We start from the raw sequence: 144,179 nt of genomic DNA on the forward strand, positions 1-144,179 counted from the left end.
TTTCTTATTTGTGTTTCTGAGTGGACGAGTAGTCATTTTCTCAAGTTAAATAAAGAGAAAACAGAAATTTTAGTGATTGGCAAAAATGGATATAATGAGGGTATTAGAAATAAACTTGATCCATTAGGTTTAAAAGTCAAGCCGGAGGTAAAGAATTTAGGGGTAACCATTGACTCTGACCTGAATTTTAAATCACATATTAATCAGATTACCAGGACGGCATTTTTTCTCTTAAGAAATATAGAAAAAGTTAGACCTCTTCTAATTAGTTCACGTTTTTGTTTTTAGTCGACTAGATTACTCTAACGCTCTCCTCTCAGGACTACCCAAAAATGACATCAATCGATTGCAACAAGTGCAGAATGCAGCTGCCAGAATCTTAACTAGGAAAAGAAAATCCGAGCACATTTCTCCAGTTTTGATGTCACTACACTGGTTACCTCTGTCATTTAGAATTGACTTTAAAATACTGCTTATGGTTTACAAAGCCTTAAATAATCTCGCTCCATCTTATATTTCAGAATGTCTTACACCTAACACTCCAAATCGTAACCTTAGATCTTCAAATGTGTGTCTGCTTAGAATTCCAAGAGCTAAACTTAAAAGAAGTGGTGAGGCGATAGAAATTTCCCAGGCTAATACGGTGGAGCATTTCAGAAAACTGCTGAAAACACATTATTTTAACATGGCTCTCTCAAAGCTTCATTTTAGTTTTGATATTCTGTATATGCAATTAATTATCATTGTCATTCATGGTGGCTTTGAAATCCGTACTAACCCTACTCTCTCTTCTGTTCTTTTTCCGGTTTTCTGTGGTGGTGATCTGCCCCACCACCACCTGATCAAAGCACCGTGATGTCCCTACATTGATTTATGAAAGGCCAGAGGTCCACATGACCGTCATCATCAAGTGAACCTGGAAAGCCATGAGGACTGATTGAGATCATTTATGTTAGGTAGAATGCTCTAGAAGGGGCTGGGTGGTCTCGTGGCCTCAGAACCCCTGCAGATTTTGTTTTTTTTTTCTCCAACAGTCTGGAGTTTTTGTTTGTTTTTTCTCTACTCCCTGGCCTTTGGACCTTACTTTTATTCTAAGTTAATTAGTATTGCTTAATTTTATATTTTATGTATTTTGTCTTTTTTCTCTTTCTTCATCCTGTAAAGCAAATTGAGCTACATCATTTGTATGAAAATGTGCTATATACTGTAAATAAATATTGCTGTTGTAATTAATTTAGACCACTTTGCAGAGACCTTTTTTCATTTTGATATTAGAGATTCTTTTTCTGTTGATCATTGTCAAAAAAAAGCCAAACTAAATCCATTGTGACTGCAAGTTTTAATAAAGTGAGTACTTTATATAGGCACCAAATATAGCTGACATTTTTAATGGATAAAGTGATTCTTGATATATTTGTAGTGAGTGCTGTTTTATGCAAGTTAGGTGTGCCCCATAAGTACCCGGCGTTCTTTTCTACTTGTTCACAATGCCACATATTGAAGAATTCACCACAGTGTTCAGCGAGTATTTGACAAGGCTGGCTGGTTATCTGCTATCCAGCATATTTTGCAGGAAAAAGCTGCTTTTAATTTAAATACACTAATGTAAAACAAACGTTAGAGGAGAAACTGCAGATTTTCTCTTCAAAACAAAAGTGAGGACAGATTGCAGCACCTTCAGTAGCTTCTTTTCCACTAATGAAGTTATCTTGAGTAAATAAGCAGTCACATCACACGTATGAGGCAAACTACACACAGTAAGTAACACAACAAATGATAAAGCGCTGCACATACATCCATCTACATAAGAATTGCTACTACACAGCAGTGCTTCACTGCCTGAGTGTGCAGTACTATTAATAAGAAAAAGTCACATTTATATAACACTTATTACAATCATGAGTGAAAGACACAAATAAAAGAAAGAGAAACTGTTGATTTTAATTAAAAAAAATCTATTTAAAAGCTAAAAAGAAGTAAGTAAGTCCTTGTTTTGTAAGATAGTATAGATCTCCTCACTGACAGACATATTTTCCCATAACTACCTTTTCACTGACATTCCTCAGACAATGCTAATTTTGTGACTAATTAAGAATGAATCCAAGCAGCATGGTCTTGTGAGTGAGGCACGGGATTGTAGAGCACGTGGATTCCAGTTCCATCAATGGCAGTGACTCACTTAGTGACTATGAGCAAGTCCATTAACCTGTGGTGCTCATAAATGGAAGTATTCAAGTAACCATATTATACTATTAAATAGTTTAGGAGGGTGATTGCTATAGAATGGCAATTTGTAAAATAAAGCACAGTTGAATTATAAGCCTATTTTTTTCTTGAGAAAATAAAATAAAACAGAGCATATTATAAGAATCTGACATAAATTTGGCTCTTTTTGTTTTCATCAAATGGTTGGGTTTGAATATACTACGACAGATGAAAATACAGTAATGAGAACTATCAGAAATATGGTTACTCATATCATTGGCCAAAAAAGCCTCATCATCAACATCTCCAGAGAAAATCCACCCATCTTGGGCCTCATGTATAACGCCATGCGTAGAACTCGCACTATAACATGGCGTAAGCACAAAAGCCAAAATTTGTTTACGCACAGAAAAATCCAGATGCAGGAATCTGTGCGTACTCCAGCTTCCACGTTCTTCCGCTACATAAATCCCGATCAGCGTGAAAACTAATGCTCGTGCACGCGCATTATGTAACGCCCCAAATCCTCCCAGAATTACGCCTATTTGAATATGCAAATCAATATAAATCGCCCTTAAGCGCAGCCTTCTGTGAAAAGACAATGGGAAAAGCACAGGGGAAAATATAAGAATTTCAGCGAATACCAAGTGGAGGCAAATGAAAAACATACTATTTGTTCAAATAAACCGTGGTATAATCAACAAAAGGAAGTTGATCGAGTGACATAGCGTGTTGGAGAAACTTGAAAGCTCACGTTCACAAAATCGCACAGTGCCGGAAATAAAAAGAAGTCACATATCAAAGTCGCCGTGAAAAGCCGAGTTGTAAGCCCACTGTCCGAGTGTCATATGAAAGCTTATTAGGGTACAGAGAAAAAGGCACACAGTGACGAAAAAGCACGAAATGTCAACTTCAATCTCGACATTTCCACTTTAATCATGTAGTTTATTTTGTCATTAAAGTAGAACATCATAAACTTCATCTTAAAATCGTTTAATTAACCAGTTTCTCAAATCACATCGTAATTAAAGTAGCACGTTAAATGCTTTGTTTTGTATTTGATCTTCTATGTGCCTATGTGTGTGAATCACTACTTGCTTCTTAAACCGGCTCTCCTCCTCCAACTGGACACAGAATCAATTACATTCGTAATATTACAGTTCTCTGAATAACTAAAATACTGAGATGTATACGTGATATCATTTTCATGATGATAGGAGTTAAAGCACGTTATTAAACACGTGTTTCACTTCGATGAAATAATTTATTGCAGCAGTACAATCAGGGGCGGCTCTAGGCTTGTGGTGGCATTGGGCAGAGGAAGAATCGGTGGCTCCTTCGCCCGCCCGTCTGTAAGGTAGCTTAGCTAGCATAGCCGCCTCGTGCTCATGACACAAGCATTTAACTTTTGCCAAAATTTGTCGCTGTGTTTTTAGCTGTGTTGTTATTTTCTCTTTCTGTTTTATTTTCAATATATATTGGCGTAGCCGTCACTGCAGTCAGTGCTTTTCTTTCCCCAAGTAACCGATCGCCATACAATCAGCTCTGTAATAGACGTTAAGCCATCTGTAAGCTTAGCGCCGATTCTTCAAAACGTTTAAAGAACATTGAAATATCTTCGTAGTACGTGTTTAATTATTCTATCCTTAACGACACTCCCAGTGAAGAATATAGATTATTTAAATGAAGTTAAAGTTTTATCTGTATAATTTAATAAACATATTTTGCTGAATTTCACCTTATAAATGATATCGTTTCTGTTTCTGAACCGTGAGGTCCGTACAGGAAAGGCTTTAAAACTGCCTTGTACTTTTGCCAAACTTGTGAAAAATGGTGCGGATTCCACCTGACACAATGTTCCCCTTCAGTTGATATTTTGTGAACACATTCCATTTTTTTCTTGGTAATGATGTGTGGAAGTCAAAAAAACTTAAATGACATCTTTCTTATTTTCGTAACCATGGACCCAGAAGGTATTTAGTGATTAACAAGACTGTAGTTGACCAAGGCATTTGAAAGCTTATTTGTTTCAAAATCAAAAGGAATACTCAACAGGATGCATTCCTTGGATTTTTCATATTCTTTGATAATTGGGCATTAATTAATGGTACCTTTAGAAATGAGTCTGAGGTCACTCTGATAGGGACTGTCTCCAATAGGACCGTCGACTATAAGTATGCTTTCTTTGCTCAAACCCTTAAATCTTCTCTCCTGAAAGCAACAAGGAATCAGAATGCAGTGCTCAACGGCTTACCTTTTGGTCACCTTGGTTTTCTCTGGTCTGGTGTTTAAAAATGTCCCTGCACAGAGCACAGATGGATATCTCCTTTCTCCTGATGTTATTCTGCAAAATAGTAATGAACTGCCGCACTCGCAGGTAAGAATCTTTTATTTAATAACACTAATGGTTCTTTGCAGAGGCTAACCTTCAATCATTAACCCTATTTGGCACCATTAATTTGGTTTACTGCAGCTTTTTTAGGTCCATTAAATACAAAGAAAACTCAGAAAAATATTTATTTCCTAAAACAACAACAGGCAACTTGTAAGAATATAGTAGAAGTGTTCCACATGTAAGCCTGTTATAATTCATTGATGCAGTGTTAGACATCCAATCTCTTAAAAATCTTTCGCTCATCCAGTAATGGTCCTTGTGTGTCTGGTCCACATGATTACAGCTTCAGTCCCGGGTGGATAGTAAGTCATAGCAGTGGGTGAGCAGTCTCAGCTACGATGGTGTCTAAATCGGATTCAATGTATTGCTCACTGTGAAAGCCATTTAAGGGAGGAATGAAATTACCACCACAAGAGACAACCATGATGTAGTCTCATGGGACCATACATGATTCTCAAAACTCTACACCCAGAGGGCTTCTTCCTAACACACCCTCCCCAATTTCTCCAGTCCAGGCATTTTAAACCTCTGCTGGGGTTTCAGGGAGATAGTAAAAGATACTGAACAAAAGACGACACTGAGACAATAAAAAGCTAATATTGCTGCTTTCCATTCAAGAGCTCAGTAGCACAAGGTAACTGAAGCGGAATGATTAATTTGCACATTGTAATGAGCGCCGTGACAGTGGAGACAGACAGACACACACGCACACACAGGGACCAGTGATTCTGCCCGCAATGGTATCTTTTAGTCATTTTAACACTTGCATCACTATATGAAATAACAACAGCAAACAGAGTTAAGATAAGCATTGTGGTCTGTGGATATACAACGAGTTAAAATGCTGTGACTATTTTGTCATGGCATGTTTTAATTTACAATTAGATAGTAATGTTCAGTTTCTTTAGTTATTTGGTTAGATGTGCTGTCAGAAGGTGGACGCTGTGCCTGCTCATCTGTGCATCTACTGGTGTTGTCAGGCAGATTTGTTGATTTGAGTGTTTTGAGTGCTGGAATTTGCATCTCCTGTGGCTTTTCATTATCAGCTCTCTTAAAGGCAATGCTTTTGACAGTATGACACACTGTTTACTTCAAATGCATATTTTGCATTTCATATTTCATGAATATAGCTGCCAGTTATTTCAAGCTTACAATGACTCCTACACTATCATTGTAACGCTGAACAACAGAGAGCACACACTGCACCTGCGACAACGTATCATTCATGTTTACCACTCATCCACTTATGTCTTTGAATGTTAATGTATGACTTGATGTTACACAAAGGGTTTTCCTTTGCAGCAGATTATTTTTATTTTTAAAACATGCAGTGTGCTCTTTGCACATGCAACACACATTTATGTGTCTTATAAGGTTTTTTAGGAGACTTTTCAACAGAAGATGGTTCCTCGAAAACAGAAGCTTGCTGTCTGTCTAACCAGATTAAAGGGAGTATCTTCTAATATTTGCCATTCAAAATCACCGTCCCTACTTTGAGTGTTGGAATGGTTTAGAAATGTGACACTCAGTGAGCTGTCTAATTGTTCCCATCCAGTTTTAAGGAAAATTCACTCATGGTTGTCTCCAGGTGTATATATTATTAGCTGTCCCCGGCGGCTCCGCCCATGTAGTAGTGAAAGAGGATAAACTTTAAAAATCAATAAAAAATTTTTAGAAATGTAATTCTGGCCAAGCGAAAGGTAAGTACGCTCCAACGTCAAACGTTGGCATTGTATCTGATCATATTCAGCTCTGACAGGAGAGCGGCCCCCGCGTGGGGAGAAAAGCAAGTGGCTGCGATATCTCTGGCAATCAGCAACTACACTCTAAAACACATGCAACTCTGATTTCTCTCTCAAAAACGTCAAATGTCACTCCTTAACAATCTGCAGATGATACTGTCTATTGAATAAACAAGTATTGCTAGCTAAGCAGAGGCAAGGTATGCTCCAACACGTGGTGAGAGGTAGACCGACTCGAACAGAGGCTGGCATATGAGTGAGGAGGGCCACGCCCCCCTTTCCTCAGCCCGCAGCGTCTCTCTCAGATTTGCGCAAATAAATCGGTACCACAAGTGAACTATGATACTTAGCGTGATGAGAGAAGTCACAAAATCAGCTGGAATGTTCAAGCAAATTATAGAAAAAAACCCAATCTAAATCCGTTAAGTAGTTCCGCCAGGCGTTGCCCCACTTCCAGAGCATCATCTGCCACATCCGGCCGAGGCAGGAGCCCGGCCGGGACGCCCAGGAGGGCATCCACCAGACCACGAGGGGGTGTCCGTCCTGGTTATGTTGGTGGCCTCGGGTAAGGGGCATGGAAGCCCAGCCCTGTAGGGGCCCGTGGCCACCACCAGGCGGCGCCCCGCTGCCTGAACAGCCCTGGAGCCCAGCACTTCCGCCACACCAGGAAGTGCTGGGGGGAAGACGACAGGGGACACCCGGACGGCTTCCGGGTGCGCAGCCGGCACTTCCGCCACACAAGGGCATGTCTGCGGAGGAGTGCCGGGAAGCAGCTGGAGCCCATCCGGGTTCCCATAAAAGGGGCCGCCTCCCAGCAGTCGTGGCGAAAGTCGGGAGGAAGCAAGACGGAGCTGGAGTGAGGACTGGAGGCGGCCAGGAGAGAAAGACAAAAGGACTGTGTGGCCTGGACTTTGGGGGATCGGTGCAGGAGGCACTGGGGTTGGTAGTGCACGAAAACTGTAAATATTGTATATAATAAAGGGTGTGTGGTGAAACTATGTTGTCCGTCTGCCTGTGTCTGGGCCAGCGTTCACAATATATATACCAGTAACAGCGCACTGCACGATAACGTGCAGTGAATACACTTGACTTGAGCATTCATAGTTTTTATACTCTTTCTCTGTCTCTGTTTAGCATCCGTTTGCTCAGAGGTTGATGTGCTTGCTGCTTCCAGAGCAGCTCTTCTTTTCTCCACCCTAGTGGCCTGCTGCTTCTCTTCTTTCGCTTGCATCTTTTAGTGTTAAAACTGATTAAGTTAGTTTTTGTGTTGCAATTGCTTAGTATGTTTTCTTTAATTTTTCACTTAAGCTGGCACTTAAGTCTTCAATCTGCCTCAAGAATGATTAAAGATATGAACAGGTAGGGGAAGTAACCAAGAAGGTGGTAGGGAATGAGAACGTCACCCATACACATGCGCCACACTTCCGCCCTGCTGCGCGCTGCCAAGAGTTTATTCTACAATAAAATAAAATAAAAATAAAAAGAGTAATAAAAATAGTAGACGTCACGTAGTATATGTGTACCAAATTTTAAGTCAATAGGTGAAACGGTTTGCAAGCTACAGGTGATTAAAAATCCTAGGCGGACAAATGAACAGCCACGGTAGCGTATTACTGTATACTGTACATATATTGATATGTCTGGCTTCAGCAAGACCAAAACTGATGTTACCTTCCCAGGCTAATAAAGATCTTGTTTAGAAACATGTGTTTGGTCCAAGGCAGGGCTGTAAGGGAAAGGACAAAGGTCGAAGTCCAACTAGGCTGGGCACTGATCTCATGTAAATTATGCATTAACTGACAAATATGAATTTGCATAATATGAACTCCATATTATGTTTCATTGTGCATGTGTGTATTTTGCTCTTATGTTAATGCAAATAATTTCTATTTGTAATAAATATGTTAAGCACTTTGTGGCACTGCTAACTGTGGAAGGTGCTGTAATGATAAAACAATGGTTCTTTGACTTAATGGCACACTCTTAGCATGAACTTATTTTTTAACACCTCTCAGGTTGAGCATCATCCTAGCCATAGGCAGGTTAATAACTTGACAAAGAGTCCTTGGGGGATATTGAGCTATAAATATTAACCTGTGCTTTATAATACAACTTCACAGCCACTTGAATGTGTTGAATTCATTTTTTCTTTGCATACTGTATTCAGGGAAAGAATCAAATTCCTGCAAAGGTTGAAAGTGACAGATGAAATTTCATGAAAAGACCTGTTTTCTGAACCTCATAAATCCAAATCTAGGGATCATGGAGCTATTAGGTGCAAGGCATTGATAAGTCATCAATCAATCAAAAGGAACTCCTTTACATCCCTGTACTCATTCACACCTGTTTGAAGTAACCAGAACATACTTAAGGAAAGCCTATAGAAATATATTCATGGATAAATTTAGAAGATACAAAAGCTGCTTCACACAGACAATGCAAATGGAAATGTGGAGGAATTTTAACTCAGGACCCGAGAACTCAACAAAATAAAATACACAATTATGAAACACCTAAAAGTTTAAACAGCAATCATAATTGTGCCCAAATAATTGCACTATTAAACTAATATATAGCTATTGTTGAATGGCAGAATCAGAAGATTTAATCTCTCCAAAACTGCTCCCTCAATAGTGCCCTTAGTTATATAACACATCTTTCAACAAGTGTCTGATAAGGTTTTATTTTTATCCACTACTAAACTACACTGACTACACCAATGGTAACTCCATCCAGGGACAGATGCCGAGTCCACATGCCCCTGAGCTTGACAATCCATCCTCCCACAACTCCAGCCGCTAGCCAGAACCAACCTGCCGATAAATTTAATTGAAAGTGTTTTATTCGTCCAAATGCAGATGCCTGTTTGTATTCAGAGGACATCAAACACAATGTTACAACTTTCTTATACTAGAAGAATAGATCATATTGCATAATTTACACAGCATTAAGTGCTTGCAATTGATAATAGGCTATACAAAATTTCTATTCAATAATAATAATGTACCGCCACCCTGCTAGTTTAGCTTTTCATCCAATGCTGTTCCCTATGTTAGAGGTCGCTGTTGCCCCTTTAAACCGAACAGAAAGATACGCAGACACAGGGTAAAAGCATGAAGAAGTTCTTTTAATTCTTTTTCCTTCTTCCTAGTGTCTTTCAAGCACCACAGCCACCATAAACAATTGAATAAACAATAAATCAATACAATTCTCTCTCCTCCACACCTCCCAGCAAGCTCTGTCCAACTCCTCCTGACTCCGGCTCACTTGCTGGGTTCCCACCAGTCTTTTAAATAGTCTGTGAACCGGAAGAGCTTCACATGACTCATCTGCACTTCCGGGTCAAATGAGAAACTTATGTTTCTTCTTTAGCCTAGAAGTACTTCAGAGCTTCTGTCCTCATGACTCGACAGAACTTCCGGGCTAAAAGGGAAGCATGACTCCCCTGGTCCTTCCGTAGCACCCCCTGGCGGAAACCACGACACTCAACAGGGCTGAGATTGCGAACTCCAATTCCCAGGATGACTTGTGGAAATCCAGGGCACCACTATACTGCAGGGGAGCTACCATCTTGCATCTTGTGGGAGGTTAGGCAATTGCACTTCCTTCCCCAGAACTGATCACAAAAATCCCAGTCACTAGTTTGCTTGAACTGAGGTTGTCCTCAGCGAAGCTGAACAAGTGGCGCTCCACTAGACTTTGCTGGCACTTTGGTGCTAATGTTCACAAGCTGCCTTCTAAACATCTAGCGCTGTATAGCCCTATAAACAGTAAAATTTTGGATGGTGTGGAAATCAAGAATAAGAAATACAATATTTTTATAAAGAGCATTTGTAAACCTTTATCATTTCTCCTTAAATTTCTTTTTGAAATGCAATGTTTGATAATATAAATAGGAAAATAGTTTGGACAGTTCCTGTTAAGTGTTGTAATATACATATGGGTAAAAAGATACCTAAAATTGTTCATCGGTATTATCCATTCAGTGAGTACTTTCTAAGTTTAAACATGAACAGGATGATTTGTGTTCTTTTTTACTGCTGAAGGGGAGTCTGTGGTGCATCTACCTCTTAAGCTGGGAGGATTGTCAGATAATTGAGAATCCACTGAATCATTACAGAGCAACTTAGACAGCCTGCAGACTTGGGAAGATTTGTGGCTGATGGAATTTAATATTAGATAGATAGATAGATAGATAGATAGATAGATAGATAGATAGATAGATAGATAGATAGATAGATAGATAGATAGATAGATAGATAGATAGATAGATAGATAGATAGATACTTTATTAATCCCAAGGGGAAATTCACATAATCCAGCAGCAGTACACTGATACAAAGAAACAATATTAAATTAAATAGTAATAAAAATGAATAAAAATTAAAATAAAATTAATGTTCGCATTTACTCCCCCGGGTGGAATTGAAGAGTCGCATAGTGCGGGGGAGGAACGATCTCCTCAGTCTGTCAGTGGAGCAGGACAGTGACAAAAGTCTGTCACTGAAGCTACTCCTCTGCCTGGAGATGACACTGTTAAGTGGATGCAGTGGATTCTTCATGATTGACAGGAGTTTGCTTAGTGCCTGTCGCTCTGCCACAGATGTTAAACTGTCCAACTTTAATCCTACAATGGAGCCTGCCTTCTTAACAAGTTTGTCCAGGCGTGAGGCGTCTTTCATCTTTATGCTGCCACCCCAGCACACCACCGCATTGAAGAGGGCACTCGCCACAACCGTCTGGTAGAACATCTGCAGCATCTTACTGCAGATGTTGAAGGATGCCAACCTTCTCAGAAAGTATAGTCTGCTCTGACCTTTCTTACATAGAGCATCAGTATTGGCAGTCCAGTCCAATTTGTCATCCAGCTGCACTCCCAGATATTTAAAGGTCTGCACCCTCTGCACACAGTCACCTCTGATGATCACAGGGTCCATGAGGGGCCTAGGCCTCCTAAAATCCACCACCAGCTCCTTGGTCTTGCTGGTGTTAAGGTGTAAGTGGTATGTAGTAAAAATGTTAGTTTGAATACACAATGGGAGGTCTGAAAATTGTAAATACGCTGTATGAGAAGGATTTAAGAGTTGCAGTTGGCTCACCATTATCAATTTCCAGACTGTGTTCAGTATCCATTAAGAAGGCTAACAGAATGTTAGGGTGTATAGCACTATGTGTAGAGTTCAAATCAAAGGAGGTTCTGCTCAAGCTTTATTACATACTGGTGAGGCCTCGTCTAGAGTACTATATGCAGTTTTGGTCTCCAGACTCGACTAGACTGATTCCAAGGCTACAAGGGATGGGTTATGAGGAAATATTAAAAGAGCTGAGCCTTTTCAGTTTAAGCAAAAGAACATTAAGAGGTGACCTAAGTGAAGTGGTTAAAATTCTGAAGGGAATTACTGTATTACAGGGGATCAAGACAATTTCTTTACAATGACTTCAACAAGAACAGGGCACAGTGGGAAACTTGTTAATTGTAAATATCACACAAACATTAGAATTCACTCTTAACATAGGAGTCATAAACACTTGGAATAAGCTATCAAGTAGTGTGGTAAACAGTAGGATGTTAGGGACCTTCAAAACTCAATCTGATGTTATGGTGGAAAAATTAAGTGGATAAGAATGCCGAGCTTTGTTGGGATGAACGACTTGTTTTCATCTAAACTTGTATCATGTCCTGATGTGCGTTGTCGGCTATATGCTTTCAATTTTTTTTGACTGATCTCCAAAGAGAGAAATTAAAGACATATTTGAAGTTTAGGGATTTGACAATTTAATTGTATTGTATAAGAGAAAAAATTGAAAAATTACCTAAACTATATGTTTATTAATTATTAATTATTTTGGACAAACGTTAGATAAATAAATCAAAATGGTTGAACAATATGTGTTCTTTCAGGATCTTTGTGATAGATTTCAAATATTTCTTAAAGGTGTGAAAATGTCAAAGCAAAGAAAACCTTTGAAATATGTATGTAAAAATATCATTTGGTTGCATAAATGTTTAGTTTGTCACCTCTGAGTAGGTTAATGTAGGTTCACGGTTTTTGTGAAATTTGTTTGTATTGGCTCTCTTTTGTTTGTAAGTTTATTTAAAGCTTTGTGAAGGTCTTTATATTTAACAAAAATGACAAAGAAACCCAACATCATTAAAGCATTCTAATATCCAATATTAATCTTCAGTATTAATATCCTAACTGAACCAACCAACACTGATGGCCATGCTAAATAATTAGAAAAAAAACACTAGAGACAAAATTCAGAATAATAATTAATACAGAGGCTTCTGCCTTACAGAAAAACCCACCTTGCTGGAGCTGAAAATTCTTACCAGATCACCTGGGTTCAACTTCAAAAAAACTCAGCTTGTGTAATTTTCCCTGAGCTTTGTTCCCCCATTACCATTTGGGGATCCATCTCTGAGCATTGTTCGGAAGCTCAGACCCTCTTAGAAAATTTAACAACTCTGGAAAATGAATCCTTCCATCTATTTTCCTGACTCATTTCATTGCAGAATCACAGGCAACCATTACAGCAATGAAGGAATCAATTGTGGCTGGTTTATCATACGACACACTCACCAACACATCCACACTCCAGTTCATTGATACAAGACAAACTAATATGTATGCATGCAATGGCAAAATTCAAACAGATACTGACTTGCCATGGCACAAAACCAAGCCCCAGTACAGTGAGGCAGCTGTCCTGCTACCTATCAAAAATCTTTACGTTCGCATAGTAGGTTTTTTGCTTAGAATTACCTGAAAACAGCTTAAAAAGCCAACATCCTATTCATACTTCATAATTTTCATACTTCCAAGGTTAGTGCTGCTTAGAGTCAAAGCCAGTCCTTGTAGTAATGGCTGATGGCAGGAGTCAAACACCAGTACTTTATAACACATTCACTCTCACACAGATTTAAAGCAGGCCCATGGAAAGTTAACATCCTAGAATGCTATTTCTTTAGACTGCTGCAAAGAACTACAAGTACTGGGATACTAATGCAGTGCAGTACTCAAAATGCAGCTAGATTTCTCAGGAAAGTGAAATATATCCATCCATCCATCCATTATCCAACCCGCTATATCCTAACTACAGGGTCATGGGGGTCTGCTGGAGCCAATCCCAGCCAACACAGGGCACAAGGCAGGAACAAACCCTGGGCAGGGCGCCAGCCCTCCACAGAAGTGAAATATATGCTGGTAAGAATTTCTGAAAGACAATATATCCGTCTCCCCTAGATGCAAGTGTGTTAGGGTTTACTACTGTGTTCAACTGCATGGTTGTAGTCACACAAAAAAAGATACTTCCTCTAGTTCTGAAGTTTTGAGGATCCAAAAGCACAATTCATTTGCCACCTCTAGGCACACAATTGTCAGCATTCATAAAGACAATTCATTCTCAACATTAAGGTGCCTGGCTAGAGGGGCTCCAAATACACCACCCTTACAGATGTGTGGTTGTTGTAGTCACCTGTATGTTCATGGATCTGGAGGTTACATTTTTCTTCAAAGGTTGTCAGCATTGACGGGAACCAAGGATTCAATTGTAAAAAGAAGAATTTGAAAAGATGCCAAATGAGGGGAATACAATTTAAAAGAGAGCAGTGAAGTGTTCCCTCTGAACTCAAACATTATATCTCTGGAGAGCTTGAATGACAAATTACATATCATGCACGATATGTGCAATTCTAAAGATCTACAAAATATCAGATTATCATTGTATACTTGCCTGCTTAAACTGTCCACAAAAAAGTCTTCAAAGGTACTGTAACATGTTAATCAACAGGCATAAAACATGCTTGCCCTGATCCCATTATGGTCGATCAGATTAGGCAAGAAAATTTAAAAATAAAACATTCCTTTACATTTATACATCAGCTATCTCTGCTCCCCATCAATTAAACTTGTTCAGTGGTATTGTCCTTTTAACAGCACCCGTCTCCTATGGATTTGCTTAACTAGTTAGGGTTACGTCTTCCAGATGGTTATCAGCTGAACAAGCCTTCTGGGTCTCTTTATCCTTTTAAAAGTGACTGCTTGCAAGGATCACAAGGAGGACAAAAGTTGAGAACACAGTACAATACAGTAAGTACAAATTATTAGAGGCTAATCCAAGTTCTTGCCCAAATGGAATATTAGGAAGCATTTCATGAACACATGAGACAGCTTCAGGACTCTAATGTCTTTTGATTAGGCGCCTGCTTAATGACAGCACCCTAAATTAATGTGAAAGGAAACCATGCCTGCTAATTAACAGAGCTGAAACAGTCCACGATATCCTAAATCAGAAAATATTTCACAATACAATTTTAGAAAATAATTGGATTGAACAACAATTATTTTGTCTTCTGTAATTTGTTATTTTGTGAATTTCTGGATTGAGAATAGCAATTTACCAGTTGGGCAACTTTAACACACTCATCATTTTCATTACACTGTTCCTCATGAGGACTGAGGTGACAACAGGCCAAGCTGGACTGACCGGGCTGTCACGTCTCACAAAATTTCTTCTAACTGCTCCTAGGAATTCCACCTTAGTCAAAAGCCATAAGCCCTCCAGCCTTTTCTGTGTCTGCCCCTCAGTGTTCACTGAATGGGCCATTCTAACTACAACTTCAACTGGCTCCTCTTAGTCCAGAGAAGCATCAGTTCTACAGCAAGATCCTTCCGTGTCTCTCATTCCATCATGGAGAGTGAGCCCAGAAAACCTGCACAGTAAACTTGTTTTGGCTACTTGAACATGCTTTCTAATTTTTCCAATCACTATCTAGAGCTCATCCAAAGACATAGCTACCACTTAACCATCAGACAATGAACAAAAACCATTAAAAGACTAACAGAATCTCAAATTATATAATGAAATGTAATGAATACAAGTCAAAGGAGGTTGTTCTTAAGCTTTACAACACACTGGTGAGACCTCCCGAGGAGTAGTGTGCGCAGTTTTAGTCAAAAAAAGACACAACAGCATCAGAGAATGATTAGAGGAGTGTGACTAGGCTGATACTGGGACTGTGAGGTATGAGCAAAGAGGAAAGATTTAAGGACATGAAACCTTTCAGTTTAAGCAAACGGAGATTAAGAGGCGATATTATTGAAATTCATAAAATTATGAAAGGAATTAGTACAGTAGATCCGGGCTGTTACTTTAAAATAACTTCTTCATGGCTCTACCTAACTTCCAGTTTTATTACTGGGCAGAAAATATACAGGTGAAAAGAACCTGGACACAAACAGAAGAACATAAACAGGCTTTGACCGCAATAGAACAAAAATCCTGCAGTACTTCTTTGTATTCCCTGCTCTGTGCTCCAATAAACACACGTTATCGGCAATATACAAATAAGTCAATTGTGCTCTACTCACTTAGAATCTGGAACCAATGTAGAAAGCATTTTCAGACGAAGAAGCTTCTATCTGTGGCACCCCTGCAAGAGAACCACCTCTTTCAACCTTCGCAAACATATAAAGTTTTTAATATCTGGAAAAAATTTGGAATTAACTTGCTTAGAGATCTTTATATAGACAATGTCTTTGCATCCAATGAACAATTACATTCCAAATTTAACATTCCAGCTACACACTACACATTTCTTTCACTATCTTCAAATCAGGAACTTTGTTAAACAGAACCTGCCAGATTTTCCTCATCTTGCACCCTCATCCATGCTGGAAAAAATATTGCTCAATCTCAAGGACTTAGACACCATCTCTACAATATATAAAATAATTTTACAATCCCTCCCTTTCAACGATCCAAGAGGACACTGGGAAAAAGATCCCTCAATTAATATATCAGAAAAGGAGTGGAAAGTGGCAATGCAGAGAATTCACTCGAGCTCCATATGCACAAAGCATACAATTATACAACTCAAAATTATATATCGAGCACATCTGTCTCGATTAAAACTCTCCAAAATTTTTCCAGGGCATGATCCAACCTGCAAACGTTGCAACCAAGCCCCAGCCTCACTAGGTCACATGTTCTGGGCCTGCACCAAATTAACATTATTCTGGAAAAAACTTTTAATTACCTTTCAGACACCCTTGGACTCACAATCCCTCCTAACTCATTAACAGCTGTGTTTGGGGTTCTTCCAGATGGGTTTAAAATGGAGAAAGACAAACAAATTGTGATTGCATTCATTACACTTCATTACACTTTTGGCACGTAGACTTATTCTGATAAACTGGAAAAACCCAAACTCTCCTCTTTTAAGTCAGTTGGAAAACGATGTGTTATACTATTTGAAATTGGAAAAAATCAAATACAGTACTCAGTTAGAGGATCCATACAGACTTTTTTTCAAAACATGGCAGGATCTAATCAGTAATATTTTAAAATAAGCTCATAAAGCACAGAGAATTTATTAATTTAGGTATGTTTACAAGCCTTAAATTTCACACCGTTTGGCTTGCTCTCTCTCTCAGGGGTGGGGATTGATCTGTTCTTAACTCAATTTTTCTTTTTGTAAAAACTTGATTGCTTTGTATAGATTGCAATAAAATTAATAAAAATAAATGAATAAATAACTTCTTCAATAATAACATACGGTATTGAAAACGTGTTCAGGGTTAATTGCACACATATGTTAGAATGTTTTTCTTCACACAGAGAACCATAGACACATGGAATAAGTTACCATGTAGTGTGATAGAGAGAAGGACTTTAGGGGCCTTCAAAGCTTGACGTGATACTATTTTGGAGAAATTAAGTGGATAGGATTGGTGAGCTTTGTTGGGCTGAATGGCTAGTTCTCATCAAGATTTTTCTAATGGTCTGGTGCAACCTCTGTAAAAAGGTTCCCTCTGCATCTGGTCAATCTCACACTCACCTCTACCCTTATATGTAAACATGAATCCAAGTTATTTGAAATCCACCACTTTGGGCAAGTGCTCATCACTTACAATCCGTAAATGACAGCCCTTGGATTGATTTTTGAAAGTCAGGGCCTGACACCCAAGTAACCCATGTAGCCTGAGCCAGCTCAACTCAAGAGGGTGCATGGAGCTGCTATATAGACTCATTGGCCATAAGACAAAGGGTGAAATTCAGTAATAGTGGCACTCAGGTAACAAACTTTAAAACAGTGACTTTGTGAAATACATCAAGCTTTATTACCTGCCTAATTCTTGTTTGTGTTTCTATAGAGCAGCGAGGAAGCTTTAAATGAAGAATTGAGAAGTCTTGATTTGGAGGAAATTAAGGATATTGTCCAGTCATCATTTAGTAAAAGCAAAAGCCCCATCTTGAGTAAATTATCTAGCTCTCTGGCCAACCTACCTTTGAGGTTTGGAAGAGCCTCTCAGCCCATTGCTAACCTTCCCTTAAGGTTTGGAAGAGAACTGGAGAAAACAGAGCGGTCACCCAAGGCTATAGTCAATCTGCCACAGCGCTTTGGTAGATCTGCTCTTCTAACCTTGTCACTATTACCAGAGGCAAGTCATCCACCGCGAACTGCCAGGTCATCACGTCCATATGCTACTCTTCCTCAGAGATTTGGAAGAGACCCAGTGGGAAAGAAGCCATCTCACTTTTCTGTGATGCTTCCACTTCGGTTTGGTCGTGTTCCCCAGCTAAGAAGCAGATAGTGGCAGAAATGGAAACAACGTAACCAATGTGCGATTAAAGCTTTCAAGATGAGTGCAAGCTTGTTTCCACATGATATTGATGAACACTTGGTTGAGTTATTAGTGATGTGTGTAAAAAAATCCAGCATTATTTTTGGTTTATATTGATTCAATGCATTGAATAATGTATCAACGATAACCATTGCCCTGTATGTTACTTGTCATTGCCAGACAACAGTAATTACTCCTGAATCTTTTGAGTCATTTTAAGCCATCAGGTCTATTATTATGCAGACTCCTAGCACTTACTTCAGTCAATCTTCTGTTATGGGTCTTCCTACTTACTTGTTTCCCTTTAAGTTCTGTATTTTTTTTCCAATATTAGGACTTTTATCTTAGAATTTTTATCTTTTTTTTTTTTAAAACCTCTCTTAAACTACCTCTATTATTGTTTGTTTCTGATTAGCCTTTGTTTGTTCATACCCAATTTTTACATCCTGCAAGTGATAGTTTCACAAAATCCTTCTCAGCACAAGACCTTCATATCTGTCAAGATTTTTTGACTCAATGGACAGTTAATTTAAACGTGAGCATGACATTCTCCACTAATCAAATGAATGCAGTATCATAAAAGCGTTCAAACTATCAACACTGTATAAATGTTAAACAACCCAATCATGTATTATATTTGTGCTTTCTATATGTTATCGCTTTCTAGTCAAGATTATAAAAAATGGTTACCCCCCAGGATACTAAAATATCAGAAAAATAAAAGAGGAGTAAATCAAATATAACATTGCATCCATTCCATTTAATTAGTTTATTTGTTAAATAAAAATATTTTTCAAAAAGACTCAGTGGTGATTATTTTTGAGGATTATTTTTTCCATGAAATTATAAGACAACAATTATGTTGCTGGTGAAATAATAGAAAACACATTTTTATAAATGAGCATTGTATGGTGGCAGTTCAGAGTAATTCAGTTTTCAGGTACCCTAAAGAATGAAAGGCTACTTTTGTGTAAACAAGATATATTTTAAAGGTTTCATATTAATTTCCAGATTGCTCTTATACAATACTGTCAATGAAGATGTACCATACATAGATCCAGAAAACTACAACACTAAATGTAAACTTGCTGCAATGTTTTTCAGGTAATGATTGTGTAAGATTAAAAAGTTTCAGAAATCTTAAGACAGCGCATTGCATTTTTTTATGTTGTTTGGGCAGTCTGGACCCCATTACCAAAATAAGAAATCTGCAAGGGATGGATAATCTTTGAAGGTTTAAATGGAATCTGCCTAGTCACTTACTGTGGCTGTGGTGGGCGAATGTCTCTGTCAATTGACTCTCTCTCTTCTACTCTGCTTATACATATGAAACTTTGGTTTATATGTCCATAATTGTCCAGTTTACAGAATGAAGTGAAAAATTTACTTGATACGTTGCTACTATCCAGCACTATAAAGTATAACACAGCTATTTCAAACTTACAAAATATGCAACATTCTGTTCACTTTCTAGATAAACTCTTTGTCTCAAAAACAAAATGCAAGGTACATGATTGATGTACTTCTGATCTATGCCTGGTCACCAATGGAAACTGAATTTTTTACAGTTATTAATTTTTATGCTATTTTAGTTACATTATCACAGTTCTAATTTCTAATTTTACTATGGTCACTACCTTTTTGTTGTTGTTTTCTAATGGCTGTGGCCACATTGTTGATAGCAGTGGCACATGTTGATGATCACATAGTTCAATGTTGTCATTACGCAAAGCCTATTTAAGATGGTGGCATATATCATCCATTGCCTATGCTTTTGAGTTTCTAGACAAATAAATCCGTGAATCTTATTAATGTTTTGTTCAAGAAAGCCATTTTAGTTTTGTTAGGACATCTTCCTCCATGTTTTTCAACTATTAACTTTTGAATCACATTTTTGTTTTGGTAATTTGGTATCATTAGTTTAGACTTCTGAGCGGTGCTCTGTTTAACAACTACTCACCTGACTTTCCCCTTAAAGGTTGTTTATCTCCTTAGTTATACCTTTTTCTCACATAGGCAAGCCTATTTTCACCTTGACAATATATACAAGAATTAATCCTTTTGACCTTTGTTTCCTCTTTATAAGAATCACACGCAATTCTATAAAACTCATCACTCTCAGAATAAGACAGGGCTAAAATCAAGTCTGTCTTAGAAGTCTGCAAATGGATTGATTAGACAGTTTAACAGCAGCTAGTCCTATTGTCAGCTCATCATCTATAGAGTGGACAGATACTGTATTCTTCTGTGAATTGCGTAGCTTCCTGTCACATCACTTTTTACATCTTACTTTCATCTTACAGTGAAGGGTGTAATTAAAGTCATAATGTCAGAACAAGTCGGGCAACTACAGTATAGAACTAGTTGCCATATGTCTCACATGGATATAATACTTCAAAGCATTTATTAGCTTGCTTTTGCTTTCTTAAGCTGGAGACAAAAATACCAGTTGCATCACAAACAAAATCCACCACCCTGAGTTATGAATAAGTTCTAAAAATACAGCCTAGTGATGACCATTTCACTGACCCAAAAAAGGGTAATTATACATTTTCATACATCAGTTATACGTATATATTGTGATGGACTGGCATGCTGTTCATGGTTTTCTGTTGCCTTATGCCCTGTGCTAACTGGAATAGATAGATAGATAGATAGATAGATAGATAGATAGATAGATAGATAGATAGATAGATACTTTAGTAATCCCAAGGGGAAATTTACATGCTCCAGCAGCAGCATACTGATAAAGAACAGTATTAAATTAAAGAGTGATAAAAATGCAGGTATAACAAACAATAACTTTGTATAATGTTAACGTTTATCCCACCGGGTGGAATTGAAGAGTCGCATAGTGTGGGGGAGGAACGATCCTCTCAGTCTGTCAGTGGAGCAGGATAGTGACAGCAGTCTGTCGCTGAAGCTGCTCCTCTGTCTGGAGATGACACTGTTCAGTGGATGCAGTGGATTCTCCATGATTCACAGGAGCCTGCTCAGCACCCATCACTCTGCCACAGATGTCAAACTGTCCAGCTCCACGTCTACAGTAGAGCCTGCCTTCCTCACTAGTTTGTCCAAGCGTGAGGCGTCCCTCTTCTTAATGCTGCCTCCCCAGCACACCACCGTGTAGAAGAGGGCGCTCACCACAACCGTCTGACAGAACATCTGCAGCATCTTATTGCACATGTTGAAGGACGCCAGCCTTCTAAGGAAGTATAGTCGGCTCTGTCCTTTCTTACACAAAGGCAGCCCCAGTGACCCTGGTCCATATTAAGTGGGTTAGGAAATGACATGACATGACAAAGTATACATCATACACCTTAAATTTCATATCCCAGTTCTTTCCTGAATCTACATTTTCAAATACAGGGACAGGAGGTCCAAACAGCATCAGGTTCATGAAAGGAGCTATCTGTAAATTGCAGGCTTCTGCACACTCATACAGAGTCATGCCAGGCTTTTGGAGTGTGGCAGGAAACTGTAATATCCATAGAAAACCAGTTTATAGTGGTTTTAAACATCATTAATCACATTTAGGAGATACCAGTCTGTTCTAGCAGCACTGGGTGATAGTCTAACATAAGGCACATTCTCTCTCTCTATCACACACACACACACACACACACACACATACACATGCATACACACTCATTATCATTTAGGGCTAATTTGGAATCTCCACAAAGACAGTGACCAGTCTGGCTTTCTTCTCACACTCTACTCTTTATTAGCCATTATTGTTGAATATTCCCTAGGCTGGTTTGGTTTTTGCTTTGTGCCTCATGCTACCTTATAGGTGCCATTTTCTGATCAGTTTATTTTCTTCAAAGTGGCAGCAATTAGAAATCAGACCACCTTTGGGCATAAATTAAACATCAGGCGCAAGGCCATCCATAGATTAGATGCCAGACTGTCATAACACACTTGCACACACCCCGAAACTGAATTAAGTCAGTATTACCAATCTACTTGAAAGTCACATCTTTGACGGTGTGAGAAAAAAACCTGTAAACAACACACATAAACACAAGGAAAGCATGCAAACTCCACACACGTAGTGTCTGGGCCCAGAGCTGAACTTGTGTTCCTGGAGTTGTGTGGCAACTGCACTAACCACAGTGCTGCCCTCACACTAAACAGAACATTGAGGCAGGCAGTTTGAGCTTCTATATATTCTTAATAGTGTCCTTTTTAAAATAAAGATAGCCCTATTGTTGAATATCCTGGCTGTTAATGACTAATGCCAAAACTCTTCCTTCTCATTTATAGTTAGACTTTGGTATCCAATCACCTAAGAAAAAGGGGCCGGTCTGCTCACTGTATCCATGCCGGGTGTGGTGTTATATAAGATAGCCACAGGAGGAAATGTGACTCCAAGCTTACTGCACTCCACTCTTTACCTGCCATAGGATTCACTGAGCAGATTACAGTGCTGACAACATGGCCAGTGCGGTCACACATGACCTATCACATTACTACAGGACAATCGAGGGCTCTGGACATCTGTCGAAAACATTTGAGTCCAGTGAAGTGCTGACCCCCCTGCAGACACCCCAGCGCCACACAGTTTCTCAAGAAAGGTAAGGACAAAACCAGTTGGCAAATTAATATATTTTTTTGTTATTCTGCATGTTTGTTACTTAAGAAAAAAATCTGCTTTGTTCTCAATTAAGCATGTTAAACTTGTTACCATTTAAACATTTCCTGTACAGTACACTGACCAAACTGGATAGCAGTAAGGGAGGAGGTTAAATAGATTTAAAATGTCTAACCATAAGGACTAGCAAGACTTTTCTGTATGTGGAGTTCACTTTGGAATTGAGTGAAGGAGCGGTAAATGAAGGGAGAGTATGATGTGGGTATATAAAAAGAAACCCTTTTGTTTTTGTACATTACATTCTCAAAACTGCTAAATCCAATTCAAGGCTGCAGTGCATGGCAGGCCTTGGCTGGAATCAATGGGTGCTAGGCATGAACCAGATGCCACCAAGTGGGTCCCATACTGGCCAAAATATGTGCAGGTTTTGCTCACTCCTAGCACACTTGTTCTAACCCATATGGGCCGGATATGATCCTTGGGTGTAGAATTTAATGGGTCCAATATGGGACACATTAGGTGCCCATCTATCTATCTATCTATCTATCTATCTATCTATCTATCTATCTATCTATCTATCTATCTATCTATCTATCTATCTATGTGAGCTTCCTACCTGGGGTTGAATGAAGCATCAGTGCATTACCACTGTTTTTACTAGGAATAACCAAATCCACATCTGATTGGCAGGTATATGCTTTTTTTTTTGAAGGATCAATATCACCCAACATCAAATATATATCGGTCAGCTTTCATACCATCTGATGGAATGACATTTAGGAAAAAAAAATGTTTTGCAGGCTGGGGCTGTGAATATCATCTTGATCCCCCAATTTGGACACATTCATGGAGTGCCACACTTGTGTTCTTCACATGGCCTGTTAGTCAGAGTCTTAAAACAATTCATAAGGAAGCACTGAAAAAAAGAAGCTCAGATACCAGTGAAGCACTATCTACACTTTTTTTGAGAAACGTTGTTCAGGAAATTTTCCACATGTTACAGTTTTGTTTTTTTTTTTCCTGACTGCAATCTGGTCAGATTAATTACTTAAATGTAGATCTCAGATTGACTTTTGTTCTTATCTACATTGCAGTGCTACATTATCAATCTTGACAGAGTGTGAAACAGAAGAGATTCACATTTTCATTTAGTTGCATTATATTTTGTGATGGGTGGCATGGTGGCACAGTGGGTAGCGCTGCTGCCTCGCAGTTAGGAGACCTGGGTTCGCCTCCTGGGTCCTCCCTGCGTGGAGTTTGCATGTTCTCCCCGTGTCTGCGTGGGGTTCCTCCGGGTACTCCGGTTTCCTCCCACAGTCCAAAGACATGCAGGTTAGGTGCATTGGCGATCCTAAATTGTCCCTAGTATGCTCTTGGTGTGTGCGTGTGTGCGCGCCCTGCGGTGGACTGGCGCCCTGCCCAGGGTTTGTTTCCTGCCTTGTGCCCTGTGTTGGCTGGGATTGGCTCCAGCAGACCCCCGTGACCCTGTAGTTAGGATATAGCAGGTTGGATAATGGATGGATATTTTGTGATGAAGTGACCCAGCAGTTCACTCTTGTCCAGCAGGCAGCTGAATACTCATGTTCACACAAAGCACCAGAGGTGGGTCTCAACCTGCAAGCCTGCTCTGACCAGCCCAGCCCTTTAGTCATTGCAGTCCTAAAGGCACTAACAGCCATTGTGGGCCAAACAAAATAAAACAGGCCTTCAGCACAATTGAAATGAATAGAGTAAAGGACCTAGCTTGTCAAGTGTAGTAGAAAAAGTAATAATTATACAGCATTTGACACTGAATTTGATTTAACATGGTGTCAGAATATTATGCTATGTTATGCTGGATTTATAGTGTAACAATAGGGGGACAAATACATACTAAAGAAGTCACGCCATTTTCTTACCTGCTTAATCCAAACCTGGATCAGATGAGCCTATCCCAGCTAGCATAGGGCTCAAGGCAGGAACAAACCCGAGACAGGGTGCCAGTCCACTGCAGGGCAAACACACACACAAATTAAACACACATTAGGGCCAATTCACCATTGCCAATTGACCTAACATACATTTCTATTAGGACAGTGATAAGAAACCAGAGCACTCAGAGGAAATCCTTGCAGACAATGGGAAAACATGCAAACTCCACACTGTGAGGACCCAGGACATGAACCTGGGTCTTCTTACTGTGAGGTATAAGCGCTACTACTGTGCCACCCAACAACAAATTAAAAGTAAACACACATGAGAGGAATAAGTACAAAAATAAAGATTTCTCAATAGCTTTTATAATAATCCAGCCCCACATTTTAGTTGACAAACAGATTGATAAATTCAGTTTGGACCCTAACTTGGTGGGGTGTATTCTGGACCTCTTAACAAACAGAATTCAAAGAGTGAATGTTGATGGCTGTCTTTGTGATAGTCTAAATTCATCCATGGGATTACCTCAAGGTTGCTGTCAGTTGCTTCTTCTGTTCATCTTAAGGAGTTCACACAAGGACAGATGTATTCTGTAATCTTTATATGTAATACGTTACCGTGGCTGTCCTATTGTCTGTCCAGGATTTTAAATCACCTGTAGGTTGCAAACCGTTTGAATTATTGACCTGAAATTTGGTACACATATACTACAAGATGTTTACTATCCACTTTCGGGGTGATGATTGACCTCCAAGGTTATTCCTCTTTTTATTTTTATTTTATTTTGTTATAGAATCAACTCTCAGCAACGACCAACAGGGTGACTGTGCGGCACATGCGTACGGGCGCCGTTCTCATCCCTACCACCTTTGCCGTCAATTTCCCAACCTCTTCATATCTTAAATCATTCTTGAGGCAGATTGAAGACTTAAGTGCCAGCTTAAGTGAAAAATGAAAGAAAACATACTAAGTAATTGCAATACAAACACTGACTTAATCAGTTTTGATGCAAAAAGAAGCCAACGAAAGAAGGGAAGAAGCAGGCTGCTAGGGTGGAGAGAACTATGAATGCTCAAGTCAAGTGTATTCACTGCACGTTATCGTGCAGTGCGCCATTGCTGGTCTGTTGATAATACATGAAAAGGAGGACATCCATGGACCTGTTGTTGATGAGTCTGTTCAGTGGTATAATAGTTCTTTTTTACAGCGAAATGGGATTCAGGCTAAATGTCCATCATAGCACATAGCATAATCAGAAGAGTACAGAGAAGGAACCTGAGGATGACTTCCACAACACACCATGTGCTGAGCTGTCCCCCACACCCGGCCTTTCACTGCTCTCCATGGCAGCAGGTCAAGTCAGCCACCCTCTAAGCATTCTCTTCATCTCTACACACATATTTGCATATGGTCACCTAGAGTAACAAGAATGCTTTTGACTGATTGAGCCACAAATCTTTGCCCACCTATGGGTGTCAAACTTAAATGAAAGCTTTTGCTTAGCAACTAATCAATGAAGGCTGAATTATGTGAGTGCATGTGAAACTAAGGACAGCAAATGGACTATTTATTAACACCCTGCCAACAGATAATCATAGTTGGTAGGTTTGTAATTGTACTAAAGTAATATGTTACCATCCTCTCTTTTCCTTAATAATATAAGTGCGGGTGCTATTGTGAATAAAGAGACAATTACCAAATCTGTGGTGTATACTGATCGTGTCAGGTAGCTCTTATTAGTAAGCGGCTTTCCTCTTTTCTTATTTCTTTTGTCGGCTGAGGGCAGCTTTTCCATGCAGAACAAATGAACAAAGTCTGCGTGCAAGTGGTAGCCGTGTGCTTGTTGTGACAAGTTTAGTTTTTATTTGTTCAACGAGTTATGGAGTGGGATTGGAGTGAAGGAATGTTTGCTGGAGTTTATCTGTCGCAGCTTAGTAACGTGTAGACAGAAAGCATTATAAAGGCATTCATTAGCAGAGCAGTGGCTCAGCTTACTGAAGGTGACACTGTGATTAGCTGCCATATGAGCCCTGAGGTAATGAGAGCAATGCACCTCTTAATCATTTTTCCACAGGGACAGACACCTGAAACGCATAGTCGAGAAACCATCAGTTCCAGACCCTGAGAGCTATGCATGTCTCATTGATGGGCGCTACACTTAGACTGATTAGGATGGTCAGGAGGTCGGTTTCATCACAACATTTAGCATCACCACACCCTCACAATGGCACTTTATACAACGACCATTACTATTCAGGATGGATTTGAGATCTCAGGAATTTTATTTAACCTTTATGAGATTCATTTACTTAATACAATGCTTTTGTTAGAGTTATTTAAATTCAGATTTTCCTGTTCTTTGCAAATTTAAAGCCTTTCTTTTTCAATATAGATTTCTGTAAACCTGCCTTTCTGGAAATGGGTACTAAGTTTTGGACAGGTCAGTGTAAAATTTTAAAAAAGCAAATGACTATTAATTGAAATAGAGTGAATGATTTAGAGACAAAATTAATATACACCTCTTTAAATGACCTACAATAGATGAATAAAAAGTGGAAACACCTAACAGTATATTAATATAGAGGGCCTAATAAGGATTAGGGCCACCCTGTGCCAGCTTGGTGTTTGATCTGTCAGATCCTGAACTGTGTGATGGGGATACTACACCACTCTTCAAGAAGAACATCCTTCAGTTGTTTGAGGGATAAAGGAGGTGGAAATCACTTTGGCATTGAGGTTCAGTGGTGTTTTACACAGTGTCCAAAGACTGGAGAGACCATAAAGCATTGGGTTCATCCTGGTGTTTATGAATCTACTCCTGATTAGTTTAGCACTGTGTATGGGGGCCTTATCACCCTGCGATAGAAGAATATCAGGAGAAGACAGTGTTTGTACCATAGGGTGTATGTTGTTCTGTAAAATAGCCTCAAATTTCTAGTCCAACAATCATCAGATCTAATGACTCCAATAAGGTGGCTTCCTTACCATAGATCCTCCCCCATGTTGAACAGTTAGCAACAAGTATTGTGTGATGAAGTGATCATTTCACTTTTTTCATAAACATAAACCAATCAAGGTATAGGAAACGGTGTGAATGATGACTTCTCAGACCATACTAATTTTTTTTTTCTTTGCACAGGTGTCCACATATTGTGCTCCTTAAACCAGCTTATACATCTTTGTGTAGTAGCCTTTGGGCGCATGGCAACCCTGCTATAAATTTCATCTTTTGTGAAAATTGCGACATAGAGTTTTTGTTTAGGCTGGGTTATAGAGAAACTGGTTCAACCCTGTGGTGATTTTTGAGGAATTTAAAAACTAAAGACCTGTCAGTGAGCTACATCTTGCAACCTTCCCTTTGTTGAGGCAAATTGTTCACGTTTGGCATATGCTTCATTATTTCTGAGATTTTTCTCCTTGACACAAAATAATTCTGCAGCATTATTTGACCAACGCGCCAGTCATTTGGCTATAAACAATTTGGAATTTTATTAGTTCCTTCATGTTACTTTGAAAACTCTTGTATCAAATGGGCTAATCGTTAGACTTTTTTTTATAATTGATACATGCAGTACTACTAATTAGTAATCAACCTAATACAACTTACCTTTGTTTTGTGCGTGTTAGTGTATCATTTTGTTGTTTTTTTATTATTGTCAAATGTTTCCAGGAGACATGCAAGTAAGAATTTCACTTGGGACAGATGCCAATAAACTTGAAATTGAGTTTCAGCTTTGTAGCTGCATTTATAATTGCCATTTGCTTATTTCAGTGTCACACTCCTTTTCATGTGGTGTTTCTGTTATTTTGATGTACAGTGTTTTTTAATGGCTCAAACCTAAGAAGGCAGTCACATAAATTCACAATAGTAATGCTGGATAATTGACGGATTCTCTTTGTAGCCATTCTATTTCTGTCTTCTGTTCTATGACAGCTTAGGCTAAACGTTTCAAGTTTGCTTTTGAAAGTATTGTAATTTTTAATTTAAGCATTTCTAGGGCTTCTTTGCAATGTCAAATGAACATCACACTTTCTCACCTCTGGGTGGTATGCATCACTGAGCAAATTCTTGGAATGACTGTACAATACTGGGTACACTGAATATGACCACATTAATCACGTGCCATCCACTACAGAGATGCCCACAAGGCTGCCACCAATGCCACAGGCCAGTATTCTCTCTCTGCCCATATTTCACATCTCATTCTTCTTTTATACCTCTCTGCCAGCTGAGTCATTGCCCCAGGTTATTTTTTCAAGTCTCAATAATGTCAAGCTGACTTTAAACTCCACTCTGGAGTGAGAGGAAGTCTTCAGAACCACAAGATTACCAGGTTTGAGTTCCCTCTAATGGACACTGGAGTCCAAATTTTACTTAAAGAGGGTTTGCAGCACTTGCTTTTTTACAATAGGTAGCAGAATGCTCCTTAATTTGTTCAGAATCTTCTACTACCCCATGCTGGATATAAGGAGCTGTCTGTCTCTTTTACTTAGTACCCATGAAGATTATCCTTGTGGAGCAAACTTTATGATTTCAGAATATCTCTTTTCTGATGACCGTTATCTAGAGACACACAGCAGATTCAGGAGGACTCTCCATTTGCTAGAAGGTCCCTTTCAGTGTCTTCTCTTGTCCCATTCCACATTTACATTTGTTCTGCCATGTAACCTCTTGCCATCTGAGCCACCATTTACAATAAATACAATATGTATTATGTACATTTACTAAGCAGCATGTATCATAATTATACCAATGACTTTCATAAACATGTAATTATATTTATTCAAATTATATGATGTGTTAAGTAGATGTGTTTTCTATAATGCCAGATGAAATCAGCTTCTTGCTTGTCTATGCCATAATGATAGTGTGGATGGACAGCCTGATTAATATGAAACAGGCATTCAGTCATTTCCTATATGTATGTATTACTGTGAGGCACAGTGGCACCATGATGAGTTCTGGTTCAGTCCTGGGCCAGTTGTCTGTCCGCTTGGTCCTGAATTGGAATAAATGGATTTGGTAAATGAATGAGTTATACCAGTAGGATTCCAAAAGCTCCTGGAATCAAGCTTTACACCATGGGATGAGTGTTGAACAAGAAAACCAAAGCTTTGGAATAGTTAGGACGTTAAAAAAACAAAATAGGTCAATGACATTTGGGTAATTTGGTCATGTTATTACTCTATGTGTAAAATCTAAGGAACACTATTAAAGTCTGTACCATACATCTCTGGCCTCTGCTTCTTATGGGCATGTTCATGTTAAGGTCCCTGAAGCATGTAATGTGAGAATGTATAGCAGACCTCCCAGATATGTCACATGCCTTTTGAACGCCGGGGGTCTACCTCTACAGCACACTTTAATGCCTGATCACCCATTGTTTTGTTTGACACCAGCAAATATCAACCTGACTACCACAGCAAACAAACTTTAGATGAATTTTGATGACTTATTGTGTATCAAGATATGTAAAAAGTGGATGAAGGGACAATAACATAGTAGTATGTAAAGTTAAATCACTAGGGGTGGTCAAATGGAATTTTATTAAGGCATTGAGTATTTTAAAGTGATCACAGGTGACCAAAACAGGAGGGGTATCTAAGTCACATGAGAGAAGTTACTTATTATTTCTATAAATCTTGTCAAGTTTATAAATGTATTCTAGCTATTCAACCCAGATTTAAATGGAAGAGTGACAACATGTATATTCAATGCATAAATTAAATTAAAAACAGATCTGACACTTACACAAAATGACTCTTATGTTTTTAGTATTATTTAGCATCTGGTGCTTCTGAACCTATTAAACTCTGTTCTTGTTAGAGATCAAGATTGCAACTGTGAAATTGAGTGTAAGATTTAGAGAAGTACACGTTATCTTGCAGCAAGGAACAATTAGTGGAACAGTACTAATAATACTCTTACTCCAGCTCAAACTTGGATCTTGTCACAGATAGGTCATTGCTTACTTGCTTATTATTTGCCCTAGATAAAAAAAAATGAATAGAGTTATTGTGCACCAAATGTAAAAATCAATATCATGTGTTCTGCAAATACTGATGTTAAAAGGTACAAAGGTCTAACTAAAATGCCAACTTTTAGTAAGGCTCTCTCAGTTTTAATTTTTTCTAGATATTTATACATATAAAATATAAACTTTATAAGCTCACACTGTAAGTTAGACCATTCTAGAAATACGTACGAAGTTTTGTAGAACTAGATGTGGTGGTTTTAGCTTTAGATTATATACAGTATATCGGTGGGGAGAGGGAACGTTGTCGCTAACTATATCATCTCTGCTTCCCTCCGCATTACTGGGAAAATGGCCATTGAGGACAACTGAGACTTGTCCACAATGATTCAGGAAATGATTCCAGTACAGACAGCCCTGGAAGAAGCAGCGTCAATTGTGAAGCAGACCTTCTGCATGACGCACGTCCCCTAAAGGGACCGTCTCGATAACAGCCACTGTATCAGAGAAGTTGCGTAGGCTACCCAAGTAGTTATTGTGCCTGTTTTCTGTTGTTGTGCCCCCAAGCACTTATTTAAAGTTCTATTTTTGGACTTGCATTAAACAGGGTGGCCCAGTTGGTCACTACTCATTTGTCCATTGACAATTGTAATAGAAAACAGTTGGAGGGTTTGCAGATAGCCACACTGTATACTGAAAAAAAACAGGTTGAAAACAAAAAACACGTCTTTACAGAACAGAGTTCAAAAATGGAACTGGTTAACGATTAGGTTCTCGGGTAAATATATATTGCACAAGCAGGAAGAGGTGGAGTTTCGGAAGGCAGGAAGAGGAAGTGATGTTTGTAGAGGTGGGTTCTGGATCAGATAGGATGTCATTGTATGGTGCTGAAAGTGATGTCATCAGAGGGAGGAACAGAGACGGTGCTACTGGGAGGTACGGTCTTCAGCTGATCTGCCCAGGGACAAAAGGAGAGAGTATTAGAAGGCAGAGACAACCCCTGGTCCGGCCGAGAAATGACACTAATGACCTGTAAACCGTCTCCCGTGTGCATGTGTGACACAATATACTGTATATATTGATTAGGCTGGGTTAACATGAAGAACATGGAGGTATGCTGGAAAGATCAATGCGTGTCATCAAAGCATCTATATATATAATTCACTAAGGCAAGACACCCATGAAAAGCACGCCGGAAGCGGCGTGGATTCACTAAGCTGTCGACAAATAAGACACCTATTGCGCATGCAGGAAGGAGCCACGCCCACCAAATCCAAGACCATTGGATACGACGACAACTCGCAGAGCCACGCCCACCAACTCGGACGCGACGACACAGAAAAAACGGCATCATTTATATTCGTCTGTCATAGAGGCCACATGCACCTAGAGCCACGTTGACTGTTCATAGAGGCATGTTTCTCGCAGAGGTGAATCGCCATATGCAGCGTGTAAAACGGTTTGCGAGGGGTATCCCATAGGATCCTTAAAACAATCCTTTACAATTGAGGTTAAAACACAATGAAGTAAGCAGTCTTTAAAAACCGAGTTTTCGGTTACGACGCACAACCGCGTGCACCATAGCAAACTGTTTTACACGCTACATACAGCAATTCGCATCCACGACAAACAGGCGTCTTCTTAGATGCTCCTGCAGAAACACGGAAAGTTACGTGAGTCACATCTGGACTGTGCAAAGACGACAACGACTCAAGTGACGAGTTGGAGGTGGGCACCTGAGCGATGGCGGTCCGACAGTTTTCAGTCATGGACGATTGTGTGTTGGTTCGTTCCGTGCATTGTTATAATGTTGCTTTTCTTGCTGATTTATTACATTACCGATTTTTCAAATGTTGATTTTCTCCCTATGCTAAAAAATCATTAAAAAACCGGCCTGATTATGCGGCGTATGGTACGCCGTGGGTTGGCTAGTTGTGAAGAAAACGGCAACACTCTTCTTGTTCGTTCAGCTGCTCTAGAGAACAAAATTCCTTCCAAGTTGATTGACTGAGTCAGGAGATGAGTAGGACTCGGACTCAGACCGAGGGAGGACAAGGGTCCACAAACAGTGATGAAAGTGCTTTATGATAGGTTAGTAAGTGAGCCATTCCACCTGTCTGGTTTAAGCGTGAACCTGTTAATTTCATGATGGCACATGACACTTTCAGAAGATTAATGAGTTTAAACTGCTTCAGTATAAGTGAGTCTAGAAGTGTTGCTGTTGGGTTTCTTCGGTTTTCCTCCTCATAGTGAAATCAGCTAAATAAGTAAATATGCTCACCATTTTCCATTCACCCAAACAACAAATAGGAAGAGCTACATGTAAATGACATAATGAAAGATGGTTAGGGTTATATATAATATAATATAATATAATATAATATAATATAATATAATATAATATAATATAATATAATATAATATAATATAATATAATATGAAAATATGAAAAATATGAAAATTAATGTGTTCAGCTCTTATAAATAACAAAGAAAAAATACTCCACATGTTGGCATGAATGCCAATATCACTAAATCAAATCATAATACATTTTTAATTTTTACTGCAAATAAAAGATACCAGGGGTTGTAATATTCTCAGCATATTTTTCATTAATGAAGGTGCACAAATTCCAATTATTCAAATGATAAATTGACTACATTTTACATGTTATATTTATTCGCTTAGCAGATGCTTTTATCCAAGAGGTCAACATAACTGGGGGACTGTTTTGGGAACAAGTGCTACTGGACAAGGTTACAAAATGAATCATCACAAATGAAGAGCTCAGAGCAAAACAAACTAGTTACAATTCATAGGTTATAAAACACAATAGCTAGACAGAACTTCACTAAACAAGATCATCCTCGAAGTCTGTTTAAACACAGAATTCCAAACTGAGGTGGGCAGGTCATTCCTTCAGCTAGGACCTAAACAAGAAAAAATCTGGACTGAGATTTGAAGCCAGGCAGGACTGCACCAAAGTACAGCATTTCTCCTCTTGACTAACACTGATACTGTTGATAGCACTGGCTACATCCACAGCCATGCTGATTAGTGAAATTCATCAAACTGTTTTTCTCCAGCGACTATACTTTGCGAGGCCAGCATGATAGCACAGAGCTGTCGCAGCCAATGTTGGTTGAAACAGCCCAACTGAGTATATAATGCTGATCCTGATAGTGGACTAGACATGATTTAAAAAATTGTGAACACATTTTGTGATATATGGCCAGCCAGTCTTCCCGGCCAATACCCCAGGCCACAAGGTGGAGCCCTTCCTGCAGCATGGAGGTGCCCCGAATGCCAGCAGGGAATTATGGACAATGGAGTTTTTATCCACAGCCCTGATGGATTCCACAGGGGCCGCTAGAAGGTGCTGCAGGGAGAAGCAACGATTGTTTTCCCTACAACCCCGAAGTGTGTCCTAGTCACATGGACAGAAGAAATGACGTGCTTCCGGGTTGAAGTAAAGGAGTTTTTATCTGACCCGGAAGTGTTACCAGTCACATGGACAGAGAGAGAAACACTTCCAGGTCAAGGACTATAAAAAGGACTGTGGGAGATCCCAGGGTTGAGCTGAGTCGGGAGGAAGGGTGGCAACGCGTCTGGGAGAGTGGAGGATTGTTATTATAGTGATTATTGTTAATTATTGTGAGTTATATGAGCTATATATGAGTATTGTGGAGTGTAGAGTGCTTTGTGCACATCATTATTGTCCGAATAAAAATTATTGGACTTTTATCTGGTGTCAGGCGTCTGATCTGAGGGTTCAAGGGGACGACAGCGCCCCCTCATCTGTCACGATTTAAACACAAAACACACACAGAGAAGCAAACTGGAAATGTGCTAGTGATGTATTTGTGACTTAAAGGTCTTTTAAATGTCTTTTTGTACGTACTTGTAAAGAGAAGTCAAGCAAAATGACACCTTTTATTGGCTAACTAAAAAGATTACAATATGGAAGCTTTCAAGGCAACTCAGGCCCCTTCTTCAGGCAAGATGTAATAACTGCCACTGCTACTAAATGCCCAGTATGGAACCTATGTAAATTCATTCTTTTTTGGAGCGTTTGTCCAGTTTCTCCCACATAGAGGGTAGTATCGAGACAATTCATGTAGAGAATTAGGTAGACCACATAGATGATCTACAGGAAAATTATTCTAAGCTATGTTGTAGTCAACTGTATGGTAAAGCTACACAATTTGTATCATAAACGTAGGTTATGACAGTTTCCACATTAAGTATGGCAATAGGGATGTTTCTGTAGGAGATCACTTCAACAGCCATGGACACTGTGAGAAGCCAGGACTTTAAAGTGCTTTTGGGCAACTTCAAAACACAGCAAGAGAGAAAAGAATGTGAAATTAAACTCATGCTAAAATGTAACACATTACACTGCGGTTTAAATAGAGATAAGAGTTTTATAACCAGATATGAGGACGGTTTACACCTCTCTGACTGACCCAAACAACCTGACTACAGATCCACATTGTATGGAAAAACTCATCAAAAACTTCAAAAGAGTTTGTTGGACGGTTCTCTTATCAAAAGATCTTGACTATACATCGTTCTCCACTCTTGCTAAATGAATCTTACCCTGGAGAGGTCTATTCATTTTTTACATTTAAGATGTCTCACTTAAAGGTTTTCCAACGCTGTATCTGCCCAAGTGTCTATATAAACACTAAGAACTCCAGAGTCTGTATTACATCTTGCCTGAAGAAGGGGTCTGAGTTGTCTCGAAAGGTTGTATATTGTAATTTTATAGTTAGCCAATAAAAGGTGTCATTTTGCTTGACTTCTCATTGCATCAATAATGGCTAACACGGTACACCACGCTAGTACTGTATGTACAGGTACTTGTACGTGACCTGTGCGTAATATGCGAGGCTACCCCTTTAACAGTATTACCCAAGGTGCTGTGCACTTCATACACACAGGAAGGGGTGAAGAAGCCACGCGCTTTAGTGCTGTGCATTTAGTAGCAGTGGCAGTGAACGAAATAAAGCTGCAGGAAAAAACAAACTGTATTTTGAGAGGTGAGAAAGAAATTAATACCTATTATCGAATTAGGCGTTAGAGAAGTCATGCATTCCTGACTGCCACTGTCTATAAGAAACTTTACTGTTCTGATATTTAATTCAAATAATTTTACCACAGGGAGTAACGGTGGCGCAGTGGTTCGCACTGCTACCCGACAACACATGGCACATTTTAGACCACAATAATCAGCCCAGCATAGTTGGCAAACACTTACTTAGCACCTCGGGAACACTTAAAAACTTTGCACCGTTATAGTCTACTCCAAAATTGTACAGTTTCTCCTACCCTACTGACTTCAATACATTTCGCTCAGAACATGTAGGTGATTTCGCTACAGGTTGCATTGGCTTGCTGATACTACTGATGCTGCTTTTGTCTACCTGTTTGTGTCTCAAATTACTTTGATTTTGAAGTGGCGATTATTCTTCTGCCTCCGCTCTTAAACCCTTGTGGTCCTTTTGTAACCAGGCTCACATCATTACAGACGATCATGTGCCCAGGAGGTTTGGAGAGTAGCGAGGAAAATGCAATAACGAAGCGCGAACTGATTTGCTTGGCTCAGTGCATCCTGGGAAATGAAGTTTAACGAGGACACTTCTAGCGCACAGTCCTTTAGCTACACAAAGGCTGGACAGCACATCTGATACAGCAGCACTGGGAGCTGGTGAGAAATGCTGGTATGAAAATAAAAGTGACCATACCCCGAAGAGCAACATTTAAAAGTGCCAGTACAGTCTTCAAACACAAAGAAAAACAGGTCATCCACACAACACACCAATGTTCTAGCGATTCGTGCTGCCTTGTTGAATTGTTCTACCCAGTAGATGGGTGGATGGACTACACCGTATGCAGAACGACATATTTCAGCAGAAAAACGTTTGCTATTAAACAAGGACATGGGTATGCGGTTAAAAATCGATTTTAAACATTTTGTTCTGTTCATGCAGTACACCTTCACACATATGAAACCAACTATTCCACAATTTTCAAGTCAACTTAATCCAGTTGTAATGTCATGGGTGATGTATTTTCCCCATTGCTTGCAAAAATAGAAAGGGTTGTCTAAAGATCTAAAGATGCAGGCAAAAAGTTCATTGGTGGGCTTGTATGCACCCCTGCAAAATCTTTGTGGATGAATGGTAGTTTGATAATGTCTGCATTATACAGTAAGTATATTTCAGACGTTTTTGAACCAACAACAACATTTATTTCTATAGCACATTTTCATACAAATAATGTCGCTCAAAGTGCTTAACTACACAATATAAAAAGGTATGCAGCTTCTAGAGAGCACATGGAAAGCCCAGTCAAATCATTCTGACTTGTTTTCTTCTCTCCAGTCATCATAAGAGTTTTTATTTCTTTCCTTAACTGCTTTTACTTTATACTCCTGCTTCCTAGAAATGAATTCATCCATCCATTCAACCTTTATTCATAAGGCAAGTTATTTTTGCATAGCATTCTTCAGTTGGTGCTGGTTCAGGCACTATAACACATTTACAGCAAAAATATGCATTTAGACATTTTACAAAGTGCATCTCTATACATAAGTAGTAATTATAATGCCTGATTAATAGATTTCAGGCACATTGATACTGGGTCAAATTTGTCTCCAGTTTATCTCCCGTTTGTGTTTTGTGGGTTTGAGGGGAAATCCATAGAGACACTATGAGAACACGTAATCCCCAACTTGAGAGTGACCAGGTCAGGGTTGAAATGAATTTCCTGGAGCTTTGAGTTGGTAGCAGTGACCAATGCACCTCCTATTGGATTGAACAGCACCTCCTGTTGGGAGTAAATGTAGGTGGTGGTGATGGTTGGTACATTGGCTTAATAGTAAAAGACACAGAGTGTGCATTACAAAGTTGGCAGGTCAGCCTTATTGTGGCCTGGTTGTCTCCATCTGCTCCGATTATAAGAAAATATGTAAACATTATTTCAAATTATACATGCTGTGCAGTTCTAAATTGCCTTGGGATGGCCCTCATAATAGTACGACTCAAGGTAAAGTGAATGCTGCTCATTCCTCCATCACTGGGTACACTCACTCACATTCCCAGACCAGGCCAGTTTTTGCAGTGCTTTCCAGGTTCTGTCATGGAGGATCTCTGTGGCTACAGGTTTGAACCCCAACCAGTTTCACAACCACTGTGGTCATTTTTTCTCTATTTCATCTCATTGTTTAGTTTGGTCGTCTCTTACTTGACTTCTTTTATTCTACATTCACAAAAGCACAGCAGTGTGAAGTTTACATTTGTGTCATTTTTCTAGTAATTCTGTTTTTCTGCTCTTTTAATTTTGTCCTAATAATGACAGTTAGGAACAAGCAGAGCAGACATGGGGGCAAACAACACAGACTGCTGAAATGCTGCAGCTCCTTCAGAGTCACATTCACTAGCATGGATGTGGTGCAGAGTTACAGGTACAGGGAGTTCACATAAACAGCAAACCGGGCTGGTCTAACAACACAGTGGGGCTATACGAGAACAGCCAGAGCACACTGTACTTCCTAAGAGACTCTGGAAATGTTCTACCAGTCTGTAGTAGCCAATGTATTGCTCTATGCTGTGGTCTCCTGGAAAGAAACTTGAGCTCAAAGGATGCACAATACCTGAATAAACTGATCAGGAAAGCATCTCCCATCACAGGGCTAATCCTGGACATACTGAAAACTGTCCTGGAAAAGAAGATTGATACCATCATAAAAAAATCCCCACCATCCTCTCCAGGACGCACTTTTAATCACAGACTCATTCCATCACAATATACTAAGAAACACCTCTGGGGGTCTTCTCTGCCATTCCAAACTAAATGCTTATGCTCTTTAAGTTCATTTTGCAGTTCCTGCAAAATTTACTTTTATTATGTATTTATTTGATTGATTGTATTATTTGTTCTGTGAATGTGTATTGTTGACGCTAGGAGTCGCTTTATTTGATTGATTGTGCGTCCAAGATGCACTTGTAAAAAGCACCAAGAAGAATTTTAATATTTTCCTCCAATAAAGTGCACAAAGCACCACACACTCCACAATTCTCCAATAACATCCATCCATCCATTTTCTAACCCGCTGAATCCGAATACAGGGTCACGGGGGTCTGCTGGAGCCAATCCCAGCCAACACAGGGCACAAGGCAGGAACCAATCCTGGGCAGGGTGCCAATCCACCGCAGGACACACACAAACACACCCACACACCAAGGCCAATTTAGATATGCCAATCCACCTAACCTGCAAGTCTTTGGACTGTGGGAGGAAACCGGAGCGTCCGGAGGAAACCCACGCAGACATGGGGAGAACATGCAAACTCCATGCAGGGAGGACCCGGGAAGCAAACCCGGGTCTCCTAACTGCGAGGCAGCAGCGCTACCACTGCGCCACCGTGCTGCCCTCTCCAATAACAATAATAACAATAATCAATAACAATCCTCCACTCCAAGCAGCTTTGTCACCCAACCTCCCAACTCCGGCTCTCTTTGCTGGGTTTTCACCAGTCCTTTAAATAGTCCATGACCTGGAAGTGTTCCATCTCTTCTTCCGGATCAAACGCCACATCATCCATCCTCAAGTAGCCTGGAAGTACTGAGGGATTCTGTCCTCGTGACTCTGAAGTACTTCCGGGTTGTAGTAACAATAGGAGTCCCCAGGTTCTTTGTGAGCTCCCCCTGGCAGCACCCACGGCACCCAACATGGCTGAGGAAACAGACTCCATGTCCCAGGATGCCCTGAGGGAATCCGGGAAACTGCTGCCGTCCAGGGGAGCTGCCACCTAGCATCCCGGGGAGGCAGTGCCCTGAAAAGTCTGCCTTCCTCCATTCTTCTTTTTCAGGGACGTCCCGACCAGACTGAACCGCCATCACAGTATCTTTTATTTTTCTGCTTCTGTATGCATAATGATTTCCCCTATAGATTAATAAAGTTTATCTAATCTAATTAGTAAATAACGGCTTAAATAACCAGAACACCTGGAAAAGCAGAGTAAAAGTCATAATAATAATAAAAATCTTAAAAATTAAGACTGTTAGTGATGAGCCTGTAATTCGAACAAAATTGAATTTGCAGCAAAAGTTGCAAAGTTGCCATTTTGAACACAAAGAATTTCTTGCCATTGACCCAGGAAGAGAAGTGTTCAGTACAGTTTATGAGTATAAAAGGCCAACATTTTCATCTCATGTGCAACCTTGTGGCAGTGCTGTGGCAGGGACTACAATTCCCATCAGGCAGTAGGCGTGTGCTGGGGCTGATGGGAGGATGCATTAGCTTCATGTACAAAGTTTAGATAGCACTTGCGAAGGTGGAATTTCATCAAAGGCTGCTGCTACAGTGTTTTCTTTTCATCTAATTAGGACTAGATATTTTGTCTAGGAGGAGTCTTTTTGTCTCACCATAGATTTGTTTATCCATATTTAATTTCCAAAGTATACTTACATTTCTCAGACATTTATGATGTTGCCAGACCCTTAAAGATGATTATGTACTTTTCTTACCACCCCTAAAAAATAAGCTTGATGACAAAAAAAAACTCTTTTTAGTGAGTTTTGTGGTTATGAGATCATATGAGAAATTAATATTAGAATCATTTTTTTATAAAACCGTATGTGAAAGGAAGCTCTGCTGTTTTACTAAGAAAAGTCCAACTGTAGACTTGTGCAGATCCACAATTCAGCAGCTCCGTTGGATGGCCAATTAAATTGTTTGCTTTTTTTCCACCCTAATCTTAATCATAGTGCAACCAGGCGTATTGTGTAACATCCCTGATGTATAATGCAAACCAACAACCTCCTGAATGGAGCGGAGGTGAGGAGGTCTGCAGCCACACTCCATTAGTTTTACTCAACACCGCCTATTATGTTTTTGTGATTGTTATTATTCACATACCCACCATTGTGAGATTTGGACCATTGGGCAGGGACAGTCACAACCTGGTGTGTGTTCGTCGGAGGGGCAGACGGGAATTTCATTATGCTGTGTACTTACGACAATAACTCTGTAATGAACCGATGACTACATTTTTGTATGAGAGCATTTATGAAAAAGCTTACGCTGTTGTACACCTATGTATCATTAGTAAATGCTAAAGAGCTAAGCCATGATGAAACATAACGAAACTCAATTTGTCGAGCCTTTGCAGACTAAGGTAGAAAGAAAACAACTGAGGATAACTTTATCTGTTAGTTGGTGACATTCAAGTCTATTTTGGTTGTCTGGTTGTCTCTTGTTTTCTTTCTTTCTTTCTCCCATTTGTGTTGAACATTCCATTAGATGACTTACTTATTTTTATTTCTCCTTTTTTCTCCAGTTACCGGAGATATTGGGAAGATGCTTCTAAAGTGCCCAGGTGCCCATGGGGCAGAGACCGTGACTATGGAGGCATTGGGCCCATTGCATTACCAGAACACCATCGCCCAAAAGAGGAACCACCTCCTGCAGTGATGAAAGGACATCGACATTTTGGGTTTGGGGGGAATCCGTGGCCAACGTACGTAGGTGACGTGAAGAACTGCTCACTGCAGTCTCACATAAATAAATATGCAAGTGTGAGTGGAAGTGCTAAAGGAATGTTCTGCCTCTTTTTTATGTTTTATTTAAATTAAAACAGTTAACTAATTATGAGCATCATTAGCACTCCTTCTAACTATAAAATTAAAGAATTACTAAGAGGCAACTTGTATTTTTGAATTGCCTTTTATGTACTATATGTTAGCCATTCACTGAGAGACAACGCTTGCCTTTGATTTTTTTAAACATATATTGGAAATACAAACTATTTTGAACTTGTAATTTTCTTTTATTTATTGCATATTATTTTTCATTATTCAGAAGTGTTCCTATAGAGCAGTATTATGATCTGACATATCTGAAGAAAAGCAACGTACGTACCAATGATCAGTTGTAAGTTTCTTTTTTGTTCTATTTAATTTTATGTTTACCAAATTTATTGTAATGATTTTTAATATAAGATCCCATTAATTAGACTGCATTATGTCTATTACCTTGTATTATTTTAAAAGATCTGCACTTTAATTTGTAAATATGTGCCTTGTTCTTTTATGCTGAAAAGGCCAGCACTTGCAAGTCATTTTGCTGCACTTGCGTATTAAATTGTTCAACTCTCCAATATGTAGATTTTCACTTGTACACTAGATGGCACTAGAGCCATAGTTAATATCAATAGTTAGCCATTTCCAAATTAAGCCACAAGGTGGCAATAAAGAGTTGAAACTGAAACAGATGTCAATAATCACCTGCTCTTGACGTTTGTATTCACGTTCCAGATTGATGTATAATTTATTAGGTTATGAAAACTTTTGATGAACTATAAAGAAAATAAAAATGTATCATTATTGACAAAATGTATCAAAATTGCTTAAATATTGTTAAACTAAATCTCTGCTATGTTGTTCTTCTGTATGTTTTCTTTCAGAGTTCCAAAGCCACCAGATGCAGAAATTAGGTATGTTACATTTACATTTTTAACAATAACAGTTAAGTTGTGCATAGGTAGAAGAATCTATTAAACAAAGATTTGTAAAACAGAAATGTCAGTTACACTTGGGTCCACTAGACTGTTATATTAAAAATATATTTTCAAATATGACTGTATTGCAATAAAAATGTATTACTGCTGCCTTAATACTTCTGTTTCTTCTATTTTGGATTAATTTATAGTCATTGATAGCTCATAAGTATGATCATTTGACCTTTGTGCAGTCTTTCTATTACGATGGCCAATATCCTGAAGTGCAAGCAGGACAACAATGTAAAAGGTGGCATGGGCAAAATGCAAGAGGTGACAGCATTAAGAAGTCATATGTCCAAAATACAAAGGGTGGCAGTACTATTCCAGTCCTGAAGGACTTCAGTGCTTTCAGGTTTTCACTTAAATCAGTCTCTAAATGAGTGTTTGGTTTATTGAGCTCCAATTTTGATGACATCTGTGTTCTGAGTTTCTGCAGTTCAAAGATAGGGGTACTCTGTGTCAGTCTTCGGAGGCCATAGTGACAGTGGAGGTGAATTCCTACTCCAATGTGAACTCTTTGCATGACTTGTCATGTATTTGGATGTGCGCTATAGAACCTAACGAATTTAGCAATAGGTTCATAGTTATTGTGTTGTCTTTTTGGTGTATACAATTAAACTAGTCATCTAGCCTACTTGTTTCATTAATAATAAACAGTTTTTCCAAAATCAGATAATGCAGAGTAAAGAAACACACCGGTTCCTGTTAATTAACAGATTATATCAAACAGGAGTCCTTAAACTTATATTCACCAAATAATGCATTTTTAATTATATTTGGAGGAAAGCAAAACACCAACTGTAGATGCATCATATGCCTGGGAGAGCCTGCAAAAGAAGTGACCTTCGTGCAAAGTGCTGGTGCAAAGTGATTCTTGGAACACATAGTTATCAGCTTAGATAAATGTCTTCCCCTTACTCAGATCCTGTAATACATTTTGGTTTGATATAGAATCAGCCTCTGTGCTTCTTTAACTGCAGCTGTCTCTATACCATAGCACACCACGGTCGTATACACCATCAGCTGCCATGCTCCTCTCTGTGCAATTGTATTCTGTGTCATCATACATTTTGATCAGATGCAGCATCAGCTGCCATGCTTCTCATGCCACAGCTGTATTCTATACGTCAGGTCTATGAGCAGATTCATTTTTGGACCAATACTCATAATACATCAGACCTCCATCAGCCCCATCAGAGGGCACTTGGTTAAAGAGCTTGGATTTAATTTTGGGTGGGACATTTAAAGTAAGCTGTTGGACAGTAAACCACCTCAAGGTCAGCAGAAGCCACTTGATGGTCATATTTACACTATATTACATTATATTATCTACAGTAAAAGGATGAGGAAGTTAATCTTCTCATTATCAGTTTGGATCTCAACACACTAATGAAGCCAGAAAGTGGCAACATGTTACCTGTTGAGAAGCACATGCAAGTAAGAATTTCACTGTACCTGTGGTATGTTTTGCTAGTAACAAACTTAACATTTAAAATAAGAAATACTTTTAAAATACAGTCTGGTCCATAGGTACAGTATTTGGACAATGACACAATTTTGGCTCTGTACAAAACCAGAATGGAGTTAAAGCGAAGTATTCAAGATGGGATTGAAGTATAGACTTTCAGCTTTAATTCAGGGGGATTAACAAAAATATTATATGAATCGTTTAGAAAAGAAAGACATTTTTATATATGGTCCCCCTATTTTAGGAGCTCAAAAGTGTTTGCACAAACTAACATAATCATAAATATAATGATATGATCATTTTCAATATTTAGTTTAAAATCCTTTACAGTCAGCGACTGCCAGGCCACCTCCAAGAGCTGGCATTCCATTTTAGTGATAGTTTACCAGGCCTTTACTGGAGCTGTCTTCAGTTGCTGTTTGTTTGTTGGACTTTCTGCCATCAGTTTTGTTTTCAGCAAGTGAAATGCATTTCCAATTGGGTTGAGGTCAGTTGATTGACTTGGCCTGTGGAGAATATTCAACTACTTTGCATTGAAAAGCACTTGGTTTGCTTTCGCAGTATGTTCTGGCTCAATGCCCATCTGTACTGTGAAGAGTTGTCCTATCAGTTTTGCAGCATTTGTCTGTCTCTGAGCAGATAATATTGCCCAATACACTTAAGAATTCATCCTGCTACTTCTGCCACCAGTTATTGACAATATGTCAATAAACACTAGTGACTGTTTTCCATTCACAGCCATGCATGATCATGCCATAAAACTGTAAAACAGTATGTTTCAAAAATGATGAGGTGTTCATCGAACCATTTCTCCATACTCTTCTCCTTTCAGCATTCTGGTATATATTGATCTTAGTTTCCTTTGTCCAAAGACAACTGTTCTAGAACTGCACAGGCAAAGTCTGATCTGTTTTTCCTGTGCTTGATGCTTACCTGTGGTTTACACCTTGTGGGAAACCCTCTGTCTTTACTTTCATTAAGTCTTCTCCTGATTGTAGACATTGGCTCATATAATATTTTTGATCTTCTTCTTTTGGCTGCTTCTGTTAGGGGTTGCCACAGCAGATCATCTTTTTCCATATCCTCCTGTCCTCTGCATCTTGTTCTGTTACACCATCACCTGCATGTCCTCTCTCACCACATCCATAAACCTTCTCTTAGGCCTTCCTCTTTTCCTCTTCCCTGGCAGCTCTATCCTTAGCATCCCTTTCCCAATATACCCAGCATGTGTCACCTGCACATGTCCAAACCAATGCAATCCCGCCTCTCTGACTTTGTCTCCAAATTGTCCAACCTGAGCCTCTAATGTAGTCCTGTCCATCCTTGGCATACCCAATGCTAATCTTAACATGTTTAACTCTGATACCTCCTGTTCTGTGTCCTGTTTTTTGGTCAGTGCCACTGTCCAACCCATATAATATAGCTGGTCTCACTACCATCCTGTAGACCTTCCCTTTCACTCTTGTTGATACCCGTCTGTCACAAATTACAACCCATGCCACTCTTCTCCACCCATTTCACCCTGCCTGCACTCTCTTTTTCACCTCTCTTCCACAGTCCCTGTTACTCTGTGCTGTTGATCCCAAGTATTTAAATTCATCCACCTTTGCCAACTCTACTCCCTACATCCTCACCATTCCACTGACCTCCTCCTCATTTACACACATGTATTCTGTTTTGTTCCTACTGGCCTTCGTTTTGCTCCTTTCTAGAGCATATCTCTACCTCGTCTGTCAATCTGTCCATCACCATTGCAAATAAGAAAGGGCTCAGAGCCGATCCCTGATGTAATCCAACCTCCACATTGAATGCATCTGTCAGCTCCTACCGTAGACCTCACCACTGTCACACTTCCCTCATATATATCGTGTACAACTGTTATGTACTCCTCTGCCACTCCCGACTTCCTCATACAATACCCCAACTCCTATCGAGGCACCCTGTCATATGCTTTCTCCAGGTCCATAAAGATACAAACGATATTTTTGGTAAACCCCTTAAATTAAAGCTGAAAGTCTACACTTCAATCAATGATTCCTTTTTTCATATCCATTTTGTTGACATACAGAGCCAAAATTATGAAAATTGTGTCACTGTCCAAATACTTATGGACCTGACTATATCTATGTTCGGTAATACAGAGGTGCAAAAAAGATCCTTCTTCATTGTATTACCTCACAGAGCAGGCTCATCATTTAACCAGCATAATACATTACAGCACAGGGTTTTCCATCCCTTCCAGTTTAATGGGTTGGAGGGTATGGGCAGGGAAGATGTGTCTAGAGTTATTACTAGTTTACGTTTAAACACTAATAAAACCAGTTACCGCAAATTACTTTTGTAGTTTCCTTTAGAAGAAAGTCAGGCTACAATAAGCAGCACCTCCATGTCAGCTAAATAGGAAGGTGTTTCTTTATCTAGAGTAGTGACTTTCATATCAGATACAACTCTTAAGGAGTTAAACACAATTGCTAAGTCTTAGCCACAGTGTATTTAGTATTTATGGCACATTATCTTCTTACCACTTGAAAATGTAATTTTGAAGAGAGGTGGTACTGGTCAGCCTGTACATAGTTTGCCACCAAAAGACAGTGTTCATTTTGTCCAAGGATGTTAAAATTTATACTGTACACTTTAATTTATTCCAGTTTATTGTCACTACACTGTAAAAAGTGTATGAGTGGACGAATGTATACACTTAAAGTGTCAGTTTAATACTAGAAATTTTTCTTTGTCAGGGAGTTTTTAGTGTGTCTAGGCAACTACAGGTAAATGGCCTCTGGGCAAACAAAAGTGTGTCCATCTTCTGGTTTAGTACTGAGTGCTACAACATCACTTGCTTTATGGCAGAGAAGCAAACAGTTTGTTTCTAGGCTGTGCGCCTTTTTGTACTTGTAAATTGCCTGGGGATGGATTCAATATAAGAAAACACTACACAAAATACGTTTACCTGTTTATTGCCCTTCCAGTTGCAACATTTTGGACACTGTAGCCTGCAAATTATTGCAGATTCAACTGTGCAACAAATATTTTTCAAATATTTTGCCTTCTGAAAAATTTTTGGTGATTATGATAGATAAGCTGAACACAAGTATAATTTCAAATGTATAAGTAACATGTAGGGAATTGGAGAAACTTGATTGAAGATTATCGAATTTAGTGTATTTAACTGCTTAATGATGCCTACACTTTACATTAGTTTAACTGAGCTAAAAATGTTTTGCTGATGAGTTTCTTTTGTATTCAGCATCTGTTCTTTTATACTGTTAAAAGCCAGTTCTTAAAAATTAGGTACTTGCAGTAAACTGGTACATAAGAGGAAAATTTAAAGGTGATTTTTGTGATCAGCTGGGAAAAACCATAAGACAGACCCAAAATTGTAGAGGAAGCAAAATCTTCGTTTCCAACTGTTCTTTGCAGCAACTGGCATGTTATTGTAATTTTCAAAGGTCAACATTTAAGAAATGCTAGAATGCAATATACAGGTGGAATGCTGTTATAATGAAATTCATGGGACCATAGACAGACAGACAGACAGACAGACAGACAGACAGACAGACAGACAGACAGACAGACAGATAGATAGATAGATAGATAGATAGATAGATAGATAGATAGATAGATAGATAGATAGATAGATAGATAGATAGATAGATAGATAGATAGATAGATACTCTATTAATCCCAAGGGGAAATTCACATAATCCAGCAGCAGTATACTGATACAAAGAAACAATATTAAATTAAATAGTAATAAAAATGAAAAGAATTAAAATAAAATTAATGTTAGCATTTACTCCCCCGGGTGGAATTGAAGAGTCGCATAGTGTGGGGGAGGAACGATCTCCTCAGTCTGTCAGTGGAGCAGGACAGTGACAAAAGTCTGTCACTGAAGCTACTCCTCTGCCTGGAGATGACACTGTTCAGTGGATGCAGTGGATTCTTCATGATTGACAGGAGTTTGCTTAATGCCCGTCGCTCTGCCACAGATGTTAAACTGTCCAACTTTACTCCTACAATAGAGCCTGCCTTCTTAACAAGTTTGTCCAGGCGTGAGGCGTCTTTCATCTTTATGCTGCCTCCCCAGCACACCACCGCGTAGAAGAGGGCACTCGCCACAACCGTCTGGTAGAACATCTGCAGCATCTTACTGCAGATGTTGAAGGATGCCAACCTTCTCAGAAAGTATAGTCTGCTCTGACCTTTCTTACATAGAGCATCAGTATTGGCAGTCCAGTCCAATTTGTCATCCAGCTGCACTCCCAGATATTTAAAGGTCTGCACCCTCTGCACACAGTCACCTCTGATGATCACAGGGTCCATGAGGGGCCTGGGCCTCCTAAAATCCACCACCAGCTCCTTGGTCTTGCTGGTGTTAAGGTGTAAGTGGTTTGAGTCACACCATTTAACAAAGTCTTTGATTAGCTTCTTTACTCCTCCTCCTGCCCACTCCTGATGCAGCCTACAATAGCAGTGTCATCAGCAACTTTTGCACGTGGCAGGACTCGAGTCATATTGGAAGTCTGATGTATATAGATTGAACAGGACCGGAGAAAGTACAGTCCCCTGCGCGCCCTGTGTTGCTGACACAATGTCAGACCTGCAGTTCCCAAGACGCACATATTGAGGTCTGTCTGTAAGATAGTCCACAATCCATGCCACCAGGTGTGAGTCTACTCCCATCTCAGTCAGCTTGTCTCTAAGGAGCAGAGGTTGGATGGTGTTGAAGGCCTAGAGAAGTCCAAAACATAATTCTTACAGCACCACTGCCTCTGTCCAGGTGGGAGAGGGATCGTGTAGCATATAGATGATGGCATCCTCCGCTCCCACCTTCTCCTGGTATGCGAACTGCAGAGGGTCGAGGGCGGCGGACCTGTGGCCTCAGGTGGTGAAGCAGCAGCCGCTCCATGGTCTTCATCAGATGTGACGTCAGAGCAACAGGCCGGAAGTCATTCAGCTCACTAGGACGTGATACCTTTGGGACTGGGGTGATACAAGATGTTTTCCAAAGCCTGGGACTCTCCCTGTTCCAGGCTCAGGTTGAAGATGCGCTGTAGAGGACTCCCCAGTTCCAACGCACAGGCCTTCAGCAGTCGTGGCGATACTCCATCTGGACCCGCTGCTTTGCTGGCAGAAGTCTTTCAGCTCTCTGCTCACATGGGCTGCTGTAATTGTGGGTGGGGATGTCTCACCTATGCTGGTATCAGCAGAAGGATGGTTGGAGGATGCAGTACTGAGGTGAGAGTGGGTTAGGTGATCAAACCTATTAAAGAAGTTGTTCATTTGGTTTGCTCTCTCCACCTCTGTCTCGATGGTGGCACCCTGCTTCGAGCTGCACCCAGTGATAATCTTCATCCCATCCCACACTTCCTTAATGCTGTTATTCTGCAACTTCTGCTCCAGCTTTCTCCTGTACTGCTCTTTCGCCCCTGAGCTGGACTCGAGTTCCTTCTGCACGCTTGAGCTCATGCTGATCACCACCTTTAAAAGCCCTTTTCTTCTGGTTCAAAAGGCCCTTGATGTCACTTGTAATCCATGGCTTGTTGTTAGCATAGCAGCGTACTGTTCTTACTGGAACTACAATGTCCATACAGAAGTTGATGTAATCAGTTGTGCATTCAACAGCCTCTTCAATGTTCTCATTATGTGACCCCAGCAGGATATCCCAGTCTGTAGTTCCAAAGCAGTCTCTCAGAGCCACTTCCTGAATGATCGTGTGGTAGTAGGTAGCGCCTTGACTCTTGGTTTGTAGTGAGGCTGAAGCAGATCGAAGCAGAATCAGGTTATGATCTGCTTTCCCAAGTGCAGGCAGCGGGGTGGCACTGTATGCGTCTTTAACGTTTGCATACAGTAGGTCGATAGTCCTATTTCCCCGGGTGTTACAATCCACATACTGGGAGAAGGCAGGTAATGTTTTGTCCAGCTACATGGTTAAAGTCTCCAGAGATTAGCACAAGTGCCTCAGGGTGCTGCGTTTGTAACTTAGCAACTGTGGAATGGATGATGTCACTCGCCATCTCCGCGTTCCCTTGAGGGGGGATGTAAACAATAACAACAATCACGTGTCCAAACTCTCTGGGCAAGTAATAGGGATGCAGACTTATGACCAACAGTTCGATGTCCCTGCAGCAATTGGAGATTTTAATGTTTACATGTCCTGAGTTGCACCACTTTGTATTGACATAGAGAGCGAGTCCCACTCCTTTCTTCTTCCCGCAGGTACTTGCGTCTCTGTTCGCTCTAACTGTGCTAAACCGGGTAGCTCCACGTTAGCATCTGGGATGGTAGTTGTTAGCCACGTTTCACTAAAACACAGCAAGCTGCATTCTCTGTAGGTTCTGACATTTTTCCCCAGCCCAGCCAGTTCGTCGATCTTATTTGGTAGTGAGTTCACATTTCCCAGGATCACAGAAGGCACCGACGATTTATAACACCATTTTCTCTCAAGTTGCCTGGCTCTTATCTTTTATCTTTGCGCCGGCTCGGCTTCCCTGATATCGTCTTCTTACCTAGGTAAATAAGGAACCACACCGGCGTGAGCATTTCTTCTCAGTGCTTTAAGTTGACTACTTGAATAGGCAAGTCTCGGAGTGTAAAATCCATGTCAAGTAGTAAAATAGTAAAAGTGTCCAGGGAGCGATTCCACATAAAAGTAAGTGGTAGAAATGATCAGTGAATAGAGAAAAAAATAGAAAAAAAGGTAAAAAGATAAAGTCATACACGGAGCTGCTGGAAAGGCTGCCACTCGGATGCGGCGCCGGAAATACTTTATCAATGCTTCATTGTAACAGAAATTTCATTAAAATTAATATGGGGAATGGAAAATACTGTGTACTATTGTAACCGATGTCACTGGCAATTTACCATCTCTAATGGCAGCAGTGCAGGGAGAGCTCCTTTGCTGCTGCTGCTCTGCTGCGTCTAGTAAACACTAAACCAAGGGCAAAGTAATTGGTTGTCCTCTGCAGGATCAGACTTACCACGTAACATGCTTGTCTCATGGTGATTAGAACATTTAACATGGGGCTTTGACCTGCTGTTTCTTACACTCTCCTGATCTGCCAAAGCAGTGATTCTAAGGTGCCACATGAGAGGTTGGGCATCAAACTAAAAAAAGTGGCAGTTAAGGGTGATGTTTTTAAATGCGTGCAGAATTGGTTCAGATACAGGAAGCAGAGGGTGATGGTGTGAGGAACCTCATCAGAATTGGTTGATGTTAAGAGTGGTGTTCCACAGGGGTCAGTGCTAGGGCCGCTGCTATTTTTAATATATATATAAATGATTTGGATAGAAATATAAGTAAGAAGCTGGGTAAGTTTGCAGATGATACCAAGATAGGTTGAGTAGCAGATAATTTGGAATCCATTATATCATTACAGAAGGACTTGGACAGCAGACAGGCTTGGGCAGATTTGTGGCAGATGAAATTTAATGTCAGTAAATGTAAAGTATTACACATAGGAAGTACTGTAAAAATGTTAGGTTTGAATACACAATGTGAGGTTGGAAAATCGACAGTACACCTTATGAGAAGGATTTAGGAGTTATAGTAGACTCTAAGCTATCGAATTCCCTAAAGTGTTCAGAAGCCATTAAAAAGGCAAATAGAATGTTAGGTTATATAGCACAATGTGTGGAGCACAAGTCCAAGGAGGTTATGCTCAACCTTTATAACGCACTGGTGATGCCTCATCTTGAGTACTGTGTGCAGTTTTGGTCTCCAGGCTACAAAAAGGACATAGCAGCACTAGAAAAGGTCCAGAGAAGAGCGACTAGGCTGATTCCAGGGCTACAGGGTTTGAATTATGAGGAAAGATTAAAAGACCTGAGCCTATACAGTTTAAGCAAAAGAAGATTAAGAGGTGACATTATTGAAGTGGGGCGGCACAATGGCGCAGTGGTAGCGCTGCTGCCTCACAGTTAGGAGGCCTGGATTCGCTTCCCGGGTCTTCCCTGCGTGGAGTTTGCATGTTCTCCCCGTGTCTGCGTGGGTTTCCGCTGGGCGCTTCGGTTTCCTCCCACAGTCCAAAGACATGCAGGTTAGGTGAATTGATGATTCTAAATTGGCCCTGGTGTGTGGGTGTATTTGTGTGTGTCCTACAGTGGGTTGGCACCCTGCCCAGGATTGGTTCCTGCCTTGTGTCCTGTGTTGGCTGGGATTGGCTCCAGCGGACCCCCGTGACCCTGTGTTTGGATTCAGCGGGTTGGAAAATGGATGGATGAATGGATGGATTATTGAAGTGTTTAAAATTATGAAAGGAATTAGTACAGTGGATCGATACTGTTATTGTAAAATGAGTTCATCAAGAACAAGGTGAGACAGTTGGAAACTTGTTAAGGGTAAATTTCCCACAAACATTAGAAGTTTTTCTTTACATAAAGAACAGACAGTTAGAATAAGCTACCAATTAGTGTGGTAGACAGTAAGACTTTGGGGACTTTTAAAACTTGACTTGATGTTTTTTTGGAAGAAATTAGTGGATAGGACTGGTGAGGTTTGTTGGGCTGAATGGCCTGTTCTTGTCTAGATTGTTCTAATGTTCTAAGCCATCGGTGTTCTTCTAATCAGAAGATGCAAGCTAAAGCACGACAATTGCCCCCATGTCACGGCTCTTATCTCGTGTACTTGAGTGTAAAGTAACAGCTCTTATTTTGGATGAAGTCTTGAGACTGTACCTGCCTTCTTTATACAGTAATAAAGTACCTGTTGTTACCTTGGAAACCTGGACTAGCTTTCCTGTCTCTCGTGTAACACTGTGGGTCCCAAGCTCGACAATACCTGTATAAAAAACAGCACTTCTTGAACTGTAAACAATATTTTATTTCACAATGAGACGTTAGATGTAACTTTTTTCTAGCATAAACTGACGCTGTTTCTCACTTTATTCACCGCAAAGAAAACTTTGAAAAGTGCTATGAAATTCAAACAGTACAGTATCTGCACACGACACAACTACCCATGTGGACCCATAGTGGACCATTGACTTAGAGTTCAGCTATATCTGTATGATGTGCCTACACTCTCACAGAGGACTGCCTGAGACAGAAATTTTGCAACATAGTGTCACTTTCCTTTGGTCTAACAAAAGACAGCCTGTTGCAGGGTTCCTGAGACTTGGCAAAAGTTTAGGCACAGCATTAAATATTTTTTGCATCGCATTATTATCTTCAGTGGCCATTTATTGTTAAAAAAACATTTGGCATACTGAAATTTACATTTTGTTTAAAGGAAATCCGTTCAACATGAAGTTGTTTGAACGTTTGTTCAGGTCAAAAAAAAGGTACATTATTTGTTATTCTGAAAGTTTCATTACTTTTGTATTCGCTGTAATGGCGTTTGACACTGAATTTGTCATTTCCTTTTGCTCTTCTTAATATGCATCATGTCTGTAGGGTGTTTGTTTATTGTGCTCTTTTTGTTTTGTTTTGTTAAAACATTTTGTCTTTCAGAGTTTCCATTTATATTAATTTTAATATTCCTCCACCATTACCAGTCTATCATTTCTATTTTATTTCTGTTTCTGCTGTTGATGTTAAGTGTTTGTAAGTCTTAGGGATGACACTCTTTTCAGTATTACTTCTTTATACTCAATATTTATTGTATTCTCTCTCATGTGCTCTATATTCAGGATTTTCTTGTTTTTTGGATATACTCCATTAGCCCCAGTGAAGAATTCAAGTTTTATCTTTGTAGCTGATTCCACGTGTTTTCAAGCCAATCCTGGTTTTTTCATAATTGTTTGTCGGACTCATTTAATTCCACTCACCTTCAGCCTCAGTTGGCATTCAGCTTGCACCATGTGCTGTACCTGTATGTCCTGAATACAGCACACGATTTGGGGTCCACTTACAGTAACTGGTGAACAGCACACAGTAGGAAACAAATCTTGGACCACCTGACTGTTTGCATGAACATACAGTGGCAAGTTGACTGTCTTGTTAAATCAAAGCATGCTTTTTTCTACTCAGAATTAATGTGTCTGGTCCATTTGTTTTACATTTTTAGTGAAAAGCAGATTCAAGTGCCTTTCCCAGCAAAACATCCATACCAGTCCCACATCTCGTACTATGCAATGTTCCCCACATTTAAATCACCTGATGATCCAGATTCTGGCCTCAATACTAGGAATGGTGTTCCAGTAAACCTTAGTGTTCCAGCAATGAGTCATGACATCAGAGTACTACAGAAAGCTAAAGGTGAGTATTCATAAGAAATTTCCTTAGTCAACAATAAAAATACAGAAAGAATACAGTGTTGCTTGTGCTGTTTTTTAAATAAATAAGTCTTAGCCAAAATATATAAAACATTGCCTCAAGACCATTAAATTCGCCTTTCCAAATTCCCTGGTTCTCCCAGACAAGAAACACAAGAATATGTTAAACTGATACAGAAAATTAAAAAAAAGGTTATTCAATTTCCCATCTATGATCTTCATGGCTGATTGCCACAGATTTCGATTTATAATTTAGGCATTATTCATTCTGACGGAAGATAATGCAAAGTGAGTCATAAAACTGGGGTAACAAGAGACTATGCTGGTCCAGGGACTTCCATTGTGTGGTCAGCAGCCATTCTGCACCAGTACTACTTGGCCGTAACAATCTTCTCTGAAGCAGATTGGGAGATAACATAAAATGTGTTGCGTACCAGCCAATTTGAAGTTAATAATATCTGACAGTTTCAAATAAAAAAACTGATAAGAAAATATGCAGTTGAAATCAAACTTAGGGTGAAGTCTTCAAAATTCGCTTTATAACCCCTCCACCGATTTTATACTAATAAACTGTAAATTTAGGACATTAAAAACATCTACTCTGTGCAGGACAAAAGTAATCTCTTTCCAACAATGCACTGACATATTATTTCACTTTTTATTGACTATATAACCATTTCAGTGAGTCTCAAGATTACATACACTTTTTAAATATTAGGCAGCATTGCTTTTCATTTATTTTAGTTATCTTATCTTTAGAAACTTTTTACTAGTATACCTTTAATCCCAAAAGTACCGTATTACTAGTTACGTTGTCATGGTATACAAGAGCGGCGTTTGGGGGTGGGAAAGTAAGGCGACCGCCCCAGGCCCCATGCCTAAGGGGGCCCCGCTTTTGAAGTCCACGTGTCCCTTTTCGAGCGGGTTTGTCAAGTTATATTTTGATAAAGTCCACATGTTATCTTGCAAAAATTTAGCTGAATACTGTAATGAGAAAATCCAATATATTTTAACATTATTTTTATTAAATTCACTTGCAAGTTTATACAATCCACACATACCAGTAACAGCTCTGACATAACTGGCCCACGTGGGGTTGGTCAGCCCTATGCCCTGCACACCCCTATACAGTGATATCTACTGTATAGTCTACATATCTGGGGATTTAGAAATCATGCAGTCACAAAACAATCCTAAACAAATCATGACTCCTAAGATTTGCATGTTGTATTTATGCACAATTGCTGCATTTCCTTTTAAAAGCACTTGGCGCTGTGTTGGCCAATCCTTGTGGTGGTGCATGCTGTGAAAGATGCTATATGAGATACAGATTAATGGCCTGATTGTGCTGCACTGTGCTTACTGCATTCAATCATTTGCCACAAATGTCCTTTTTTGGAGCAGAAAACATGGCTGTCTAGGGCTGATTTATAGCTGGTGATGTTTAGCCAAGAAGTCCTCCCCTGCAGGATAGAAACCAGCTCTTTCCGAAAAAAGAACACCCTAACCAAAATTAAACAAAACGTTGAGTGGGGAGGGTGGCCCTGGTGAAGGTCAAATAAGAAAAAAACTATAATTAAGTGAATCCAGCTCTGTTTTATTATTAATAATCCTTAATGTGTTATTAAGGTGCACCCTACTGACCTCTACTAGAAAAAAGTGCATTTCATTACATATAATCTTTGATCTCCTGTCGTAATCTATTTTAAACTTCCATGAGCTTTAAGTGCAAGGTGGTACTCCAGACAACATTCATCTTTTAGACAGGGAGTTCTCCCAAAGAATAACAAGGCTTATGGGATGCGTTTTCCTGTGTCTGAAATATCAGGGTTAAATATTCTGAAAGGTAAAGTGTTAAAAGAGTTTAGATTGTAGTGAGCCTCTCATTATGAAGGTCATTGTGTAGTAACATGTGTGGACGCTAGAGGTGGGCACCACTGCCCCAACCTGGCACAGATAGACGCAAAGGCACAACTTTAAAGCACACAGAGCTTTTTATTTTTCTTTTCCCTTGTAGGAAACGCCTTCCCCGTTCCCCACAAGTATAACACAGTCCCAAGCACAGCACACCATATACAGATCTCTTCTTCTCTTTCTCTTTACTCCTCCACTCCTCCTGACAAGCTTCGTCTCCCTCCTCCCGACTCTGGCTCCTCGAACAGAGTGAGGTGGCCTCCCAGAAGTGTTCCAAGTGCAACACTTCAGAGTGTGGTGGAAGTAATCAAGTCCATGGCTCCCGAAACAATCCAAGGGGGCTGCCCTCTCGTGTTCCGGAGGAGGTATTGTGTCTCTCCCGGTCCTTCCATGGTAAAGGCGTTCCTGTCAGGCATGGTTCCCAGCGTCCGCCACACATGATATTCCCAAATGAGCTCTATGCAACTCACAGCTCTAGGGACATTTTTATCAGTTATTTTCATAGTCCTTCTAGAATAGGCATGGGGAGTAAATCAAGTAAGCAGATATGTTTTTTCTGCTCAATAAAGTTTAGTTAGGTATTCTTCTACATTTTAGTTGGTGACAGTGCCTGAAATTGCAAAGTGTTATATGATGGCACAGATGACAATACTACTACCAGGGGAGGATCAACGCATTAGCTATCCTAGGTTGTAGCCAAGGCTGTTTTTGGGGGAGTTGGGTGTGAGGGATACAGGTCTGTAATGACAGTTATATAACTTGTTAGGAAAAGGAACCTACTGTCACTTTACTGGAGCACCTTACATTACCTGCAAGGATCAACACATCATGTTTTGTGGGCTGTGCTGTTGGTCCACAAAATGTGAGATAGAACAAAATAGACATTTAGTTTTGACCAAAACATAGCCTTGTCCATTTTTAGACCCTCACACATTAAATTTTGAAAAGGTTCAACCATTTGCAGAGTAGGCCTGGTAAGTTTTAAAATGATGGCAGTTAACCCAACCTAATTTTGTTTTTACTACCAGCCAATTATTAGAAAGGAGATATTTATTTCAAGCTACAAATTCTTCTTCACTTTTACATGATTGGGAATACATTTTAGACAGCCAATTGCATTCGTCCCATTTTAAAGTTTTTTCATTGAAACACCTATATGTTGCAGTTTCATTATACCTTTTAACATTTTCTTACTGTATATAACTTTATTTGCAAATCTGGATTTTTATATATTGATATTTTCAAAATCTTAAACGACTTAAAGTGTAAAATGATGACACTTTTCTTCCTTGGTGTTTAAAACTTTGTTGTTTTTCATTTCTATGTCATTTAAAGTTGGAATAGTACATTGTGCAGTTCAGGTTAGTGATGCATTTTTGTAGTATTTTAATCAGCTGTTTCCATATTTTTATAAAGAAAACACATCCTGACATCAAGTGGATGCTTTGTGTAATGGTAGGATTCACACTATAAAGACTCTGCTTCCTTACACAGTGGAGGCGCTGCTCTCCCTTTTTGCAGATGACTTCCGTATTTTCATTAAAAGTCAGTTCTGAGTTTATGATTGTCCCCAAATATTTATAACTGTCAGCTTTCTCCACTTCCTGGTCTTTGATGATTGTTCCTTGTGGAAAAATGAGAACATCAATAAAGAAGAGCTGGATGTTAAAGATCCATACATTGACAATGAAGGATGTTCATATGTAAATAATAAGATAAAAGTCCCAGAGATGTGAAGAGAAGTGTAAAGCTGAGCTCTTTTGCGGTTTTATTTATAGTATTTATTGTAATGTTCATAACTTCATGTTGATTGGATTTTATTCATGTACTGTTACACATTCGTTTCTCACTCCACTGATAACCAATTTAGTTTTGACAAAGAAGGCATTATAGCATGATATAACACCCATTTAAAATCTATTGCCCACCAATATCACATCATTTTCATGAATTTCCCTTAATTCTTTAGGCAGTCCTTATAGACATGAGGTCATTGACATTCCACCCGTATCAAAGAGAAAAGTTTTACAGTGGCCTGGACAAAATGGATATTATCAGGTGAGAAATTTCCAGTAAACCCTCTGTTCTATTAAATTATTTGTTTTGGACTACTTCAGATTTTTTTTCTCATTTTGTGAAATCACTTATATCTGACTGCTTAAAATAGATTTCTCAGGCTTCACCCAAGAAATTCAGACATTAGATTTCAAAAATAGGCTTTGTCAATCAGTTTTTGTAAGAGTAGGCTTATAAATATTCTTATATTGTATATTTAAATTTATGAAAGAAAAGTTGAAAAAGTGCTTTGATTACTTTACAAATTACAATGGGCATACAGCATGTAATGAACTGATTGATGGAGTGAATAGCACTGTGGCCTCACAGCTCCAGAAATCAGGAAAATGTCTGTGCAACTTGCAGCAGTGGGCTTTCTCCAGGTAAGTTTTTTCCTACATCCTAAACATATTTAGAGTACATTTATTTTTAAATGTAAACTGGTCCTGTATGAATGAAGGTGGACATACTGTATCTTCAAATGTACCTTATGATGAACCAGTGCCATATCCAGGGTTGCCTCCTAAATCTGTCTGCTAATATAACAAAAGGCTTAGGTCTGTGTGTGTGTGTGTCCAGTCTCTCAGAGCAATCTGATTGGTCAGTTTGGCTCTGGTGACGTGATCGAAAGAGGAAGTGTGAATGTGAGACACACAAGGAGAAATAAAGGTGTAGAGGGCATGCTGAGAGTCACCTTCAAAGACAGGAAATATAAAAAACAGAGTTAAGTGAGAAAAGTGGCTCAAAATGACTGAGCATGAGAAGCAGGCTTTATGGGAACACACTTAACAGAGTGAGTGCTGTTCAAAAGAGCTTCACCCACATGAGGATACAGAGGAAAGGTGCTGAAGATACATAATAAAGACCAAATTGTATTGTAAGAGAGATCAAATATTCTAAGATTTATTATATTACCTGTCCTTTAGGTAGCTAGTGACACCTAAAGTCATCAAGATAGACTCTGGCGCTTGTGATCCTGCATTGGGAAATGATAGTGAATAAGTAATGAACTGGTAAATAGATAACTTGGTACTATATAATGATAATGATAATAATAATAAGGTTGGATAATGGATGGATGGATAATAATAATAATAATAATAATAATAATAATAATAAGTTGCATTTATACAGCACCTTTCACAAACCCAAGGTTGCTTTACATATAGAGAAAGAGAGAAAAAAAAGACAAAAGTTCTTCGAAGAGGAAAGTTTCGGGTTGAGATTTAAAGGAGGAAAAAGAGGAGCAATCTCGGAGAGACTGAGGAAGAGAGTTCCACAGTTGAGGGGCTATAACACTGAAGGACCTGCCTCTCAGGGTGGAGAGTCTGGTGCGTGGGACAGTAGGGAGATGATTGCTTGATGACCTAAGAGAGCGACAAAGAGTGTAAGGAGCTAGGAGCTGAGTGAGGTAGAGAGGGGCAAGGTTATGTAGGACTTTGAAGGTGAGAAACAGAATCTTGAATTTAATCCTTGATGGAACCAGTAACCAGTTTGTGTGGGTGAGGACTCTGGCTGCAGAGTTCTGAATGTATTGTAGCTTCTGCATACAATTTGCATGGAGGCAGATGAAGAGGGAATTACAGTAATCAATACAAGACATTATGAAACAGTGAACCAGAGTTAGAGCATCGTTAAAGGACAAAAATGGATGGGGCCGGGCAATGTTACAGAGATGATAGAATTAAATTTTGAACAGAGGCCTAATGTGTAACTCAGAATGAAGTGATAAATCAGACAAAACACCAATATTTCTGACAACAGGAGCAGGTTTGACAAGTTCTTTCATTAATTCATGTATAGTGTGATAAGATCAGCAACATGGCACTGTGGTTGTTACTGCTGCCTCCTGGATCCAGTCTCATGTTGTTGTCTGTGTAGACTTTGCATGTTCTGCACCTGATTTCCTCCCACATTCCCAAAGACATGAGTGTTAGGTTGATTGGCAGTTCTAAACTCCTGAGTGGGTGTGTACATAAATGCACCTTATGATGAACTTGTGCCCTGTCCAGGGTGGGTCCCAAACTTATACAATTGCTTCCGGTATTAGCTTTGGCTCCACCCAGTACTGAACTGGTTGAAACAGATAATAACATAGCATGTTATCAATTTGCTTCATGCATATCAATACCAAGAAATTCTTAATCAACTCTAAGGCAGACAATGAAAAATACAAACAAAAAGGTGAGGTGTACAGTATAAGCAACAGTTATGTACTGTAAAAAATGGCCTACCTCTCAACAGGTGCATCTCAATAAATAGAATATCATCGAAAAGTTCATTTATTTCAGTAATTCAATTCAAAAACTGAAACTCATATATTATATAGATTTATTACACACAGAGTGATATATTTCATGCGTTTATTTCTTTTCATTTTGCTGATTTGCTTATAGCTAATGAAAACCCAGAATTCAGTATCTTCAAAAATTAAAATATTGTGAAAAAGTTCAATATTGTAGACTCATGGTGTCACACTCCACTCAGCTGATTAACCCAAAACACCTGCAAAGGTGTCCTGAGCCTTTAAATGGTCTCTCAGTCTGGTTCAGTAGGCCACATAATCATGGGGAAGACTGCTGACTTGACAATTGTCCAGAAGACAGTCATTGACACACTCAACAAGGAGGGTAAGCCACAATAGGTCATTGCTAAAGAAGCTGGCTGTTCACTGAGTGCTGTATCCAGGCATATTAATGGAAAGTTGAGTGGAAGAAAAAAATGTGGCAGTAAAAGGAGCACAAGCAACAGGGATAATCGCAGCCTTGAGAGGATTGTGAAGCACAGGGGATTCAAGAATTTGGGGGGAGATTCACAAGGAGTGGACTGTGGCTGGAGTCGGTGCTTCAGGAACCACCACACACACAGATGTATCCAGGACATGGGCTACAACTGTTGCATTCCTTGTGTCAAGCCACTCCGGAAACCGGAAAAAACGGATTGGACTGTTCCTCAGTGGACCAAAGTCCTCTTTTTAGATGAAAGTAAATTTTGCATTTCATTTGGAAATAAAGGTTGCAGAGTCTGGAGGAATAGTGGAGAGGCACAAATTCCAAGTTGCATGAGGTCTAGTGTGAAGTCTCCACAGTCAAAGATGATTTAGGGAGCCATGTCATCTGCTGGTGTTGGTCCACTGTGTTTTATCAAGTCCAAAGTCAGTACAGCCGTCTATCAGGACATTTTAGAGCACTTTATGCTTCTCTCTGCTGACAAGCTTTATGGAGTTGCTGATTTAATTTTCCAGCAGGACTTGGCACCTGCCCACACTGCCAAAAGTACCAATACCTGGTTTAATGGCCATGGTATTACTGTGCTTGATTGGCCAGCAAACTCACCTGACCTAAACCCCATAGATAATCTATGGTGTATTGTCAAGAGGAAGATGAGAGACAGCAGACCCAACAATGCAGATGAGCTGAAGGCCCCTTTCAAAGCATCCTGGGGTTCCATAACACCTCAGCAATGCCACAGGCTGATCGCCTCCATGCCATGCCGCATTGATGCAGTAATTCATGCAAAAGGAGCCCTGAAAAAGTATGAGTGCATACATGGACATACTTTTCAGTAGGCCAGCATTTCTGTATTACAAATCACTTTGAGTTTTCATTACCTATAGGCCATAATCAGCAAAATGAAAAGAAATAAATGCATGAAATATATTACTCTGTGTGTAATGAACATATATAATATATGAGTTTCACTTTTTAATTGAATTACTTTAATAAATTAACTTTTCGATGATATTCTAATTTATTGAGATGCACCTGTATACATACAATATCATTTTGATATACTGTATATCCTTATTGTAATGTATCATGTGACATGGTCCACTTGTTGCTATCACATACATCATTCTACATTTAAGTACATTGGAACATGTCTGTAATTTAGTTAAGTAATGTAATACTAGTTTTTATGAGGCTTTTGGTTCCATCATATTTCTTAATGACTTTTTTAACAATTGTAAGCAAATGTGGAAACACCTCATTCTTGGAGCTAAGCTTCTTCATTTAAGTTATAAGTTATATTGTAAATGGATCCTGCATTTTTCAGACCTTCCACTATTTTAGTAGTTAATGTGATTGCATAATCAAATACCTCTATATTTACAGTATTTACAATGGGCAGCAATGCAATATGTGCACAAAATGAGCTTCTTTCATTTGTGCCCTTTTGAATCATAGAGTAAACATTTCCATTTCATGGACATGCAGGTCTAAAATCAGCAGCCTACCAAGCCAGAGCTTCCTAACCAGAGCTTCCTATACACATCACCCGTGTACATTAGATGGGTCTAAATTAAAATGAGTAAATAACTGCCTAATTTAGGCTTTTTTAATCAGAAATTTATTGTGGAAGTGTCAAACAGTTTTACCTGCACAGTGAATCATTATTCTTGGTCACCAATGTACTTATCATGAATTCTCTGCTCTACTAACATATCATTTGTCTTTTAATTTCTCCCTAACTGCAGATGCCCAAACAACCCGAAGAGCCTGGCCAGGTTTATTATCCCAAGCCACCAAAAACTGTAGCTCCAAATATGACTTTACGGCCTTGGGAGAACACACTCTCAGAAAGAACAGCAAACATGTTGAAGAACCTGGAGAGGTCGCAGTGGCTCAGCACATACTCACTAAACTTTACAGGTAATGATGTCATTTCTTAGTTGATTTTGAAAAAAACTTGCAGATGACAGCATAATTTTAAAATGAGGGGTACTTAAGAGGCATAAAATGATATTTGATCCAGATTAGGTATCAAGGGAGTTTTGTATTGAATTCATTGTGCAAGAGAGCTGCATTTATTCTTGCATAATAGTAAGCAATAACACCACCACAAAATGGATTGATCAATACATGCAGTGAAAAACCCCTTAATGGATGGGCTATGGAAGAAGAACTAATTTGTTGCCAAATTTCTGCTATTATCATAACAGTTATCCAAATGCTGCATACTCGCATCAAGAGAAAGAACATAAATAGTGTATGTTGATTTTTTTCTGAATATGATTTTTGGTTATTAGATCAATGTAAAGATTGTTAGGAGCCATGTCAGTCACTCACAATAAAAAAGGTTGGGAGTCCTGTCCTTTTCAACACCAAAGCAGCTTATGGAGAAAGGATTTGTAGTTTTATTAAAATCTGTGCTGAGCCATGTACCCAAACAAAAGCATTGCATTTAACTTTGTTCTTTTAATGTTGATCACTTACAATCTCTAACAAGGACAGCCAAAAGAATCCCATTGTGAAAGCTAAAAAAAGCAAACATGGCAACAGCTAAGTCTTCAATTCTCTGTTTTCTTTTGCTGATTTCAGAGTATAAAGTGGGTTGATATGGAGCAGTTTTTAGCAGTTGCATACCATCAGTGTGTTCGAGTGTACTGACTTTCATCACATGCATCCCCCTGTGTCTCCTGGCTATTCCAACAGCCATTAATGCATCATGTTACATGAAACTCAGAGGGAGATTCCACTGATCTCTGATTAACTTTTAGTGTATTGCACCATCCGAAGTTCCAAGGACCCATCCACTGTTCAAGCGATTGTTAGTGGTATTGCTCTTCCCCAGATGAGCCCTGTCCTTTTCCTCTCCCAGTTCTAACTCACTTGAGTGGCATGTAGGGCTCTCCTCGAAACTCCAGGGGAGAATTTTTGATCAAATGTTACTGCATCGTGTTGCTTGAAACCTGAGCTTACTTAAGGTACTGGCACTTATGTATATCCACCTCACTAGCTAATTTTAAAGAGGAGAGATACTATAAAGCAGGAAGAAGAGGAGAATCACAATTACCTCAAAGTTCTGTTATTTTCTGGTAGGCTTTCAGAATCTTCAGGTTGTCATTTGCTGTTGTATAGTTTATTGTCTTAGAATCACTGTAGTCAAACTTCAGACTTAAGCTGTTTTCCAAAATATTCCACTCTTCATCATTATTTCAACTTACTAAACACTCATGTTGCATTTCAAGAAGTCTCCCATTCCATTTATATATAAATTTGTATATAGATGTATAGTGTCCTGTAGGAGTGTCTCAGAGCCCTAAACCAGCGTTTCTCAACCTTTAAGTATTTGCGACTCGAGTTTTCATAACAGTTTTAATCGCGCCCCCACTAACATTTTTTTGAAATGTAGATGCATATTTTATTATACCTACTTAACTTTTATCGACATTTATCTAACTCTATATTTATTGTTCTAGTATCAAAATGTAGTTTAAGTTAATTTGTTTTGGTTTCAACAGATGTTTTTTTTCATATTTTTGATTCTTGTTTTCTTTTTTTACATTTTCTTTTCTTTACTCTTCCCAAGAGGAGCACTGTCTTCCTCTCCTAATTCCAGCTCACCTGGGTGGCACAGAGGGCTTCTTTTAACTCAGATCCAGAAGTACTACTAATATGTCATTAGTTTATGAGGAATCATTTCCAAGTCAGGTGGAACCCCCATTCAACAAATGCTGTGATCTCAGTAACACCCTATAATGCCCTCCCCCACACCATTAGACTCCAAGTAGGACTTTCCTCCAGAACCACAACTCTTATACAGCCTTACGGGTGTCTAAATGGACGCTACGCAAGAAAGGTGCTGCCAACAAGTGTACTTGGGGGACACACAGCCATGAGAGGCAGTCAGTTGGAGTCCTGAGAGGTGTAGTCCTGTAGGGGTGTCTGGTGTATGATGGAGGGTGCTGCTGGGGAAGGACCTCCCGGACTTTCTCATAACCCAGAAGTGCTTCCCACTGGCTACTTCATGTCACCAGAAGTTCTCCCAGGTCCTCAATAAAACTGCACTGTCTTGTTCAGGCAAGTTGGAGCTGGGAGCATGACACCCTTAACAACAGCGCCCTCTCTCATCCCTGGGAGGTATGACATACCCCTGATGAGTCTGGGGGGTGCTCCTTTGATGAAAATAGTTATTATGCAAGCCTTTAGAAGAGGTAACATTAGGTGGTATTATTTCCATATGTACAGTTGAACTTCCATGCAATTTGGAAGCGGAGCTGACACAGAGCCTTACTTTTTATTGTATTCCAAATCAGTAATTAATGGACTATTTTGTATGCATTATTCCATTTTTGAATGTCCAGAAATTGGCCTTCTAAATGCTAGTATCTGTGTTCTGTTACATTGTCAATGAAACCTTTAACACATATAAGAAAAGGTTTGCTTATTCACCAGGTCAGGTCAGGTTGGGGAGTATGCACTGGTACAGTGTTTTGTCGCACCCTCTACACAACGAAACAGCTTGTGATCCTAGTTGGCAACCCCTCCGACACACATGCGGTCCAATCCCACCCTCTGGAAATGACCATCTATCTGGTGCAACCAGGTATTACATGGGTCTCCCCTTGGCCTTGTCCAGCCTCTCGGATCCTCACGAGCCGGATCACCACATGGCCGTAGTGCTGTAACTGACACTCCCTCTCAATGCAGCTAATGGGCATTTGGGACTCTGTGAGCAACTGCTTAATGGACACAAAGTCAAAAGTGGTACCCAAGGATTCTCTGAAGAGACATAGAACCAAAGGAGTCCATTCTTCATCTGAGGTCACTGGATAGTGTCCATGTCTTGCAATTATATAGCAAAACACGAAGCACCAGGGCGTTAAGGAATTAGAACTTCATCCATTTGGAAGGATGTCACGAGTGCCACACAACCCTTTCCAGCGACCTCATGACCCCCATGGTCTCCCAATCAATCTAGTGACTTAATAGGAAGAGTCACCAGAGACATGAATGTGGCTGCAGAGGTAAAAGTAAACCTCTCAACAAGGTCGACATTCACTCCACAGAAAGAAAAACTGCTGATGGCTGTGCCAAAGAGATCATTAAAGGCCTGGATCTTCTTTTTTATCCAGGACACTCGCAAGTGCAGACACTCAGAATCCTTGCTGTGTCTCTTGAGAGCCCCAATCAGAGTCTCCATTGACTCTGCGAAGATCACAGCATTGTCGGCAAAGTCAAGATCAGTGAATCTTTCTTCATCAACAGATGCTCCAAATCTGCTGGAGCCCACGACCTTGCCAACATCCTGTCCATGCAAGCACTGAACAGAGTAGGAACAAGAACACACCCCGATGAACCTCAGAATCAACTGGGAAAAACACGGAGGTTCACCACTGTTTAATTTTTTGGAATTAAAACTCCTCATCCATTTGTGCTCCCTGTTTGTTAATTTTCCCCTTAATCCTGTGATCTACACATTTTATACAGACTGTATACACTTTGAGTGAAATAAAACAGTATTTAGGTTCACCAGTGTCTTAGTTTGGTTAGCATTTCCATATGAAATAATCCATTGCTCTTATAAAATGTACTGTATTACTTTTTAGATTTTTACAGATTAGAGCTTTTGTACAATATTTGCAGACAATTAAAAAGTTGTAATATGTAACTAAAGCTTTAATATATCAAACCAAACAGCAAAACAATTTTCAGTCAGTATTCAAGCAGAGATACTTAAGGAAGTCACTTTTGCACTCACTGGTCTAATGAGTGCCAAGAACAAAACACGCGAGTCAACTGTATGTGCTGCTCCTGTTGTGGCAGAAACACGTTGCTCAAAGAAGGCACACAGAGTCTTAGGAAGGTAGAATCAAGTTTTAATGCACGATGCATACTCGGACCCAAATCAAGTGAAATGTGCAGTTAGCAAATTCAGCAAACTTACATTTTTTGAAATTCCTTTCACTTATGCAAAATACTCTCCTCCTTCTGGCTCTTCCCCTCACCTTACCTAATGTCGATCACCTGACTAAAACTGCCATCATTAATTCATTCCATGTGCCGGTGTCCAAAACTTATTTATCAATCGATTCCCACCAGTAAGTCGGAATCAGGCAGACCCACACATTAGATATTGGGCTAGAGATTGGGGCAGTTGGGCCCCTAAAACAATAACGCTGTTTCTTATACGCTGCATTTTCCTTGACTTGTCATCACCTGTCCATGCAGGCAGACAGGGAGGCAGACGCCCAGCCGCTGCAAATGAAAGTGAACGGCCTATCTGGTTTTCTCTCATGGCCAAACCCTCAATGGCTGCATTTCTTTAACCAATTGTCCGTTTAGTCCTTTAAAAGTACACAATGTCCTGGACTTTAGTTTTTAAGCTTAGCAGCTGCAAAGAGAAAATTAATAACAACAACAACAACATTTATTTATATAGCACATTTTCATACAAACAGTAGCTCAAAGTGCTTTACATATTAAAGAATAAAAAAATGAAAGACACAATTATAAAACAAAATAAATCAACATTAATTAACATCGAATAAGAGTAAGGTTCAATGGCCAGGGGGGACAGAAAAAACAAAAAATAAAATCTGTAGGGATTCCAGACCATGAGACCGCCCAGTCCCCTCTGGGCATTCTACCTAACATGAATGAAATAGTCCTCTTTGGATTTAGGATTCTCACGGAAGGGCTTGATGATGATGATGGTCACGTAGACTTCTGCCTTTTAATCCGTCCATCATTGTTGGAGCATCATGAAGCTTTGAGTAGGTGGTGGTGGCGCAGGCCACAAAATAGATAAGCGAGGGCTTTTTATGGTTTAACTCTTTCTATGCTAATGTGCATCAGAATATATAATACTTGTTCTCATACATGCTTTATGATTCTCTTTAGATATATGTAAATCATCAACTTTAAGAATATTCTTTTCTACACACAGTAGCATCAAAGTAAATGCTGAAATGATGAGCTTTTTATCAGTTGTAGTCCTGGGTCTTTTAGTTTGTATTTTGTATTAATGTGCAGGGCTTGATTCAAGGACTTCTGAGATGTAAAACAGCAAAGTTAAACATTGTACCGCCCAGAGCTGGACTGTTCAGGCTTAGATGTGTTGGGAATATGTGTCCTATTTTCCATCTGGAAAGTAGAAATTTAACTTTTTAAAATTTTACATTTAAAATAAATGCCCATCATCCATATAGTTAATGCATGTGTTGTGGATTGTAGGCATATCCTTCTCAAAAGTAATGGTCAACTCCTTCATCTAATTGTCAGTTGGTTAATAAAAAAATATATTGTTAGTGGACATTATGTAGACACAATGTTCTGTGTTGAGATGTTTGTGCTGCGATGACATCCCAAGAGCTTTTCTACACTTAGTTTCAGATTACTACAGTCTACTGCACAAATTGTCTTTGGGCCCGCTGCATAACTGGAAACTACAAAAGATGTCAAATGTGTAACTGGTAGACATTAATAGGAGGAAGTGTTCTTTGTCTAGTCGTACATGTGAAGTACTGTAGTACCACCAAGAAAAGAGGGCAAGCACTAGGTTAATAGAAAAGGACAAGGAGATTCATTTTTTAGTCATAACACAAGTGGAAGTTGCAATCAGGAAGTTGTATTATCATGCATGGAATTCCAAAACATTACCCAAGAACAAAGTCGAAGAAGTCTGTGGAATAAGTCAAATTACCAGGGAATCTTTTAGCTAAGCACATGCAAGACAATCTTTGAAAGTATCCACAAATTTGGACATTTGTTTCACTGGAGATATCAACTTAAGTATTGCCAATGATGTCACAGGACGCGTCTTTTGGGGGTGTTTTCTTGATGACAAATGGTAGCATCTAGGCAATGGGAAACAAAATGGTGGGGTCCATAACCAAAATAAAATAATGTCATGGCATATGACATTAAAAGATAAAAAAAAAAATCTGCAGCCAAAACATGAGTAAAAAATAAATGTAAAACAAAGTTCCCCAAGTTTCAAAAATCCTAGAAAAGAAATAATGTGTCTTCCAGGAAAAATGATTAAGCCTAGAAAACATTTACAAATATTAAACATCATACGATAATAGTCACAAATCAAGACCACAGCACAGAGATCTGCAGAAAATTGATGACCACTGAGAATGAATGTCAGTCCACACAGCTCTTAGTGTAATTCACAGTTAATGGCAACACACATCCTTTATAACAGCTGGCAATTAGATTAGGTCAGTCTGAACATTGGAGCACGAAAGGTCTGGGGGTGACGACTGAGCACCATTTAGTTGGAAAAAGTGCGGTATAAGTATCAAGTACATGGCATGTCAAAGCAAGTGTCATTTATTTTATTTTCTTCATACAGTTTTTTTCATCCCATTTGATAAATGTACTTTCCTGAGTAAGTTTAACCTTAAAGGTGCTCTAATTAAGCTGAAATTTCTGTTTCATTTGTAGTCATTAACCAGTATTTGGAGAATACCCTGTAGTAATCAGACAGTCCCGGGAGTGCTTCAATGTTTGCTAAACACTGATATCTTACTGTGGTAATATGGAGTATAGCATACCATTGATTAGCTACTGCAAGTAGAAAGCATATGCATATATAACATATGGACGGGCAAATCTGCAGACTAAAACCATGCCACCTTGTATTTCTGACCAGCCTCACTTTTCATGAGATGTTTTGCGTGCAATGCCTAAGGTCTATCTTATCGGGCAGATTAAGGTAATTGCATGCCATGAACCAATTTGTCACCCTGCTACAGACCGCCACTGCAGCTCTAATTACTTAAGAGCATGGGAGGCAGAAAGAGGTTATTTCGAGGGTAGCAGTGTTTCCCTGCTATCACAGAATCAGCAGTTTCCGTCACTTTCTGTTATGAACCATCTCACTCTTAGGGTCAATTAGGCCAAGGCAAACACCTAACGTTTGTATGGGGCTCATATTTATACTTTTCCTGTTAAAGTCTCTGCCCTTTTTCTGAAGCTTTTTAAAGGACGCACTCCCCTAACCTGCCGAACAGGCTGCTGCCACTCAAGCATTCAGTTCTGTCCAGCCCATGAAGCATTCACACATGGCTGCCCCCCTGCACCTGCAGTGAAGAACTGTCTTCAATATTTATGGAGACTAGTTATAGGCATGGAGTGATTTATGACAAAATTATTGTCAGAGAGTCCTTCCTCAAATATTTGCATATTTCACACTTTACTTAAACCTGAATTTACTTTAAAGGTGCAGAAAAACAGACAAAGATTAATAATTTTTTTTTCTTGCATATACAATATACAGTAGTACATTTTCTGCCATTGCCTGTTGGCAGTAATGTTTATAACTGTGTACAGGGCCAAAGCAAAGAAAACAGAACTTGAGTTCAATTTCTTTAGTCATAAAATTAGTGAAACCAATTTTCTTATGATGCAAAATGAATGAAAAAGAGGCAAATGAATCCTTTGAAAATTTAAAACCAAAAGAAAAGTGGCTTTTGTGATATGTAAAAGGTGTCATTTTACTTGACTTCCCTCTACATTCATAATGGCTTACACGGTACAACACCCTAGTACTCCTGATATGTAAACTTAAACTTTGTGGCAGCAGAACCACGTGCACCATGTCAAATTCAAAGAACAATCCAGAAGCGCTTTTTTCTTTAGGAAAATATGCAAAATATGCAGAGCTAGACATCGGCTTTGTTTTAATAATGATGTACTGCAATATATCATATTGTTTTTATTGCTATGTTTCATTTTTATTTATTCTTGCCTTTTGCCAGTTTGCTGATAAGTTCAGATCTCAACAAGAGTTTAAAGCAATTTACCAAAACACCCTTACAAAGGATGTGTGCTGTGCCCATCGGTGTAGCCTTCAGCACTTAGTTAGCTGACGGATGGCCCAGGAGCATCTTTAGGTCCTGATCAAATCCTGTCATCAATGCACCAATGCTCCTACTATAACTGGCACAACTTTCGTTTTACAATTCCACATCCTTCTGATCTTGTGTTCTAGGTTGTTGTATTTACTGAGCTTTTTGTTTCTTTTAGCATGATGTTTGAATCATTTCAAATGGCTTTATCAATTAACAGTCAGGTTTTCTCTTTTTTATTATGCAACACAACATCAGGGTGATTAGTTAAATTGGTTCTGTCAGTAATTGTAGGTACAGTCTGTCCCACCTCATGATAGTAGCATTGTTGTTGATGACTTTATTGGACTTGTGTTCATAACATTTATTTGGCACTTGAACCCCCTGATGCTTGCACAAAGTCCAGTGAACATTGCTGGCCACTTTATTATGTCTGTGTGTGTTCTCAGATGGTGCAAGTGTTGTGCTGTACATCCCACTAAAATTATAACTTATGTGTTCATCTGCCTTGGTGCATAATCTACAATTACTGTCTACTGGCTGTTTCAAGATATTCCTCTGGTAGTATCTGGTGTTGGGTGCCTGGTCCTTAGCTGTGATTATTAAGCACTCTGTCTCTCCATTAAGTCCACAGCTTAACTAAGCAGCTATCATGTCTGTCGATGGCTAATAATGTTATTTTATTATTATTATTATTATTATTATTATTAAGTTTTTTGATGGGCTGAAGCCTTGTACTTGGCTCCAGCCCCCATAACCCTATTTGGATTAAATGGGTTCCAAAACCTTCTTCTTCTTCTACTGTATTTTCTACTGTATTTGCATACAGTCCTGGAATAGATATTTACAGCATTTTGACATGTTAGCAATAATATCTATTTATTTAGTCATTTTCCAATCTTGTTTATCCAGTTCAGGGTCATGTAGAGGCTATCAGAAGCATGAAGTGGAGTACAGGAAACAGCCTTGGACAGAACACTCATTCACACCCACATTTATTCTATCAGGAACAATTTAATACACACATCCTTGGGATTTATCAGGAAGATAATATATATAAATGATGATGTATAGTTGTACATTTTTCTGGCATCAAAAAATTTGTTAAACAAGCAAAGACCATTTTGGTTTTAGTATAAGCCTTACACTTATAGTACAGACGGTACATTTACTCGGTGGTTGACTTGTTAGGTAGGCTTGGTTTTTAATGAAAACAGCCAATCATGTGCCTGAAACAATCTCTCTCTCTCTCTCTCTCTCTGTCTCTCTCTCTCTCTCTCTCTGTCTCTCTCTCTCTCTCTCTCTCTGTCTCTCTCTCTCTCTCTCTGTCTCTCTCTCTCTCTCTCTCTCTCTCTCTTTCTCTCTCTCTCTCTCTCTCTCTCTTTCTCTCTCTCTCTCTCTCTCTCTCTCTGTCTCTCTCTCTCTCTCTCTCTCTCTCTCTCTCTCTCTCTCTCTCTCTCTCTCTCTCTCTCTATATATATATATATATATATATATATATATATATATATATATATATATATATATATATGCAGGGACGATTCCAGTTCGGCGCAAAGGTGATTCTTCATGTTGTCAGTTCGCACACTTCTTGATGGTCTGGGATTTTTTGGGTGATTTTCTATGTAATAAACTTAATAAGTTATAGCGTAATGAAATTTGCATAATTAGATCTGGACCACCCTATATATGACTTGGAAATGAGTATAAAGGTTTGGGGAATTTTAACTGAGGCAAAATAATAAAAATCTTTACAGACTTGAGTTCAAGACGGAATTAAATACAATAGGTAAGATGGCTGATTTATAGTGGAAAAAACAGGAAGAGGAGGGATCTTATGAGACCAGAACCAGAAGTGACGTCATAATGCTGCAAGGTCTTAGAAAGTGCAAATGATGTCATTAGGAGGTGGACTCTTCTGATGGTCTGCAGAGGGAAAAAAGGAGAAGGCATCAGAGGATAGCACTAATCCCTGGCTCGACTAAAAAATACTTATATTTGAGCCTGTATATATATACTGTATGTATATAATATATATATTACCTGCCCAGGGTTTGTTTCCTGCCTTGCGCCCTGTGTTGGCTGGGATTGGCTCCGGCAGACCCCCGTGACCCTGTATATATATATATATATATATATATATATATACACACACATAGTATACTGTATAGCCAGCCTAATCAAATGGAAGCAACCTCCAAGTGGCCCACTGGCCCAGCCTGTGGTCCTGCTAGAAATGCTGAGAAAAAACAAGAAAAATGTATTTGTAAGCCTTCAGAAATTCATACATAAATTCCTATAGTAGTACAGACCATGAAAGCAAACACAATGTAGCTCATTGTTGTGTGTCTAGAAGTGGTGGTAGTAGTCTATGATTTATTTTTTTTTGGTGATGGTACACTCTAGTATGTTGTGCCGACACCTCGGCACGACAGCTGGTCGTGGCGTCAACTGCTTGTCAGATGATTCTATAATCAGTTGTATACTAATTCCTAGTTATATTCCAGTTTCATTAAGTTCGTGAAAACAAGGATTTTTGCAAATTAATTTGTTACTTCAATGAGAGCCTTCTTACTGACAAGCACTGTCTTCGCACTTCTCTTCATATGATTGGTTGGCCCTCCACTCACATGCTTGGTCCTGACGATTCATGGCTGTTACGAGGACGACAATCAGCTTTTGACACTCAAACCAAAGAACAAATTAGAAAGACTGCATTTGATGAAAACATGCAAAAGTTTTGAATTTTCTTCAAAACTCAATCAAATTAAGCACTGATTGCTTTGCGGGACTACATAACAACTTTTTTGTAGAATGCAGAGCTTGTTATTAGCGTACTGCTAAAATTCTTCGATTTAGGAAATTCTGTGTTTGTAATTTTAAACTATCAAGCACAGTATAATGTAGCACAGTATACCTGTGCAGGTGGCTTAATGGAAGTGCCGCTGCATTGCAATGTGAAGGGTATAGGTTCGTGCCTCCCTGCGAGTAAAGTGCTATATAAAGGTAAAGAATTATTATTATAATTAATGATTTGTCAGTTTCAAATATTAGACATTATGTTTTTTCACCAAATAAACAAAACATGTAGTGCTAGGACTCTCTGCCTCTGTATGCTTTCACAGTACCTCTAACTTCATCCAAACACAATGTATGTGTACCGTCACCTTTTTGTTTACAAACAATGGAGCTGTTAGTCACATATGTGGCGATTTGAAATGAACCTGTGCTCCCTCAGTGTGCAGTAGACATTGTATTCATGTGTGTGTGTTACTGTTATCACTTGTTAGGGGTTTGTGCACTGGTAGTGTTGATAGCATCGATACTTCCTTTTTATTGTGTTAAGTGCACTTTGTGATGTGTCTGGGTCGTACTGTATATGACCAAAATGTTTATTTTATTTCAAAAGTGAAAAAAATATTATTGCTAATACTGTGCACTATTTTGTTTTTATGCACTTTCAGATGTGCCTAGTTCAGATATGACCAAAATGTTTATTTTTTATTTCAAAAGTGGAAAAAAAGTATTGCTATGTACCTGTTCAATTATAGCTTTTCATTGTTTTTTTATGCACTTTTTTGATGTCACTGTGAAATATGTGACCAAATTTAAAAGGGAAACAATGAATAAACATTACTTGTTTTTCAATGCATTCATTTGTGTTGGTTTAAAATTTGTCATTACCTGCTGTTTACCGGCTTCTGAGAATGTCTGGCCCAGCTAAATTTCTTGGTTTGAAAATCTGGCCCAACTGAAATGGTAATTGAATAGCCCTGCTGTATTGTATGCAGACAAGGTGCAAAGCTTTACTTGTTGTCCGGTTGAGAAGGAAAATGAACAAGATGAATGATGTAAAGCATTTTTGACTGTGGTATGGTTGTTCGTACCAGATATAGTTATTCCAGTGTCTCAAAATTACGGTAGCTTCTCTTTTTGGATTTGTATACACTGTAACATTGGTACAAAAAATGGTTTGATAAACAAAACCACCAGAGAGAGGCAGTTTATGTGCAAAAATAAGTTGCTGAAGAGGTCAGTGGACAATTGCAAGATTTGTTCAGTCTAACAGAATGGTTGCAAATGTTCTTATATAATACGCTACTGTGGCTGTTCGTTTGTCTGACCAGGATTTTAAATCACCTGAAGCTCGCAAACCATTTCACCTATTGACTTGGAATTTGGTACACATATACTATGAGACATCTACTATCTGCTTTCGGAGTGATGATTTTTATTACTCTTTTTATTTATTTTTTATTTTAATGTAGAATCAACTCTCGGCTGCACACAGCAGGGCGGCCGTGCAGCGCATGCGTATGGGCGCCGTTCTCATTCCCTACCACCTTCGCTAATCATTCTTGAGGCAGATTGAAGACTTAAATGGCAGCTTAAGTGAAAAATTAAAGAAAACGTAATAAGTAATTGCAACACAAAAACTAACTTAATCAGTTTTAACGTGAAAAGATGCCGACAAAAGAAGAGAAGCAGCGGGCTGCTAGGGTGAAGAATAGAAGAGCTGCTCAGGAAGCAGCAAGCGCATCAACCTCTGAGCAAATGCATGCTAAACAGAGACAGAGAAAGAGAATGAAAACTAGGAATGCTCAAGTCAAGTGTATTCACTGCACGTTATCATGCAGTGCGCCGTTACTGGTACTTAATAAAAGATTTTTTTCAGCATTGGAGAAGGGCATTGATCTTTGGCCAAGGCAAGCACTAATGTTTGCATAGTCTGCAACCTGATCTGATCGATCTTGACATCTGATGTGACATGCAGGTGGTAGGGTCAGACTTTGTGTAAACTGCATACATTCATGCATCTATACTGTTCTGAAATGAACTGGTGTTGGTAGTGTTGTAGTGTGAGGAATATTTTATTGGCACACATCAGGCCAGTATTTCAAAAACAATTCCCATGCTTATATCATCCCAAAACACAAAAGAGCTCATGAATTCCTCTTAATCAGTATATACGAAAGAGCATAGGATCTCTCTTTGGTATTTCACTTTAAAAAAAAAAACAAAAAAACTTTAGAGTGACTTTAAACATTCATCTTTCCACTGATTTTGAACCTTCCTGGTCCCACTTCATTATTTTATCAGCAGTGGTTGAGCTGGTAAGTGAATTAGTGAATTTAAGTTGACCTAAAATAAATGGAGGTGGGTGTGTGTTAAGCATGGCACGCTGTAAACTCTCAGATCCCTGTTATATGGCTATGCTGACCACTATGCTGCCTCTCACTAAGCACTCTGTTAATATGGCACAAAACATTAGGCCTCTGAAAACTAGATCGTTATTTTCTTATCCCAAGCCTTCATTTTAATTGATGTATTAACAGGCATAAACCACTTTTTATTATTGGGCATGCACATACACACTCGCTGATACAAATCATAGAAACACCAAGCTGGCTTTTTCTCACAGAACAGCCTCAATTTTTCCATAAGATGTTGGATGCATTCCTTTGAGATTCTTGTCCATGCTGACATGATTGCATCGCACCATTTCTGTAGATTTGTCAGCTGCAAATTCATGCTTGTTCTGCCACAACACACTGAGGAACACTGAACCCATCGTCATGTTGGTGAAAGCAGATTGAAATGACTTTTGCTTTGTGACAGCCATTAGAAGTACTGGTAAATTGTGGCCATGAAGGAATGCATATGGTCCACAACAGTCCCACCACCAGAAAATCTTGGGCCCCTGCCAATTATGGCTGAGCACCTCCGACCCCTGGTTCTATACTATGATTATTTTGCCTCCCCAAATGGAGAGTGACATGCATATGATACACTCAAGCTTAACATCGATCACATTGAAATTTCGTGCAACCGTAATTAAATTTATATAATATCGTATCGCATGTCATGTTCCATGATTCGTGGAGGGTCTGGTAGCTCTGAATTAAAATTACTAACAGAGTCAACGTATCTTTTTGCAATTTTTTTATTTCTGCATGTGTATCTCATTATATGATATCAATGATCATAGTGCCCACCTTCGGACCTTAACATTTGTGTCATACACGTTCTTGACATGAATCATCTCATCTTTCAAATGATATGAAAGATCCTTTGAATATTTTGCATCTAAATTTGCACAAGTGGCTGAGATCTCCTCCGTGCTTATGCTCCTAAAGTGTAAAATTGTAACAAAAGGCGACATATGTTGTTTAGGCTTTCAAAACTCCTGGACAATTCTGAAATTAAGGAATTTGGTCATAACGTGAAATGTGCCTTTTCTGAATTTTACTTCTGGATTTTGGGATTCCTGATCATCTGTTTCTGCATCAGATCCGTTGGACTCAATAAGACATCGTGGTCTTTTGCGATGCTGACCTGATTTGAACACTGCAAGGATTTCCATTTCATTTGCCGCAGCTTTAGCCTTGCGCAAGAGAGCCTCCCACTGCTCAGGGACCATGACAGGTGTCATAGTTGCCTCCCCCTGGTGGCAGCTCTGTCAACAACAATGCTCGAATAGGTTATGGCATTCAAGCAGTGACTGATTGGGATTAACAGGCCCAAAGTGCACCAAGAAAACATCCCCCTCACCATTGCACATCACCAAGCAGCCTGGACTGTTGACATAAGGCAGATTGGGTGCATGGTTTCATGTTGTTGGAGCCAAAGTCTGACACTTTCATCCAAGTAATTCATCAAAAAATTGAGATTCATCAGACCAGGCTCCATTTTTCCAGTCTTCAGTTGTCCAGTTCTGGTGAGCCTGTGCCCACTGAATCCTCAACTTTCTGTTCTTGGCTGACAGGAATTGAATCTGACATGGTGTTTTGCTGTTGTAGCCCATCTGTCTCAAGGTTTGGCATGTTGTACATTCTTGGTTGCTTTTCTGCTTACCACAGTTGAACAGAATAGTTAACTGAGTTACCATAGTCTTTCATTAGTTGTCAGTTATAATCATCAAAATTAAAAGAAATAAACATTTGAAATACATCTGTGTGTAATGAATGAATCTAATATACAAGTTTCACTTTTTGAATGGAATTACTGAAATAAATCAACTTTGTCATGATATTCTAATTTTATGACCAGCACCTCTATCTACTGTATATATTATTTAAAAATTGAGGATTTCACATGTCTTGCATGATTTTGAATGTGCATATTGTGCATTATATTTAAGATTTAAAATAATTCCACTTGTTTATTTATAGCCCTTAATAAGATATTTACTATCATGGTTTTCATGTTTTTTTTGTGGGACTTTATTATTATTTTTTTTTTTTTTTGCGTAATAGCACTCTTGATGCTATGTGCATTTTTTGTCAGCAATGAATAATGTGAAATAGGAACATTGTAATTATTTTGTCTTAAAAGAGACAACTTTGTAATTATTAAGGGATTATTTTGGTTATCACTGATGTATTGAATCTAAAATCAACTGCTTTGTTTTTTTAGGAAATGGTCCTATGAACCCCCTGCAACTGGATGATTATCATGAAAAAATGATTGGAGCGATTACAGGAAAAATAAACCCATTCATGTCTGAATTAGTAAGTTATTGAAAATAATCAATTAAAATTCCTTGTTTTTTTATATATCTGAACATTATAATGGTTCTAATAAGACAGATAGCTCACTTGAGGGTTTTATTTTCTAGTATATGTAGAATCAGAAGGTGCCTTTTACAGAATTCCCAGCTGACATTCCTAGGCTCTCACAGGAAAGTCATATGACGTAATTTGCTGTAAACGCTGCAGCTCCAGCTCAGGATACTGCAGCACAATTTTAAATGACTATTAAAACATGCAAGAAAACTGCTGTGTGGGAACATGTCACAATGTGCCAATGGCAGCACTGGCACCCACTTGAAATGTCTTTACTGAGCATTTTTATGAGCAGGAAAAATGATGCTTTTAATTATTGTGCTGCCTTGGCATCAGTACAGCTCTGCTGTTCCCCCTAAGGCCTTACTTATTAATTTGTCCTCATCTGAGCCATAGTACTACAGCTCTGTTCTATTCTAAAGATGGTGTGTCACTCAGTAGCTGTAGCAGGCCTAGTAGAGTACTTCTTCAGCTCAGAAAATGGCATGATTGAAAAATGAGTGTAAGTATAAAGACAGATACATAAATGAAGTTTCATATTTAAGTTCATTTTTTTCTTTTGCCAAGTAAAATAAATACGATGGTATTCAAACTTTAATCATTACTCTTTATAGATGCTCTCATAAAGTATGTCATCAAGAAGTGCTTTACAATAAAAACTGGAGTATATTTCGAAACATCATAATTATCTGCCTCCATAAAAGGATAAAAGACTGTGTGTCTTTGTGTCCATCAGGTTGCTGTGTCTCTGTCATTCTAACACGTGGTGCACCACAAGCATTTGTAATAATAAAATGCAGTGTATTTGTCATTTCAATAGATGGTGCATCCCAAACATTTATAGTAATAAAATGCATTGCATTTGTTATTCAAACAGATGGCACATCGCAAACATTTGTAATATCTGTTAGAATGACAAATGCAATTCATTTTATTACTACTTGTGTTATAAAATAAATTCAAATAGATGGTGCACTACAAACATTAACACTGAGGTCTGCGTTAATTGCTTGTATTTCAAGCAGTCTTAGATGGGTACAACAGCTAGTATCCAGTATGAGTTTGTTAAATAGATAAATTACAAGGAAATAAACTTTGAGGAGCTTACAGTATGATCAGGACCGGTACATTCAGAAAAAAGAATCATATAGCAAATTAAGATATAAATTTATCATATAAAATGTGAAAGAGAAAAACAACTGTGTTTAGGTATGAATTAAACGTGACCACTAATGGAGCTTTATGGAGAAAATAAAGCTAAATTAGTGTTATAAGAGCGAATGTCTTATGTCTGGGAGGACAATATGAGCCAAGCAGCATGACACATAATCTTGGGTAGTGGAGTTACCCACTTTGTAAAATTAGCAACAAGTGTCACAAAAACCAGACATAAGAGTCATATAAAGGTTTGGGGCAGCCACCCGTATATTGGTATTCTGGCTGCAAAATTGCAAAATGTATAACAGCACAGATGTGCACAAAACTGAGTCCAAAACAGAACTGAGGGAATAGGGAAAAGGTGGAGGCTTTTAAAGGGGAAGACAGCAAGTGAGATCAAAGGGGTCGGGCTCATAGGGGTCTTCAGCCATAGGCTCGTGCCCAGATGTGACATCACAGGGGCTGGAGCCGGCAAGGTCTTCTTCCATAGGCTCAGACCCAGAAGTGATGTCAAGAGGGCAAGGTGGAATCTCCCGTGAATGGTCTGCAGGAAAGGGAGAAAAAGAGTCAGTGCACTCTGCCACATCCCGGGTTGGAAACGTCTTTGAGGTGCACTCTTATGTTGTTATGTCGTGATTGAAAGTTCATGACCTTAGGTCACACACTCCCGGCAATGCTGACGCTGTCCTAATAACAGTAGCTAAATATAGTGCCACCATTAAATAAAGAAAATGATTGCAGAGAAGGTACAAATAATTATATACAAACAGCAGTCAATCAACATAACCACCATAATCATTGGGGCAGAAAACCACCAAATACACCAGAATATCAAAACAGTGACCACTAGAATTCTTGTAAAAAAGTAACCAATACTGAGGATCCTAACAAAGCCAAAAATCTAAATCATAGTCAATATTTTGTTTGCAGAGAACACAATCAAAAGTCCAATGTGCTGATCTCTTAGTTTTCACTCCATGAACTCAGATGAATATGAAGTTTTTTTGTGACCTTTATACCCACAACCATATAATGTCCCAGGCGCTCACTTCTGGGTTGCTGTAGCAACTGCTCCACAAAATGGCATTGTGATGAGAGGTCTGTGGCAAAGTGCAGATTTTAAATAAATAATCGGGCTCCGTTCGGGTGCTGGTGTGTGTGAATATGCTTCTCTCCAAAGATGATTGGGGTGCTTGGCTGATCACCCACTCATTTGCAAATGCAAGCAGATTAGTAAAGCGCCTCATTCATGCCTTGGAGGAGTCAGCGTGTCACACCCGTGCCCAATCAGGCCATTTAAAAGGAGCCTGCATGGCAGAGAGGTAGGAAAGAGAGAGAGAAACAGAAAGGAAAGAGAGAAATAGAGAGCCATGAGAGCAGAATCCGATGGTGATCCTCAAGGAGCCAGCCAGCGAATGAGTGAGAGGCAGCACAGTTGTTAGCCCTTCACAGGAGCAAAGGACTGGCGCTTTAGGGGCATATTATCCCTGCTGCTTATTCTTAGAGGAGCGGGTACAATTGCGGTGGAATTCTCCCCAAGGAGCCAAGGTATGCCATGAGAGCAAGAAGCAAGACAGGAGGATGACCAACCCCGAGCGATCTGGATGATGCTTGTTGAGGCTACCAAGACAGGGGTTGGTGGTGAGGACCGTGGCTGCTGGAGTCTCCGCCGGCTGAGTGAGTTATGGGTGAAACGGAGAGAGAGTCGTGCTGGATTCATGTGGGATCTGAGATAGAATATTGAGGACCCAATGACTGTGTTTGATTTATCTCTGATTTTAATTCTGGATTAACTCATGGATTGTCACTGTTTTTATTAGGTTATTTATTTATTAATTGACTGTTTGAATCACTGCACTGTTTCCCCTTTCATTTGTTGGAACTTTAACGAAATCACTGACACTTATGTACCAACTCCTTGCTGAAGTAAGTGTCCTCATTTGTCTGGCTCATCTCGGTCTATGACTGTCGATGGTTACGGGTTGAAGAGGTTCCTTGAAGTGACCAGGGAGCATGGAGCCAACCAGGACCATCACAGGCATTAAAAAAGCAAAGAAATAATTCAACCAATTTAAATGAATACAATTAATGAAAATTGCTACCAGAATTGGAGTTGACATGTTCCAAAACCTAAAATAATGTAAAATAGTCCACCCAAGTACCCCAAGAAAGCCCAAAGAAGAAATATTTTCATATACAGCAGGATGCATCCATGTGTAACAAGGAGACATTACTGGAATATATAAAGTCAAAAGTGACTGTGCAGCTGACAGCTATGAAGAACTCTCTCTGTTATGAATATTGGTTTGGAAATGTTCTACAGCATTTGATTATATTTTGAAACATTATTATTAAGGTTTACCATATTAGTACTATATTTACTATTGTTTAACTTTTTCAAGAATACATTTGTGTGTGCTGTTCTTTAAATTATCACTGCCAATTTGGAATCATCCCTCCATGGTTATGTCCATGTTGTTGATAGGAACAATGTCTGTTGTTATGTATGAGACCTAATGTCGTCATTACACTTGACATCAGCACACACATTAAATTTAAGATGGCAGCATTTAGATTAGCCGAAAAAGAAATGGTGACACATGAGAATTGTTGTTGTTCTTGTTAAGGTTATGACTTTCTTCTGCAATGTTCATTTTGACTTTGATATTTGGTACTTAGTCGATTTTGGTTTTGTCAATTATTATTCAAAGCCCCTCTCTGGCTAGTTGGCCTTAGGTTTGCCTCCAAACTGCTCTTAGCACACCCGTTAAAGTCAAATTATGTCCTGTTTCTGGTTATTACTTTTGTATAAGCTTTAAACTATCCACTACGCCATCAAACAGAAATTTTGCGCTCAACTCTGGGCCATACAGCAATAAAGGACTCATGGACACTCAAAGAAATATTTCATTGGAGTTCGGGAAGTAAATAACACCTTAGACTGACACGGAAAACAAATGAAAGTACTGAAAGGTAAGGTGTCATCCTTGAATCATCATATAATAAGATGATAGTGCCCATCACATTGTTTGTATTCTAGGAAAACAGTAGAATGCTGAGAACAATAATGCCCCTGAGTTTTTTTTAACGTATGTCAGCATGGACCAAGTTCTGTAGATCACTGGAGAACTCTAATCCAAAGTGTGTGAAACAAGCATCAGTCTCAGCCCATGCTCCATAAATGCCAATGCAGGATGACCCTCTTATGAGGCCTGTGATTGTATGAATCACAAAGGTGCTGATTTGTATTGTTTAATCTTGTCAAGTAGTTGTTTTTATATAACAAGAGAACATCCTGATCCACCGCAGCTCCCATGTGATCTTCTTCTTATTGTTTTCGCCATTGTTCTAAAACGTGATTGTTGTTTTTTGTAACTTTATGACAGTAACATTTTTAACATTTTTTTGGTCTTCTCAAAAGACACCAGCATTGGGTGCATTGTCTTTATGTGCACCACCATGTTGTTGACAACAGTGATGCCCACTGCTTTCTAAGAAGATCATATTAAGAAACAAACATCCAAAAAAAGAAGAAGGAAATACAATAGCATAAAGCCAAAACAACCCAATGAAAATACAAAATAAAAGTATTAAACATCTTAGAGTTATATCTGAGTGTTGGTGATGCAGTGAGGAGTTCAACCATTCCAGTGAAGTTGACCTTAGGTACTCAAAATGGGATACTAGGACCACTTGGCTAACCATATAAACTTGGTGGGCTCTGTGCTCTCCTCTTGTATGTAAAGTTTCTTGTGTTCTTAAGTTGCAGCACATGAGCATGATTTGAAGAAGATCTGCACGTCAGAACAGGACACTTTACTGGTCAAGAGGCACCTGTCGCTCCCTTTAACATTCCTAGTTGAATGAACTGTGTACAAAGCAGATTAAATATCCATGTCAAGAACACTTGGCCTCAATTGTGTCTCCTGAGACAAAGGACACAGCACTTCCTCAGGGACCACTGCAAATCAATCCAGAAATGTAACCGAAACTCATTAAGCAGGCTGCAGGTAGTGTTGACGATGAACTGCAACTTCTTAGCTCTTCCTTCAGTCACGTTCACTACCAGGGCAGCTAATTTATTGGAAAGGAAAGTCATTTTGCTCCAGTTTCTACAGCATATTTTGTCTCACATTCAGAACTGAGAACAGCACGTACCTTTTTGGTATTCATCATAAGACACAAAATTAAATTAAGCAAACGACTAAACAAGATGGTGGTGTATGACACAACGTCAAGAATCAGAAGCGTATTACCTTTCTACTTGAACTTAGTAATTATTAGCTGTGACATGCTTCAAGTAGAAGGCACATTTTAGAGTGTGTGTGTTTTTTGCTTTTTTTTTATTTTTGTTTATTTTTCTAAATCAGCTTCCATACCAGAACCTTGAATTCATTACACGAGAACAAATGAGTCTAATGATTTAAAAATAGTATATTTGTATTTTATTATTTCAAAGCCCTGGGGTGGCTAAATTAAGTTAATTAAAGTACAAAGCCTTGTTTTTATGAAAAGTAACTTTGCTTGCTATTAAAGCAGTTTGTTTGCAACTTACTTTGTCTCTTAAGGAAATTAGATGCCCAGTTTTCTTGGTAGGTGGAAAGAAGTTCAGTGTTGCGATAATAAGTATTTACTTTAACTTGTCAGTTTGTTCCGCTTCTCAAATGCTGGTGATACTGATCTATGCACTGACTTCTGGGACATGTGTTATTCATTCTGTGAGATTGCTTAACATAACATAAGATACAGTGTGTGGCCCAACTGATAATTGAAAACTACATAAATAAAAGTGGTAAATAGGGGAGAGGTTTGCATAAATTGGTGGGTAAAGGTATTAAGAAACTTTCATGGCGTGATCTCTACCATCAGCATAATCAAAGCCCTGAAGCAGAGAGAGCATGAAAGGAGTTTCCCAGTAACAGGTTTGAGCAGACGTGTATTGCTAGAGCAAATACACCATATTGGTGTGCCTCAGCACAAGAAAGATTGTTTCCTGCTTTGCTGCCTCAGTGGATTCTGTACAGAAGGCACTGCCTCATAAAGTGCAGCAGGCCCTATGCCCAGACAGCCTTTTCAAAGGGCCTAAGAACTATAGAGAAGCTGCCTTTGTATATAGTGAGGTAGGAAAGTATATGTCATGTGCCCCGTCGCCAGCAGTACTGTGCATTGCTAAGATAACAGTAGTCTGCAGTGTCCATTAAACCTATCAAAGGGGTGTCCAAGTGTACCTCGCCTTTCACATATTCTGATCTGTTCTAAGAGGTGTTGAGTAATCCCTGTCCTTAATTAGCCTCAGTTGCCTATTGATTCCCAAACTTCATTAGGGCACTTTTAAATGGTCATTTCCTGACCTTGGAAATAAGTGGAAAGAAAAAAAAAAGAAAACCCAGCTCACCTGCAGAATGGAGTGCTTCTCACTAAAGCACACCTCACCTTTACCATTACCTTGCAAACTGAAGTTAGGCAATTGTTATCTGAGAATCAACTGCTGAAATATTTAAACAGGCTGTTTATAACATTCAGCGCACGCTCACTGAATGAATCTACTCTGTTTACCTTCTTGCATTTTTGAATCCTTAACTTTATTTTTGCCCCATCAGCATTTTGCCTTGTTCACTGTATTTTCACCTCTTTTATCTGTCTTCCTGGTTTCACCTTTTGAAGTATTTTTTGTGCTCTCTGCCTGTCCATCTCTCACCTTCAAATCTACATTGTAATGAAAGAGTCATTTTACCTTCTTACTACTGATGCAGTAGTAAGTAAGTAAGTAGTACTGACTGCGGAGAGAGTGTCGACCTTGTCAAAAGGCTTACTCACCTTGGCAGCATCATTCATGTCTCTGGTGACTCTTCCTATGAAGTCAGTAGATGGATTGGGAGAGCATGGGGGGTCATGAAGTCGCTGGAAAGGGGTGTGTGGCGCTCCCAATATCTATGCAAAAGGACAAAGGTCCAAGTCTTTAGAGTCCTGGTGCTTCCTATCTTGCTATATGGTTGCGAGACATGGACGCTATCCAGTGGAGATGAAGACTGGACTCCTTTGGTACTGTGTCTTTTCGGAGAATCCTTGGGTACTGCTGTATTGACTTTGTGTCGAATGAGCTGTTGCTCATGGAGTCCTGAATGAGGCACATTACCTACATTGTGAGGGAGTGTCAGTTACGGCACTATGTCCATGTGGCGCATTTCCCCGAGGGTGATCCTCATTGTTGGGGATCTGAGTGGCTGGACCAGGATAAGGGGTCGCCCACTGAACTCCTGACTGCAGCAGATAGAGGGTGGGTGGGATTGGACCGTGTGTGTGCCTGGGGGGTTGCCAACCAGAACCCTGAGCTGCTTCGCTATGTGGTGGGTGCGGCAATGTGCTGTACCAGTGCATGCTCCCTGACTTGACTTGACTACTGATGTACGGTATACCCCCCACCCAGCACAGGACTATCATTTTAGGTTGCATTGGTCTGACAGAGGCAGGAAAGGTGAGTAGATTTTCAAAGCTGAAATAGAAACAAAGGAAGAAGGTGTGAAATAGGAGGTTTTCTGGAGACAGAGGGTTAACAAAGCCTGATGTGCTCTTTTTTTGGCACTTGTAAAGTGAGGTCTATGCAGGGTTTTGTTGTTTAATTTTCGGTACTCCTGTGTAATCCTAACTGTCTGTAAATAAACTATATTTATTTAATTTAAACACTCTTGTTTCTGAGTATGGGACTGGTTTCAGCAGAGATGGCTAATATGATATAAAAATTGTGGCACTGCTTTGTGCTAAAACCATTCCTAAAATTAGTGTATATATCACAGTTCATTTAAGACCATTACCCACAATGTACTTTTTCAGGTTTGACTAACTAATATGATGTGTACTGTATCTGTCTTGAGCATTAAAAGATATTTTCTGAAAAAAGTAAATCAGTAATTGAAATAATGAAGTATGCAGGTGTCCTTCTGTTGGTGTTGCAGGTGGAAAATAAGGAGGAGTAGTTGTTGAGATGCTTAATATGTTTATAGGTAAGAAAAATACATTCAGCCAACCTCACTCAGCTACCAGCTAGGTTACCCTGCTGTTTCATTAAACTGGGTCTTATAAAATAATAAATTACTTGCTTAAGTTACATGACTAGACAGTCTGCACCTGACTCCCAGCTTGAATTTGTATTTTTGTTTTATACTCTTATCCACACATCTTTTTCATGTATGCGATAAAAAAAATCGTTACAATAACTTTGCTTGTAGTTTTGATCATTTTAAAAAAGAGAAATTGGGCCCCACAAAGTATTTTGTAATATTTGATCAAGACCAACTTGTTATTGTAGATTGCACCTAACTACTTTTCACTGTACAGAAAAATGTCGACTTAAACTGTAATGCTTACTAAGTATAACATTGCATTTTCTGTGTATGTGTTTTTGAAGGATGACTTCCTCCAAAAAAAAAAAAAAAAAAATCTAATGAAGCCTTTTCTTAGTTTTGTTTGGGCGAAGATCCCAGTCCAGGCCCTGCTGTAAGAAAGCAGTTTTCATTTATTATTCACACCTTACTATATATCCTGTGGCAGGAAGTCATCAACATTTAAAACTTACTTGATAAGTACTCATTCTTCTACTGCAAATAGGAAATAGTTGTAAATTTCACAGAGCTACCTGCATTAGAGGCATGATTGCAGCTGTAACCAATTTCTCAACCACAAACAATTTTAAGAACAAGAATAGCCAAGGGTAAAACATCTCTGCCTTTAGATACTGCAGGTGTGAAGTTTGCATATATAAAAATGCTGACATAATGGAAAATAGAGCTATTTATCAAAAGCATAGTTACCTTTTTAATTTTTACTCTCCAGAAGCCTCTTAACACTACTCTTCATATTATATAGTGCGTTTGATGGCAAGCATAAAATAATATAACATTCTCAAACTTGATTGCTCTAATTCTCTGTGACATTGGCAGTAAAGGCAGGAACCAGCCACAGATAGGGCACCATCAGTCCATCCCTGGTCCATCATAGGGCCCACTCATGCACACATTCACTGACTGACTGACGTAGAATCCTAGTTAACCTGACACACATCTGGGAAGAAAGCTAGAATACACAGAAAAAAACAATATAGACATGGAGGAAAAACTGCATACTTCATATACACAGTGGCTAGCTGTAGGAGTCAAACCAGGTGTGCAGAATCTGTTCTTAGAAAGAGACACAGTGCCATCCCACTTACTATAAATAAATCAATATTTACTTCCAATCATTTTAAAATAACTAAATCATTTAAACATAAGTTGCCACCAATGGAAATACTGCAAAATCAGGAAAAGTCTTCAAATGCCTGGACAGTGAGTCAAAATATGTAAGTAAAAAACATCCTGTTAGCTAATTAATATGAGACATGTGTTTTAGTGAACACTTTATATCGATATTTTCTCTTAATTTAATATACTACAGTGTATCAATTCATATTATTTAAATATTCATCCAATCATCTATTTCTCATACTTTGTCCAATTCAATACTTCTGAGACATAACTTTATCCCAGAAGCATCAGGGCACATAACATTAAAATGATGGATAGAGATTAGTCAGTCACAGGGAGCACTGATGTACCACCTGCTCTCATTCGTACCAAGCCAATTTAAAGATGTTGATTTACCCAATAAGTACATACTGGGAACTTGAGAGGAATAGCAGAGTGTCCGGTGGGAAAGCCACCCAGTGAGAGCATGCATATTCCACACAAGCAGTGCTAAGTACATTTATTTATTTGGCTGACACTTTTATCCAAAGCAGCTTACAACATCTGAGTTACATTTGCTTACATTTCTTTTTGTTTTATTTTTTTCAAATTGGAGTACCGGGTAAAGTGACTTGCTCAGGGTGACACAGTGTCAATGGAGGGATTTGAATCCAGAGCCTCAGAGTTTGAAGTCCAAAGCCTTACCCAGCATGCCACACTACCTGCCCAAGTATCAGTTTGTAGAGTCTGGACCTGTGGGACAGCTGTGCTAACCTCTGTACCACTTTGTAAAGAAAATTGAGATTGGTCTTTTCTGTGTTGGACATAATATAAAATAAAGGCTGACTGACTGATTAATTGATTGAATAGAGAGAAGAAAACTGAAAGATGTTTGTTTACCATAGTAGAGTCTCCAAAGCTTCTGCCATCTTTCTGAGTGTACCCCCTTTTCAAGTGAATTCTGTAGTTTTATGAAGCTCTGTCTGATAGTACTACTGAATATGGCAGTGTTTTTCAAGCAGTGTTGCTACGGCACAGTTTGTGCACCATGAGAGTTATTGAGGTGTGACTTGGAAATGACAATGTAGCACACCTGGATCTGAATCTGCGAGGGACAACCTCCTTAAGGTTTATGGCAAATTTATCCCATTATATAAAAAAGGTGACAGGGCAGATCCAAGCAACTATAGGCCAGTAAGCTTAACATGCATCCTTGGAAAATTAATGGAAGGAATTATTAAGGATAGGATTGAGCAACACCTGGCAAGGACAGGAGTTATTCTGAACGGTCAGCATGGATTCAGAAGAGGGAGGCCGTGTTTTACTAACATGCTGGAATCCTATGAGGAGGCAGTGGAAGTGCCGCTGCTTTGCAGTAAGGAGACTGTGGAAGATTGTGGGTTCGCTTCCTGGTTCCTCCCTGTGTGGATAGCGCTTTGAAAACTGAGAAAAGCGCTATATAAATGTAATGAATTATTATTATTATTATTAAAAGGATATGATCAAAGTAGAGCATATGATATTATTTATCTTGACTTTCAGAAAGCATTTGATAAGGTGCCACATGAAAGGTTGGGCATCAAATTAAAAGAAGTGGAAGGTCAGGGTGGTGTTTTTAGATGGGTGCAGAATTGTCTCAGACACAGGAAGCAGAGGGTTAAGGTGCGAGGAACCTCATGAAAATTGGCTGATGTTAAGTGTGGTGTTCCACAGGGGTCAGTGCTAGGGCCGCTGCTATTTTTAATATATATAAATGTTTTGGATAGGAATATAAGTAACAAGCTGGTAAAGTTTGCAGATGATACCAAGATAGGTGGATTAACAGATAATTTGGAATCCGTTATATCATTACAGAAGGACTTGGATAGCATACAGGATTGGGCAGATTTGTGGCAGATGAAATTTAACGTCAGTAAATATAAAATATTACACATAGGAAGTAAAAATGTTAGTAGAATACACAATGGGTGGTGGGAAAATCGCGAGTACACCTTATGAGAAGGATTTAGGAGTCATAATGGACTCCAAGCTATCGATTTCCCGTCAGTGTTCAGAAGCCATTAAGAAGGCAAACAAAATGTTAGGTTATATAACACAATGTGTGAAGTACAAGTTCAAGGAGGTTCTGCTCATCCTTTATAATGCACTGGTGAGGCATCATCTGAAGTACTGTGTACAGTTTTGGTCTCCAGGCTATAAAAAGGACATAGCAGCACTAGAAAACGTCCAGAGAAGAGCGACTAGGCTGATTCCAGGACTACAGGGGTTGAATTATGAGGAAAGATTAAAAGAGCTGAGCCTTTACAGTTTAAGCAAAAGAAGATTAAGAGGTGACATGATTGAAGTGTTCAAAATTATGAATGGAATTAGTACAGTGCATCGAGACTGCTATTTTAACATGAGTTCATCAAGAACACGGAGACACAGTTGGAAACTTTTTAAGGGTAAATTTCGCACAAACATTAGGACGTTTTTCTTTACACAAAGAATGATAGACACTTGTATTAAGCTACTAAGTAGTGTGGTAGACAGTAAGACTTTACGGACTTTCAAAACTCAACTTGATGTTTTTTTGGAAGAAATAAGTGGATAGGACTGGTCGAGCTTTGTTGGGCTGAATGGCCTGTTCTCGTCTAGAGTGTTCTAATGTTCTTAAGTGCTCAAGACCTGTCTGAGGAAGACAGAACTACCTGGAAAAGCTGGCATAAAACCAGCACCACATTTGCAGACATAGCACTTTGGATGTGTCTCCTGGCTGTTAAGACTCTCATAGGGCCAGTGGATAGTGGGCACACGATTTGCCTCCGAGACAGAGAGGAGTGGGCAAAGGGACAAATGCAGCTGGGAGATGCCACCAAAGTGCTCATTTAGTGCTGTGTCTGTGAATGCTGATCTAAGAGCTGCTTTTTTTACCATCTTCTCCGGTAGTCCCATCCCTTTGGACAGTTGAGCGCATGTTTAAGATATCATGTGTTTGTGGTTAGTACAATAGCAGGGTTCACCGACAAAAGTGCGATAGACATATGAGAGCCGACAAAACCGCAACGGACAAATGAGCGCCGACAAACCCACTAACTGGTTTTCGACAAATGCGAGCTGACAAAATCGCCACGACAAAATCACGAGAGAGGCCAAGAGAGTGGGACGCGTACATGCGCATTATGTACACATTATGTGCTAGGATATAACTGTTATAACTGCTGATGGCATGCCGCAAACAAATAATTCAGTTGAGGGTTGGCATAACGCGTTGTATACAAAGCGGAATTACCAGCAGTCAGGCAGCCAGCAAGTCTAAATACGCTCAACTATCAAGACGTCTTGCTGCAATTATTCCTACATATGCAGGGCGTGATCTTAAGGACTATCAGAGTGCCGTGCTGATGGCATGTCGCGTCTCATAATATTGACTTCTAAAATAAACATTATTATACATGCTTTAAGCTAGTAATTCATATTTAATAAAACTTTCACGATTTTGTGCGATTTTGTCGGCGCGATTTTGACACCGCGTTTTAATCGGCGCTATTTTTTCAGCGCTCATATGTCTATCGCGCAAATGTCGGGTCACAAATAGCAGTGGGCCTTGGGATGTTTTTGGTTACAAAAAGTGTACCAACACAATAAAAGACTGGGAAATACTGGTATATGCTGTGTAGGTCTCTTGACTTTGTTGCTTCCCTGTTTTGTTTTTTTCTAGGATATTTGATTTCCTCTCACATGCAAAAAGCATCCTTGCTAGATGGACTGTTTACTATAAATTGTAAGTGATTTCAGTTGTCTTAGGCTAGAGTGTCAACCCAGACAAATTTGACTAAAATACTGATAGTAGAGGCTATAACCTGAAATGGTAATGTGGGTTGAAAAAATTAATGACTTTTTTTAAGTGTATTTTCTCCTTTGCCTCTTCCATGCTTTTAATTTTTCTAATCTCTCGTGACAGCCTCATTTCCTCTTTCAAGATGTGTATCACAATAGCAATCAGTTATCATGTATTTCATTTTCAGGACACCGCAAATCACTTCCTGCAGTCCAATGTAGGAAAATCAATTAGCTTATTCCAACAAATATTGTTTTTAGTGTCTGGCTAAAGGTTACATAAATAAGTTGATCCCTTTATTTGGTATTTGCCGCTTTTCTAATACCATGTTGGGTATTATAGGGGCTGAATCTGGATATTATTATTCATAATCCATGAATCACACAAGCTTAGGTTTGGAGTTATATTGAAGTATTACTTTTGTTTCTTAACAGAGAGAGCGCTCACATTCAGCCTTCACACCAGCTCGTCCTTTTGAAGGCCGATATTCTCGAATGCTCCAAGGACAAAGGCAACTGGAATCTCAACCCCGGGAGATGGGACAGGTGACCAAGGATTCAATTCACACTCAAAGATTCCAGGAGAATGGGAGAATGGAATTATCATTCCTGAAAGTGCAAAATGAACAAGATGAAAAGCAGGCAATTGCAAAAGGGAAGTTGGAGCACTCATGTATGGATGAAGGCCAGTTAGTACAGCCCACTGTGAACACAGCAGAGAAACTTGCTCCAGGCTGTCAAGGCCTGCATGAACACAACATCTGTAACTCTAACACTATAGCAGCTGTTTCCGATGTGGATCAAAAAAAATTTAGATTGAGTTTAAAGAATGAGGAAACTACAGAGCTGTCTCAGGCACTAAAAATAACGGACACAGCAAAGACTCTGGCTCTTTACACAAGGCAGCTGCCAACAAATCCAAATTCTGCAATGTCAGTCAAAGAAGAAAATGACTTTCAGCAACAGCTGTACTATGAGGACTTGCCAACAAGTAAAAAAGAACATTATAAAGTTGACCACAACCCCTACAGCTTAAGCCAGCCACCTGTCAGTGCCTCCATTGGGTTTGCCACTGACAGAGCTCCGCTGAGTGCTCAGACTGCCCATTTTCAACCCCTCAAGTATAGTGAAAAAAGTGGATATGCACCATACATTAAACAAGCTGCTTGTGCAGGGGTCGGTTATAGGGATGTGTGGCCACAGAGCACATTACTACATTTGCAAGACTCCTTCAGTAAGTCAGCAGCACATAAAAGATTCCATGAGACAAATAATTCCAATACTTTGGATCTGAGAGACAATATTCACGCAGGGAAAAGACACACATTTTATGGCTTTAATTCTTATTATTTCCACAACTGACCGAAGGAAGGTGAAATGCAGTAATGCATTGTCGCCACTACGTCTCATGGTTTTTATAGTCGGTGGTTATTATCCCCTTTCCTGAGTCTTGCAAAGTGTTATGCCACTTCTACCTACAAGTGGCCCAGTTGTGCAGTGGATCACATCACTGCCTCAGACTCCAAGGACCTGGATTTCCTTGTTAGTGCTGCACGGAGCTAACATTTTTTCTGCATATTCATATGGGTTTCCTCTCACATCCCAAAGACATACACATTAGTATGATTGGCATTTCTAAACTGGAGATGTAACTGTCACCCCAGAATGTGTAATTGGACAATTTCACAAAGACGTTATGGACAGCACTGCTGTCTCATAGCTTCAGGGACGTGGACTCAAATCCTGGCCTTTATACTGTGTGTATGGAGTTTGCACATTTACACCTGTGTTCCAAAGATGAGTTGAGTGGCGACTTCTAATTTGCCTGCCGTGATGGACTGTGGGTGTGTGCATAAAGGTGCAAAATGCAAGTTTCGTTCTTGGCTTCTGCCTGACGCTATCAGGATAAGCTGTGTCATGTATGTCTTAGCATGTCTTGCAAGATACAAAAAATAGATAAATGAATTTACAGGTATGTGTTAATTCTAGAACAAAAACAGTTTATTGAGAACTTGTGATCCCTACCACTAACAGAATTATGATTACATATAATGCATGCGCTGGTGGACTGTACACACATACATTATATTATGGAGAATGAGCTTCGAAAATAATTACGGGAGGTTCTAAGATGAGCTTGATAGTCAGTTGCCATAGGACTGACTGTATATGGGGCCATCAAAGGGAACCTCCCCATTTGTTAAAAAGATTCAACACATCTACATTTGAGACCCTTACCTACTGACTAAATTTGGTTAAATAAAACAGCAGATAATAATAATTATTTGCATTTACTGTATATAGCTCTTTTTCACTACTCAAAGCACTTTAAATATACAGTGGTGAACCACTTCAGCCATCACCAATGCATCGACCTGGCTGATGTGACGGACGCTATTTTTGCACCAATTGGCTCACCACACATTAGTTATTAGGTGGTGAGGGGTGAGAGACAGGTAGCCAATTAGAGACGGGATGATTAGGGAGCCAGAATAAATAGGCCATGGTGGACAATTTAGCCCCGACATCAGAATACATAGCACTTTTTTACGAAGGATCTCCAGGGATCTTTTCTGGGTCAGAACCTCGATTTTACGTCTCATCCAAAGAACGGCGCCATTTTTACATCACAGTGTCCCCATCACTTCACTGTGGCATCGGGGTCCACATTCAGATATCTGGTAAATATATACCATTGAGTAACGTACCTGTATAATCATAAGTTATTTAACCTATCCCTGCTCCAGTTCTACAAACATGTAAAAAATTTTGATATACATGAGTGATTAACATATCATTTTGCGTAAAAGCGTCAAATAAAAAAACTGAATAATGAGTAATGTGAGTCAGTTTCTCTTACTTTCTTGGTTGTCTTAGTACTTTTATATTATTTTCTTATTTTGACATCTCATTTTCATCTTACCCTTTTATCATCATCTGTCTCAATTGGTGTTTTCATTTTTATACATCTCCTTTTCTCCTTTAGTCTCATTTATTTTGTTAACCTTTTGCCTAAACCGTGTCTCCATGTTCTACCAATGACTATGTTTGAAATATTTTCCTAGAGATTCATCATGCAGCTGGCCAGGAACTACAGTAAACCCTCGTTTATTGCGGTTAATCCGTTTCAGACACTACCGCAATAACTGAATTTCCACAAAGTAGGATTCTTTATTTATAAATCGAATATGTTCGCAGTTAGAGCATAGAAAACCTGTTTACAACCTTCTAAATACATTTTTTTAACATTATTAGAGCCCTCTAGACATGAAATAACACCCTTTAATCAAAAGTTTAAACTGTGCTCCATGACAAGACAGGGATGACAGTTCCATCCCACAATTAAAAGAATGCAAACATATCTTTCTCTTCAAAGGAGTGTGCATCAGGAGCAGAGAATGTCAGAGAGAGAGAGAGAGAGAAGCAAACAATCAAAAATCAATAGGGCTGTTCGGGCTTTTAAGTATGCAAAGCACCGCCGGAGAAAGCAGCTGCAAGGAAGGGAGCAATGTGAAGGTAGTCTTTCAGCATCTTTTAGTGGAGCGTCTGTATCCTCTAGGCCAGTGTCCGAACAGCCCCTCTGCTCACACCCCCTTGTCAGGAGCAGAGAATGTCAGAGAGAGAGAGAAAAAGCAAACAATCAAAAATCAATACGTGCTATTCGGGCTTTCAAGTATGCAAAGCACCGCACGGGAAGCATATCGTATATCATTGAGGAGTTTTATTTAATATGTAATACATGCTCTGATTGGATAGCTTCTAAGCCATCTGCCAATAGCGTTCCTTGTATGAAATCAACTGACTCTGAAGCATGTACCATAAATTAAAAGGGCCCATTGCCAGCAGAAATCCGCAAACCAGCAAAAAATCTGTGATATATATTTAGATGTTCTTACATTTAAAATCCGCAATGAACTGAAGCCGCGAAAGTCGAAGTGTGATATAGTGAGGGATCACTGTATTTTTTTCCCGGTGTCCCATGATGCTTTTTGAGGCCAGAGTTGTAACAACCAATATATATCCCAGCAGGGGGCCGAGTTTGGAGGAAGGGTGACTGAGCTGCTGGGAGGTGTGGAGGATTGTGTATTGTTGTATTTGAGAATTATTATTGTGATTATTGATTTATTATTGAGTATAGTGGAGGTGGAGGTGCTTTGTGCACGTTATTGTCCAAATAAAATAATTTCTTGGACTTTTACCTGGTGTCTGGCGTCTGGTCTGAGGGTTCAAGAGGACGACAGCGCCCCCTATCTGTCACTATATATATATATATATATATATATATATATATATATATATATATATATATATATATACTGTATATAATTTGATCTTAATAGTGGACTAAAAATTCCTGAGGAAAGTTGTAAAAACATTGAAACAGAAGGAAACTGGAAATGTGCTGTTGTATTCATGTCTTAACGATGATGTCTTTTTGTATAGACTTGTTTGAAACCTGTTTGTAATACTTACACCTATCTTTTTAATAGTTTTACCCAGTTAATGGAAATGGGAAGGAGTGAAAGATGCTATATATGCTTTAGAGTTGTGCTTATTTGGTAGCAGTGGCAGTGAACAAACTATATTTTTCAGTTCAGAAAAAGGTGAGTCCTGCTATCATATCTATGGGGGGCCAGCTTTTGTGAATTCATGTGTCCTGTCTGCTGGAAATTTTACTGTTCTGATGTTTAGTTCTGTTATTGTTTCCCATGGAGGAATGGTGAAGCATTTTTTAGCACTGCTGTCTCACAGCTCAAGTCATACTTTGGCCACAACTACTTCATTTCTCCTTACTCATTGACTTCAGTGCATTTTTCTGAGATCTGCAAAGTTCCTAAACATTTCACCGAACTCAAGACAAAGTGAATACATCAGTGTTCACTCATCATTAGTTATTATGGTAAAACACACATATAACTTCAGACTGACAGTACCCTGGTATTATTTTTCCAATATAGCAATGTCGTGGTGAATGTTCATAATTGACTACACTAAGATTAGCAGAGAAGACGTCCAAGTGTGAATGGAGAAAATGAATCTTTAGCGACATGTTGCACTTCATAGTTTTGTATGCTTGAAGCATAGCTAGATGTAGTATGGTGCTCCAAAGTTGGTGAGGAAATTCTCAATAACATCCTTGAGTGTTTTCAATGCCAACACTAGCAGATCTTCAAACCTCTTATCATTGATTATATGTCTGATTTGTGGAGCAACAAAAATGCCTTCCTTAATCTTGGCGTCAGTTATTCATGGAGAAATCTGTCTTAAATATCAAAATCCTTCACTTCCTTGTTCTTCCAAGTTTTATATGTAGAGAAAAATATCTTTGTCAGGTTGACAAGTGATTTATGTGCCACTCTTTTCTACCCTGTGACCAAATTATTACAGAACAGCCAGTTCTTTTTAATGTGTTCCAAGTCTTTAGCACGACTGTCCCTTTTGCAAGAGAAATAACAGTACTTGGCATATCCGAGCTGCACTCCCAGCAGCAACGTCATTACTTTTAGATCACCACAGATGTTTAGTTATAGGTATTCTTCTGTATATGTATACTTATAATATGGGAGGAAAATACAGAATAGGTAATTGCAATAAAACAGTATTTAAAGGTGATTGTTTGTGATAAGGGGGCAAAAATCCATAAAATACACCTAAAATTGTTCAGGAAGCACAATTGTTATCATCCAGTTATATTCTTGAGTCTTCTGAGCTCATTTAAGCTAGGAGGCCCAACTGAAGGGAACGATGGTGTGCTCAAGAGGGAGGGAAGAACCAGGGTGCCATAGGATGAGCTTTTTTAGGGAAGTGTGTGTTGCTGGGATTAGACGTCAAAGAGCTAATTTGGTTAACTAAACATATTTCAGGATCTTTTAACAAGGGTAAACGATGTTGATCAATGGACCATTTTGTTTTGAATTATGATAGTTAGAAAAAGTTTGTGTCATTGTGCATCTGAACACTGATTAAAACTCAGTAGCCAAGACAAATTATTTCTAATGTTTTAATTCAGACCAAGAATTAGATTTAGAAGGTGTTTGAATTTTTACTGTTATATGTATGTAAAAAGGTTCATCATTATCCTTCCTCTTGCCTTACTGCTGACTAACATTTCAACATTTTTGTTATGTATTATTTCATAGAGTTGTGGAGTGGTATTGATGGAAGGGCTTTACTTTTTTGCAGCTTTTTCAGACATACTGTATCTCTCATTTATTAGTGATTATTTACAGTGTGTGAATGAAAACAGATAAGACAAAGAACAGCTCATTTTCCCCTTGACTTGGATTAAGCTGGTTCAGTGAATGGAGGGCTAGCTTAATATATGTGACAGTGGGAACTGGTAGATAACATGGCAGCTTCAACATCTGCATCAATACAGAGCTTGTGTGACAGTTTCCAAGGTAACGAGAGCAGCCTTCTGAGAGTCACCTCCTTAAATATTTACACATCTGTCCTTTCTACTGCCCGCACCAGCTGGAAGATTGTGATTTATCTCAAGTTCTTTTAAAATATCTGTGAAATGGACTATAGATAAGTTAAAGTGACTTGACATGAACCTGTCGTGTCTACTAAAAAAATGACGTTTGATTCAACATTAGCAAGTGCTTTCTTAAATATTTGCTTTTTTCACCTGCTCTGTACTTTATGTTCAGCTAATCTCATTTATAAATGGAAATTCTATTAAAGGCTAAAGGGATGACATGGCTCCTTTAGATTCAAAGTTTATATGTCATTAGAACAGCAAAAGTGAAAAGTTCACCATTTATGATGTTTACAAAAATCCTCACTTGGACCAAGAAGGAAAAATGTTACTAAGATAAACAAGATCTGACATAAAATACACAATGGACAGCTGCACTTCTTAAGTAGAGTGACTAATGTTGGGGGGACGGATTTTAAAATAGGGCTGTGATAAATACCACTCGCTCACCTGAGCTTGGAGATCTTGCTTTCTTGTTGTGTACCAATTTAATCCTGCACTAAAATGGAGCCACGATGCCGAAGAGGACGAATGTGTAAAGGAAAGGTGATTTAGAATACCTACCTTTATATCAGCAAATATAAAAAGCAGCTGGGTAAAGCAAATGCCCATAACATTCAAGCAATGAATAATCATAAGATCTAAGGTTAAAATCCCCTGAGAAGTCAAATAAACCAAGAGCTAACATTGAATGCAGTTCTCCATAGAGGAATTAACAACTGAAATATAAGTGTGTTTGGCCTAATCTGTTTCTCTATGTGAACAAAAACTTTCAGATATTTCTGTGATATACATTGTTAAAATCACTTTGAGTTTCTGCTGCCCGTGTTCTCATTGAAACAATCATTTTAAAGCTGTTAGTCAACCTACTAATTTTCTTAATAATTTGAAAGACAACTGTCATCTTGCCTCATAATCTCTGTTTTCTTTACATCTTGCCTGAAGAATGGGTTTGAGTTGCTTCAAACGCTTGCATATTGTAACCTTTCTAGTTGGCCAATAAAAGGTGTCATTTTGCTTAACTTCTCACTGCATCCATAATGGCTAACATGGTACAACACCCTAGTTCTTTAGAATGAAAATACAGTATTCAGTTCCTTCAATCTGTGTGTCAGATCTGATATCCCAACATTCAGAAATCAGTAACTCATTTCTTGCAAGTAGTAGTAGTACGGATACCAAAGCTGTGCATGACATTCCACATGAGGCCTTAAAAAATGTGTTGTGTAGCTCAGGAAGACCTCTCTTGACTTATACAGTGATCAGTATTGCATACGAACTACACAGACCAACATCCTATTAGCCATTTTATTTTCATCCATTTAGTGTCTGGATGTGATGAGTGAACAGTGATGAGTCCACTTCTCATCTGGCGTGCTTTCTAGTTCCAGACCCCTGTTGTATTATGTTCTCTAGTATTTTGACTTCTTATTTGTAAAATCTTAAATTTTTTACATCACACTTCACTTGCCACATAACTGGCCAAATTCTGTCCAGGATTATCTGTGTAAGTTCAGATGACTCTGCTGCAGGTCTATTTAACTAGCATTCCCCAAGCCAAATCCAACCCATTTCATTTTTTCAATAGCCTGCACGTGCCTATCAGTTTAATTCTGATACTACAAGCTGTTGGCATCAGAAGTAACCTACAAAACTGGATCTCTAGTTGGTTAACTGGTAGAAGACAAAGAGTACAGATAAGAGGAGAATGTTCCACATGCAGCAAGGTCTAAAGTGAAGTTCCTCTGGGGTCTGTCCTTGGACCATTACCTTTTCTGATTTATATTAAAAACATTGATTCTGGTATAGTTAATAAACTTGTAAAAATTTGCAGATAACACTAAAATTGGAGGGATTGCAGACACTGAGGAGGTAGCAAAAAGAATTCAAAAAGACGTGGACAACCATCTGAACTGGGCAAACACCTGAAAAATGCAGTTTAATGTAGAAAAGTGCAAAGTGCTACACATTGGCAACAGAAACATTACCGTATATACACGTGGATAAGTTCTTCCACGGATAAGTCAGGATTTGATTTTACCGTATAATTTCTGGTATTTTATAATGTCGGTTGTATAAGTCAAATGCAGAAAACTCACGCTATTGGTCCAAGAGATTATGATATACTAATGCCCACCTGAGAGAGTAACCACGGAGCACACTGCCTTTTTTTTCTATGTATTGTGCCTACATGACCACACGGTAATACCTGAGCTATTCCAAAGCGACGTTTGAACTGATTTGCGTTGTTTGTATCTTACACCCTTGTACACCTTTATTGTAAGAGCATCCCTTATCTACGATGGAGCATTCGATCAGAAGAAAATATGAAGCTGGCTTTAAATTAAACGTCATTGAAGTAGCGAAGGAAATTAGTAACTGTGCTGCTGTAACAAAATTTGATGCATCTGAGAAACTGATGCGAGATTGTAGAAAGCAAGAAGATGGTTAAAAAATAAAATAAAATAAAATTTAAGTGTTGCATTTTTGAAAGGGCGTATAAGTTGGGGTCTGATTTTATGATCGATTTTTCAGGTTTCAAGACCCGACTTATACGTGAGTACATACGGTAATTATAAATACAAGATAAGAGACACTGTTATACAAGAATGAACCTTTGAAAAGGATTTAGGGGTTTATGTTGACACAACATTTTCATTGACTAAGCAATGCACATTAGAAAGGCAAATAAAATGTTAGGATATGTCATAAAAACTGTTGAATTTAAGTCATTATGCTTAAACTATAAAATGTATTGTGTCTAGTTCTGGTCACCATGGTACAAGAAACACATAGCAACACTTGAAGCTGTACAGAGAAGAGCAACCAAGTGCACCCCAGGACTTCAGGACATGTCCGACTCTGACAGACTGTTAAAACTGTTTATTCTTGAGCAGAGGAGACCACAGGGGACCTAATCCAGGTATTTGAAATCCTCAATGGCATTGATAAAGTAGATGCAGTAGCATTCTTCCAGATTAAGAGTGAATCGCATACTCGAGGACTTCAGTGGAAATGCACTTCCCATTTAAAACTGAACTCAGAAAGCACTTCTTTACGCAAAGAGTTGTGGGTATCTGGAACAAACTACCAAGACATGTAATTGAAGCAGAAATCTTGACAATCTTTAAGAAGAACCTGCATGAGACTTTGGGAGAGTTTAACTATTAGCTAAACAAACAAACTTGATGGACTGAATGGTCTCCCCTTGTTTGTCAGATTTCTTACATTCTTATCAGTCAAGTGACAAAAGCCTTTGAGATCTACTGTATGAGAATATCAGGAAACATTCTGTAGATTTAGTGATACTGATATGTCCCAGACAGGATTCCTTTGTTCGTAGAAAGAAAAATGTACAATTTTGCATTTTAATAATTCACAGTTGACTGCAAAGTGACAATGCTCACCCCAACCCCTGTAGAAAAAAACGTTTGTCTTGATTGCCAGCCATTGAATCTTACCAACTGAATTTGCGCTAGCAGATCTGTATATTCATGTCATTGACTATTGAACGATAGCTAATGCAACATTTCCCTATCCAAAGTGAAAAAATGAAAAATTGATAAGCAAAACTATCAGATCCAACTAGACTGGCCTGACAAGTACTTGTTCAATTTACTGAGCACTACAAGTATTAAACCGTTGTGTTTATTGTGTAATGAAAGGTGGCTGTGACGAAAAAGTGCAATGTGAAGAGGTTCTACACGTCGTTGCACAGTTTATTTCCTTCAGTTTTCCAGAGGGATCAAAGGAGCGGAGAATGAAGGTGCACCCACTGTTAACATTTTTAGAATGGAGTTATGAGGGCCTTGATCATTTTTGCACAGAAGAGGAGCAATCCACAATTGCTACACTTCATGTAGCTTGGATAATGGCAGGTACAAAAACCCTTTTACAGACCCAGAGACTGTTAAAGACTGTATGGTAGCTGTCATAGGTGAGGTGATTGGTGACAAAAAAGTTAGGGAAAGTGTAGCATCCTCCATTAGGAAGGATGGTCCTGGGTGGTCCCTCTCAGACACATCAACTTTTTGTAGAGTAGAACTTCTTGTCACTAATGCTTGGGAAAAGTTTTTGGGGGTCTTCAAAAGCCTCAGGTAATCTCAATTACTGTTGTTGAGTCAATGGATCTTAGATATATCGCACAACTATGCATCTATATGAGATTTTTTGATGTAGTGTGCTTCCAAGAAGAACATCTTGGATTTATACCATTGGAAGGATGACTTACAGTAGAGGTGATTTTTTCAAAAGAATGTTTGTTTTTAGATGAACTTGAATTTGATTTGTGTAAAGTTAACCTCTTGGTTATGGTTTTGGTACACCACAAGGCCTGCTTGCTAAGCTACAGTATCAGCAATAGTTGAGTTTTTACATTGTACAGTATTGTTCATCATTCTGTATTCAGTGCAAAGCTCCATGGCGAGAAACACAATAAAGAAACTGTTATGAGTGTTGTAAATTAGGAGTGTTGCCTCTTTCACCAGCTGTATGGGTGACATGTCGACAGAACTTACCAATTTGCTTGTATATAATGACGTCAGATAGCTCAACAAAAGAAAGGTCATGAATTGTTTCTCTGAAATCCGTGAGGAAATTGTGTCTTTCTTGTGCTTGTGTATACACAAATGGATATCATAACTCATGGAGCATATGCTGGACAAACAATTTACAGAAGTTGAAGACATTTTCAAACACATGAACTCTTTAAATCTAAAATTACAGGGGCAGGAGAAGTCCATTGGCAACTTTATGAAGCACCATTCAAGGAAAAGCTACAGATCTTTATATCTCACTTAATAACAACAAAGTTGCAGCACTTCCCACAGCTCTGAATATTCTTAACAAGAGCATACATTGCACCTATCAACACAGACATTCCTATAAAACTAACTGAAATGTTTGCAGAGCGATCCCAAAGTTTCCATAATCCTATTGAGATACTACAGTTAGCCTGTGAACCTTTCTCCATCAAAAGTGAGTCAGAGTTCTGTGCCAAAGCCAAAGAAATGCTGCCATGTATTAATGCAAGCACCTTACAAATGGAATTAGTTGATGTGCAGTCATCGTTTGTATTAAAGCAGTATGAGGGTGCAGTGACCTTTTTGGATTGCTAAGGTTATTCAATATCAGTACCCAATTATGAGAAAACTGGCCTTGCTAGTTGTGACAATGTTAGAATCCATTTAAATGTGTGAGTCAAGTTTTTCTCATATGAATGCCATTAAAATGAGCACTCGTAGTTCTGTGACTAATGCCACACTGCAACAGTGTCTTAGGATTGCCCTTCCTTCATATGAGACAAACTATTTTGAGATTGTAAAAGCAAGAGAGTACAATTTCTCTCACTGATTTAATTAAGCGGAGGATTGCTGCAGCAGGGGTTTAATAGATGTCAAGCGTAAACACATATATATAACTGTATAAAGTTCCAGTAGTGAGTATGTGATTTGCATCTGTATTTTAAATACTGCAAGAAAGAAGAATACATGTTTGTATTTTTGCCCCTGGCTACACCATTTGTCATTTACTTTGATTCTTGGTGTATGTTTATAATAAGTTCTACTATTCCAAAGTTGATCTGCTGGCTACTGTGCTTTCTAATGAAGGACACCACACTGTTATGTTCTGACCTTCTTGATTATAATCTTGTATTGTTCTCTGTAACAAATGTTTTAGTATTGGCTTGTTTAAACAGTATTATATTTGCTTTGGCAAATATGCGTAATGCTCTGTAGCAATTATTTTACTAGTGGAATGCTAAAATTTGGTCGTATTGGACATATCAAATAAAAGAAGAGAGATAAGCATTGCCATGTAACTTGTCTAATCACAGGTTGATTATACTATAGCACTGAACTGTTAACAGTAAGTGCTGAAGCTTGGCCCCCATAACCCCAAGTGATTTTAATATTTGGCCATCTTTTATGTAAAGTTGACTAGGCCTGCTGTTGGGTATGCACCATTCAACCTAAAGTAGTATTTATCAGTGTCTGTATAAGAAGACACTAACTACCTAAAACTCAAGGTTTTTTTGACATTTTTCAAGTTTTGCCTGTTTGTAACATCATAGATATTTTTTATTGGCTTTCTGCTATTAAGCATCTTAATCATTGGGTTTATCACCACCATTATTTGACTGTGTTACCCAGTTTTCTTCTATAAGCTGTTAAGCTGTACATGAGTCTCAACACCGTAGGCTGCTGCCGTTGTATCAGGCTTCCTATCCAGACTGATCCATAGTGGTCTCATTTTGAGCCTCATTGTGCATGTGTTATGATTCAGGAAACACATAACTCATTTTTTGAGTTGAACTAGGTTATGCATATGTAGCATTTGGCCGGGGCCCTTGCCTGGCCAGGATACCTCTACACTGGGAGGACCAGGGGAGCAAGCGTGGCCAGAGTGTTACCTGCCCCGGGACGCTAGATGGCAACCCGGTGCCTTGGACTCCCACAGGGCTTCATGGGAGTTGGAGTTTGTGCAACCCTGTTGGGATCTGCAGGCGCTGCCAGGGGTTGCTGCAACAGGAGCTGCTGAGCTCTTATAAGCAGTTCTTCTGCCACACCCGGAAGTGCTGCTGGAAATGAGTGATCAAGCACCTGGAGCACTTCCGGGTGCATTATAAAAGGAGCCAGCAGCCACTACTCGGGGAGCCAAAGTTGGGAGGAGGAGGACGAAGCTTGACCGGAGTAGTGGAAGAGAGAATTGAAGAGAATTGTTTTGTGTTTGTGCTTGTGCTGGACTGTGATGAGCTTGTAGGAATGGGGAAGGTGTTGCCCACAAGGTGAAAAAGACAATAAAAAATCAGTGTGTGCCTTGAACTTGTGTCCCACGCTTGTCTGTGTCTGGTTAAGCTGGCAGTGCCAGCCTGGGTGGTCCACAGTGTGCAAAAGGCAAAACAAAACAAATAAATTATAAAAGAAGCGACCGAAACCCAAACAACAGGCAAGATTCACAGTCAAGAATCAGACAAGAAGTCAAAACCTGGAAAGACACAAGTATCAATAACAATGAGAGAGTTTCTTTTAGAGTTTAAAGTAATTAATTATGTGCTGATTGGATAAAGCTTGGTGCAAGTGCTGACTTTTTATCCTGTCGTGCTGAGGTCATGACCCTGGAGACCACGCCCCTAGAAATGCAGGATTTGATTCTAATGACAATTATAATAATAATAATAATAATAATAATAGATTTTATTTATAACGCACTTTTCATTGATAAGATCTCAAAGTGCTACAACAAAAGCAATAACCACAAAATTTAAAAGTTTAAAAGACTAGATTAAATCAACAATCACAGCAATTATATGCTTTCCTAAATAAAAAAGTCTTCAAATTTGCTTTAAAGATGTCCAGGTTTTGTGTAGTTCTCAGTTCAACAGGGAGCTGATTCCAGAGCTGTGGGGCAGCAGAGCAAAAAGCTCGACCCCCCATAGTGGAGCTTAGTAAGGGGAGTATGAAGCTGCATGCTGCCAGATGATCTGAGGATCCGATTGGAAGTTTTTAAGTGAATCAAATCCTGAAGGTAAGAAGGTGCCTGGCCGTAGATACATCTCTGGGTCAGTAGAAGAATTTTGTACTCAATCCGGAAGGAAACAGGGAGCCAATGAAGTGATTTGAGGATGGGAGTAATATGCTCAAATTTCCTTACTCGTAGTAGGATTCTTGCAGCACTATTTTGGATATATTGAAGCTTTTGTATGTCCTTGGTATGAATTCCCGCAAAAAGTCCATTGCAGTAGTCCAGCCTTGAGGAGATAAAGGCATGGACAAGTTTCTCTGCATCTGGGATGGTTAATAGGGGGCGAAGTTTGGAAATTTTTCGTAGATGGTAAAACGATGCCTTACACACATGTTTTATGTGGTCACTGAACGTCAACTGTGGATCAAACCGAACCCCCAGATTAGTGACTGCAGAAGAAAGAGTAATGACCTGGCTGTCAAAAGTGAACGGGAGTATTGGAAAAGAACGAATTACACAAACTGGCATCTAATAAAGAAAAAGATCATAAGACCCTAAAATTCAGCCCTGATCCTGACAAAATGGTGTGAGGCCTCTAAAAAACCCCAAAATCACGCCATGACCTGTACATAGCCTGGCTAGAAAGGGTATCGCCCAAGGCAGCCTGACCCAAAACTCCACAGACTGGCTTCAACGTGCATAGGCCCAAAAAAGGAGATCTGATTTCAAAAGTTTTTTTGTGATCAATTTTTCATTCATTCAAGACATTTTATACAGTACACACTTAAAGAATTATATACCCCAAACAGCAACCAGTAAGCCATAACAAACCCTCCCCAACCAAAAAAACCTAGCAACAGAGTCAAAATGAACAAAATGTATGGATGAAGAAGAGGAACCAAACAGCTAACCAAAGCATTATGCCTACCAGCAAATGAACCAAAGTGTGCTGTAATTGTGATGTCAATAAGCATCATATAATTTACATCCAAAGCGACTTACAAAAGAGGAACACATAACTGTGTAACATTAGGCTTGGACCTGCTTGTTCAGCAAGTATAGTAGGACACGTAACAAAAGCTAATTGCCACAAGTGAAAAGATGTACTAACTAATACACTTACAAATTAGATTAGCAATCAATAAAGCAATTAAGCTAATGTAACAACAAATCAACCAACAGTATGATTACAGAGCAACTTTTTTTTCAGTGGGATATTGATATAATTAGTCAGGAGGTAGAGGTCACTGTGAGGAGGGGTGAAGAAGAGAATGTGAAAAGGAAAAGTAGACGAGAATAAAGGGAGAGGAGAAAGTAACAATATTGCGTGGTACATTTATTTCAACTATATAACATATTCACAGAACAGATGGATTTTCATTTACTTCTTAAACACATTGAAGAAATCAGCAGTTTGGATGGAGGTGGGCAACTCATTCCACCAACTGGGAATTACACAGGAAAAGAGCCATGATTGAGACCTAATACTATGAAGAGGCGGCGTCACTAGACGCTGTCCCCTGGCAGACCTGAGTGGGTGAGAAGGAGCATAGCACCTCACCAGTGTCTCCATATACACAGATGCTGTCCCACTGACAACTCTGTAGGCTGGCGTCAGAGATTTGAACGTATTGTGTGCTGCTACAGCAACCCAATGAAGATAGAAGTGACATGTGTCCACTCAGCTCATTAAATACAATATGGGTCGCTGCATTCTGGATCATCTGCAGCCACTTGATAGCACAAGTGGGTACTCCTGCCAAAAGTGAGTTGCAATAGTCAAGACACGAGAAGACCAAAGCCTGGACCAGAAGTTGTGCTGCATACTCTGTCAGATAAGGTCTGATCAGGCGGATATTGTGCAGCATGAACCTGCATGAACGAGAAACAGTAGCAATGTGGTCATGGACTCTAGCTGAAATCGTGTTGTCCTCAGGAGGGAACAATATGAACAGCTGTGTATCATCATCATCATAGCACTGGTTTTACCTAACATAAATGTACTTAAGTAGTTCTTAAGCTTTATCCTAAAAGATTTGATGCTGTGGGTCTCGTCGACAGTTGGAGTATCTGCTTATGTTCCAACATCACAATGAAAATAAATTGTAGGCTATTAGGACAATTTTTTTTATTCTGTTGGTAAGGTATTCCAGATTTTTGGTGCATAGCAACAAAAGGCCACCTCTACACTTCTTTTATTCTTAGCTCTTGAAATAATTAGCAGATCAGTATTAGAAGGTGCAAAGTTATGTCTGGGAATTTAAGGGGGCAGGCACTCCAAAATAAAGGAAGGAAGAATTATTTAGTGCTTTACTGTATATACCATTAATAGTATTTTAACGTCAGTTGTAAAGAACACAAGTAACCAATGTAATGATGCTAAAACTGGTGAGATTTGAGCTTATTTTTTCTGGTTAAGATTGTGCTGCTGCATTCTGAACTAACTGCAATTGATTGATGTCTTTCTTGGGTTCTTAGGTTACAGTAATCTAGTCGACTTAAAACAAAAGCATGAACTAACTTCTCAGCGTCTTGTGATGTTACAAAAGGTCTGTCTTTTGCAATGTTCCTTAAATGAAAAAATGCAGTCCTAGTAATTTGGTTTATATGTGATTTATCGTTTAGGTCGGAGTCCATGATTACACAATGAGTGTGTAACTCACTATATAAGCAGCTCCGTCATGCCTATTCTATGAAATAGTTCTCCAGTGTCTGGTTATGTGGCTTCACCTGTTTTAATATTCAAATCCATTCTGCAGTCCTTATTTACAACTTTTAAATGGTTCCTGCTGTTTACTCTGGTAATAAAAGATAGCATTGTACTCTAACTTGGATGTTTATGAAAGCTGTACTGAAAATTCATGTTCTGTTACTTTGGCTCCCTTTTGCCTTTTGCTCTTCTCTGGGGTTTCATTTTTGTAACTGTGTTTGCTCCTTTTGATGGTAGATGCTGGTCAAATGCATTATGTGTACTCTGCGACTCCTCCTGGTATCTGCATCTGTTATATGTTTGCTCAATTTGTAGTTAGCATTTTTGAATTCATTTTACTGATTATTTTGCATATCTAATACAACATTGTAATAATGTTTTCTCTGTAATGCTGCATGATGTTAATGACACAAAATGATTATTGATAGATTATAATGAATGCAGTGCACATTAAGATTTTTATTTTGTTCTTAAAACTAGGCTCTGTGCTGTGTATCTATAACATGAACATACTGTGGATGGGTGTGCTGTCCCCCTTCCCCATCTGTAATCCCACCTACGTGTGTATAATCAGTATGCAAAGATAAGCACGTAATGTCAATGTTACACACGGCACAAAAATAATAAATTAACCATACAGTAATCACAGTGGAATGTGATGTGAATGTACACATTTTAATCACCTTAATTACTTATGGTGGTCACAATGTGGTCTTGAAATGGGTTGTGCAGCTTTGGGCAGTGCTGAAGTGAATATAATTTCTAAAACCAACATTTTTCATCAGTATCACTCCCAATATTTTTTTTATTCACATGTTGAAGGGATGTGCTATGGGTGATACACAGAGGAGCCAGAGTCCCCACTATAAGACACCAGCTTCACTTTCACAATACCTTGCATATACAATGCTGATTATTTGCAATAATGTCTCACTATACAGCTTTATTTGCCCATAAAACATGTCCCTAACCCTGAAAAATAAAGGAAATGCCTCTAATAGAACACATTATTTCATAATATAACATTCACATACTGTAAATGATCTAATACTGTATGTTAAGATGGGCTGTTTAAGATACAAAGTGAACGGGACTGCACAGTAAAATAAACAACGTTAACATTGTTAAATTGAACAAATCAAACACAACTAGGTGTAAGCTTTGGACTGCGCTAATTTGATATTAACTACATTCTGTAGCGAGCAGTTGAAGGATATTAAGGAAGAGATGATGACCATCCTCATGATGTTGCTTAATACTCTTCCTCCAATTAAAATATCAAAGCCTCCTGCCAAAAAAGCAAGGCTCTGTCATTTCAAGGTAAGAATTGTCTGTCATTCCAAATTGCTGTCTTGTCATGAAAATTAATAGCACTTAGTCCGTATGGTAGAAATAACCCCACTTTACACTAAATTACCAAAGGTATGTGGACGCCACTCAAAATGACTGAGCTCAGATGTTTCAGCTGTAGCTGCCTAAATTCAAGTAAATAGCCATGCAGTCTCCATTGGCAAACATTAGCAGATTGTAACTGAAGAGCTCAGAGACTTTAAAACTGGCACTGTCATAGGATGTCACCTTTGTCACTAGTCAGTTTGTGAACTTTCTACTCTGCTGGATCTGTCCTGGTCAACTGTAAGTGCTATTATTGTGAAATGTAAGTGTCGATGAGCAACAACAGCTCAGTCACAAATAGGTAGACCATGCAAACTCGCAGAGTGGGGCCACCTAGTTCCAAAGGAACCAGTGTGTAAAAAATCACCTGTTCTCTGCTGCATCACCCACAACAGAGTTCTAAACTGCCTCTAGAAGCAACATTAGCACAAGAACCATGAGTCAGGAGCTTCTTGAAATGGGCTTCCATAGCCAAGCAGCAGCACACAAGAGTAAGATCATTATGAGCAAAGCCAAGCATTGGCTGGAGTGGTGTAAAATACGCCGCCATTGGACTCTGGCTCAGTGGAAACCTGTTCTCTGAAGTTGGAATCGTGCTTCACTATCTGGCAGTTTAATGGTTGAATATGAGTTTGGCAGATGCTAGGAGGAAACTACCTGCATAGTGTGTGCTGTAAAGTTTGGTGGAGGGGGGGTATGGTTTGGCCAAAGCTACTTGGGTTCAGTAAAGGATACTTTTAATGCTACAATATACAAAGTCATTTAGACAATTGTGCATTCCAACTTTGTGGCAATAGTAATGAGGAAGGCCCTTTTCTGTTCCAGCATGACTGTGCTTCTGTGCACAAAGCCAGGTCCATAAAGACATGGTGTGTCAAGTTTGTTGTGACAGAACTCAAGTGGCCTGCACAGAGCCCTGAGTTCAGCCCTTTGGGATAAACTGGAACACTGAATGCAAGCCAGGTGTTCTAGTCCATCATCAGAACCTGACCTCACAAATGCTCTTTTGCCATAAATACAGTATCTACAGACACACTCCAAAATCTTATGGAAGGCCATCCCAGAAGAGTGGAGGGTGTTATAGCTGCAAAAGGGGGACACGGGACAGACTCCATATTAATGTACATGGTTTTGGAATGGGATGTCCAACAAGCCCATTTAGGTGTGATAATCACCTATCCACAAACTTTTGTCCATAAAGTATATGTGTACATTACACAAATAGTGTTTAAAGTTTCCTGATCGTGGTGATTATGTATTTCAACGTTATTTTGTTTTGCATTTAGGTGCTGCCATGTTATGATTCCTGTTACTGGCACACTGCTCCTGGTTGACAAGGAACATGTTTTCAGATGGCACCACATCTTACATCAGTAGTGTAAAACCCCTTAAAGCAGCAGGATGATTTATTCATGCATAACTGTGAATCAAATAAAAAAAGAAAACCTTAAACGAACGTAGTGCAAATCACTTATTGAAAGTTTTGGCATCCGAATTTTTGATTTTCCCTCTGACTTTGTTTTCTGATTAGCGACTAGGCTTTGGTGCAATGCGTTTCTTCTCCTTGATTTAGACTTGGTTTTGGTTTTGACTATGTTTTATGATCCTTCTCCACCCATTGGGCAGAATTTAGTCTGCTTGTTTCAGAAGGCTTTGCTTCAGTAAGGCTGTGACAGGCTTTTATACCTTTCTTACAGTGCTTGGTTCTAAAAGTAGGCATAGACTTTCTATTGGCTTGTATTATAAATGGATTAGGCTCTAAGTGAGTATCACTGTTATCTGTAAGGAAGCTATTACATCACGTTGACACAATAGTTCACACAGAATATTTATGAGCTTTTAGCTGCTGCGTTCCAGTTGTTACTAATAACTGGATACTAGAATGACATTATTTCTTTAGGTAAAAATGAGAGAGTGCTTACCTGGGAACATATAAGTCCTTTATCTTAAAGATTATTCTATATCACATACAATTTTCTATGTAAAGTAATACAAGTAATTGTAAAGTCAACCTGATTTAAATTATCCAGTGCAGAGCTATCTACGTAAAACCCCACTCCTGTCTCAGAGCCTACTATTAATGATAAATCTGTTGGAGACCTGCCACTTTTCTATTTCAGATTTATTGATGCTTACATGCACAATGCCTATAGATGTGTCTGAAAGCAACAGACTAACTGGGGCCTGCAGGTCCTTTGAGAAAGGAGAATACGGAGATAGACTTTTAAAAACTGCAGTCATTTGCCATCTAGACATTTCTACAATGGTTGCAGTGGGACCGTTTCTCATCAGTATCAAAGCAGCGCTGTAGCCTTCACAGGGGATCTTCTCCATTCCTTCTCTTCTTTTAATCTGTGCAATAGTTCTGTGTGAAGAATTCTCTGGATGAATTCTTTGCCTTATTCAGCTTGATAATTCATGACAGTGTATATTTCTGTGTAGGAGGGAACAAAATAGCGAAGTATATAAACTTAATGGGATCTGATGCTCTCTTGAACTCTCAAAAAAAAGTTCCTATAATAATTTAGAAAAAAATCTTACAAAGACATTTGTTAAACACTGAGTTAAAGGAATCATAGCCTAATCCAGCAACTTAAGATGCAAAGTAGAAACCAGCCATGTGTAAGGTGCAGTCCTTCACTGCGCACATTCAATAAATAAAGGCCATGTTTCATGTGTGAGTGGAAACTGCAGTACTCAAAAAGCCAACATGAAGAAGAAAATGCAAAACTCCACATGCACGATAGATAGATAGATAGATAGATAGATAGATAGATAGATAGATAGATAGATAGATAGATAGATAGATAGATAGATGCCTTTATTATTAGTGAGTTTAAAAACAACAAAATAACTATACATCCCCTTAAATGTTTTTACTGCTAAAAACTATTTATGAACAATCACAAACAAAATACTAAAATAATCTATACTAATAAAAGGCAAAGCCCTCACTGACTCACTCATTCACTCACTCATCACTAATTCTCAAACTTCCCGTTTAGGTAGAAGGCTGAAATTTGGCAGGCTCATTCCTTACAGCTTACTTACAAAAGTTGGGCAGGTTTCATGTCTAAATTCTACACATAATGGTCATAACTGGAACCTATTTTTTCTCCATATACTGTAATGGACTTTAGCTCGATAGCCGTGGGGGGCAGAGCTGCGTGTCACATCATCACGCCTCCCACGTAATCACGTGAACTGACTGTGAACGCAGTACGTAGAAAAGAAGGAAGAACTCCCAAAGAGCGCTGAAGAAAAATGCATACAAGCTTATTCATAAGTGCAGCTACTGCGGAAAGCACGGTGTAAATCGTAAGTTTAAATTAAGTTTATGGACATGCTCCCGCTGCCGCTTGTCATGCCTTCGTCGAATACTTTATTCGCGAGATACAAGTTTAATGAGAAGACACGAGGTATAAATGAGACTTTGGATCACTTTGTAACGGAGTTAAAATTGCTGTAGCGAGAAACTTTTAAGTACCGGGTCTTAGCTAACATTAAATAAAGCCGTGGACATCGCAACACCACACAAGAGAGCAGCTCACGTGAACTGACTGAACGCAGTACGAGTGATCACTTCCATGGATCAAACCTGTTCAAAAACGCATTACACAATTGACAAGGTGGGAAAAGAATATGCTCTGAGCTGAGCTCCACAGCTAACGCGGTCTTGCGGAAGCAACTTTGTCACGCTGCCACCAAATACTCACAGAAAAATCCACAAGTTAATAAACACGCTGTCTCTAGAGTTTCTCCACACTCTGAATGTATTCCTCGCATCACTGTTATACCCTCTGATCTCCCATTTCAATTCAAATGCCTCAAATTTCCAGTAAGGCTCTGCTTCGAGATGACAATTAATAAGTCTCAGGGACAGACCCTACAAAAGGTTGCCATTGAATTGAGGCAAGATTGCTTTTCTCTTGGACAACTATACATTGCATTCTCAAGAGTGAGCTCGCGCAGCTTCGTCATATTACAACCAGAGTGCAGTGAGAAACTTTTAAATGCCGGGTCTTAGCTAACATTAAATAAAGCCGTGGACATCGCAACATCACACAAGAGAGCAGCTCACGTGAACTAACTGAACGCAGTACGAGTGATCACTTCCATGCATCAAACCTGTTCAAAAAACGCATTACACAATTGACAAGGTGGGAAAAGAATATGCTCTGATCTGAGCTCCACAGCTAACGTGGTCTTGCGGAAGCAACTTCGTCACGCTACCACCAAATACTCACAGAAAAATCCACAAGTTAATACACATGCTGTCTCTAGAGTTTCTCCACACTCAATGTATTCCTCGCATCCCTGTTATACCCTCTGATCTCCCATTTCAATTCAGATGCCTCCAATTTCCAGTAAGGCTCTGCTTCGCGATGACAAGTAATAAGTCTCAGGGACAGACCCTACAAAAGGTTGCCATTGATTTCAGGCAAAATTGCTTTTCTCTTGGACAACTATACGTTGCATTCTTAAGAGTGAGCTCGCACAGCTTCATCATATTATAACCAGAGTGCTGAACTGACAACGTGCTATATAAAGAGAACTATAACAATCGTAATAAATGAACAATAAAACAGCGGAGAACCCGTGGATTAAATAAAAAGGCAGCTTCCTTGGCCAAGCAAGGAAAAAGGATGGCCTTATATGTCGTTTGTTTATAAAACAGCGGAGAAGCTGTGTAAAGGCTGCTTCACAAAAAAACAGTGGAGCGCCTTATATGAGCAGGCAGTCAGCTAAAGAAGAGAATCAATACATATCTATAATTGTAATAAACGAACAAAAAACAGCGTACAAGCCGCAGATTAAATAAAGGAAATGGGTACCTGAACAGTAAAGTAAGTCTCGAATAGCTACACAATAACTATAACAATCGTAATAAACGAACAATAAAACAGTACAGAACCGCGAAGCAAGGAGAAACGACGGCCTTATATGGCGTTCATTTATAAAGCAGCGGAGAAGCTGTGTAAAGGCAGCTACACAAAAAACAGCAGGGCGCCACACTCTGAATGTATTCCTCGCATCACCGTTATACCCTCTGATCTCCCATTTCAATTCAAATGCCTCAAATTTCCAGTAAGGCTCTGCTTCGCGATGACAATTAATAAGTCTCGGGGATAGACCCTACAAAAGGTTGCCATTGATTTGAGGCAACATTGTTTTTCTCCTGGACAACTACACGTTGCATTCTCAAGAGTAAGCTCAGTGAACAGCTTGGTCATATTACAACCGGAGGGTATACAAAGAGATCCTTAACAAATAATTATTGGCATATTTTCCCTCAGTTTAAAATGATTTAATTTTCTTCTTATTAAAAATTTTAATGCAGTACTTCGCTGCTGCGAAGCGCGGGTATTTTGCTAATATATGTATATATGTATATGTATATATGTTTATATGTGTGTGTGTGTGTGTGTGTGTGTGTGTGTGTATATATATATATATATGACAGCAACACTCATAACATTGACAAAACAATTACATTGACAATCATGTTACGTTATTTTTAAAATGTTTCCTTTTCTTTTTCATAACTTCTTTAACACACTACTTCTCCGCTGCGAAGCGTGGGTATTTTGCTAGTATACATATATGTATGAAAAGAAATAGAAGTATTATACTTCTGCTAGAGTGTACACAGTCAAAAGTATTTCAGATGATAATCAAAATAAATATATAAGGTTCTTGAATAACCAAGAGGGGCGTTAGGGGGCATTTATACACTAAGTTCAGTTCAATTAAGAATAAAAACAATTTTTGAGTGTGGAAATGCAGATTTTCACAGCCCTATAGCATCTCCCAGAAGCAGCAACATTAAAAGATGATGGCAGGGGTGAGCAGTGTCTCTCATAATACTGCTGGCATTGCAAAGATATTGTGATTCAAACATATCTTCTAATGAGGGCAACTGGGATCCAGTTATTGTCTGTGCAGAGTTTACCACTCTCTGAAGAGCTTTCCTGTCTACAGCTGTGCAGTTCGTGTACCACTCATTGATGCAGTGTGTCAGAATGCTTTGTACAGAGCAGTGGTAAAGCCACACAAGCAGCTGGGGGGACAGATTTAATTTTTTAAGCGTCATTAAAACATAGAGCCATTGCTGTGCCTTTTTGACAAGAGCAGTGGTGATTATTGACCATATATGGTCCTCAATGATGTGTGTTCCCTCTCCACGTTATTTCCATTGATTTGAAGAACAAATAAATCACTGCATTAATTCTTGAAATTAATGACACATTGTTTTATTTTTTTTTTTTAAGTATCAGGTTGTTTTCTCAGCACCATACTATCAATATACACTTTGTCCCCATACGCTGTCTCATCATCATTTGAGATCGGCCCCACCACTGTTGTATCATCTATAAATTTAATAATTGTATTTGCTGAATGTCATCAAGGCGTACAGGAAGGGACTCAGCATACCGCCTTATGGGGCACCAGTGTTGAGTATCAGGCTGGAGGAGACGAGGGAGCCAAATCTGACTGCTTACGAGTGGCCTGTCAGAAAGTCCTTGATCCACATGCACACTGACTGGCTGCAACCCAGGTCAAGCAATTTGGTGATCAGCCTGCTGGAGATAAGTGCATTAAACTGCGAGCTGTAATCAATAAAGAGCGTTCTTACATACTATGTGTCCTTTTCTGCTTGAGATGGGTCAGAACGGTGAAGAGGACACTAATAATGCATCTTCTGTAGATCTGTTTGCTCTCTAAGTGCATTCGTGTTGGTCCAGAGTGAAGGGAGAATGTTTTTGATGTGCCTCAGAACCAAGCTTTCAAAGCACTTCATAAAAGTTATAATTACTATAATTTATTTTAATTATTAAATTAAACTATTATAAACAGGAGGGATTTTCTTGTAGCAACTCTCCTACCCAAAATACACAAACATAACGAAATTCACCCTTTTCATAAAATTTGAAAATGATTCATCTGCAGTTAAACTTACTTCCTGTTAGTTAACCCACACTGGATTGTGTTTATGCCACCTCTCTCCATTTGCTTCCAAAAGTCTATTTCAGTGATGGAAAAAAGCACTGCAGAACAAAAGTATCAATATTTTGTAGAGCAGTTTTTTATTATCACCAATGTAAGTTTGTTAACTTTCTTATGCCAGTATGCTAACAGTTTTAGCTAACCTGTTTTTTATACTTAACGTTAGCTCACTCTGATGAGACAGACATCAATATATTATAATATAGGATGAATAAGGTAAATTACCTGTAATCCTATAAATTAACCATATTTGATTTATGCTTATCTAGCGATCATTTATTTGTGTATTGTTTCAAAAGTTTTTTCATGTTCGTTGTATATTAGTTATTAAGTTCCTGTGACAAAGCACACAAACATACAACATTATATGTAATTTTATACTTACATTTCAGGGTGACGCAGTGGTAGCGCTGCTGCCTTGCAGTTAGGAGACCCAGGTTTGCTTCCCGGGTCCTCCCTGCATGGTGTTTGCATGTTCTCCCTGTGTCTGTGTGTGTTTCCTCCGGGTGATCTAGTTTCCTCCCAGAGTCCAAAGACATGCAGGTTAGGTGCAATGGCGATCCTAAATTGTCCCTAGTGTGTGTGTGTGTGTGGTGGGCTGGTGCCCTGCCTGGGATTTGTTCCTGCCTTGTGCCCTATGTTGGCTGGGATTGGCTCCAGCAGACCCCCATGACCCTATGTTAGGATATAGCAGGTTGGACAATGACTGACTTACATTTCATATTGTTAACCAAAAAAAAGAATTTGGTCACATGGAAGTTACATTAGGTTGTATATACTAACCAGGGGCATGTTCCATTGAGAGAGGACTTGTTTTCAGGCATTAACTCAGAGCATCAAAATACTGATACCTGTGTCGGTAGAGTACTGTACCAAAGTTTTTCCAGCTAAAAAGTCTCAGCACATCATCATTCTTATTTAAGGCAGCATATAATCTCGGGGTTTTGTTCACGACTGAAGGAAGAATGGAGTGTGAGATCGACAGGCGGATCGATGCGGTGTCCGCAGTGATGCGGGCTCTGCATCGGTCTGTCGTGGTGAAAAAGGAGCTGAGCCGTAAGGCAAAGCTCTCAATTTACCAGTCGATCTACGTTCCTACCCTCACCTGTGGTCATGAGCTATGGGTAGTGACCGAAAGAACGATATCGCGAATACAAGCGGCTGAAATGAGTTTTCCCCCGCAGGGTGTCTGGGCTTTCCCTTAAAGATAGGGTGAGAAGCTCAGTCATCAGGGCGGGGCTCAAAGTAGAGCCGCTGCTCCTCCGCTTCGAGAGGAGTCAGATGAGGTGGCTCCGGCATCTGATCAGGATGCCTCCTGGACGCCTCCTTGGTGAGCCTTGTTTGCACGAACAACCAGAAGGAAGCCCCAGGACACGCTGGAGGGACTATGTCTCCCGGCTGGCCTGGGAACGCCTCCGGTTTCCCCCGGAAGAGCTAGAAGAAGTGGCCGGGGAGAGGGAAGTCTGGGCATCTCTGCTCAAGCTGCTGCCCCCGCGACCCGATCTCGGATAAGCGGAAGAGGGTGGATGGATGGATGGATGGATATAAACTTTAAGCATTCATCAGAGTTGAAGTGCCAGTTACATACATAAGTGCTCAAACGGCATGTTACAAATTTTATCCTTTGACTCTTTTGATGCTTTTGACCCATTTTCTTCTTTATCATTTGGGAAGCTGTGAAAAATCAAGTAAGGATGTTTTTGTTTTGAATTTGGACACACAGAGAACTGCAGTAGTTCTTATTTCACGATGCTGCCATTGCTTTAGATAACCAGTAGAGTTTACTTGTCGATAATGCCACCTGGAAATAAAAATACAGAAGTATGAAAAGGGCTAATTATTAAGTTAATAAGTAAATTCTGGGGTAGCAGAAGGACAGTACAGAACAGTAAATACACAGGACAAAATAACAAAATGATTGAGCAGGTTTTGTGTATCTTCTGTGGACCTAACTCCATGAGTGTAAGTCCCTGTCTGCTAGATGAAATGACTTCTCCACTTATCTACCTAAAAGTAACTTACAAACTACTTTCATCTTCTTTTTCTTCTTCTTCCACTTCCACTCTTTTTCACTTACACCCTGGCTCCTTATCCTTCTGCCAGCTCAGTATTCACAATAACTCAATTCTAGACCATACTGTATGGACCGCTGTTCTCAAGTGACTTTAGCCCATTGTTGGGTCACTACTGGGACCAGCAACAGGTCTCTTGCTCTCACGTCCACCATGACACAGTAGTTTTCAGCAGCCCTGTTACCACTGCCTTCTTATTAAGCTTTTCATAGCACTTAGGGCCAAGCTCTGCTAGGTACAGTCCATGTTGTCTCATGTGACAGAGGCTCAAAGCACAACTGCACCTACTCAGGAACCACATGCCACCATCTGATGGTCTGGAGGGTAAAAACTGGCCTCAGGATAACCCTACAGATTTCCCCTGTAATACTATTGGTCAGGAAGCACTTTATTTTGCCTTGAGGATTTGTTTCTAAGGTTTTAACAATAATAATAATAATAATAATAATACTGCGGTGGACTGGTGCCCTGCCTGGAGTTTGTTTCCTGCGTTGCACTATGTGTTGGCTAGGATTGGCTCCAGGATAGGATATAGCAGGTTGGATAATGGATGGATGGATGGATATTAATAATAAATGTTATTTATATAGTGCCCTTTCCATGCTGGAGGCACTTCACAGAGTCTCATAAAGAAATAGCAGGTATATGTAACATTGGATACAGATGTCTCCTGAGCAGAACATTAAAACAGACAGATACAGGATATACAAAGGTATTAAACAGAATAAAAGACAATAAAATAGAGTAAAATACTAGATTCAATACTATATATAACACACACAAAAATTATATTGAGCATCTCGATGGAGAGGAAGACTGAAAGAGTTAAGTTAAAAGCCTTCCTGAGCTGATGAGTTTTAAGTTGTTTTTTAAAAGAATGAATGGGGTCAGTTGATCTAATTAATTTTTGGAGGTCATTCAAAAGTCTAGGTTCTATACAGCTAAAGGCCCTGTCACTTATAGAGTGCAGGTTAGTGTGAGACAGAACAAGATTGCCAGGATCAGAAGACCTTAGTGTGCGAACAGGAGCATAGTGATAGAGAAGGTCACTGATATAGTCCGGTGCAAGGCCATTTAAAGCTCTGTAGGTTAATAATAGAATTTTATATTTAGTTCTGTAAGACACAGGGAGCCAGTGGAGGTGAACCAGGATGGGTGTGATGTGATCGCTGTTGCTGGTTCGTGTTAGGACTCTTACAGTACAGCTTTGAACCAGCTGGAGCTGTAATATAAGATTAGAAGCGGCACCTGCCAGCAGCAAGTTGCAGTAATCGATGCAGGATAAAAGCATGGACAAGTTTCTCAGCATTAGAAAAAGACAAGAAAGAGCAAACACAGGATACGTTACAGAGGTGAAAGTAGGAAAGTTTCTTAATGTGGTTTATGTGGGCGGAATAAGAAAGGGAGGAATCAAAAATGACACCAAGCGAACTCTTTTAGTGAACTCTGCTGTTTTCCTTTGCCACCTTTTCCAGTCTGCAGTTCCATTGTTTCCTAGGCCACCCATCACAGTATTTATACAAGTACTGTATAAATCTGAACAGTTTATACTCATAAAGCATTCTCAATAACCAATTACAGTATCAAAAAAGTGTTTGCCAAAATAATGTGTAGACTTATTTTTATGAAATCATAATTTTAACATAGAAATTGTCATCTCTGATATGTTTATTTGAGACTAGTACACTTAAAACCCCATTGATTAGTAAATTACAGTGGCACAGGGCTGCTGCCTCACAGAATCATAAGACTGAAATCAAATCCCAGCTCATTTTTTGCTTGGCAGTTGTACAGTATATTGGTTAATTATGAACTGTAAATTGGACCAGCGTTCATGTATTTGAGAGTGTGCCCTGTGATGGACTGGCATCTAGCCCAAGTTTTGTTCCAATACTACTGATACAGTCTTCTGACCCCTCAGTCCCTATAACTGGATTAAGTGTGTTTAGACGTGGATAATTTTTGAGTTAAGGATGCAGTGGTAGTGGAAGCGAACAGGAGGTAGCACCTTCCCAGATTTTAGTTGTCCTTAGATTCTGCTGCATCAATGCCTTATTCACGACTGAGAGAAGAAGTGATCATGAAATTGGCTAAAAACTTATTGTATTGGCAGCAGCTTTGCAAACATTGTAGCAGACCATAGTGGTAAAGCAAGAGTTAAGTTCTTGAAACAAAATGTCAGTTTTCTAGTCTCATCCACACCTATGATCACTTAGCTGTAAATAGTGACCAAAAACTACTGGGTTATAAATACAAATTACTGAAATCAGAGTTGCCAGGCTGCATTCTTCATGACAGGAATGTGTCCATATGGATGGACCTTGGCATAGAAGTACTGTTTCTCTGAGTGTACGGAATCTAGTTGAGGGGGTTTTGAGCATTTACTTAGGATGCCTCCACTTAAAAATAACCGTGACACATTCCCAGGACATACTGGAAGGATTATGTTTGTCAAATTACTTAGGAATATGTGGGAAATCCATAGGATATACTTCCTACTGGTAGACGTTGCTGAGGACAGGATACTGGTTAGCCCAGTTCATTGTGTTGTTACTGTGACCCTCATAAGGATAAGTGGAGTGCAAATGATGATGATGATGGAGTCTGAATGAAATGACAGGCAAAAAACACCACTGCTTAGTACTGAAAATGATTTGGTGCGAAGGCTGAGTGGAGATACGATGACCAAAGATTTTGGAGAGCAGAGCAGAGTAATTTGGAGGTGAGAATTGTGACACAGTCATTTTGTGTTGAAGAAGAGGATAAGTAGTACCTACAGGAACAGAGCAAATCTGTCATAACTGTTAAGATAAGGTAATACCTTAGGGATTTAGTTATCATTTTGTTAGGGATGTTAGCGTTCTCACTGTCCTGCCCAATAGTTGTGCAGCTACAAGCTATAGGTACATTAATATTAAAATGTCATTTCAAATTGCCATAACTGTATATATCATTGTCAGAGTTGGACTGAAAGTTGAAAACACAAAAAAAAAAAAAAGAAACAGAAACAATATAGCATAGAATTCTTCTGTGTATATTTGCATTTATAAAGCAAAAGAGTCATTGCATAAATAAAGTCAGAAAGACAAGGATGCCCAGTAAGTCATACCCTTCACGGCTAAATGCACACCAGACGTAAAGAAATCTTTCTGCCAAGTAAAAGGAGACGGCTGGTTGGCTGGCTGTTTTCGTGTTCTCCTGAGAAAAGGAACTGAGGTGACATTTAAACAAATGCTAATTAGAAAGGATGGACAGAAGCCTCAAGAAAATGGGCTTAAAATAATAGCTGTAAAATGACTGCAAATGTGAGTGTTGTAGTCTGTAATTATAGACTTAGAAACTGAGTTACAATCAAAAAGGTTCAAATTTGTATTCAATGTGTTTCTGACATTATTGTAAAGTTAAATTTCAACAAATTCAGTTATTTGATTTTTTCATCACTTCATGCATCGATCATGCACACAGATTCATTAGGTATTTATTAATAGAATTATTAATTATTGCAAGTGATGTAATGGTTAGCACTGCCGCCTCATGGGTCTAGCATCTGGGGTTCAAATCTTACACCAAGTCATTGTCTGTGTAAAATGTGTACATTTCCATGTGTCTGAAAGGGTTTTCCTTCATGCACTCTACTTTTCATCCCATATCCCAGAAGAAGTGCATGTTAAGCTAATTTGCAATTTTAAAATATCCTTGTGTGAGCAAAGGTGAAAGCAATAAGTGGACCCTTTAATGAATTGGCATTCTGTGCTGCTGGGATAAACTGCAGTTCTCTGTGACCCTGAATTGGACTGAGCAGATTTTGTTGTATGATAATATTAATTATTATATTTTATTTTATTTATTTTCTGTTTTTCCATTTATCCATCCAGCTGTCAATGGATTTCCTAAAGTCAGTTTTTGAATTACAGGATTGTGGAGAACAGATGCTTATTATCATGGCTGCATGGCAGAAGCCAACACTTAATGGAATTCCAGTCCATCACAGACACAGTGCACACATCCAGACCACCTTACACTAAAATAACACAGAATAATGTGGAATTGCCAGTTAATCTTCAGTATGTCTTTAGACTATAAGCTGAAACCAGAAAGAAATGCTTGTCAATCAGTTTGATTTTGATTCACGTTCTCCATCCTCCTCGTATTTCTCAAAGGTGTGTGTGTTATGTTCAGTGGTATGTCTGAACTGACATCCGGGTGTTCGTGTGCACTTTGATGGACTGTGTGTTGGTGACAAAACAGGTGAATAGTAAATATTGCAAGTGTTTTATTTTAATTTAAAGTTATTTGCTTTACTAAACTGAACAATGAAATCTATGGTCAACAATCTTCTGTAATATTAAATGATGGCCTTAAGTCACGCAATAGAAAAATACAAAAATAATCTCTTATAAGTATTCCCCCAATCATTTTCTGCTACACTTGCATCAGGAAGCTAACAAAATTAAAGAGGATGACCAGGAGAGGAAACATAAATGAACAGAGAACTGAAACCAAAAATCAGTCCTATCCTTTATCTATATACAAATCTAAATTCAAAATCAAAAGAAAAAGTCAAGTACTAAACATGTCTAAAAAGTTTAATTAGCAAAACTAATGCATGCACAAAAGTTGTCTTTCTTTTAATGTCTACAATCTGAGACACGCAGTCAATCTTGTAACTTCCGGGACTGTGTTCAGGAGCAACTGTGGGTATGTCTTGACGACAGCAGCACAAATGGTGGTGCCCAGGGAAAATAATATGATGATTAGTGAAAATGGCTTAACATGTAAGCAAGAAATTATCAACATACATTATCATAACACTATCATATCCATTTAATACATCTATAAGATCATAGGACACTAGAGCCTATTCAGCAGAATCAGATGCAAAGCAAAAATCAGTCCATGGAGAGCTGCCAAACCATTGCTAGAACATTTACTGTATATTGGGCCTATTCAAAATTGTCCAGGTGTGACCATTTGGTTTTGTCTGCTGGGGCTAAAATAATAAACACACTACTGGAAGACTAGTGGACCAGCTGGACTATGCCCACCTCACTTCCATTTGCCACTCCCGCCAGAAGCACAGTATAAAAAGACCCCCTTGTCCCTTAGTGTTTAAATGAAATCAGAACTGTATGCTACTTATTAAACTCCATTGTGATTGCAAACCTACCCCCACAACTTCATACCATCTCAGCAATGTCTGGAAATTTGTACTTCTGAACATACAATCTTTGGGAAAAGCTTTTATATGAAAAAAAACAACATATCCCAGTCACCAGGAGCTCTGAGGCAGCAGCTGTAAATTGTTTCATTCACCATTTTCAAAATCCACCTCTTTCCGATACAGATTTATGGTAGTGATGGAATGTTTTTGGTGGCATCACCTAGGAACCAAAATTAGACAAAATGCCAGTCCATCACAGGACACAATCACATATATATGCATAGCAGGTCAATTTGGACCTACCAGTCGACCCACAGTAAACTACATGTTCTGGGGATAGAGGAAGAAATCTGAAAAGTTCATTGTGGTATGTGGAGAATGAATCAAATTCAAAAGCAACTTCTTGAACTGAAAGCTATCAATGATATTCAATCAAATCAGAAATACAGGACCGGTTTTTCATCAGTGTGAATTTTTAGGATATGCATTGTGATACCAATTGGAAACTATAAGAGGATCTGGCGGCACAAACAATTTGTCAATCAAACAAGGCTTGAACTGTCTTGGCCTCGATCTATTTGGGCATGTCTTTTTGATGGAGAAATGCTCAAACCACAGGCAAAGCATTTCATGCTGGACAACCTTTGTGTGACGTAATTGGATCTGCTTTGCTAGAAATCCAAGTGAAGTTGTTAGGAGGGATGCTGTTAATTGGTGTTTTTGCAATTCTTTCCATCATTGTCATTATGCTTTGATAAGCCGATTTCTGGCAGGGCTGAGGTTGGCTATTTATCTGCAGCTGCTTATTTCTACAGGTCTATGGTTATATTTTAAATATTTTAAAATAGTATACACTGATGTGTGTCATTAAACCTGATCAGTAACTCAGACAACAAAATTACACATTTTAAGTTAATTTGACTTTTTGGCCAGACCAATGCAGACACACTTGTCCACTTCACTGCCAAACCTGGGACACTCATGCATATTATATGTTACACAACGGACTGCACAAGACAAACTGGCATTCTAAATGGTTAAATTGTGCTGGGGCACTTTCATTTTCATAATACTGCAACAAAAAGGGACTTGTGTGTTTATTAACATTTCAAAAACAACAATGTCACAAGAGCGTAAATTAATTAGCTATGATTGTAATAGTACAAGCTGAAAGTCTGGACTTTTAGGATTTCATAGGAGTGTTCACAGCAGTGTAAAATTAGAAAAATCTAATTCTGGAATTAATCATCTGTGACTCTCAAGAACAACATTTACATGATGCATAAATGATACTGATGTAAAGAGATCTAAGTTCAGAAATCTGATTGTCTAGCTCTGGACAAAGTGGAATCATACAGGGTGAAACTCTAGTAGTAAATTTGTGTTGATATGGAAGAGGCAGGCAAGATGATGGAACACTTGGAAACCACCATGACCTATGCAAAAGAGCTAATTGCTAATCCAGTAGCCTGGGGCCTCATGTATAAACGGTGTGTATGCATAAAAATGTTGTGTGCGAACGTTTCCACGTTCAAATCGCGATGTATAAAACCTAAACTTGGCATAAACCCACGCACATTTCCACGGTAGCTCAAACCCTGTCGTATGCAAGTTCTCCGCTCCGCCTCAAAGCATTGCTACTGTTCTAGTGTGGTTACCCTTTCTTTTTTAGATCCACATCCCTGACGCGGCTTTATCAAATATACTGAAACTAACTGCATATTGTTTATTAGCTTAAGGCATCTGATTGTAATTAACCTGTAACAATATAATGGTCCACAGAATGGTCAAACTATTCTAAATGCCATAGTTGCTTTAGCATTGTTACTCTCACTGCACCTTATTTTTCTTCTTTCAGCTGCTCCTGTTAGGGGTTGCCACAGTGGATCATCTTTTTCCATATTACTCTCATTGCACCACTCAGAGTATTTATATCACTGTATCTGAGTGGGGAATCACAGATCTACAGCAGCTGACTGGAAAGAGAATTATCGGTATACAGCATCAAGCACACACTGCCTCAGCCATGCTGTCTATTGAACTGCTGTCACACAGCAAACTCTTCAGAGCCTTTCCTGTACGGACCTCGCAGTTCAGAAACAGTTTCATCCCAAGAACTATAAATGCACTCAATCAGTGCTCCTTGTAGAACTGTTTGTACTTATAAGTACAATCACCTCACTGTAAACTTGTGATATGGTTATAATATTGCACAACCTGAGCCACTTTATAAAGCGCGTATTTACATATGATGACAATATCGTTTTTAAGATGAAATGCAGCAAAATATGTTTATTATATTATACAGATTAAACTTTAACTTCATTTAAATAATCTATATTGTTAATAATTAAACATGTGAGGACACAGTGCCGCAGCGCTGCAAAACAAAGCATTGTGGACTAAGCCCCAGACACAGACAGGTAGACATGTTGTTAAGCACCACCACACGTTTATTTACACTATTATGTACAATACTAAAGTGCGCCACAAATCCCAAACTCCCCCAAAGTCCAGGCCTCACACTCTCTGCCTCACTCTTCATACTGCCTCCAATCCTCTCCTTCAAGCTCCATCCTACTCCACTCCCGACTCTCGCCCCTGAATGGAGGGAGGCAGCCCCTTTTATAGCCACCTGGATGTGCTCCAGGTGTCCTCCAGTAACCTTCCGCCAACACACCCCTGTGGCTGTGTACCTGGAAGCACTCCGGGTGTCCCCGATCCTCTTCCCCCCAGCAGTTCCGGGTGTGGCGGAAACGCTGAGGTCCAGGGTTCTCTAGGCATTGGGGCGGCCCCTGGCGGCAACCACGGGCCCCTACTGGGTTGAGCTTCCAAGCTCTCTACCCGTGGTCCACAAAGCAACCAGGGCGGTTGCCCCCTCGTGGTCTGGAGGAGGCCAAGCCCTCCTCCGGTCCTCCTGGGTGTCCTGGTTGGGTAGCAGCCCCAGCCACTCGCCACAGCATTTAACGTGTTACTTTACTTACGATGGGATTTGAGAAACTAGTAAATTAAACGATTTTAAGATGAAGTTTATGATGCTCTACTTTAATGACAAAATAAACTATGTGATTAAAGTGGAAATATCGAGATTAATGTTGACATTTTGTGCTTTTTTCCCACTGTGTGCTCTTTTTTTCTCTGTACCCTAATAAGCTTTCATATGACACTCAGACTGTGGGCTACGACTCACCTTTTCACGGCAACTTTGATATGTGACAACTTCTTTTCTGTTTCAGGCACTGTTTGACTTTGTGAACTTGAGCTTTTGAGTTTCTCCGACACGCTATGTCACTCGATCAGCTTCCTTTTGTTGTACATACCACTGTTTAAACCAACAAATAGTACATTTTTCCTTGCCTCCACTTGGTATTCGCTGAAATTGTTCCATTTTCCCTTGTGCTTTTGCCATTGCCTTTTCACAGAATGCTGAGCTTAAGGGCTATTTATATTGATTGCATATTCAAAGAGGCGTAATTCTGGGAGGAGTTGGGGCGGGACAGCAGGCACGTGTGTTACTTTTCCCGCTGATCGGGATTTATGGAGCGAACGAAAATGGAAGTTGGCATTCGCACAGATTTATGCATCTGGAAGTTTTCGTGCATAAGCACATTTCTGCTTTTGTCCACACGCCATGTTAGAGTGTGAATTCTACGCACGCCGTTATGCATGTGGCCCCTGGTGATTTCTATGTGCACCTGTTTACACAACCAGGATTGAAGCAAAAAAGACCTTAATAATTGTTACAATATGCCACATATGTATCTAAATGACTTTCCTCATTTGATATCAGCCTTAAATCAGATTGGAATTCTTGCTTCCTGACATGTAACCAGTCTTTGGTTCTCTAGCACTCAGTTCACAATCTTCATTTTTTTCCAAGTTACAGTTTTATTTAATTTGACATATCCCATGTTACTAAATACAATAGTTTGGATTTGCTATCTGTTTGCAGTATGGATTCTGAGCTCTGATAGTTCTGACATTTATAGCATTATCACTTAGATTCTGCTTATGTTTTCATTTGTTTCTCACATATTAGTTGCTTAATTCCTGGAGTTCAAGATGAGATTTTTTTTCCTCTCAGTAGAACATACAGATTTCAATATCTTTAAAACAGCAGGGCCCTCTTGTACTCTACAATATAGCACAGAACCTGAATGATCAGCAGGTTACACCCAGGCATTAAGGTGATTCCATATACAGTGAAAGCTGGAAGAGTAAATAGCCTTATGGCGTCAGAGGTAAGAATTGATCCTGTTGCATGGCTCCCATAGGAGACTGAGAAAGACAGCAAAAAATCAATACAACTGAACTGAGTGTGAGTTGCAGTTAGGTCAAAGCCTGTGAGTGAAAGTTGGAAAACAAAAACAGTATGTAGAATGTGGCAGAGAGATAATTATTTTAAAACACAAGGAAATTAATGCATCTGTAAAGTAGGCAGACGACAGGCTACATTTCCATTATAGCAACCAGACAATGGGTGTGTGATTCATGGCAGTTTACATTTTTTTTAAATGACCTGCTTATTTTTTATTTAAAGTAGACAGCCTACAACATTCAGAAGGCTAAGCAAATTTAGTGGATATTCTGAAGCTTTAAGTGCCCCAGTAAAGTATCAGCAAATGCTAGACATAAGAATAAGTAAGCAGACTAAATCCCCATTTCAAAGAATCTCATAGATGTGAACAGAAGTAATGGTGAGTGAGCATACAAATATGACAAGCTTAAAATGGTGGCAAGCATTTGTCATGAGGTAGTAGTCTTAAAGAAGATCAAAAAAACTCAAATTGTAGAGACTTGCTTGGAGAAATCATGTGAAAATGATGATGAGTCCTATGTGAATTTTGAAATTAGGGCACACATTGTGGAAGTGAAGTACACGAAAGAATTACCACAGAGAAAGAACAGAAAGAGGAAACTGTTACAACATCTGAAAGTTTGCTTAATGGTAAGGAAAAGTTAGTATTTTTCAATACTTCACTATAATTCTCCTAGAATTTTTTTTTCCTTGCATAGCCATGTCATGTTTGTCTTATCCAGTTTATATAAAAAATAATTTTGTATAGCACTAGAATTTTGTGGAACCCGAAGTCACCTTATTAAATTATATTTGTTTTCTTTTTTAACATGTGTGTCTTGTGAACGGGACCCGGACACAGACAAATGGACATTGTTTCTTCCACCTCACACACATGTAACTATGTACAAATATTTTTAGTGCACGAACCCAGTGCCTCCAGCACCGATCCCCCAAAGTCCGGGCCTTTCACAATCCCTTTTAGGCCGCCTCCAGTCCTCTCTCCAGCTCCGTCCTTCTTCCACACAACTTCCGCCCTCGACTGTTGGGAGGCGGGCCCTTTTATCACACTCCTGGTGTGGCGGAAATGCTGGGCTCCAGGTTTTTTCAGGCACCGGGGCACCGCCTGGCGGTGGCCACCAACAAAACCAGGGCGGTCGCCCCCTCGTGGTCGGGAGGAGGCACCAGCCCTCCTCTGGTCCCCTCGGGCATCCCAGCTAGGCTCCACCCCCAGCCGCCTGTGACAGTCTGTTTACCTTTTGTAAATCCTAGGGGCGACCACAAGTCATCCCCCATACCATAGTAAATGAATGCCACAGAAGCCAAAGTTATAAAAATGTGCCTTTATTATTTATAAATAAAGGACACCAGGAGGAAATTGAGAGTAAGAGCAACACAAAATAATTACATATTTATAAAAGTCTTTTTGTCTTTCTGGTTTTTGACATAAGAGGCAGACCTCTGGCTCCCATGACTTTGTTTCTGATCTCCTGCCCTCATTTCCATCCTGACAGTTAAACTCTTGTTTTAACTCAGTTCATGACTCCAAGCTAACCATCTAACTGAAGAGAAATAATCTTTCATCTCCATTCTGGGACCACATCACACACTGCCATTCTCTTCTGTCTGAGCCCCTAGAATAATTAATTCAGGGGTAACTTTCTTCAATGATAGGCACTTCTGCCTCCAATTGGTATTGTATCTCTATTTCTTCAATACAGTGACATGTGTGACACCTGCCAGAACTAGCTTTTGCCTTATTGACAGGGCGTCATAAGGCCTTGGGTTTGTCCCAAAGCACTCTAAGCTGCAATTCCCTTTTCCAACCCAGGACCTGACTAAACTCTTAATACTAAATGCTGAATTCATATCTCGTCATGTCTAGCCAGGGTAGCCTGCTTCAGTGCTGCCTTTTACCCATAGGCCAACATGATTCACACTAATAAAAAGAGAATTTGATCAACCTGTAACCTTATCAGTGTCATATACATTTCAGCTTAATATTGTTTGTATCACCCTTTAGAACTATGCTCCCAGGTGTCATGTAATACAAATGGCCTGAAAGTTAGCCAGTAAATCGCTCCACTTAAAAGATGATCTGAACTTGCTCTGGATGTGGAAAACTTTTATGAGTATCCTCTCCTATTATGCAATAAAGAGATGGTGCTACTATCCTTTTCTCTATCTCTCTCTTTCTTTCTCCAGCTCTCTGTCTCTGAAAAGAGGTTAAGAGTCTATGTCACCTGCTGGTTTATCAGCCTTCTTGTACCTTAGGGAAAACTGTACATTTCCACCAAGGTTACAACTCTCCCAAATTATATTACACTATATACCCATATGGGGTATAATGCCTCCTACTTGCCTATTATCTTCACACAATGGTGTATGTAGGACTTTTCCTTGTTGCCAATGTGATTCTCTCACTACTTTAGTGATTTTGTGTGAGGTTTGCTAAGAATCATCTTGTTGTTGCTTTTGCCCCTGAAAGCTTCTTAACAATTATATTTTTCATGTTTCCTTTTATGTTGCAGTTTACAATATACATTGTTGATGTCTGTCACACTCAGTCAACTTTTACACAAATTTTACTATTAGATACTTTCATGAAAGAACCCCTTTATTTTTTCACCTGGTGATTTACTTATTTCTTGCGTAAATAGAGCAATGCTGGTTTAAATACAGTTTGTTAATCATGTCATTTTTTAATTCACTTAATTTAGACCAGGGGTGCGGAGGGGCAACAGCCTATCAGTTCTTATTCATTAAACTGATTCCAGTATATAGAGAAATGTGCTGACAGTCCTCCTTCGTTATACATATAAGTGAGATGTGATACCCCGCAGGGCTCGGTACTGAGACCTTTACTTTTTTCACTTTAAATGCTTCCACTGGGAAATATCATTAGAAAACATAAGGTTAATTTTCACTTGTACCTAGATGACACCGAATTATATCTTTCTTTTAGTCCAAATGTTGTCCTTAATTACATGTGTTAACCAGTTAAAGGAGTGGATGGATGTGAACTACTTGTCTTTCAACACAGACAAAACAGAAATTTTAATTATTGGAGGGAATGGTGCTGATCTCAACAATATTTTGTCATTATTTAACTCTTTGGAATCAACATTAGTTTTATTAAATTAGCCCGCAATATAGGCACTACCTTTGACACAAGCAGGTCAATTAAAGTGCACATCACAAAACACAGTAAAACATATTTTTTCCATATTACAAATGTAATATTGGAAAATTAAGGTGTTTTGGATGCTGAGAAATTAAGTCGTACATATATTTCTAGTAGAACTGACTAATGTAATGTGGTGTTCACTGGCTGCTCAAATTATTCTTTACACAGCTTTCTGTTAATTCAAAATGCTGCTGGAAGAATTATTACAAGAGCAAGAAAATACAAACACATAACTCCATAACTCTAAGTTTAGCTACTGGCTAAGTTTAGGGCAGATTTCAAAATCCTCATTTTAACATGTAAAGCCTTAAATGCCGAAGGTTTTGCTTACTTATCTAAACCTATCATTATTTACAAACCAGAGCACATGTTAAGATCTCAAGATGCCAGTCTCAGCTTTTAAATCCAGGCTGAAGACTTATTATTTCAGTTTAGCATACCCTGAGTAGAGCTGTTGATTCACTGTGCATACTGCATCACTGTTGTTAATCATAGGTACTAAAACATAAGTAATATATTTCTAAACTGTTACTAACTCTCCCCTATTCTGTTTCTCTTCTCTGTATCCTCGTGTGGCACTTCGTGCTGCTGCTCTGCTGCCAAGTTGTTTGTCTGCCTATAGAAAAGTCATCTCCAGGACTGTGTCTGGCTTGTCTGACTCTCTTTTTACAACCTGGCAGTGGTTCTACAATTAGCTGATGGACAGATATTGTTGTTTTTTCCTTTATGCTAATTAGTTTATACTTTGTTTTTGATGTATTTGAACAAATCTGCATCCTCATATGTGAAAGTTCTGTATTTGATGAGTGGTTTAATCTATTCTTGCATTTTACCTTGTAGTTTATACAATTGTATTGTATTTCTGAGGTGGCAATGACAGATTCCCCATCTAGCTCTGTGTATTGTATTTACCTCATTTTTGGACACCCATTGCACACCCAACATACCTGAAAGGGAGTCTTTCTGTAAATTTCCTTTCCTAAGACTTTTTCCATTATTTTCCTACAAGGGTTTTTTTAGAGTGTTTTTGTCTTCTTTAGAAGTCAAGATTGGGGTGCTGTCAAAAAAACAAGGCCTGCTAAAGCCCATTGAGGCATTCCTTGTGTGATGTTGAGCTATACAAGAAATAAATTGTTGTTGTTATCCCAGCTACCATAGTCTACAAATCCTGGACAGGGCCCCTATCCATTGCAGGGTGAACACACACACCCACACAGAAAATACAAACAATTTTGTGTTGACATTTTACCTAACCTGCATGTCTTTGGACAGTAGGAGGAAACCCATACAGACACAGGGAGAACATGCAAAGTCTACGCAGGGTGGATCCAGGATGCAAACCATGGTCTCCTTACTTCATGACAGCAGCACTAGCACAGGGCCACTGTGCCGCCCCAGTCTGTTTGTGTGCTTTAGAAATATTTAATCATCAAGTGCATAGTAACGCAAAATACAATTTACATTTTGCATGCACTTTATAAACCGGTAATACTGAGATTTATCTTCTGCATCTGCCATGGCTCCTCTGCATGCCAACCCTCCTTTTCTCTAGGTTTTTTCAATTAGCTACTTTTGTTTACATTTATAGCATATACATTATTTTTATTTTATATTATCTCTTTTTAAGGGAGAGTTTGCTTAATGTCAGAGTATTGCGGTAGAATGTGATTATGTGTGATTATGTGGATATGGCAAAACAGATTTAAGGCATTGTATTGATGAATTTTGGTTAGTAATATACTAGATAGTATGTTTTGCGGAAAGTATGTTTGGAATGGTTAATATTAGGAGATAATTATTTAGGCAAATAAGGACTTACATTCAGTGCTCCCGCTTCACGCTAAAACTGGGGATGGATAGTTGGCCATATCTTCTGCTACTGTACATAGTTTTCATTTGCATATATGTTCTGTACTAATTAAGCTGGAAAAAAGCCTTTCCTTTCCTTTATGCTTCATTTCTCTTACATTCTGAGCATGCAGAGATATTAAACCAGTGCTATATTTATACCTATTGTGTTTATAATTAATGTGCAATGTACAAAATGTGCATGTTCTCTAAAATGTCATCTTAATATGACCTTTAACTCATTTGTAGCTAGTAATAGTCCAAATGAGTATGCAATACATCCTTGGCAGTTAGTGACATAAATACCATTTAAAATTTTCATTGATACTATTCTCAGTTAAGCACAGATGAGGTCTATATGACCCCTTAGCTATCCTTCCTTGCCAAAATCAGAATGCAATACATCACTGGCAGTTAATGACAGACAGGATTTTTAATTTATCTTGGCTGTATGTCCAGTAGGTCCATAAAACTTCTCAACTGTCCTTCTTTGCCAAATAAGACCTTCAGTCATTAGCTCCATGAAAAGAAAAGGACATGGGATAGCAAGTGCCCCTGTGTCCATCGCCAGTAGCCTCATCTTAGTAAATCGAGTGTTTTGATCACCTTGGTTGTGCAATCAAGCAAATTTGTTTTCCATGACAAAAATATGTTCTTTTACATTTTAAATAAATCTGAATGTTTTTAAATAATCTGTTGCTCACTTGTTTTCATTTCTAAACCCATTACTTATCAAACCTGAATCAGCCACTCATCCATCAATTGTTGAACCTGCTTAATTGAGTTGAGAGCTTAGGGGTGTGGAGCCAATCCATGAAGCATTGTTTAAAAGACAGGACACAACCCTGGATGAGATGTCAGTCCACCACTGGGTATACTTATGCATGCATCCCTATATGGTCAGTTTATAGGCTCCAATTAAGCTAACCTGCACATATTTGGGATGGAGTACCAGAAGTAAAACCTACATTGATACTAGGATTTGAACCTAATCAACTAATCATTGTGCCACCATGTCACCAACATGTTAGCCCTTTTGAGTCTGCAATGTAGACTATAATTTTCAGAGCAGACACGACAGGGGGTGCACCGGTGCAGTCCAGGTTTCTGTTACAAAGAAAGTAGTGAATTATGAAGTACAGTAGTGGGAAGAAGGAGAATTTGTTTTCCCAGTTTTGACTTTAAATATAAATTTTCCTAAGTGACCATTGGAACACATAATTGGTACATTGTTTCTGTTTACTTTCAAAATGTATCAATGTTTTAATAGTAAATCAACAAATGGATTTTTTTTTATGAACGGAGAGTGGGTACAACCATAAAATGTCTACTTGCTCATTTTAATTTCATTGAAGGACCCTATTCTAAAAATAAAAATTATTATTAGACACATTTTACAAACGCAACTGATACTGTATAATCCATCTTTTTCAAAATACAAGCTGATCTGAATGTGTGCCTTCTAACTATCAGGCTAATTGCCTGTTTAATTCTGACTGGTGTGTCATGTTCCAAAATACTCTATTTCTGTTTCTGTCTGCACATGCTGAGAAGTTCACTTATCTACAGACAACTGATGGGTAATTTTAATTTGCAAATTGATTTAGGAGTTTCCTTGTACATTTCTTTTGTGGGTTTATTAAACAATTACACATATTTACAACAAATTATTTCCACTATATATAAAAGTCACCCTAGAATAACCATCTTCCTACCCAGTAGTGGTGGGATAGACACTGGAACCCTGCATTCCTGAACTGGACAAAAGATGGACATTACATTTCCATCACATCAGTCATTACTCATTGCTCTGTCCATTCTGCATGGCATGCCAAAAGAAAGCTCTTACCACACTAAAATAAAGGATTATTCTTTTAGCAATATAGTCAATTCTTGCCAAGGTCTATATGCAATTTCACAGCAGGAAGCTCACCCTAAGCTTATTTTTACTTAAGCAGTTTGTATCTTGCAACCCTGTTACATTATACAATATTATACAGTATATCACAGTGACTAAATATGGCTTAGGAACTGGAGAAGTTTGAAAGTACTGTGAAGATATTTCACTGATGTCACACCACTTATTTAATAATAGCCATAATAAAAATGATCTTTACTTTGCAAATATAAGAAAATATTTATTTTAGTGAATATCCACCAGATGGTGTCTTTGAAGAAGAAACTTCACTCCATAGAAGAATTATGCAGTTAATTAAACATATCTACAATACAAACTCATATAGTTTAGGTATATTTTGTGTATTAGGTAAACAATCAGTTTGGAACACAATAACATTTAGCTAAATTAATTTTTTTAACCCAATGTCACTGAGAACTCAGAGGTGTTGAGTGATGATCGTGATTACTTTCTTAAAACATTTTACTTTTACTTTCACAAACTGTAAATTTAACAAAAATTATCTGTCATAGTACTTCTGAACAATTTACCAAGCTTGCAATAAATCCTCCATTTGCAATTTCTCATATGTGGCATAGTTACGTTAGACTAGTGTTTCCCAGCCTCGGTCCTGTGGCCCCCTTGTGGCTGCAGGTTTTTGTTCCAACCAGCTTCTGCTTTTAATTGGACTCTTGGGCTAATTAAGTGATGTGTTATTTCCCAAGTTCTGTGTTTTGGGAACAATACAGAAATTAGACAAATTAGTTTGGTAATATATATATTTTAAAATGTACCAAGCAATTATATGGGAATAATGTATTTTTTTCTTTTTAACAATATAGTACATTTTTTTGATTTTCATACTACATTTCTAGGTGTTCTAATTGTTTAATTAATCCATTATTTACTAATCAGTGGGTCTGATGCTGAAGTAGTTGCAGCATTTGATTATTCAGTGTTGTTTGCCAGCGTGTTTGCTCTGCTCATTTTTAATTGTCATTAATAAGGTACAATGAAGGGGAAAAACTGCACAGAGAAAGGGAAAAATATAATGAAATCAACAAAAGAGAGTTAAGCATTTAAATCTATAGCAAAGTCTGAAATATTTCTAAATGTCTTATAAATGTAAAATCATGCTGCTGTGCTTTTCTGAATGTAGAATAAAATAAAAATAATACCAGCTACTGCGGTGGGTTGGCACCCTGCCCAGGATTGGTTCCTGCCTTGTGCCCTGTGTTGGCTGGGATTGGCTCCAGCAGACCCCCGTGACCCTGTATTCGGATTCAGCGGGTTTGCAAATGGATGGATGGATGGATAATACCAGCTAATTAAATGAGATCAGAGCTATCAGGTGTTGTCACTGATTAGGAATCTGGTTGGAACAAAAACCTGCAGCCACAGTGGGGCCACAGGACCGAGGTTGTGAAACACTGCGTTAGACTGTATTTTATTTTTGTAATTGCTTTTATTGTAAATGAGGGTAAAAAATAATGCTAAAACAAGGTAAAATGTAATATTGCTTGTAAGGTTCTTGACTGTAGATGCTCACATAGATTTATAAGCCTAATTTTAGTTGGGTTCAGATGCACACAAAGCCTGGTCAGTCAAAGTTTAGTTTAAATTTTAACAATAGAAATGTACATTTACAAAAAAATTGTAGACAAGTGTTTTTTGCTCCCTCTCCCTAATATCTGAAAACCGTAAGTTTATGACCAAATCAAGTGAAGCATGCAGTGATTTTCTATGTCTATACTCTATTCCACATGATGGTGGGAGAGAATATTGTATCATTGAACCAGTGAACAATAGAATTTTGTGTTCTGGACCATGCATATACACCATTGGTATTGCAGTCTACAATTTCAATGATCTAAAATCCATTCAAATATGTTAGGGACATTGTAACTATACTACCGTTCACTGGCAAACATTCCTGTAAACACATATTAAATTAACTGTATATTTTCACAGTAATATATTCAACAGTTGACAACAATTTCAACAATCAAATGTTTACATTTAAGCAGTGTTCTAGTTGCCTATAGCAATGAATTGTTTCAGTGGGCAAGGATATTTTATTGATAATTGTTGGATTGCCATAGACTCACAGTGATACTTTATTAAGGTTTGTAAAAAAGCTATATATAATATGAACATATTGTAGTACATGTATTTTCTATAAAATTAATTTTACTGATTAAAACAATAAAATGTTCCATGTGTCTAACCATTTTTGACAGTTAAATGATTGGAAGCTCAACTGCTAGTCATTTAGTTGCTAAATTATGGTAAAATTTATGTTGATAAAAGCACAGTGTGTCTCACATCTTTCTTTAAATAGGCAGGCATGGCATGATGCTAAATTTAAAACAGTGGAAGCTTTTAAATTTCTTTCTGCTGTGTGGTGTGTGATATGTTGGTACCTTCTATTGCCTTGTCACAGCTCCTGTTTTAATCTGCTGGCTACAACATTGCAATGACAGCTGCTTTCTATAATATGCATTCTAGGGCTTTGATGGTTTCTACTGCACATTATTACTCATCGTTAACTGCTAAACAGTTTCAAATAAAGATTCCACAATGACTGTTATAATGAGGTAGGCTTCCGAGATGGCAATCGGTGAGCAATGATGAAAGAACAGTACACATCAGATACAGGGATTAGGATGGCTATACAGGGAAGAGAGGAAAATACACAAGGGTAGTGAAAATGCAAATGTTCATCTGAGTGTGGGAAGAAGGACACCACTGAGGGCAGAAATCCTTGCAACTGTAGTAGGTGCCTCTAAAGAAATTTGCAGGAGGGCCCTAGAGATAGCTGTCCAAAAACGAGAAAGAAAGTCCATGGTTAGGAAAGTGAAAACATTTGTCCCTTTACATCTAATTCTAGGCAGAAGATCATTTATTACTCTTCAGTCTGTTTGGTTGCATAATGAGGTTAGTAGCTGGAAGAAGTGAGAGCTTGTTATCCTCATAAGACCACCAGCCCAAAGCTGCCTGTTAGACTTAGCCTTTCAAGGTTATTCATTGCACCATCAAATTCTGTGACAGAAATCAGTTATCTAACATCAGGTCTGGGAAAAATATCCTCTTTTAATTTTGCTACAGACAAACCCAGAAATGTTTTGTGCAAGTGCATAAAACAGACTTCACATTTTGATAGGGCTTCAACAAACTGTTTCATTAAACCAAGCTTAATATAAAACAGTGGTAGCAGCACTTTATCTGAATCCACCAAACTAGGTCTGATAATGATTTTGGTTCAAGCTGTATCTTTTTTTCTATCCGGGTATTCCTTCTGAACCCAATGTCCATCCTTGGGTCTGCTGATTGTCTGCAGGACCACACTATTGACCCAGTAAAACACACAGAACTTTCAGATTCCCACATATGAACCAATATTTTAAAAAAGATTTTCAAAACTTTAAATATTGATTTTAATATTACAAAATATTATATTCAAACTATAATTTAAATTATATAAAAAAATCACACAGAATAAACACAACAGTTTATCTCTGGCTCAAAATGAAACATACAGTTTTGAATAGACTTCTATCAGCAAGTAATGCCTAAGAAAAATTGAAAAGCCAGATTCAGAATGAATGAGCACCCAGTCCACTTTCTTCAGACCATACAGGAGAATACAGGATTGACTATTGCTTTTTACCCAATAATGCTGAAATAATTTATAGCTCCGCATAAGTATGTTCTAGTATTTTTAAGCACTTTAACCTGATTCGGCCTTTTAATTGCAAATCATCTTTTCAAGTAAATGCAACATCAGTTAAACTTTCAAGAGATGATTTACCTGCTACCTGTTAACTCAGTGCTTGCATTCCTTCTGTTCTTTCTGTATATTGTTCTTTTTTTCTGTTCTCATCCTCCTATATCTGAGTGCCTCATTTCATACCATTGATCACAATCTATACTAATAAAAGGCAAAGCCCTCACTGACTGACTGACTCACTGACTGACTGACTGACTGACTGACATCACTAATTCTCCAACTTGCCGTGTAGGTAGAAGGCTGAAATTTGGCAGGCTCATTCCTTACAGCTTCCTTACAAAAGTTGGTCAGGTTTCATTTCGAAATTCTACGCATAATGCTCATAACTAGAAGCTATTTTTCTCCATTTACTGTAATGGAGTTGAGCTCGAAAGCCGTGGGGGGCGGAGTTTCGTGTGACATCATCACGCCTCCCACGTAATTACGCAGTACGTAGAAAACCAGGAAGAGCTCCAAAAAGTGCTTAAGAAAACATGCATTATATAATTAAGAAGGCAGCAAAACAATTAGAAGCGAGTGAGTGGCATATAAAACCATATTCAGCGGCTCACGTGAACTGACGCAGTGCGCAGACAAAAAGCAACAGTTCCAAAGAGTGCTGAACAAAAACCGAATTACACTGCTATGCTCAAATAGACAAACCACATGCCGTGGCGCAATAGTAGAGGCTTCGCCTCTAGCGCCGACGTCCGAGGTTCGATTCCCGAGAGGGGATGCACTGACTATGTATGCCCGCATTTTTATTCATTTTAACTTCGCATCCCCTTGGTTTGAGACGTATGAAAAAATATGCGGTTAACGCAGAAAGACAGATCACCAATTGTAGCTTTATGAATAATGGATACTTTATTCGCGATCAATGATTGTTTTGGTAAAGCCATACTCAGTGTATTCATTAGATGAACGGTAAAAAAGTAAGAGCGAGGGGAGGGTAACTTATTGAGGCACGCAGGCAAAACCACAATAGCACGCTGGCTCGATGTACTGTAGTGCTGCGTCAACTCGATCTGAATTGCGCGATCACATTCAAAAATATATCTTTTCAAGTTCTATTTAGTCCATATGTGTCAAACTCAAGGCCCACGGGCCACATCCGGCCGCGTAATTAAATCCGCCCGAGATCATTTTATATACTGTATTATTGTTATTAATGGCCCGGGGAGATGAAGCGCTGGTAACACAATAAACTACAGATCCTATAATGCAGCGCTTCAGCTGCCTTGCCGAAAACTTACCGTGTTAATCAAGTCTAGCTTATGATGCTGCAAGTTATTGCGAAGCTAGCCCACACGATGCTGAAGAGAAAAGGTGATTCTGAACATAGAGCCTTTAAAAACCGATGGGAGGCTGAGTATATGTTTACTGACATTGCCGGTAAACCCATGTGTCTCATTTGTGGAGCTAATGTGGCTGTAATTACAGAATTTAATCTAAGACGGCACTATGAGACAAAACATCAAGATAACCTGAAAGACCTGAATGCAATGCACAAGATACAGAAAGCAGAAGAGTTAAAGAAGAATCTGACACTTCAGCAGATGTTTTTACCCTACTTTTATGGGAAACACAAATGCACCAGTGTAACTTGCCCCACTTTCCCTGTTGCCAAGTAATGTTGAACCAAGTCGGCACAATGGTGATCCCAAATACGCATTTTGCTGATAAACCGAGCGCACTGCGCACTGAGTTCGCATGGCGCTTTGGTGACTTTGAAGAACAAAAAAAGAATTTTGAGTTGTTTCAACCCATTTGCCGTCGATGTGGAAACTGCACCTGTGCAGATTCAGATGGAGGTGATTGAGCTGCAGTGTAATGGCACACTGAAGGCAAAGTACGATACTGCAGGGCCCACACAGTTTATTCACTCCATTCTCGCACAAATGCTCCAGCTCCGTCTACATGCGGCTCGAACCTTGTGCATGTTTGGTAGCACATATCTGTGTGAGAAGCTCTTCTCAGTCATGAAGACTAACAAAACAGCACACAGGAGTCGCCTCACTGATGAGCACCTGCAGTCCATCCTGAGAATCTCCACAACACAGAACCTCACACCAAACAGAAACGAACTTGTTGCCAAAAAAAGATGCCAGGCGTCCAGCTCTGATAAAATGACATATGAGCAAAGACAACTGAATGATTTGATTTGTTATTGCTGAAAAGAACAAATTTTATTTATATTTCCAGGTTTTGTTATGCACCATGTTCATATTTGAATTTGTATAATTTTGACAGGATATATTTGTATGGAGAGCAAAATCTTTTGGGATATTTAAAATTTAAGTTTATTTTTATATAAAATTACATAAGAGTAAAGAAATTTGAATGTTTGTTCTTTTAAAGTTTACTTTATTTCCAACTTGTATAATTTAGACAGGATATATTTTTATGGAGAGCAAAAAGTTATTTAAGGTTTGAGTTGATTTATTCCGGAATAATATTCTGTCGACTAAATAAAAATTCCTTCTATTTAAAATTTAAATAGAACTTGAACAGAAACGATAGTTCATAATATCCACGCAGACTTGCACGTAAGAGCGGGAGTCATCCGTTTTAACAAGCAGCGTATTGCACTGATACGAAATAGCCTGCCCATTTAATTATTTAGGAATGGATAAATAAATTAAGATTTTGTACAAATAATGTTTTTCATTTTTCTTCCTTCATGGATTCTGGCACCCCCAGCAACAGTTGCTCGCACCCCAGAGACTGTATATATGTGTATATATATATGTGTGTATATATATATATATATGTGTGTGGGTGTGTGAGTGTGTGTGTGTGTATATGTATATATGTAGATATGTATGTATATATATGTTTATATGTATGTGTGTATATGTAGATATGTATATATATATATGTATATATATGTGGATGTATTTGTATATATGTATGTATATATGTGTGTGTGTATATATATGTGTATATATGTATGGATATGTTGTAAAAGACTGAGCAGGAGACAGCAAAAAGGTTTGGGGTTTTCCGGCCCCGTATATTGTAGACGATCCACAATAATAAATGAAAAACACTGGTCAAAATTATAAACAAAACAGTTCATAAACGCAACACCGAAACATGGCGTCGGCGGCCATTTTATGAGGGAGGAGCCGGAAGTGGAGGAATGCTGGGAAGGAACCGTGAGGGATGCTGGGACCGATGACGTCAGGACAAGATGGCGGAGGAAGGGCGGAAGTAACGTACTGCGGGCAAAGCCGGCTTATGGCGGCGGAGCGTCTTTTTTCCTGAAAGAAAGCACAGGGAGAAAGTTAGTACCCCGCCATTCCCTGCCGGCGAATGTCTTCCCAGGTGTGTTAAAATCCGTCCGTGGTCTCCTACTCATGCGTGCGTGACAATGTATGTACATATAAGTTTATATGTGTGTGTGTGTGTGTATATACTGTATGTGTATATATATATATATATATATATATGCCAGCAACACTCATGATAATGACAAAACAATTACATTGACAATCATGTTACTTTACTTTTAAAATGTTTCCTTTTCTTTTTCATAACTTCTTTAACACACTACTTCTCCGCTGCGAAGAGCGGGTATTTTGCTAGTATTCTTATAAATTGCCCTAGTCAGTGGGTAAGCCTCTCTGGCAGTGTCTTAATTTGGTGTGAGTGTCTGGGCTTTCCCAGTGTCCCTTTATACCCCCTGACCCAGAGGTGTTCCTGCCCAACAGTCCACAAGTCCTTACTCCTTCCGGGTCAGGGTAAATAGTCCATATCTTCATCCCGGAAGCACGTTGTCTCTTCCTGTCCCAGGATTATGACGTACTTCCGGGTTATAGGGCATATACGAGTCCACGGGCCCTCTGACAGTGACTCCCAGTGGCCCCCAAGGTATCCAGCAGGGCTGTGCATAAAAACTACATAGTCCATAAGGTCCTGCTGGAACTTGGGGCTCGTCCACGCTGTCAGGAGAGCTCCTCTTGGCGGCCTGGGGGTGAGGACCGGAATATAAAGCCGGCCATCCACCACAATCCCCCCCCTTAGCAAAGCCAACTGGGGCGGAGCGTCCAGCCCCGCAGGGGACGTCCTCCTCCAGGAGGACACGTCAGTTGGACCTTGGCTCTGCTGTCTAGGCCCCCCAGAGAACCTTGGGGGTACGGTGTACCTTCTGTCCCACCGATCTTCTGTTTGGGGACAGTATCGCCACACTTGTCCCACCCGTTGACAATGATAGCTCCGACGTTGCCCTCCTGGTAGTCTTCCTCCACGAGGCTGAAAACACAGCGGGAACTCTGTCAGCTCCACCCTTTCCTCTGCCAAGGGAGGCTTACTGGCCGTCCCTGTATCCTCCGCCCTTTTTTCCACCTTGTCAGGAGACCCATGATGTATTTTGGGGATCTCCTGCTTACTCTGGGGCCAGTGCACAGCTTGAGTCTCTCTATTGGGAAAAGAGAGCCCCTTTGCTGTTTGCATGCCCATTGATTTACGTTGTTTAGGAGGCGGTGTCATTAGCAGTAACAGCACTGTTCAGCTGTACCGGTATGATCCGCGCTCCCCCCCCCCGTCCTGTCACCAGTGACCACCTGCTCAAAACACCGGTCGGGGCCTTGAGGTCTGAACAGCTCCGGAAGGCCGCATCACACGCATGCCCTGCCTCGATCGTTCCTCCCCGCGACCGTTCGGTTATCGTGCCACACTCCACTGTCAGGCACACGGTGCTTTGACATCACCTATTTATTAACTGCGGTGCCGGCTTGCACTGTGTCCCTTTATGCTGTACGATACGGGCTGGACTCACCTGTATTCCCGCATCGATCACAACCGGAGCTTCATGACCCAGTCGCCGTAGATATTCCATTAGACCATTCAGCGGCACCTTGGCCGTCGCTCCCAGCTCTTCCACTCTTTCCTTCAGCTCCTTTAAGTCCTGGAAGAAACGGTGTAGGGGCTCAAGGTATTTCTCGAGACCCCGTAAGTCCACAAAGTTAGTTAATACGGCCGGAGGTCATTTTGCTTCCGTAGTCTCTTTACCTGCTGGCCGGGAGCCAATGAGCATATCCCTTCCTGGCCCGTGTTCTGCTGGGTCGTGCAAAGGCTCTTGGGACTTGGAGTCCGTAGAGGATCGGGTGGCCTTTACCGGCCGACTGCAGTCCTCCTTTTCTACTGTCACGGAGGACCGTTCAGTCACTTCCCACTCCTCTTTACCTTTTTTTAGTGTCGTGTTGCTTCGCTCGCCTTCCCCTTCCCTTCCAGGAGGCTCGGGTCCGTCGGGGAACATACAACCTCATCGAAGGACCCAAAGTGACCTTCTCTGTCCCGGCGTTCACCGCGCAAGGTCACGCAGTTGCTGTCCTCGAATGGGGTCGTCGCTTGCCGACACCCAGCCTGACTTGCCTTCTGGGAATCGCGGCCATCTTGCCGAGGTATGAGGCAGGCATCCGACGCACCGCTTGCTTTCTGGAAGTGGGCTTCTGTAAAACAGGAATAAAAACACCCTGACACTTCGGGCGTTTTCCCGGCACCTACCTCCAGACTCGGCAGCTGTCCCCAGTCTAATTAGGGAGTCCGGCGCGCTCGATTGCTGACCACGTTTTAGCTTTTGCGCCACTCGAGCTCGTTCAGCCTTTATCAGTGCCCGGTCCTCCTTGCTCCCATTCAAGTAAGCCCAGGTCATTTCGGCTTCTGTCAGGTTCTGTACCCAGCTGGGACTGACCTTCTTTTTCCCGGATTTTTTTCCCATTGTGCTCCGAAGTAGAATGAGGCTCACAGTAGCAGCAATCGCCATAGTGGTTGGTTTTGTACCTCCATGCAATGAAGCGTGACCCACTTAGGGCTGTCTGCCCACACAATATTTATTTCAAATGCGGGTCCCCTGCCAACAGACGG

General features: G+C 39.2%; 2 protein-coding genes across 3 annotated transcripts; both read left to right on the forward strand.

Moving 5' to 3' along the window:
* The first annotated feature begins 4,433 nt into the window (after positions 1–4,433).
* On the forward strand, positions 4,434–18,984 carry npvf (neuropeptide VF precursor). The gene is made up of 2 exons (XM_039737199.1): positions 4,434–4,582; positions 17,502–18,984. Exons 1-2 carry the CDS (start codon positions 4,439–4,441, stop codon positions 17,940–17,942), a joined length of 585 nt encoding a protein of 194 aa, XP_039593133.1. The 5' UTR covers positions 4,434–4,438; the 3' UTR covers positions 17,943–18,984.
* Positions 18,985–22,367: 3,383 nt separating this feature from the next.
* Positions 22,368–93,855, forward strand: LOC120515423 (uncharacterized protein C7orf31). Of its 2 annotated transcripts, none has more exons than XM_039736398.1 (9): positions 22,368–22,552; positions 40,804–40,983; positions 41,325–41,396; positions 41,929–41,958; positions 53,499–53,689; positions 57,590–57,678; positions 62,153–62,327; positions 77,675–77,769; positions 91,455–93,855. In XM_039736398.1, the coding sequence occupies exons 1-9, from the start codon at positions 22,413–22,415 to the stop codon at positions 92,379–92,381; spliced, it is 1,899 nt and encodes a 632-aa protein (XP_039592332.1). In that variant the 5' UTR covers positions 22,368–22,412; the 3' UTR covers positions 92,382–93,855. The 2 variants fall into 2 exon arrangements, with proteins under 2 accessions (XP_039592332.1, XP_039592333.1); XM_039736399.1 differs by lacking the exon at positions 22,368–22,552 and adding an exon at positions 35,418–35,500.
* The last annotated feature ends 50,324 nt before the right edge of the window (positions 93,856–144,179 follow it).

This window comes from Polypterus senegalus, chromosome 15 (assembly GCF_016835505.1).
Source record: "Polypterus senegalus isolate Bchr_013 chromosome 15, ASM1683550v1, whole genome shotgun sequence".
Lineage (NCBI taxonomy): Eukaryota > Metazoa > Chordata > Cladistia > Polypteriformes > Polypteridae > Polypterus > Polypterus senegalus.

Bases quoted from the DNA above. Each gene is read 5' to 3' on its own strand.
- npvf (XM_039737199.1), top strand. From the start codon at position 4,439: ATGCAGTGCTCAACGGCTTACCTTTTGGTCACCTTGGTTTTCTCTGGT. The intron at 4,583-17,501 runs GTAAGAATCTTT...GTGTTTCTATAG, and splicing joins ATGAACTGCCGCACTCGCAG to AGCAGCGAGGAAGCTTTAAA.
- LOC120515423 (XM_039736398.1), top strand. From the start codon at position 22,413: ATGGCCAGTGCGGTCACACATGACCTATCACATTACTACAGGACAATC. The intron at 57,679-62,152 runs GTGAGAAATTTC...CCCTAACTGCAG, and splicing joins GACAAAATGGATATTATCAG to ATGCCCAAACAACCCGAAGA. The intron at 77,770-91,454 runs GTAAGTTATTGA...GTTTCTTAACAG, and splicing joins ACCCATTCATGTCTGAATTA to AGAGAGCGCTCACATTCAGC.